The sequence below is a fragment of the Peromyscus leucopus genome, chromosome 6 (genome assembly GCF_004664715.2).
Source record: "Peromyscus leucopus breed LL Stock chromosome 6, UCI_PerLeu_2.1, whole genome shotgun sequence".
In the NCBI taxonomy this organism is placed as follows: domain Eukaryota; kingdom Metazoa; phylum Chordata; class Mammalia; order Rodentia; family Cricetidae; genus Peromyscus; species Peromyscus leucopus.
In genome coordinates, this window is record NC_051068.1 from 29,984,197 (window position 1) to 30,128,375 (window position 144,179).

Here is a 144,179-nt window from a genome sequence, read left to right on the forward strand (position 1 = left end):
AGCAGGTAGCTGTTTGGAGGCTGAAACCATCCTGTGCATTTTAAGCCAAGTGGAATTAAAGAAGAGCAGGGGGCCAATTCCAAGAAAATAAATAAAAGTGGCAGGTTTTTCTCTAAGAAATCTTGGGAAGTGAGTCTTTCTATAGTTATCATCTTGAAGACATAATATCAGTATCAAAGACTGAAACACAAGGAGCTGTTGCTTTATGTAAATGAAACAGAAATTATTTTTAAAAAAGGAAAAAAGTAACATTAACAGTATTGCCATGAGTTGATAAAGAAGGACAATGTCTCGTAAAATAAAGAAATGGTGAACTGTGTGGCCATAACTCATGCTTTTGCACCAATATGTGACATAAAAACAGACAAATCACTTATTTTGAGATACCAAATAATTTTAAAATTCAATAAAATAAAGGACTACTTATAAAAATTGGCTGTTAAATCATCTATTTTAAAGTACAGCACTAACAGTCAGTGGCCTACATAGAGGTCACACTTTCAGCTATTAAATATATTGAGATAGACTTTTGAAGTACTATTTGTGAGAATATTTAGCTAAACTACATACGCAGGCAATAATTCTTTTACTCATATATAACATAAATAGAAGCTATGCAAATGACTCATTATCTTCTCTAATTTATATCCTCTAGAAGCTTCTTGCCATTAAATGATGCCATGACTTAATTCCTGGGTTGATTGATTAGGGACCCAAAACATCATCATGTACTCTATCAGCACCAACACACAGAATGTTATGAAGCAAATGACACTCAAATAAAATAAGCTTCTTGAGTCATTTTCATTGGAATCGCCAATCTATTTCTTTCCAAAATAAGAAAAAGAGCTGCAAATGAAACTTCATTCATTGCTTTTCTGTTAATCACAGCATAACACAATTGAAACCATTGCCCTCTATATCACATAGACCTTATAAGAAAGCCATCAATTGACTTTTAGGTGTACATTTCAATTAATATGGCATTTAAGTATTTTAAAATATTTTTATAAATATTCTATGGTTCTTTTTAATGGAAAAATAATAGGAACTTTTTTTCTCTTATTCACAAACAAATGTGGATACCACAGTATATATTGTACAGGGAATTTTTCTGCTCTTTAAAAAATTACATACATTTATTTTATTTTATATATATATGAGAGTTTTGTCTTAATGTATGCACGCACACCGTGTGCATGCCTTGTGCACACAGATGTCAGAATAGGACATTGGACCCACTGGAACTGTAGTCACCCATGGTTGCGAGCCACCATGTGGATGCTGGGAATCGAACTCAGGTCCTCTGCAGAAAGAGTAAGTGTTCTCGGAAGCTAAGCCATCTCTCCAGGTCCAATTCTGGGGCTTCTGTTTTTAAAACACAATCTTCCTAAAGCCACACTAGGACCTTGGAAGGAGCTTAGGGGCCCTGGAGACACCACTTAATCGGCTTCTTAGGGTACTGATTTACATCCAACAGACAAGCTTTGAGAGTTCTCTGACTTGGTTGTAGGACAGAGAAACGTGGTTACTGCTAATCATAGGCTCCCTGCACTTCCTGGTATCCTGACCCTGAGTTGTCTTTTCACACCTCAGTTATAAGATATCCACAAAAGGAAGAGATGCTCCCTTTCTTCTCATCCCATTCACCTGTAAATTGAGATAAAACAGTGCGTTTGCCAAAGGCTGATCCCAGCTTATGAGGACTTCTGCTACATAATTGTCTTCATGAAAACCATCTGTTGCTGTTCAAATGGCAATTGAGGAAACAATTTTAGCAGACACATAAGGCAATCTGAAAAAAAATAAAAATGTTTCCATATGCATACTTTAGTGTTATCGAAAGCTGCAGAGTACTGGGAATAGAAGCCAGTCAGCTGGCCTGATCCTGTGCCCACAGGGCTGGGGGACAAACACACAGACTGTGGATGTACATGCGCAATCTTACAAGTGGAACTGGATTCAGTCATGTTTGCTAGGACAAATGTCCAATCTCATGAAGAAAGACAAGTGCTGCTTCTCCTGCCAGCTAAGCAAAGCCACCATTTGTAAGAAGAGGCACTTGAAATCAAAGGGGAGAATCTAATGCTTTAAGAGACAAAACAGCACTGCTAGAATGCCCATCAGTAGACATATTGATAATTGTGTGAGGAGAATAAAATTGCACCAACTTTTGGAAATCTTTATTAGATCCTTTAAAAATTGCATGTTAGCCGGGCAGTGGTGGCACATGCCTTTAATCCCAGTACTGGGGAGGCAAAGCCAGACAGATCTCTGTGAGTTCGAGGCCAGCCTGGTCTACAGAGCAAGATCCAGGACAGGCACCAACACTATATGGAGAAACCCTGTCTCAAAAAAACCAAAAAAGTTTTTAAAAAAATAAAAATAAAAATTGCATGTTCAAAGCTTTGTATGTTAAACAAAAAATATTTGAAAATAGAGTATTGCATATCTTAAACTGTTTAGGCTGTATCTAGCTTTGTGTTATAGTAATCAAATCATAATTTTATATGAACATTCAAATATGTACACCAGCACAAACATTAACACATGTAATCACATGTGTATATATGCTTATTAATCTAAAATATGAGAAAAAGTACTGCATATAAAAACACACATTACAAGTGGGCAGGAGTATTTCTAAATAAAAAAAATCTGTTTATAAGCTCTCAATAAAACAATTATGAACATGAATTCCACGATTAAAGAAATGCTGTGTTCCCTTGGGGGTATAACTTCAAAATAAGCTAAAATGCAACTCCACTGACAGTATTTTAAAGAAATACTGATTTTTTTTTTATGCTTTGCTAAATGGTATTACAATGGCATTATAAATTTAACACTACAAAAAAAAAAAGTCTTTGAAAAGGGAGGACGATGACAAGGCGTACCCTGCCTAGCTGGTACAGGGAAAGATAAGTAGTTATCAAAGATAACTATGAGACCAAACAGCAGGGGAACAAGAGGGTCAGGAACCAGAACCCACAGGACTCTCTTCACGGCTTTACCCTATTTCATAGGGAAGAAGAAAACACCACCACATTAAATCTTATAGGTCTAGTGTAAAAATAACAATATAAAAATATGCACCTCCAGTGGCATCTGCTAGAGATAGATGTCAGCAAAGTAACACTATTTTGGTTCTAGAGACTAGACATAAGGTTTGGAATAGCCCATGTTAGCAAAAACAGGAGGAATTGTTACTGGTTCACTTAGGGAAATAAATACTTTGTGTGGCCTTTAAAAAAAATAAAGACAACTTTGAGTATATGTTAAATGTTACTGAGACTTAAAAAAGCTAAATTTGTGAATTGCTCTAAATTAAAATTGTCATTTGTACTTTGGGCAATTAACTATGAACTCAATGATTTTATTAATTAGGATAATTTTTTAAACATCTCATTTTTAAGCGGTCAGAATATAAGAGATGAAACCTAGTATGGCCGTGCTGCACATTTAATTTTGGGTGTTAGAAGTAAGAGTTTTAAAAGTCCCACCATTACATTAACCTTATTTGAAAATTGCCCAGTGTTTTCTACTTCTGACCTAGCACCACCTAGCTGAACACACATACTGACGACTCCTTCCAATAGATTTGTCCTCAGTGATCTCTTTTGCAAGTTGAATTATACCAAAAGTGAAGAAATGATTGAAAAAAGCTTAGATTTAGAAGAACACTTTTCAACACTTTTTAAAAGATCAGTTGAAAGTCTTACTAAGCAGTGACATTTCTTCCATAGTTTTTATGTAAATCTGTGCTTTTTTTCTAATTGATTCAGATCATTTTATCCAGAGACATATTTTAACAGAACTGTAAAGGGAATGCACACACTGTCAGAAGTCATCACCATGTAAAAATAGCCACAGAGTAAAGGGAAAAATGATTAGAATGACTAACGCTGCATATAAATGTGGTTATAAGGACAAAGCCTGATATTTAGAGTTTCGTGGACAATTTCTCCCATGTTGATGCTGTACTATAGTGATTAAAATTTCATTTTATTCATCAAGGAGAAAATTACCAAAGAGGTGGTTCATCAGCGGATGTCTTACCAAAAAGTGCACATTTTCTGGAACTAAGGAACCAGGATGAAAACAAAGTGACACTCCAAAGATCAAACCTCCTGACAATAAGTGAAATCATATTTAACCTAACAAACTCTCCATGATTTTTATTCAAACACAGTTCCTAGGATTGCCTCATAAATCATAGCCTCAAGAAAGAAAATTAGGGTATATGGATGTAGCTCATAGGTGGAATACTTGCCTGGCTTTTTCAAAGCCCTGAGTTCGATCTCAAGACACACACACACACACACACACACACACAGTACTCCCCCATCTTTTGTTCTGATGCTCTGAGTATAAGCCATTGAAATATAAGTGACAGCCATGTTGGTCACTAAAGGAAAACAATCCAAGGTCTATGTAAAATAAAGTTATTTCTGGCCCCTTTGCCACAATAATAACATTTTTTTCAGAAAAATAGAAAATACTTTTCACAGTATAGGTGTCCCAGTAGGTAAAGCTATGTATACAGACCCCCCATATACAGAAAACACTTTGGTCTTCTATTTGAAGGTTCTCAGTCATGATAAGAAATGTTACAGAGAATGATAGCCCTGTTGGTAATGCCCCTTGTCTCATTCTCTTACCTCAATGGGTAAGCACCAGATTCCAACCCTGTGCTTGCCTCACTATGTGACTTGCTTATTAGCTTTCTACAGATACATTGAGTTACCAGTAAATTGCTCAGAAATTAGTTTGAATACATTAGAGGATTTGAATAGAAATAACCGGTTCCTTTAGTCCATCACCAAAGTTGTGTTTTCTTGAAATAAAGATCCATTCTGTATCTCAGTCCTGGGCAGATAGCCAAGATTTTGATGTATTAAGTTCATAATTCTTTAGAGTCTTCTGGTACAACTTGTAGTATTATCTGTAATGTTCTGGTTATTCTGTCTACAAAGAAATAAGGAGAGATTAAAATGCATGAAAATCAGAACAGCATAAAAATAGCAAAATGTGAATTATTTGGGGATGCATACTGAGAGTGCATGGCCACCTTCTCTGTAGTGCACTTTCAAGAATTATTTACTTCATTACAATCCTATCATGCTCAATTAATTTACTTGTCACTTCTACAACTTCCCATGATGCTTCCTCAGTAAGAATATATTAATATTTTGCATTCAAATAAGAACACTTATTTATGAACCAGGAGGCTGAAAATATTTTGAGACAATGGGACCAAGATATAAATAAATGTTTACAAAATATGCTTCATGTTCAGCTCAAAATGGGTTTGTTCTTTTTTCACAAAGATGACAACCAATTTCTCAGGACAGTCAAGAGAAGAATATTATACCCAGTGTCTAATTTGTAGTATTTTTGAGCAAATTACCATATTTATCAAGGCTCGTCTGTCTCATAAATAGGATGAGAAACTTGACTAATCTGGGTCATTAAGGTCTGGTCCTTGAACCAATTCCATTAAGTATCATCCACAATTCCAAATTTGCTTCAAATTCAATCCTTAGTCCCTAATTTAGAAGCTGAAGGTTTAACCCAGCAAGAGGTAACTGTAACAAGCACTAAAATATAAGAACCCCTGAGTTTTATTACTTCTAAGGACACTTTCTACCCACAACCCTAGAGCGCTGAGCTCGTGGTGATGGTTTCAGGGACATTGTTGTTTGCTCATTGTCACCAACCCCCACAGAACATCTTCAGAAGTTTCCTAATCTTAGAAAACCCCAGGCTCTGTCTTCTTAAAGGTTTCAGAACCAAATCATCTCTCCTCCAGATATTCTTTCTCTTTTCTGATAACTCATTATTCTAACAGGCTCTCGTGAACAATATTTAATTACATTTTAAAAGCTATTTTCATCTTTTGCTCTCTGAACATTGTGGTTTCCATGCTAAATGTCCCCCAGAGGACACGTATTTGAACACTTGGTCCTCATCTGTTGATACTGTTTAGGAAGGCTGTGGTAAGTTTAAGGGGTGCAGCTTCACTGAAGAATGTGAGTTTACACGGACCGGTATGGATACCCTACAATGCAGCCTTACTTCCTATGGGGTCCCTACTTGGTTTCTGCTCCCTCACTTCAGACAGTGTGATCAGCCATTCATGAAACCCCTACTGTCCTGCCTTTTCTCTCAGGATGGGCTGCAGTCACTCAACTCTGAGCCAGAACAATCCCTCCTCCCTTAACTTGCCTCTTCTCGGTTATGTATGTTGTCATAGCAGAAAAAAAAAAAAAAAAAAAAAAAAAAAAAACAGTGACAAATACAATCATATTCCCTGAGGGAGTTTCTGGGGCACATTATTGTTTTTATTCCGTGTTTTTTGTAAAGGGTTTCATGTATACTATTGTCAAGTGAATTAAATCTTATGTAATTCTCAAATAAATTGTATTTTGTAACAGTCCACCCCACCATGAAAGCAACAATCAAGTCCCATATTTGCAGAAAAGGACATGGCAAAATTATACTATGAAAATAGGCTTGGAGGGAAATTATCTATCAGCAGTATGGGGAAGGTGGCTTGTATAGGCAGACAAGGAGCCAAGCCATCTAATAGTAGGCTACAAGATACAAGTACAAGGAGAGTTGTAAAGAAAAGCAATGAGGTTAAAGAAGCATGGCCTCAAGCCCGTGTTTCAAAGGCATCCCTGCCTGTTGCCCCCGAAGCTCATCTCTCTGACTTGTCTCACTTAGCCCCATTCCTCACACCTGACATCAAAGCTTGTCCTCATGTTCTCCCATAACGTGGCTTTTCCACTCTTGCCTTCATAGATTTCTTTCTGGTATGGGAACTTTACAGCCATTCCAGACACATGTTTGCATGTGCCCTTCTGAAAGGACAGTTCAGACTCTCCTCTCAGCAGAGCAAGACAGAGACCCAACTGTATGGTTCTGCCTACTCAATCCTGTTGGCATTCTCTCCTGGAATTTCCTAAACTCTCCCTTTGGGGTTCCAGTAGTGTCATAACTTGTATTATGGTGGCGTGTTCAGCAAAGGGATTGGCATTGCCTTCAATACTCATTGGTTTCCCTACTTTTCCTTCTAGGCTGTCCTACAGCAGTGGGGCTGACACAGGTACTCAGTGGAGCCAAGGAAGCTTCTAGAAACACTGCAGAACATGTGACTTTAGAGTGTCATATATTCTATTCACTCTCACAATAAGATTAGTGGCCACACAATATAAATCAACATTACTGCCTCTTTAAATAAAGGTGAGCCAATGACCTGCAGTTGCAGTTTTCCATAATTACAACCCACAGGAGCTTACAGCAATGCAGTGATTTCAGTTTTATTTTTCATGTTCCCTTGTTATTCTTGACACAAACTGGAACAACTGAGTTTGCAAAATCTCACTCACCCCACCATACCTGGTATCCTCAGGGGAGCAACAGCCAAGATTGAGTGAGCTTTGGAAGCAATGCAAAGCCACCCAGCCCCAGAAATTATATTGAAAATAATAGTATGTTCTCTTAAAAAGAGGATTTAAAAATGCTTTCATATGCATATTTATTTAGTCTCAGAACATGTTTTGAGCCCCTAAGAAATACAGGCAAACTTAATGAATTAAAAAGGTACACTCTAATCTTTAGGGAAAGTCTGCAAATGCATTAACCAGCTTTTAGAGACCTGTCCCAGATGAAGCTATCTTGATATACTTTGAGCAACATATGCTTTCAGGCTCTGGAGTTGCAAGTTTGCTGTCCACAAAGATGGATTATAGGCATTCTGTTCATGTTAGCCAGAATGGTTTTTGTTTGTTTGTTTTTATAATCAAAGATTTTGTTTAAATACAGCTGCCTCCCTATCTCTACCTGAGCAAGAAGGACCAGCTGCTAGTCACCCCACTGGCTCTCAGCTATGATCGGGTTGAGCAGATAACTAGGGGCTATCAATGTTTAATGACTGCCACTAGCTCTGGTCTGGGTGTCCAGGGTCTACTACCTCTGTGTATCAGGACACATCAGGGTGGAACCTACCCCCTTTTCCTCCCCTGCAAAGTTTACCTGTCTGTAGATAAATAAACCATATAAACAACCAAGCAGAAGAATTAACTGCCCTCTTACAGATGGGGGAGGAAGCTTTCTGCATATCTGACTATCCCCTTAAGAGAGTGCTTTCTTCTAGCTCTGGAAATGCTATAACATAAAAAGTGGTTCAATACTGGCATCCTGTGGCCAGAGGTATTCATCAAATCTCTAGAAATCTCACATCCTTGGGCTAGAAGGCTGGGAACACTCCCTGGCTGGCTCTGCCAACTAGCCTTGCACCAGTTTCTGAATGATGTTTAGTTACAACTTCTGGAAACAGCCCGGGCAAGATGCATTTTGCTAGACTGTCACATTTTCCCAGGGTTAATCCATTCACACATATTAAGATTAAAAAAAAAAACAGCATAACTTAAAAACTAGACCATTTACGAAGCAATACAACATATTAAACTACTGAACAAACTGCTTCAAGCAAGGCTCTCCTGCCTCCAAGCTGAAGCGGAGTTTTCTCTCAATCAGAAAGTGTGTCTTTGGGGGAAGAGTCCAGTGCTGCTGTAGGACTCTCATGCTTTGTCGAGGTGTGTTTTGTTTTGGCCAAAGGCTACAAAAATACTTGCTACTGCAGCAATAAATATTATGAACTTTCTTTATTTTCCTACAAGAACACTGCCTAAGAGTAAAATCAAGCAGAATTACAGAGGACCGTTGTTTCTCCCTAGTCCCTTCCAAGGCATCTATAAAGATAAAGAATCGCAATGATCACAGTTTAAAGCAGAATGCTATGTCCCTGGTCAGACGTCAGAGCATCCCTGAGAACCAAACCACCATCGTGGGTCTCCTTCCCAGCAGTTCATTCCACAAATGGCTGACACTAAATTCAGCAGCCTTGGAGATGTTCAAAACATCATTAGAAGCAGAAAAATAGCAAAAACTCCAAAATTACATGAGCGCAGAAGGACAACAAAGAAGGATCTCGTATGAAAATGCCTGTTCGGAACTGACAGGGTGCCTTTGAGCATGCGCCTATGGTAGAGACTGGCTAGAACTGGTTGACTGCACAGGCTAGAAAGGGTGACTGAACTTACCCTTTCTTCACTCCATGCTCCTTCTCAAAAGCTGCTGACTCTTTCTTCTGGACTTAGGGCTGTCTGCCCTGCTCAAGGCCTCTTTGTCTGTGTACCTCCATCTCATTCCCAACACAGCCCTAAACTGTATCAAGAAACCAAGTAGTACTAATCCTAAATATTTTAACAAGATTTATCCTCCCTTTGGATCCATAGCCAGTATTTCCAGTAGAGAAAAACCTAACGAAATACATTCTATAGAAAAATAAATACAGCTGTGCAGGATATAGAGACCATGCATATGCTCAGTGAATTAGGGTATTTCCGTTAGCCTTGAAATCCTAATTTACATAGCAATATTTCTTACAGGAATAGTGTTGCCAACTAGAAAGTTAAATCCAAGTAGAAACTGTGGTAGGAAATCTGAAGTAGCCAAATGGCGATTCAGTTAGTAAAGAGTCATGGCAAAACTACTTTAAATGGCTGGTTTCTGAATGTTTTTGGAATATATTAGAGAGTCCACAAATAAATATTTGTGTTGTAGTTTTGTATCAATACTCACTTATGGTGATACTTTATTTGTACTAAAATGTGATTTGTATGTTAATAAATAAAGTTGCCGGGGGTCATAGCAAAAGCTGGGCGGTGGTGGTGCACACCTTTAATCCCAGCACTTGGGAGGCAGAGCTAGGTAGATCTCTGTGTGTTCAAGGATACAGCCAGCACTGGAGACACATGCCTTTAATCTCAATACCAACCATAGAAGACCTGGAGGTCTGTACAGACAGGCAGTGATGAGGCAATCATGTGGTTGGGTTTACAACCAATGAGAAGGCAGAACAGAAAGACTATAAAAAAGACGGACACACAGGAAGTAAGTCTCTTTGGAGAGGTAGGACCACCATGATAGTGAAGGGTAAGGTTTTTAGCTCTAAGCTATTGCTCTGACCTCTTGACTTTCATCTCTGTATTGGCTCTGTGTTTCTTATTTAATAAGACGGTTACATCTACACTCACTTGTTGAAAAATTTCCCATAAATCTCTAGACTTCCAATGTAAGTTTTTATATTTTTGAGAACTTCATATATGAATACTGCATTTACGTTACCTCCCTCTCTAACTACCAACTCCTATCATGTCCCAACTCTCTTTCAAATTTGTGACTTTTTACATATATATACATATATATATATAATAATATAATATATATAAAATATATATTAACATACTGAGTCCATTTGGTGTTGATGGTGTGCAGATGTGTATAGGGCTGGCCACCTGGGATTGGGGCTTGGCCTGGGAGAAGACCAATTCTCCCTCTCTCATCAGCCATTGCTTTCCTGTTGCTCTTAATCTAGGGATGTGGCCTTGTGAGATTTCCTCTATCATCTTGGCATGTCACCCTGGACTGTCATTACGCAGGTCTTGTTTGGGTGACCATATTGTTGCGATTTCAAGGGCGTAAAGCTTCAAGATCATGTCCTCCCTTAGAGTTTTAAGATTAGGCATGATAAATTAAGTGAATTAAGACCAAATACAAAACAAAAAGAAATTTTCATTCTAAACTCACCAAATCCATAAACAACAGCATGTCTGGTTTTGAAAATATATTTTATGTGACTAACCCAAGTCACTATCATAAAATACCAGACTTAACTTAAATGAGGAAAATTTTATTTATGCTAATGCACTCTTCCTGTGTCAAGGGTCATCAGGATTTAATCTACTGATAGGTATTTAGCTGAATTTGTCACTTGAAGCTGGGTTTGTTTGGAAGAATTAGATGATTGAGAGATGCATTTAAAAGGTATTTTTTTTTTAATCCTAGTCCCTTGTTCTGTGGAGTTCTCTGCATCCTGGCTACAGCTTCACCTCATCAGATACCCCAGGCCTCTAAAAGCAATAGAGCCATGTTGTAGAATATTATTTTTAGGTGTGTTAATTTTGTTTATATTGCATTTGTTTAACTTTGTGAAGCTGTGTTACTTTGCCTATCTAAAACACTCGATGGTCTAATAAAGAACTGAAAGGCCAATAGCAAGGCATGAAAAAGGATAGGCGGGGCTTGCAGGCAGAGAGAATATATAGAAGGAGAAATCTGGGGGAGAGAGAAATAGCCAGAGAAGGAGGAAGACAACAGGGGCCAGCCACCCAGCTACACAGCAAGCAATGGAGTAAGAGTAAGAGTTACAGAAGTAAGAGAATAGAAAAAGTCCAAAGGCAAAAGGTAGACAGGATAATTTAAGGAAGGAAAGCTAGCAAGAAATAAGCCAACCTAAGGCCAGACATTTGTAATTAAGCATAAACCTCTGTATGTGACTTATTTGGGAGCTGGATGTCAGGCTCCCCTATAGAGTAAAAACCTTCAACAACAGAGCCAGCCCTATCAGTGTGGTGACGAAGCCAATCACAGAACTGAAGGGTCCTAGGAAGGGAAAGGGCAACCATGAAGGTGTGTGAACTGAAACTTTTGAAGCCATGAGCCCAAATAAACTTTTCTTCCTTTAAATTATTCTTGATCTTATATTTTGTCATGGTGGTGAAATTCTAACACAGTAGATATTGATGTCCAGCAAATGTGAATTCAAATCCTAGCTGTAAGGCTTAAGACTCTGTATACCCAATTCTAAATTCTCCCTCTTGCTGAGCCCTGGCTTCCTCACCAGGTAGAAACAGAATCTTAGACATGAGTCCTTAGGGAATTGATCTGAGACAGTGAAGCTGGAGAAAGATCATAAGAGCCCCTGACACTGAGGCTCTTCCAAAGCACCCTTCTGACCAAGTGATCTGCATTTTCTCCTCTACATTTTAACTGGCTGCCAAGTTTAATCAGCTTTTCCTCCTTAGTGCTTTTAACTTCCTATTGGTCCTGCTAGTGTCCTCCTTGGATCCCTGAAGAAACCACCCGTGTCTTTTCTCTCTTCAGCCTCACCTTCTCTCCTCCATCCTCAGCCCAGCATAGCTTTTTCAAAGGCAACCTTCTGAGTTTGAGCCCTGGTTCTTTTACTTACATCCACATGACATGAATTCTCTGGTGACATGACTCAAAATTTACATAATAGGGACAATGACTTCTACTTTGGTCACACATGTGCAAGCATATAGAAACCATACAAGAAACACAAGCTGTTATTCTCTTCATGGTTTTTGCTGTTACCAGAACCCTCTGTAGCTCCGTTTTCCTAACAAGGTAGTATTATGGCCATGATGTAAGACATTTGCAAGCTTCCACCAAGAAATCTCACATCATTGGTCAATTTAATGTTGAGATAGTCTCTAGACTTTGTTCAACCCAGGAGAACAATCATTATATCACTAAGGATTCACAAAAGCAATTGAGACCATTTACATTACTGAAAAAAAAAAAAAAATGCTACCTAAAGAAGCTATTCTCTAACATGCCTGGGACTACAACCATCCAAATTAAATACCCAATAGGGTTCAATGGGGCTGCACTCTAAATGCCCTTCCTGTCTTTCTCCTCACAGCTGCAATTAAAATGCAGTGATTTACTTTAATAACAATTGTACCATATGTAGCTCTAAACTTTAAGAGATGTATATTGGATGTGTGCACCTTTATGGGTTTTCTATACCACAGTCTCTCACCAGGTCCAAGAGGCTTAAAAGTCGTACCTGATAACTGTCTGAACCACTTGGGTTTCTTGTCCCACACAATGAAGAGATAATACGCAGGGACTCCAGTCAACGTGATAAGGAAGCCAACCCCAGTGCTAAATGGGTCCGAGTAAAGGGAGAGAACAACCATGAAGAGGCAGGTGAAGGAAAACAATGCTGGGATGAACAGAGGCACCTGGAACACAGGCAAAACAAAACAGCTTCACACAAGTGCAAGAGACCAGGGGTGGAGGGCACCAGTCACATGACCAGGCCATAACCCCCAACTCCTTTAAGCAGCAAAATGTCTTCAAGCAGCACAGAGCACATATTAGTTGTGGTTTCTTAACCTGAACTTGTTTTAGAATATTTGAACCAAGTCTAAGGCTAGGAAGCTGTGTTTCCTTGTGGATGGTCTATTCAAATTCTTTCACTAGCAAAAGTCTCATTATGATTTACATTTTTCATCTTAAAAGACTGGCTATTTGATAATTAGGATGAGAGCCCACTTTCCCATGGAGTCAAGCGTGCCGGTGGCTTTGCTACATGTTAACACCTCTCAGTGAATATTGATTTCCTGTTGAGAGTCACACTACGACCCGATGGGAATAAAACAGGCCAACTCCTAGTCAACAGCTAATAAAGATGCTGCAAGCATGTGGCAATGAATACAATTAGAAACAAATCCTGATAACATGATGATAACATGAATGGCAGCATTATCAGTGCTATGTCTTCAAAGCAAATAAGTAGTGAGATCGCTCTGACCCATGGACATCCAAGGCTGAGGAGATGACAAGCCTGCTCTCCAGCCTTCCCAAAGGAAATTGTCAGCTGCAGTGAATGTTCATCCTACTTGGTGGCAAGATCTTCCTTTGCTGTTTCGTATTTCTTTACAACAGTGGTGCACAACTTTCCTAATGCTGTGGCCCTTTAATATATATTTTTTTCATGTTGTGGTGACCCCCAACCATAAAATTATTTTTGTTGCTACTTTATAAATGTAATTCTGCTACTGTTATGAATTGTAATGTAGATAAATATCTGTGTTTTCCACTGGTCTTAGGAGACCCACGTGAAAGGGTCATTTGACCCCCAGGTTCCCCAGGTTGAGAACCATTGCTTTAGAGTATATGGAGGAACAAGACTACAATGTTAACAAGTTAAAATGCTTACTAATTTGCAAAGCTACACCCTTTTCCCAGTTATAATTAATGAAGTACTCTTTCTTTCACAGCCCAGCTGTGTCAACAACTGGATATGAAGACAGATAGGGGTGTTACATCCTCTGAACACACCAAGCCATGCATGAACACCCAACATAAAAAGTATCTTTCAACACTATCTGTTCTCAGATAAAATCTGTGACGAATTCACTATATCACACTTAATAATGTATATGCTTTCCCTAAGTGAAGCATACTAAAAGCGTTCCCTTCAAGAGTTAAATATTTTACTCCACAGTACCTGATCCTCCCCCCAATCTCCCCATCATCAAGTTATGACAAAAAGAGGTCTAGGTATTAGGAGTGAGATTTATGGAAACCCATCAAGATCGCTGCGGTTACCTTGAAAGGACGATGCATATCTGGGCGTTTGTATCGAAGATAAATCAGCCCAGCAACTACCAGCCCCATAAAAAGCCACCTGGCAAAACTGAGGAAATTCAGAAGACTGTAGAGGTCTCCAGAGAAGAGCATTATCATCGTCAAAGGATGCTGGCGGGGGGAGAAGAGGAGGCAAAGTAAATGCACGGAACTAAGAGGGAGGGGGCAATACCAAACAGCAACATCGCCTCCCATGACAAGTGTCTTTCCAGTGGTTATTTATAACCAGAAACCATCATCCTGACCGAAGCCTAGACTCCACAAGCTTTTTTTTTTTTTCCCATATTCTGTTCTTAGGCTGCAACCAAGCCTCGGCTGGAGGGTACCCTTATCACCCCCCTTTTCAGTTGGGATTTTCTGTGAATTTGCTGTTGTGTTACTTTGTCAGTTCCTCTTGTCCCTGGAGAGGAGACGTATTTTCTGCTGTTGTTTTGTTTTTGTGTGAATGTGTGTCCATCCGTACGCAGGTGCGCGCATCTATCAATGCAGGTATGTTTATCAATGCATGTGGAGGCCAGAGTACAATCTTGGCTGTTGCCCTCAGCCTGCCATCCCTCGGGTAACTTCTACCTTGTGTGAGACAGGGTCTCTCATTGGCCTAGAACTGACCATGTAGGCTAGGCTGGCCAGTGGGCTCCAGGGATCTCCCTATCTCTGTGCCCCCCACCCCAGCACTGGGATTTTTGAACCCAGGCCAGCATTTTTTAAAATGTGGTCCTAGGGGACTAAACTCAGGTTCTCATGCTTTGAAGGTTAGCAGTGTACCAGGTACACCCTACCCCAAACAATGTGTTTCCAAAGAATAAAAAGAAAAAATAAAGACACTCGATCACTCAAAATCAATGCTGAATCAATCATTAGTAAGAGCCAATCATAAATATTAAATGCAGACTCCACTAGAAAGCTTAAAGGAAGCTCTGAAGTGATTCCTGGGATGCACGCAGGAAACAACCATGTGGAGATGAATCTTTCAGTTCCTGAAAGCAAAACATTGACATTTTCCTGGTCCAGGTCAACTCTCCCCTTTTGCTAACTGCATGTGACCGACCCTCAAGAACAGGAAAGAATGAAGCCTAGAGAGCCACAGAGCAGGCCTCTGCAGCTGAAAAAGCCAAGGATGCCTTGACTGATAGCAGATGCTTCAGATGAAGCCTTCTTCATGGAATAATACATCCTGTTCCCACACGTGATGTCAGCTTCTAGATTCCTCACAGAGTGTATGCGTACTTTAAAAAGAAATTTTGAGGAAACATTCTGAAACAAATTTAGTGCATGGAGAAGAAAAAAAATCTTCAATGCTTCCTAGGGCACTCTCGACAGCACATTCCAGTTGAGAAAAAAAGAAGCTACTAAAATAAAAATGACTCTATCATTGCCAACGGGTGTTTGAGGGCTCCTCCACCTTTTACAGTCCTTTGTAACCCACATTTCACAAACATTGTTGCTGGCATAGAGAAATCCACAGCTGCCATTTGCATGTGGGATTTTCCTTTCTTCTCTGTAAGGTTAGCTCTCACAGGTCTCACTTACGATTGGAGAACCAGTTCACGGCTTAGTGTTTTGTCTATGCTTTGAATTACATTGTGTGTGTTTCATTCTGACGGGGCCCAGAAGGAGACAATGGGTAATGTTAGCACAGTCTGCTTCCAGCTGAACTCTGAGTCAGTGGTTCAGACTGTGTCCTTGTGGTTTTTTCCTTTGAGGTTTTCTGCCAAGGAGAGAAACCACGGCACCTACTTCCCATTATACCTTACAAATCTTTTCAAAGGTGAAAGAGACGTGAGGTGGGGCCTTCCCCAGGGCATCCCATACACATCAGAAACACGGAGTCAAAGCAAGCCATGGCAAAAATCTCTGGCCTCCCGAACATGATACAATGAGCGCCAAGTGAGTGGTGAATTAAGATGTCTGTTTCAACTCCTTCTTTTAGCTAAACATTTTGTGAGGTTGTAGCTACATATACTTGTTAATGTGCATTACCAAAACAAGAACAGCTGGCAGAGGAGTATGCTTGTGGACATGAATCATGGAGAGGATTTCCGGAAGGTGCCCTTCTCGAGACGCGACATAGAATAGCCTGGTGGGAGAAAAACGTGGGCGGAGTTGACGATAGAATCAATCATTCCAAAGGGATATCTGGGACATATCATATTATGCTTTAAGAAAAAGCAACAGCAACATCCCACTGAGTGGAGCTTTTCCTACACACAAAGCCAGTTCTACATTGCTAGTGCCAATCCAATCTAGCCCACATGCATTGCACACACATGTACATACATGTGGCATTCAGATTTATCTGATTTAAAATGTAACATAAGGAAACAAGAAATCTTCGTGCCATCAAACAAAGCATAAGGGTTACAGATGGTGGGGTGGTTATTTTTGCTTTCTACTTTACTCTTTTTCGTGGCACCTTCAGAAAAAACAAAAGACTTTATCGCCAGAAATAAAAGCTGTTATGAGACTCTGCAGACAGACTCTAAAAAACGCCGCATGGCCGGAGAGGAGCGGGCTATATGTAGGCCCGCAGCGCCCTCTACTGGACAGAATCAAACATGCTTCACTTGAATCTACTCCAAACTTGCATAATATCCCTTTAAAAACAACAGGTTCGGAGGCACTATTGCTTTTCTCTTTAAAAGTTATCCTTATCACATCCAATCTCTAAAACAGAAATGTGTTTCTGAAAATACATGAACTCGCTCACCTGGAGACAGCGAACACGCCACCGTTCATGGAGCCGAAGCAGGAGAGGGCAACAAAGATCGGGACTGCTAATGAGAAATTTCCCAGCAGCCGCTCAGAGAAGGTCTGGGGAAAGAAAGAACGAAGCAAATTAATGCTTTCCCAGAAAGTGGAATAAAATGAAACAATTTAGGCCAAACTTGCTCTTTGACTTTCTATTAGCCCGGCGCTACGTGAATGTTTTATAATCCTTCCTTTTGGTTGGGGTCAAACTGCCTCCACAGACAATCATCAGAAGCGGGTACCATAGCATTGGTTGTCTCAGACCTGTGAGCAAAGGTCTCAACAGTCGCCCTCTCTCTCCCTTCAAAGCAACGATCCATTTGCGGAATCTTTATCAACTATGATGTATATCGTCTCTGACTCTGATCAGAGGAGGAAGCTCAATTTGGAAATTCTACTTTTAGAGACAGAAATGGTTCTGCACAATGCGTGCTCTTTCGCCCAGAAAGCCACCTTTGTGTGATGGGGTAAGGATAAGCATTCACGCGAGTTACAGGTATTTGTTTCAATACCAGCCCTGGTGCTAGACGGTAAAACAAGACAACACACAAGCTGATCAGTTATGTCATACGAATGCGCCGGTCTGCGCTGTTCCTTCCTCCAGTACAGTCATACCAGCTGAACCTGTTTATGGAGCTAGCCCCCCTCCCCCATCCCAGGAAGCTGTCATTTCCTCCCAGGCTTTCCTGTAAAAAGCTAGAACACAGTTCCAATCCTGACAGGTGACAGGAAATAGAAAAGGTAGACGAAGTTCTGAGATTTCCTTGTAGGCTGTGACACGTGCAGCCCTGTACAGTTCTATGAAGGATACACTTTGTTTTTTTTCAGTGTAGGATTTCTTTTTCATTGTCCTTGATGCAGCTGGAGCTATGCAATTAACAGAACCCATTATGCTCTCAAAAAATTAGTGCTGCCCTTTGCCTAGAAAGGTGAGGCAACTGACCAGACACCCAGAAGCTTTATACATGTCACTGCCCGATAGCAAGCCCGCCAGTGGACAAAGCCTTTTCATACAGTGAACTCATAAGTTGGTTCACACAAAATGAGATAATTATCCCCTGTGGGTGGTGTTGATAGGAAGTGATCCTATTTTAAAAGGAATTGACATTCATGGACAGTTTTAATTTTTTCACCCTTCCTACTTTTGAGTTAATGAGTGAATTCTTTCTTACAAGCTAAAATGTTTGAGCAAAATAAAAGTCTGTGTTACAGAAACAGCCTCACAGCATGATCTTTGGACACAAGTATGATCTTGGTTGCAAATAAATTTAGGGAAATGCTTTAGAATTATATGTATATATTCTTAGGGAGTTACAATGCACACTGGCATCTTCAAGTATTACAGCAACATCTCTTTAGCATTTAATTGCCTAGTTGTTCCCAAAGTTATGAATTCTCCAACACTACTATTCCAAGGTTATGCTAGAAATAGATAGACATAGTCCTCCTGAAATTTCTAGAATGATACGTTGGAGAGGAATCAAGTCAACATTTGAAAAGTTTGTAACTAGAAATGAGCAGAGGGGGGTTGTACTTCACAAATCAAAACCCACATTTATTTACATTCAGTAACTGTCCACCTGTCCATAGAGACATGCTGGGAAAATAACTCCTCCTCCTATGACAGTATTGATGGAGTTTTAAGCAGCTATACGTGGAAATATTTTCTAGGAGATTAAAATAAAAGCAAAGAGACTCTATGGCAGAGACATGATATATGCTAAGTAAGGTGTGCTCAAAATTTTCAAAATATTATCATACAGGACAAGAAAAGATTACTACTGACTTCCAAAACACTTCCTCCTGGAGGGGATCTTGTTAGCCTAAATTCAAGCTGACATGGTTTTAGTGTGGACTTACCACTGCCACAGCACTGGATTGTAACAGCTCCTCGGCGCTGATGGTTGTAAAATAGGCCACGTTTGTTAGCACATAGCCAACCGTGATGATGGCCATGGAAATGCAGATCGCAAGGGGGATCGTTCTGAAATACACACAGACATCACCTATGAGTCATCATGTGCTCTCTATGACCAAAGAACAAAGAGGACTAATTCCAGTGCAGGATGTCATGGCATTGGCTGTGACTGGCATATGAAGGGACATTTTATCAAAACAAAGTATCTTTGCAATTTAATGAGATCCATGGAGGCAGGTATTTTGTATAACTTGCTTATTGTTTCATTCCCAAATATTTCAGTGTGTTCCTTTCTTTTTTCCATGAATGTTATTGCCATGCTTCTACTAACCTCATGATCACCTGGAAGGCTTGTTAAAGCACAGGCCACTGAGCCTATCCCTGACTTTCTGATTCAGTGGGATCAGCATCATTCCTGTTTTCCCAAGTGACTCTGATGCTGCTCACCAGGGAGCACATACCTTTCTGCTATTAATCCACTGTCCTGACAGCTTTTTAAAGGGAGTCCTCCAAAGCATCTTTCATATTCAGTGTTTTCCCCTTAGGCAGCTTGTGGTACAAACAAGTGAAGACATTTGGAAGCAAAAGAATGGGGTATATCTATCTTCGTAAAAAGATGGCACTAAGAATTTTGCATGTAAGGGAAGTGTTCACAATAATGACTCCGCACAGCCCTGCTGTGAGTTCAAAGGACTCTCAAGCTCATGAGCGTCTAATAAAGCAGCCTTGCAGATAATCCCATGAAATTAGAGGTGACATGCTGGGAAGTATGGACGACTGGACAGTGCTGACACTGGGTGGCCTCAAGAAGTACCCGGCACAAATGCAATATTATGTCTTCATTTAGTGCAGTGGGAAAGCCAGGAAGCTACTGACCCTCATAATTTGATTCCATGTTACCGATACACATTACTTGCTTAACATAATCGCCTCCTCAGACCCTTTCCGGTTCAGGCAACTTAAACCTTCAACTCCCCACACAAAAGCTGGTCATTTTTTTCTAGCCATCCTGCTATCAGCCCTCACAGAGGCTTCCCCCCTGCTGGGTGCCACTAATGAAGACCTCAATATAATTTCTTCCAAGATGAAAATGCAGTTCAGAACCAGGAGGCGAAAGGCACAGCCAGTCTCACTGGCCAAGCTAGATGCGTTTAACACACTGAGGCCCAGCTCATTATACTCAACGGCAATATTCCCGGTTGAGAACAGGCGAAACGAGCTAGTCAGCAACTGCTGTTCATCATGCTGCTTACAGCCTGACACTTGCCCCGATCCCCAAAGCCTTCAGCCTTGACCTCTAAATCCTGGCATCCAAACATGAAAGTAGCAGATGTTCTCCATCCCCAAGGTGAAGAGGATCCTGTGGAATTTTCCTGTGAGCACCGTGACAGACCTCACTAGCTGTAATTGATATGTGCTAAATTTAAGTCAAAAGAGAGAACCAAATAAAAAAACACTGGGCCAAAGAAATACAAGGCAGTGAAGGGATGAAAGACAAATTCTGTTTCTCTGAAAGACTGGACAGCAAAGGAGTGAGCAGGAAGAGGTGAGATGGACTCCCCTTCCCAGCCATTCATTGACTTGTGTTGAACTTTCAGTAAAGGAAGATGGAGATACAGAGAAGGGGAGAAACAGACCCTCCTTTCCTTCCAAGGCCATGTCAAGATTCTAGTAATAAAAACCGAGGTGACATTGCTCAGTGCAGCGGGGTGACTAACTTGCACAAGATAGAGAACATGGGCCATACAATATAATGCTGAGAAATAACAAAAAAACACATCTGGAATTTGGGACTATGGTCATCCCAACCAAGAACTGAGTTTCCCAGCCCTGTATCTGGAAGCCAGACCCCAGCCTGGTCCCTTTCGTGGTATGTTTCTCAGTGAGGCTTTCGATAGCCATCTTATCAGAGGGCAGGCTTAGCTAGTCCAGCCGTCTAAGACAGTCTTCCCTTTTTCTCAGTTTGCTACTAACAAACACAACAGCAGCAGTTAAGACCATTGGGCCGCTACCGGCCTCAACCTTCTATCAAGTATTTCCCATATCTGCCTCATTTTATCTTTGGAAATTCCTGTAAGCTGGAAACATCATCACATGAAGAAACAGAGTCTTTGGAGTTTAAGGAACTGTCCAAGAATACCCAGCTGGTGAGTGGAATTCAGGATTCTGCTGTGTGCATGGCCTAACTTGAAATCAAGGCATTTTAACCCTGAGTGTGTACCTTCTCACACAAGTGTGGCTCCCTCAGTTGTATTAATGTTCATGGAAATTAAGCTGTAGCGTATTAAGTGAGTTGGGGAAGTCTCATCAAGACTACATTTCTCACAGGTTCCTATAAAGGAAGGAGAAGCATTCAGAGATACTTATCATGTTTCTGTAGAACTGTAGCGAAAGGTGAGTGTTTTCAGATACCTTCTCATTTTACGGAACAGATTACTTATTATAATTATTATTGTTGTTGTTGTTATTTAAAAAGAAAAGATGTTCACTTGATGGATTTCCCCAGACATGTTTGCATACAAAAGGGAAAAGGGTCAACATATTTGTCAAACAACTTGTAATGACTTATTAACAAATGTGCTAAGGAGTCAAATATGGTAGGTAGCTATTGGGAGGGGCAACCACAGGCAGCAGAAAAGGGGTCCAAAAACAAGAGGGTATGCTGTTGAGCAAAATAACCATGATTCTCTCCGATTAGATCAAATGAACCCAGGGGAACCAGAGACACTGTGGCCACAGAGCTGCTAGCCTTTCTGACTGTCCTCAGGTCCTTTTCTCCTTTGAAGGAAGGGAAAGGGGTGGGGCAGATTCTGTGGTTGCCTTGGCATAAGAGGCATCAATTTACAAAGGTGAGCAGCTGGCCTGATGAGGGCTGGGCACCACGTGGTTAAGTCCTGGTTACAAGTATCAAAGCCTATGAACTGATAAAAGCTATTAGGCCACAGCGATCTTTCTGGACACTTTAGATGCAGAGGGCAGATAAGCAAGGTTAGGAACCCGAGAGGAATGCCAGTGGCGCAGGAAATGAAAGGAATTAGAGGAAGGAGTAGAGAGGCCATGGATATTTCAAAGCTTCTAAATTAGTGAAAGGTAGACACCCATCCTAAAGGGTAACAAAGCATTAGCTTCATGATGAATACCAATGGTGCACACCTGTAAACCCTCCTCTTTCTCAAGTGTTTGAACATGTTTGTTATGATGAACAAAACACAAATTTAGTGAGAAGAGTTCCCTCATCCTCAAGAGCCTTCCATCACTACATATGCTTTTTCTGATTAGCAGGCAATGAGAGTGTGTATGATATTTTTATTAGCTGAAAATTGTCTTCAAAAAATGTCATAGATAGTCTTCCCACTTCTTAATTTAAATTGGCATCTCTAGCCATTCTGGCACACTACTAAACTACTAAAACTACTAAACTGGAAGTCTGAAATGCCTGTTCAGGAGCTCCTTTTCCATTTATTTTTGTTATGGGTGATAGCTTATTTTCCAAAAGTGATGGGTGGATATTTGCCTTATAAGAATCTACATAGCTCCTACAAAGACATTTGATACTGAAGTAGATACGCTGCATTTCAGATCACTGTGGAATGATACATAAAATAAGTAAATAAAATGCACAATCATATGTTTAAGTAGGAGCTAACTCCCACATTCTTTTAAGCAGAAAAGCCAAGGCTGACAGAGGTTAGTGATATGGGTCAAGGTCACAGAAGCAGTGAGTGGAGAACTAGAACTCAAACTCAGCCTTGCCAGTGCTTCAAGCTCCCAGAATGTCTCTTGCAAGGGCATCTTGACTATTCAGTGCTGACTTTTATTTCAAGTTCAAGATCCATAGGGTCCTGGTATGTCAACAGATGCACATCATGTTTTATGTAGGCAATCCATTATCAAGCCAATCATTCTACTATACATCTTAGGCCATGCATGTAAGACTATGAACCCAACAGTCACTGAAGGTAGAGAGTCTGGTAAGCATGTTATCATTAAGTACCAGAAAGACTGTCTCAAGAATTTCAATTGAGCCACAAGGAGCTACTGCTGTTAAAATGAGAGTGAGTAAACCCAGCTTGATGCTGTAGTCCTTCAAGGAACACCAAAGTTAAAAGGAGTTTTGCCACTCAGGTGACTGAAGCAATGCCCTAATTATGTGAATTTAGGATACCCCAAGATTGTTTCATAACATGACCAAAATCTCCCAAGACTGTTAGTCTCCTCAGTCACCATGAGGACCTAGAACTCACTAATCCCCTATGGATGTGCTCTTATGTTTGAGATATGGGCCAGGACACAGTGGCAGACAATTAAGTTATTAAAAAACAAAACAAACACACACACACACACACACACACACACACACACACACACACACAAACCTACCTCATATGCTCTGGAACCTTCTAAAGTGGTTCATGTTTCAACTTTCTATTTAGAATGCATTAATATTTCAATGCACGTATTTGGCATTCAGGGTAAGAAAGGACAAAAAAAGTCATGATCAAGAAGAACAAAAGAATGGCAAACTTCTTAATGTAAAAAGCAAAAAAAAGGGGGGGGTGTAAATAAATAAATAAAGGAAGACTAACATTTTTCAAGGATTTTTAAAAGTCTGCCGGGAAACAGGGGGCTTTGCCCTTTTGCACTTGAAATGCAGCCATGCTTCACTGTAACATAAAGTATTTATAATTATATTAAGTACCTTCCAATTCTAACTATTTATTTTAGAGACATACTTGTTTCAGATTTTCTCTATAGTGACCCTGCAGGGACTTTGAAAGACTTACATCATTTTTTCAGAGATTTGATCAAGAAATAATTCAAACCTCATTACCTCTCTCTTTTGGATTCACCAACTTGCTTTTTGGGAGTTATCATTTCTTTTATTATCACTGTTATTAATTTTTTTAGTTCTTCAAAATTTAGCTGCATATGACAGACCAATTATTAATAAGCTTGTTTCAAGGAACAGCTTCCCCGCATGTTTCATGCACATGATTTTATGTTCACGTATGTCACTCATCTTTCCTCAGCCTTGCTAATAACAGCATCTTCAGCCACCCCCGGACACTGGACTGTCCCATGTGGCCACGTACTCACTCGCACTTTTAGCAAAGGGGGCAGTTATAGCTGTGACTAACGATTTTCCACGGTTGAGTTCAAATGCATCTCCTATTTTTTCCAGGGATTTTTGCCTCATTGTCATTTAGGATAGTGTTGCTACATCTCTAGTTATCCATTAAGAGTGGGAATGGGACACTAAAATGTGCAAAAGAAACCCACTTGAGGGCATGTTGAAAGCAACTGAGAAGGTATAGTGTGACACTGAAAGGAAAAAAAAAAAAAGAAGAAGAAAAAACATTTACAAGGAAGAAAATACCAGATGAACCTGTTTAACATTCTGAAAGGATTTGTGTTCGTGCCTAATGACCGTTGTGGAGTACAGTTGAACTACCAACACAAAAAACACACTGTAACATAAGTGCAAACAAAACTACTACTGAGCTCAGTCCCATCTGCCCCATGCCCCACTTCCCATGGAACATAGCAAGACCACGCATGGGTAGTTGTGCTGGCACATTCTAAATCTAGTACCATTGTCTCATCTAAATCTCACCATTTTGTGTCCACGTATGAAGAGGTCCAGAAACAGAAAGAGAAGACAGACAGACCTGGAAGGAGATGTGAGAAATTAATAGATAAAGATTGGAGGGTCACAAGAGGCTCAGAAGAAAACACACATATAGGAATTCATAAAGAGCGGCACAGGAAGAGGACCAAGAAAGACGACAAAAAAGGAGCAAGTGTCATCCAAAACTTCACAGGACAAACGAAGAGAAACACAAATGTATAACTCAGAAACACAGGGTAATAAGCAGTCGCAAACATAAATATAAGCATTTTATCCTGCAAAAGCTTTATTTTTTGTCCCAGAATAAATTCGTGACTAAATAAAATTATGCAACAAAATGTAGCATGAGCATAAATTTTCATTTGCTTCCACTTTATACAATCTTAAAAACTTTGCATTGTGTGCATCTCATTTTTTCTCATTTCCTGAAGATTTAGTGTGTGTCCTCTGGATACATTACAGTTATCTATATTTATCATGAACAAACACAAGCATATTTTAGGCAAGTTCTAGTATATAAAGACAAAACTAGCTTTAAATTAAATGCTAGCAATTAAATCATAGGAAGAAATATCTTAATAGTAATAAATTAAATTCCACAGTAGTGGTTAGTTCTTATTTTTGTTATGACATGCATATAATACTTCTCTTTAAATTTCATTATATTGCTCATGATTTGACCCAAAGTATACTGAGGTCTCAGTGAACCACTTTTTACAATGGTGTTCCTAAAATTCAGATTTATGAACAAGGCATGAAACTACACACCAGTGTGTGTTCCTCTTTCAAATCTACATATTCCTGAGAAGTAGCCACCCAGAAGAGAGCCCAGTTACCAGGCTTCCTCCTGTGTAGGAGAGAATGTGACTCATTCTTAGCTACAGGATGTGAATAGATGATTGAGTTAGAAGCTGAGATGGCTACTGCCCCTGCCCTAGCTGGGATCTGGTTTCTATGTTAGTCAATGCTCTATCACTGTAGCGAACTCCCCAAGAGAGTCAATATCTGAAGAGACGAGTGTCCTCTGGCTCACTGCTTTGGAGTTATCAGTCTATGGCCACCTGACCCCATTGCTTGAGACTGTGGCAAGGCCACACTTCATGACTGGAGTGTATAACGGAACAAAACCTTTCCCCTTGTGTCGTGGCAAAGAGCAAAACTGAGGCAAAAGAAGGAAACAAGGTTGAGTAATCTCCTTCAACAGCAAACTTTCATTGACCCAAAGAACTCCCAGGATGCCTATGTGTAAGTTTCCAACCAGGAGGGCTGGAGAGATGGCTTAGAGGTTAAGAGCACTGGCTGTTCTTCCAGAGGTCCTGAGTTCAATTCCCAGCAACCACATGGTGGCTCACAACCATCTGTAATGAGATCTGGCGCCCTCTTCTGGCATACAAGACAGAACACTGTATACATAATAAATAAATCTTTAAAAAAAAAAATTTCCAACCAGGTAAAGAGTTCTGTCTTGAAGAGAAGCTCCAGTAAGACTCGGGACGCTCTAAAGAGAGATGAAAATGCCATCCTTCGGGGAAACTCATTAAAACTCAGAAAGAACATAACTCAAAAGCCTCAGGAAGTTCCTCCTTCTCCATATGTACCCAGGAAGGACTGCTGAGAGACAAGCCCAGGCCTCCCCAGCTGCCTCTAAGAGACAGAGACCCGCTGAGCCGCCTGAAGAGACACTCTCCAATTGTTGAGCTGCCTGCAAATTCTGCAGTGTGCTCCGGGTTCCCAGCTTTTGCAAAAAATCTGTGCTAGAATGGGCTTTGGGGGACAAGGTAGTCTTTGAGTCCTGTCTGCTCCTGTAAGTAACCTCTCACCCATATTCCTACAAGTAACCCCAATTACTTTATTGGTTCATCAAGTTGCACTCTGGTTGTATCTGTACTTTAGTCTATTATTGTCAGTTCCCTACATTTGTTCACTTCACAGGAGTAGTGTCACACAGTAAGGCCACACCTTTCAATGATTCTATCATCTCCTAATAGTACCATACTTGGACCAAGTCTTTATTTCCTGGACCTTGGGGGAGGGGAGCAGCATTTATCCTGCAAACTGAAGCAAGACTAGTTCCTGAGGAAGCCATACCATGGGAGGAAATCTGAATTGCAGAATTAACATAGACAAAAGCCTATGAGGGAGCCATGCATACCCAAAATGGGATGCTGTAAGATTTAAGAAGTAACCTTTTGGTGGTTTAAAGCCACAGGCATTCTGTGGGTTGACTGTTAGTTCAAGAAGCATTAACCTAAATAATCAAAGAATAAATGACTTCCATTGTGTGGATCCCTTTCTTTATATTTATAGATCTTAATTAGGGTCAATAAGACTGAAAACATGACCTCATTAAGTAGTATTGTATAATATATTATTTAGTTTACAAAAGATGAGCAAATGACATAAAATTCTTAATGGTCTAAATGACAATGTCAAATCAAAATGGGTATTTGTCTGAACAAATTAGGATAGAGAAAATGAATCATTATTCAAACTCCTCAGAAACAACAGACACCTCTTATTATTTGCTATTTTGAAGCAATTCAGAGTATCTTGAACTCCTGAAATTCCCACCAATCTAACAAGAAGAAAAACGTAATTGCCCACTTGTCTCCCCAAGGGTGCAAAATTAAAGAAACTCCAAGGATGGAAGCAAGTCAGTGTGGACTGAGCCTACCCACTGCTGGGTGGTATATGCTAATTGGTGTCAAAAGTTCTTCATGCTGTAAATGTACAGTTAGTAGGAACTGACAACACACTACACACACATAAAATAGGCCAACCATCACATTTCTGGCAGACAATGAGAAATGGTGCAGTCAGACACATAGCCATTCAATTTTGACAAACTATTGCGTCTGCCACCAAAGTTGCCCCCAATATCTATGACCAATGATGTCAGGTCAAATTAATAATAATCTTTTTAACTTTCACATCTGGTAGTCAAGTAAACAACTGGTTTTCAAATTGGATCTCTAGGAACCAGAATAGAAGGCAGACCATGGACAAAATGATGGAGTACTCGAGCTACTTCAACCAGTTATGTTCACGTTTGTTGCTTTTACGTAGCAGAATCCTCTTTAAAAGGATGGTGTGACCCAAATTCTAAGGTAATTTTACAATTATGGTCCTTCAGAGTTCTTTTATGCCTTAGTTAAGATTTGGGGTTCAACTATGGCTTTCTAAGGTACACCTTAAAAATAAATTTTAGTTTCAAAAAGTGCCTATATATGAATAATTACATGATTTGTATATATCTGACCCTGTAAAGTTGGAAATAATTTTAATACTATAGTAATTGAGGAAAAAAGTTAGTATATAAAGCTAATCTTAGCAAGGAAAGTATAAAACAGATTAAGGAGCCAATAGCTATGGTCTGGCTTTAGTCAAAGTGGCAAGCCCCCTGTTGCAAGGCACATGACATAGCAGTTTAGGGAAAGGTGGAAAAGAGAAAAAATAGAGTTGATGGGCTAAACACTCTGCCAGTTTGGAGAGATACTATGTCATTGTCAAGAAAGTGAGGACGGAGACTCCTGGCTAGAACGGTTGACAGCTGCCCGAAAGGTCACAGGGCCCGCAGAATGGCAGAGCCTGGTCAAGCCCTGCCTCTCCTCTTCTCAAGCTGTCTAGCTATCAAGATTCATATTCCCAGAGGAAGTGGAATGCTGTGATCTTTTATCTTTCAGCAAAAAAGTAAAACCTTTTGAAAACTATGCTTCCGTGCATTCAGCTTATATTTACTAATATCTTTTCTTAGACCACAGTTTCATAGGCAAACCTCTCTCTGAAGGGAAAAGAGTATCAAGACAAACACACTGTCTGATGACTCCATGACACATGATCAAGGGAAACGGAGCAGGGGGTACTCAAAACCATTGATCCCTCATGTTTCTTCTCTTCCATAATTCCCCTCATCTTTTTTTCTCACATGCCTAGAATTAAAAATTTCCATATATACGATCCCAGTGTAAATAGTTTGGAGGAGTGTTAAATGTCACTCCAACTCTGACTTTGATATTTCTTCTAACTTGATTTCACGGGACCATTAGGAAGTCTCTACATTTCAGTCTGAAAGCCAGGCCTCAGTCAAGTGTCCATCACCAGTAAATACACAAGAGCATTAGATTGGTAGAGTCTAGAGAACACTCCCTGGAATATTCATTCCTCTACAGTTTTTGAAACAAGAGTCCCAGAGGAGTCCCTGAAGCATCAAGGTTCCTGCTCTTAGACCATAGCACCAGAATGTAGTTTTGCCTTTGCTTTTTCTGTCTCTCAGAGGACAGAGCATGCACCAACTTTACAATCTCCTCCCTCCTCTAAAGATGTGTTGCTGTCCTCAGCAGGCACCCAACACATCAGAGCACCTTCCATCATTACCATCTAAAAGTGCCAACCTGACTGAAAGAAAAATGATCATCATAGAAGATAATTTAGTGGATAAGTGAGCTGTCCACCCTCCTGATTCTACACAGACAGTCTGTGATAAAACCAAACCTCCACAGACTGCACCACCATAAACACTCATGGGGGGCTTCATAAGTCATTGTATTTTATCACTTTGGCATCTGTCAAAACTTTACTGTGTCCTATCATTATCACCTGAATTTCAGGGGAGTATATACAGTAAAGGTATCGAGCAAGTTAACTGACACCAAGCACATGAATTTGACCAACACTTGCCAAATATCTTCTATTTGCTAATTATTATAAGTAGAGTGATTAAAATATCAAATGTACAGAAATTCTCTCACTAGTGGAACCTAAAATTCAAACAGGACCAGCGGTAGGGGACTATCTCCTAAGAAGACAGCTTGTCCCCAATTTCCCCATTCTGGTTGGTCTTAGATAAAAAGTGTCCCTCTTCAAAGAACCTTTTCCTCCTTTTCTAAGTAGGTCTTGGAACAGTGTCTTAAGTCTTTATGTGTTAATACACAACAAATTCCACAAAGAAACTAAGTGTTCCCCTAGCATTCTGAAGTACCCCAAAGATTTTCTCTAAGTATATAATGAAAACATCTTTGAAGATAAACGACAAACATCTGTTTGTCCCTCTGAAATATAACTGATTTTATGCTTCTGTATCTTTGTGTTTGTGGGTGTGTGTATACATGGGTGTGTGTGGCAGAGGACAACCTTGGGTATAGTTTCACAGGTGTCTTCTACCTTTTGTTTGATATGGAGTCTCTCTTAGCCTGGAACCTCTCCAAGTAGCCAGCCAACTGCCAAGGGTCTATTTGTCTCTCACCATCTACAAGAGCATGTTACTATCCTGTTTTGTTTGGGGGTTTATAGGTTTATTTGTTTGGTTGGTTGGGTGGGTTGTTTTTGTTTGTTTAGTCAACTTGACCAAAACAACTAGAGTTATATGTGAAGGTGAATCTCAATTAAAAACCATCTCTATTAGATTGCCTGTGGGTAGACAGGCCTGTGTGCTGTGGAACAAATCTGTGTACACTGTAAATAGGTATTGCTTTCATTGTTGATAAAAAGCCATTGGGCCGATGACTAAGCAGGACTTTTGGGCAGAGAGAATGCTGCGAAGAAGGTGGAGTCAGAAGAGCCACCAGCCAGCAGCAAGATAAAAAAGAAGCAGGACATGCTCATGGTAAAAGCCACCAACCTTGGGGCAGCACATAGATTAATAGAAATGGGTGAATTTAAGTTGTAAGAGCTAGTTAGTAATAAGCCAGAGCTATTGGCTGAGCATCCATAATTAATAATAAGTCACTGAGTGGTTATTTGGGAAGCAGCTGGCAGACCAGAGCTGGTGGTGGTCTGAAAAAAAAAAAAAAAAAAAAAAAACCCTCCACCTAATGGAGCATTTTATTGATTGTTGAATGATATGGGAGGGCCTTCACAGTTGTGGGTGGTTCTACCCCTAGGCATGTGGTCCTGGGATGTATAAGAAAGCAAGCTGAACAAGCCAATAAGCAGCATTCCTCCATGGCCTCTGCTTCCATTCTTGCCTTGAGTTCTTGCCCTTACTTCCCTAAGTGATGGGATGTGACCTGAGAGCTGTAAGATGAAATAAGCCTTTTCCTCTCCAAGTTGCTTTTGGATGTTCATCACAGCAATGGAAACCTAACAATGACAGTCATTATAACCAGCTCACACACCATGGGTTCTAGGAATGAAGTTCATGTTCTCACATTTGTAAGCCAAGTGCTTAAGGACTGAGCTATTTCTCCAGCCCAAGTATAACTTACTTTTATGACACTTCTAGCCACATATGGAAAAGGCTTTTGGATTCTTTGGTTTCTGTTATTTTTTTTTTTAAATATTCTGTGTCTACAGGTGTTTTCCCCCACATATATGTCTGTGTACCATGTGCCTGCAGGCTCCCAGGAGGCAAGAAAAGTGTGTTGGATCACCTGGGAACTGGAGTCACAAATGGTTTTGACTCCCCATGTAGGTAATGGAAATTGAACACAGGTTCTCTCTAGAGTGGTCAGTGCTCTTAATTGTTAAATAATCTCTCCAGTCCTGGGTTAAATTTTAAACTTTTTGTATACTGTCTTTCTAGGACAACTCCTATAATAATAATAATAATAATAATAATAATAATAATAATAATAATAAATCTTATTAAAACAGGAAGAGACATTTATGCCATGAGAATCTAAAACTTAGATTTTTTTAAATCAATTAAAATAAAACTAAGTTTTAGAGTATGGAGAAGACACAAAAGAGAGCAAATTTAAGTCACTTCAAGCAAACTACATCTTTTCTTTAATTCATACTCTATCTTATATGACTGTCATAACCATGTGATAAGTCAGCAAAGCTCCCAAAAGAAGATTCCAGAAAAGTAAATGGAAGCAACAAGGGAGCTTCACGACAGAAGGAAATATTCATCCCATCAAAATGTTGTGTGGATCCCAAATTATAAAATCTCTCAGAACACATGATTCGTGAGCAGGATAAAGCTACTCCTAGTCAAGATCATTTTTAATAAAAATCAGGAGCCTCCTGGATTCACACGTCAGGCACACACAAACAATGCTCCTTGAAACACAGACTGACTGGAAACCAGTGCTGGACCAGAAGGGGTACAAGGATACACCACACCACTGCAAGTCTCCCTGTCAAAACAGCGCACAATTGGACAGACATCACAACTGCGCTTGTTTGTGTTTAATTGTTTTCTAATGTATAATTTAAATATACCAAGTACCCTGGAGCCATCATGGGGAAAACAGGCTAGTGATAAAATAAGCCAATATCACCATAACCACTTTGTAAGAAAAGTAGCCAACATGTAAGACAGCCAGGAAAAGAAGATTTCCCTATCTTTTTGGTAGATACATTCCTTCGAAAGAGAAGATGCCAAGAAGAAAAGTATGTATCATTCTTTTTAATGTAGAGTGGAATCTATGTTATTGCTTAGGAAATATGTTTATTATTTTACCAACATGTGATAAAATATTCATTCTCATGATTATAAACCCAAAGAGTTTGGATGCATTTATAAACTTAACTAATATTTAATCCTCAATGGGCAATGCTGGCAATTGCAAATATCACCAGCAATATTTCTTCATGTTACCACTGGTATTTCTGTTAATATTTTTTGCAAGTTAGCTTGTTAAAAGTATTCTGGAAATAGACAATCATGTTTAAAATGCTGTATTAGTGTTTTCAGAGGGTTAAGAAGGCCAAAAACAAACAAGAATTAATGTCATTCACAGCTACCTTCATTCATTAACTTTCTTTTCATTCAAGAGGACAAAAAGAAGCAAACTTAATAATTAAGCATGGCCCATAGAGAAAGAAATGTATGGAAAAAGATATCTGCCACACAAATGATGCAATGGGGGCATTATTATAAGAGATAATGCCATCAAGATAACTTGAAAAGCCATGGGCATTACATTTCAAAGCACTATTCGTGTTATTTCCATAAACAGGAAAAGCGGAACAGAAAATTCCTCCATGCAAACAGAAGTTGTACTCAATTTGAGTTTATTTAAAGTAACAGAGTAATAATGGAAGCAGCTTCTCTCTCCAGAATAAAAAGAGATTTTTAATAATAAAATTATATAGTAATTGGCTGTTATGCCAATAGAAATGACCTGAAAATATCTTAATAGAGAACATAAAAGTTAATGTATATTATCACATCATGACAAGTGCCATAATTTATGAGCTTCATAAACTGAGGGGACTTATCACTTTGTGTGTGTGTATGTGTGTGTGTGTGTGTGTGTATGTGAGTGTGTGTGTACACTAGATTTTCTCCAAAAATAGTATGTGTGTGTGAAAGAGAGGTTTAAATGTTTTATACAAAACAGACTATGACCATAAAAGCAATATACGCGGGGGGGGGCACGCTTAATAGCATCGGAGCAGAGCAGGCGGATCTCTGTGAGTTCGAGCAGCCTGGCTAAAGTATTCAGAAAGCGCAAACACAAAGAAAAGTCTCGAAAAAAAAAAAAAAAAAAAAAAAAAAAGCAATATACATAAATCAAAATGCTTATTATATTTAAACACAAATGCAAAAGTTCTGCTAGTTGGCATCTCAAACAAACAAACAGAACAAAAGCAACATGGGGGGAAAAGACAAAATGACTGCACCACGAGGCTGTGTCCAAGCCCTACAAGTGCAGAGGACGAAGAGTAGAACCAACAACAGGAAGTAGTGACGCCGGTGCTGGAGGGAAGCAGCGTCTCTTCTTTAAAAGGCATTAGGCAACACAAGCAGTGACCTTTCAATGCTCACTGCACATTAAAAAGTAGACTCAACCTGGCATTCAATCCTAAGGAAATAACTGGATCCATAGACATATAAGAAATCTATGATCTAGCATTATTGTATCAAGGAAAAATTGAAATGTTTTCAACATTCAACAAGAAAATGAGAAAAACAGAGGTATACCATCCACCACTAAAATGGTGTCCACTAAGTGAAGGATATGGAAATCAAATGCAATAGTGTGAGATGAAAAACCCAGGGCAGATCTGTAGCCACCTAAGTAGAAAAAGCTGGGTGTGGGGCACAGTGGGTGTGTGAGACAAGCCTGGGAATGGGGCATTAATGAGGTAGACAACACCCTGGGAAAACACAACAAATAAACAAGAAGAAAATATCAGAATGCCCAAGTTGTGAAGAGAAATGTATATGGATCTTCATCCCAACCAAACAATCATATGAACACACACACACACACACACACACACACACAGGGATAGGGAACTGAGGACCAAAATCATCCAAGTGAGTACTATTTTGATTCAGTATGATTCACAGACTACCTATGGCTCTACATTTCTCTTTCGTAATTTGTTGGAATTTTCAATTTTGGCCGTCTGTTATTATTAAAGAGAAAGAGTGCATACTGCCATATTGGAAACCCAATGAAAATCATTTTCATTGCTACTGAAAATGTTACTTTCACTCTTCTAGCAGAGTATAAAATATGTGAAAAATTGGTCATCTGATTAAACAGATTATTGGATGCCAACCACTTTTATTTGAGTCTCAGCAACTTTAAAATGAGATAAATAGCATGTGCTCATTAGGAGAATTTAGAAACAAGAGAGTCGGGGTAATTTTGGTGTTTAAGTGTCTCTGATCAGAAGGGCAGAGTGGGCACAGTTTTGAGTCCTGGAAATTCCACCCATCTGTCTCTGTAGAAATGGCAATGACAACCGCTTCATTTGACACCATGTTTAGAGAACAGGGAGTCTAGCTACCCTGCTTAGTCATGGATTTGTATCATCAACCTGAAGGTTTAAAAAGCACCTAGACACCCAGCGTGGAGCTTCCCCCTCTGCGGACTCACAGCTCAGCCTGCGGTGCAGTATAAAGAGGAAAGCCCCATGACTCAGAGCACTGCATCCCTGAGCTGGGTGCATACTTGCTTTCTCCCCACATTGTCACTTGGTCATCTCTCCCCGCCAGGAGGATCAAGTAAACAGACATTTGCATACATCCCAGACATGTTTGACCTTTCTTACCTAACGCCCTATGCAGCTCTAAAACAGCACCTGAGATCTTTGACCTCTGCTCACTGCCCAGCTCACTTATTGCTTTTGTCATTTTCAGACAGACAACAGAAGTTAACCATGTCTTCTGTATCAATTTCTCTGTTCCTTCTCCCAGTACACAATACGGAAAGTGGAACTTGATTGTTTGATGGTATCAATAACAGAAAAATTAAATATAGCCACTCAGAGAGACGAAGAATCTAAGAGTCAGTGTACATGTGGAGATACTGGAGAAAATAAAAGCAGGTATTCCTTCATAGTATCCTGAATCTTCAGCATTTCTTCTTCATAATATTTCCTTTTTAATCTTATGATCTTACAACCTTTGCTAAATGACCTGGAATAAATCACTTACTTCTACTAGTCTAGAAACTACATCTGTTGTCTGCTTGCCAAATGATTTTTAGAAAGCTGCATTTTACTGTTTTAAAGATCAGTTTTATTAAATGCTGCACAGGACATGTCTAATGGTGACTGTGAGACCAAAATGAGCCATCTTAGAAATAAGACCAAAATGCTTTCACCCTAAAATTAAGCTAAGATTTCTCCTTTTGAGAACAGCAGAAGTTACTGAGACCATCAGTTCAGATTCCAGAAACAGAAGTGTAAAAGTACAGAGTCACAAGTAGTCAGGAGTAAGCTGCGACTATGGAATGTCCTCTCCTGCCCCTAGCAACTGCTTGACCATAGAATTCCAACCTAGTTTCATATGACTGTGTAATCACCAGATGCCCCCATCTGGGCAGCCAATGAAAAATGGTGTGGACAACTACTTCCTTAGAAGGAAAACTGAATTGTGATTTCTGAATTCCTAGACACAAGCCAATCAGAATTGTACCTGTACTAGCACCCTAAATGATGTAACCTTGTGACTTTTCCCTTTAAAAACTGAGCTTGCAGACAGGTGGGCGCTTCCTCCAGCCTCCACTGCGTTGGATGTATTGGACGAAGTCCTGCTAGGCTTGTATTGCTTTTGGATATCAGAATTAAACCTTGCTTTTGCATTCGGCATGCTCATCTTTGGTGGTCTCTCTGGGGGTCACGATCTGGGCACAACAGTGACATTTCCCCACCAGCTAATTTCAAGGCAAAAATCTTGCCATAGCCACATTATAGACTGGTGTGACTTATTTTCTCAAACCAAATTTATCATGGTTGAAACACGACCAGGGGATAGTTTAATAAACTAAGGCATGCAGGACACGCCAATGAAAGATAACGCAAAGACATATAAAGGAAGATAAATAAAAACAGAACTATTAGTACAGGGTGATAATATAAAAAATTTAAGAGATTGCTGTGTGTTCCAAAGAGAATGGGAATAGATTAACAGAAGGATCAGAAGGAGAAATGGCATCATGAAAAACCAACAGAGCTGACACTTTGGAAAGGCAGGATCTGGGACACCTGTAAAAGCCCCAGTGATATATAGACATCTCAAGCCTTAAAAACCACTTCACTTACAGCATCATGCATCCTAACCTGCCACCTCCATTTTGTGTGAGAAGAGTACATCACTTAAGTTTCAACTCTTCACATATGAGTGAGTATTTGAATGCTGGGCTTCAAAATTAAACTCACAAACAGTTTTCCATATGGTACTGTGTGACCTCTACAAAATACAATGGTATTTGACTATAGCATTCACAACTGATGTATAGCAAGGCTGAGAGCTGGTAAGCCTTTCCCATGGGTAGAACTATCTATTCCGCCTCTATAAAGAAAGAGGGAAAGAATGTAAAAGAAATAAAGAAAATACAGCATAGCAGCAAATAGCCAGCAAACTCAGAGAACCATAAGCCTATTTCCTTAGAAATCAAAGTACAAAAATATTCTATGATTTTGTAATATAGTAAATGATTACAAATGCTTAACTAAAGATGAGATAAATTCTGCTTCATAGAGAGTGGTGTTTCTGATGAGGTGGCATTTACCTTAAGATAATGAGCAAATTGAACACTGTTAAGGCAAGGAAGGAAGGAAGGGAGGGAGGGAGGGAAGGAGGGAAGGAGGGAAGAAGGGAAGGAGGGAAGGAGGGAGGGAGAGGGAGGGAGGGAAGAAGGGAGGGAGAGAGGGAGGGAGGGAGGAAGAAAGGAAGACCAGATAGTCTATCATTAAATAAGTGTCTACTGTAAGAATGGCACTGTCAAACATATGAATATATTATCCTTAGTTCCCACAACAATGGTATTTGGTGAGAGTCAGAGCACATAGTTAATACTCGTAAAAAGCAAGATTGCAAATACTTGTGAAAATTCGGACAAAGGGCTCTCCCTCTCTAAAGGGGTTACTGAAAGCATCATCCGTGACACAGGAGACTTCTTCAAGGATCCTTTCCTGCTTGTATTTATCTTTTAAAAGATCCAGTAAGGCACACGGAAAAGTACTAACTAAAAATCTTCTGGACCTCTCGAGGTTTACCAGGAACTATCTCCTATGAACATATATGATAAAGAAAATAACTAGAATCAGGGATTCCTCATCACACAGCACTACTGATTTCCTCACGAGTGGTTATTCCTGGCCCACTCACAGATCATGAACCCTCCCTCAGGTATCCTCACTGAGTTAGATTCCTGGATATGGCCCTTGGTTTAAGGTCTAATAGATTAGTTCATTTCCCCCATTCACCTACCTGCCATTTCCCCCATTCACCCACTCTGCCTTCTGAAACTAACTCTGGCCACTGAGGTAGGGTTTCTTCTATCTCACCTCTTAGTGTGGTTCCCATGATGATCCACCCTCCTTCCTACATGTGGCTTCTTGTCCCACCTACACAGGTATGCTACAGTTAAAAGGACAGGGACAGTCAGCTACCAAGCATCCCTTTGTAATAAGCAAGATGGTGGGAAAGGACAAGGAACATTGATAGTTAAGCCACCAAGCAAAATATTCCCAGAAGCAGAAATGGTGTCTCGGTTGGTATAGTGGCCCGGTGTCTATAATCACAGTGCTGGGGAGGCAGAAGCAGCTACATTGCAAGTTCAAGACCATCCTGGGTTACATGCAGAAAAAAAGAAAACAAAAGGCAGAAAAATCTAGAACCTTGGCCATCTGATCCACACAGCATCACTATGAAACTCACTGTGTCTTGCAGTACCAATGGTCTTATTTCATGCTCACAGTCACTTTTCTCCTCTCCTATGCCTACCTTTCCCCTGGAATATCGAATGAGTGATGGTTGAACCTTTAAAGTATTTTGCTTGAAAGGTTTCCAGATTCTAACCCAAGTTTCCTATTTGATGGTAAAAGTCTAAGGTCTTCTTTTTTTTTTCCAAAGGCTTTCAAAATTGTGTGTGGGTCTGCTTGTGGTTATGGCTATCTATGTGGGTATGTTCAACAGTATGCAGGTGCCCATGAAAGAAGAGACATTGAATTCCTTGGAGCTGGGGGTGTATGTGATTGTGATCCACCTAACATGGGTCCTGGGAACTAAACTTGGATCATCTGAAATAGCAGCAAGCACTCTTAACCACTAAGGAATCTTTTCAGCCATGTCACTCAATTGTGACACTTCTCTATTTCCAATAACATAAGCCATCAGCATGACTATTGATTTCTCTATAGTCACTCATCTAAAAGAAGAATTAGAATATCATAGAACCCAAAGCAAGTTAGAAGTGAGCATGTCTCATTTGCCCAATCATAATATCTAAAAGAAAAAAAAAATGTCGCTGATCAAGAGTCCTTTACATTTACATTCGCAGCATTTCCATGCCTAAGCAAATTCTCTTATTTGGACACTTTTGAGTCATAAATTTCTTTATAAATGAATTATCTCCTCTTAGCTCATTTGCTCTTCCACTGGCAGAAAGAATAGATGGATGAACCTTTTTCACTAAAAAAGAAACATCCCCAGCCCTGTATTTGTGATGAGAGTACATGGACACAGTGCTGATTCATCTTGTTGTCTAAGTAGGTAACCTTCTCTATCTTGGGGCAGAGATAGTGTGGTGATTATGTGGTTCTGCCAGAATTTCTGCTACATACTGTTACTGTGTCTCATATAGCAATGGGACAAGTATAAAAGGCAATTAACTTCTCAGTGATGTTGTTTTATTATGATCAGACATACAAAAGAAGGCTGAAGTGTGTCTCCATCACTGCAACTACATGTAAACTCTGGCATACAAGAAGAAAACCCACTGGACTTGCCATAGAGTTAATACTTTTCAAGCACTAATTCCCATCCACACCCAAATGCTTTCCTGCCTGCCAGTCTCACTGGCTGCTAGATAAGGACCCAAAGCCTCATGATGGAAGCTTATGCTTACTGCAGCCTAACACCCACACTCTGTCCTACACAGAGTGTATTACACATTATTCTCTGAAATCAATCATTCTTCTACAGTCTTGTGCATGCCCAGTCACTGCCGCAGACACTTCCATTTCTGTTCTGCTTTTCACTTCCTCTTCTTCAGCAAAGCTACATCCTAAGTTAGCATGGGTGCTCTTTATGGTCAAGAATCACTTCTGCCTTTTGTCCCCCAAAGATTAATGCTGTGTTATAAAGACTCTTGAGTTCTGCAGCTAGAAAAACATGGATTAACATCCTAATCTTCTCACTGGCCAACTGCTGCCTATCCATAAGAATATATTCCACTCCTTTGAGCTTCAGATTTCTTCTCTGCACAGGACACATATCAAGCTTTGAAAATAATCATCTGAGTTACTAACCCCTGAGCCCCATCTGTGAGCCAGATTAAAATACTGTTTACATATTTAATAAAGAATTACTTTTTAACCTAGGTGTGGTAGCACACACCTATTATCCCTAACTTGGAAGACTGAGGCAGAAGTATTGCCCTGAATTCAAGGCAACCTGGGCTACCAAAGAAATGCAAAGCCAGCGTGAATGATCAAATGAGACCAGTCTAAAAAAAAAACATACATATACAAAAAAAGATTTTATATCTTTAAATTATATAAAAATTTATAAAACTTAAGCTTGCATTCTCATGCACTGTACTAACTAGCTTCTCTACTAGAAAAAGTAAAAATAAAATGTTTAAAATACATGGTGTAAGCCACTCAGACCAAGGCCTTGTTTCACAGATTCCATAAAAGTATTTTTGATAAGATAGTCTATCTAAAAATAGGGAACTCTAGTCAGACTACAAGCAGTCCATTCATTCTATCAGCATCATTAATCAAATGTGTGATGACAGCCATCCAGGTGTGAGCATGCTAACATTTATCACAAAAGGAAAAAAAAATGTCTTCCAAGAAATTCCTTCTGACTCAGATGAGTGAGCCTGGTGTCGCCCTCCCCCAGCCTTCCAGCTACTAGTAAGTAGGTGATTTGCTGATGGTGCAGACAACATTCCAAGCTGATTATTAGGTCACATGAGCAGAAAAGGCATCCCCTGTTCATGAAACAATTACGTTAATCCTTTAATTTTTTTCAGAGCTTATGCTTATAAAATATTCTAATCCTCTAAGAATATAGGTTTGGGTTGCAGCTGGTGTTTGAATATTACTTGTTGAGCTCATTAGCATTTTTGAATTTCACATATTCATTCCCACAACCCTGAGAAGAGCAAAATAAAGGATTATTATTTCCATGTTATACTAGCAAACAAAGGCTCCCCAAGCCAAGTGAGGTGTGTTTGAGGTCAAACGGCCAGTCAAGGCCAGACAGGACTTGAATTTTGATTTTCTGAACCAGCACTATTTGCAATGACTCTATAAACAAACATAGTTCATAATAATGAAGGAATTCCTCTTCCTCACCAGAAAGCCTTAACTTCCTCTGGTTTCCTTCAAATTTATCCTGGGATTAAGTCTTGATTGTGCCTGTACAAATGCAAGGGTTGTTTCTTTTCCTGAGTGGAACGATGTTTGAATGACTGGAAAAAATTATCAAAATAGTTTTGAGGCATGATGTGCGCAGACATGATGACTCTTATGTCATGACCTAGAGACATAATGACATATCTTGCATCTACCCATAAAGAATCACATGAAAGTTTATTTCTAGTCCAGTGGGAATCTTAAGCAGAAGTGGGTCAGTGTGATTGCTTAAGCAGCAACAGACCATAGACTAGAGCTTACAGTTCTAAGAAGGTTTTCATTGATTACAACCCAGACTGTAAAACTTATTTATGAGCCACATTTTGAGCATGGTTGCTTGACTTTCAAATGCAGACATAGCAAAGGTAAATTATCTGCATAAATGAGAATATGGATGAGGAGGGTTGTGAATGTGTGACTTCAAAATTGGAAGACAAGCTAATGGCTGACTTGATACTTCTAAATATGGAGAGAATAGCTATGTAGATGAGTAGATGGAAACCGGAGTAGATGCTTGAACATCACTACAGCATGAGTGCTTAGATTCCAGAAACTCTGATCTAGAACCCCAAGTGTAAGATATATTGTTCCTCACTTGAATAATATCTACTGCATCAAGACATCAACAACCACCCAGCTTACATAGTTAAAACAATAATTTATCCGAACTAGAAATGGTTATAAATTAGAAAGTTGCTAGTCAACACGCACACATTAAAAAAAAAAAAAAAAAAAAGGCACAGGTGTGGTGGCACAGGCCTTTCCTCCCAGCATTATGGAAACAGAGTCAGTTGGATCTCTGTGATTTCATGGCCATCCCGATGTATATAATGAGTTCCACACTAGCAGAACTACATAGTGAGACCCCCAACTCTAATCATAATAAATATTACTAAGGTAGACTGATTCAAAGGCACAATAGTCAGTTCCTCATTTTGTCACTTATGACTTGCTACTGTTTAAGATAGAACAGATTCATGCTTAGGTTTCTAAGCTAAGTCAGAAACTCTCCAGCTTCCCCTTTCTAAGACTCTGCATTCTATAGCTCTATCTACTCTACCTGTCATATCTCTTATTTCTTTCTCTAAAAGAAACAGAAATTGGGTGAAAATAAATTAACCACTGTTATTGATCCCAAAACATGATTTTTTTTTTCTGTTCTGGATGCCAAATATAACTTCAATGAGATTAAAAATAGAACTCAGAAATGACTGAACTAAAAGGAGTAAGAACATTCAAAAGCATTCCCCTTCAAAAACCTGCCTTTTGATGTGGTTGGAATCCAAAAAGAAAAAAGAAAAAGGCCTGTGCCTTCCACAAAGCACTTGAAGGATTAATATCTGTCTTCTTTGATTACCCCATGATAAAATATTATAATATAATCCTATAATTTCTGCATCACTTATTTGATACTTCAGCCTTATATGAACAAAGGGTCTCAGAGCCAAATGTAATTTTTATGCATATGTGAAGCTGAGAAATGCAAAAATTTTGATCCCAAGGTACCTCAACCTTGTGTTCCATTGGGAGAAACTTTCAGACTGAGCAACAGCAAGGAAGAGCAAACTGGTGACCTTGATGAAGACACAACCATCTCTTTCTGGCCTCTGTCTGTCTCAGTGGCCCCAATGATGTCATTATATTTCTATTGTGAAACACATTAGAACTGGAGCTACCAAACTTTGTATTTATTCCTAGGAAATCACAACATGGACACATTTTAATTTAGGTGTTAGTTATTTCAAAACTGAAGAGCAGCAGTGTCCTGATTTAAGATAAATCTAATGATGCATGTTGACATTAATTGAGAAAAAAAAGTTTTATTTTGCCAAAGGGAAGACCTTTGTGGACTTGGATGTAAATTCAGTTTTGTAATTTGTATTACTTTTCAATCCCATTGCAATTTAAATTTTTCATGTATTTCTTGCTTATGAGGACTGTAATATTGGAATAATTACCATCCATTTAAAAGTAGTAAACAAAGGTTCAAAAGCAATTTGCCTCATCATGGTGTTGAATCCTTAAAATCCTCTATTCAGAAACTTCATTGTTTAAGAGATTCACTTGGCAAATATGTTTGTAAGTTACATTGGTTTACTAACATAGGTTTTTCTATAAATTTATTTAAAAGGAATTAATTGTCTATAAAAACAGTTTCTATAACCAAAGAGCATCAAACATGACTATATATAATAAAAATTTAAATATATTCTAGGATTATAAAATTACAATATTTTGTAGTAAACAATTTCATAAACATTAGCACAATACACACACACACAAAAAAAACATGCTGTTATTTGCTAATGAGTTGAAATCTTCTAATTGAGCCCATGAAGAGGAAGATTAAGCTCATATAAGGCTGAATCCTAAAAATGCCAAAATGAAAGATAAAAAGAATTCCAAGCCAAGCTTCAGTCTTTTCTCATGCAACTTCACCACAAAACATTAAGACAAATTGTGTTTTTTTCTGCTTGCTTGTTCTGTTTCGCTATTAGTAATCAGATTATTGGTTTATATACCTTGTACTTACAGGTCATATAAAACAGTCTAATAAGAAATAAAACAGTCAGTAAGAAATTAAATGCCTATCTTAAAAATTTCAGAGTGTAACAGCTGAACCCAATACAAACATCAGGATTGTTTGGGGGACCACTGTGGACCAGAGGGATTATACTACCTCACTGATCTCACAGTACTTTTCCCAAAGCAAGTTCCTCTTCTAAGTTATCACTGGCACAAGGAGCGATGACTTTGAAGTACCAATTAATATAAACTGGGAGCAGGAGAGATATTAATTAAACGTGACACTCTGATTATTTAAACCTTCTATCTAAGTTGATCATTCAGAGCACGGTGATGGCTTGTTCTTCAAAAATGATGGATGGTATCAAGCTTTAGTGACTCCCTCTATATCTGTGGTTTCCAACACTTTAGAGCAGAAGGGACAAATGATGTGAGAAGAACATGAGAACAAGTCTAATAGACAGGCTGACTAATCTCAGACCCCCAAGGTCAAACCAAAGCAATCCATTTCTTAGCTTTCATCAACACAAGACATGATTTATCAATCGATGAACAGGATTTCAAACATTATACATCTAAATGATATGTTCTTTGTACTGTGTAACTTTTCGAACATTGATAGATTGTGTGATATATTCCCTACAAAAGTAATGTCATGAGGCAAAACTCATTATATTTCCCAAAACACATTAAAAAAAAAAAACCTGAATATGTCATCTGTCATTATTATGCCACATGCCATTTGGGGAGATTATATTTCCAAACTAGATTCCTTGGAATTCTATGCCCTTCATAGTTCAAACCTTACACAATAATGTTCCCTGAAAATAGTACTCTTATTCTACTGCATTTATTAGTTGGGTTGGTCAACGAGCTATGGATAATTATTAAACAATATAACAAAACTATTATTTCTTGTGTGGTTATAAAATTTAAAGGAGTTTGAGAGCTGCCTTGGTGGGTAAAGTGCCTCCCACCCAAGCCTAAGGGGCTGAGTTCAGGTCCCCAGCTTCTGTGTGAAATTCAGGTGGTGGTGCCTGTAATCCCAGTGCTGACAAGGTAGAGACACATGGGTCCCTGAAGCTCGCTAGCCAGTCAGTCTAGCGAGACAGTGAGCTCTAGGATCAGAGAGAGACCCTGTCTCAGAAAAATAAGGTTGAAAGGGATTAGAAAAGACATCCAACAGGGGCCTCTGGTATCCGTATGCATGCATACACACATGTGCATATGCACCGGCGCTAATATTTATAGAGGAGGAAGTACTGTTAAAAAGAAAAAAAGGCCACAAGGAAATTTCTTAACTGTAACGTAATGCAAGTGCAAGCATAGATATTATTGCCAAGCTGTTCTCTCCCTTGTTACAGCACCTAACAAATGTTTTATGAGGCATGCCTATGATAGCTCAGAAATGAGTTCATAGTGTCATGTTAGGTAACCTGGGAGATGTCTCACAAAGAGACTCCTTGAGAAGAGTAGGCAGTGGATATGAGGAAACTTCACTCTTCATCCTGCCTCTCTAAAATCGCATTGCTATTTTCACTGACTTGAATTAATTATCGCCCTCTCTCCATTAGTTTGGGGAAGATCGGATTGCTCACATGGAGGAGGTAGTAAAAGGGTTATACCCTTGGCTGATGATTCATTGCACCAGCTGCCAGCAAGTTGCATGTCTCGGCACACCTGGACACATGCACTGGTGACTGATTAGGAAACACATTTATCTTGGCTCATCACAAAGGAGACGCAACCATAATTACTCTCCCTTGTAATGAAAGGCATTCTGGAACCTGTGTCCACCTACAAAATAATACAAAGTACACTTTTGGACCAGATCCATGTAATTGTGCCATCTGTTCTAGATACTTAGCTCTAAATATTTCCCACATCTTTCTTGTGGTCTAAAAATAAAATACAGTTTGAAAAGACCTACGCTAACTGTTAAAATGGTCACAAGATGTCATGTTAAAACCTAACACTAATGAAAATAATCAAAACTCCGAGTTTCTTTGGTTGATGAATACAAAACATGACCTTAACCTTCACTGTGTACTTAGGAAATTTTGCGGATTTATCATGCTTTAATTTAGAGAAAATGAATATATTGGTTAAGTTTTGCAGAGTCTTCTAAATGAGAACCAACTTAACTAAGTATGCTATGTGAAAGAAGAAAAAGGAATCAAAGCTTTTGTTCTTCAACTTGTCTCATTGTAATGATTTCAAAATTCTGAGGACTCTTAACATGTACTAAGAAATCCCTTAAGTGAGACCTTAAAGTAAGACACTATATGAGAGATTTCATAGCAGTTACGAGAATGTCAGTTTACATCTAATTGAGTTGTTGGCCAAAGGGGTCACACAGGAATCTCCAAACAAACCAGGCTTGCTCTCCACACTGACAGCAAGGTCCATTGCTGAAGACAACACATACACAACTCATTGAACATGGGGATGTATAGCCAGTACCTACATAAAGCCTTCACCTATATTCCAAGGACCTTAGAACAGGAAGGTACTCTGCATACTGTCAAAAGAGAAACAAAACCAAGCTAGTCACAAACCCTTTATCTACAGTGGTGTCTTGTCTGCAAGATATGTGAGGGTGGTCATGGCACAAAGCTTGTGGGAGTAACCAACCAACAACTGATTTAACTAAAGACCCACTCCACGAGATGGAACCCATACCCAACTGCTTGGGTGACCAAGAACCTGAGACTGATAAAATGACGTCTAATGATATTCTGCTAAACTCATAGATCAGTGTGCCTTGCTTAGCCATCATCATCAAAACTTCCTCCTGCAGCAGATGGGAACACAGAGACCCACAGCCAGACACTACACATGAAGTGAGAGACCTTGAAACACTCAGCCTTAGATTGAGATATCTCCATCAAATCCATCCTCTCAGAACTCAGGAACCCCATGGAAGAGGAGATGGAAAGCCACAGGAATGGAGGACCAAGATAGCAAGGCCTTCTAGATCAACATGATCAAAGCCTATATGAGCTCACAGAGACTGAAGCAGCATGCACAGGGCCTGCACAGGTCTGCACCAGGTCCTCTGCATATAAGTATATATTATAGTTTAGCATTTTGATGGGATTCCTGAGTGTGAGAATGAGTGGGTCTCTGACTCTTATGCCTTCTCTTTTCCTTCTGTTAGTTCACCTTGTCCAATTTTGATGAGACAGTTTTTGTTTTATCTTATTAAAACATTAATTAATGAATGAGTTAATGAATGAATAAATGAATGAAAACTAGCCACTAAAGTAAAGGTTAACAACTGAACTGGCGTTTATACCTGCTGCGAGAGGGAATATCAATTTTCTCCAATAGAGTGACACTGGATCTATCAACCACTCTAGGACAGGCCTCATGTTCAAGAGTAGTTGATTGGATGCCACTGGTTTGTGTGTGTGTGTGTGTGTGTGTGTGTGTGTGTGTGTGTGTGTGTGTGTGCTTTTATTTGGTTACAATTTGGGGGAGAGCTGGGGAGCTGGTTTTATTTTGTTTCTTCATTTTGTTGTTATATTGGATTTTTGTTTCTTTTTGAGAAAGAACTTAAAGTTAGGTGAGTAGGGAGGGGGAGAGGATATGAAAAGATTTGGAGGAGAGAAAGAATATGGTCAAAATACATTTAAATTTAAAAATTATTCTAAATAGTAAAAAATATAATTAAAAATCACACTTTCCTAAATGACCAACTTTTATTTCTAGCACCCACGTGGGGAGGCTCACAACTGACATGACTCAAGGAGATCCAACACTTTGGGCTCTGCAGACACCTGCACTCCTGTACACATTCGGACACAAAGACACACACACACATATATAATTTAAAGTAATAAAATAAAATCTTAAAGATTAGATACTGAAGTAAAAGTGTTGTACATAAGTTTAGCAAAGAATGTATCATCATCAGAATCATCACTTCCAGAAACTGAATGTATTTGTGCCAATATTTTAAAATTCTAGTATTTCTTGGGATTATGTGGAGCTTTATGATTGAAACTACAAGTTTCAAGTCCCTCAAAATCTTATTTTATTCAAATATATACCACATAATAATATTCTAAGACTGATTTATAGTTCCTTTTAAAGATTTATTTTGATTATGTGTATGTGTCTATGTCTGTGCACGTACACCCTTGCGTGTAGGTGCTGAATGAACTAAAGGCGTTTGGAGTTACAGGTGGTTGTGAGCTGCCTGATATGGGTGTTGGGAAGCTCATTCATATCCCCTGGAAGAGCAACAAGTGATCACAACTGCTGAGCCATCTCTCCAGGTCCAAGTTAGTTTTTAATTATTATAAAAGTTGTATTTTATTTTTTCCATTATAAAGTAGCCTTACTTCTCTAAATATAAAACCTCAATGAGTTCTATGCACAAAAATAAGACTAATGAAACAAATATTCAACTCCAGCCCTGAAAATTGCAGGGACTGGATGCAATACAATATAGTAATTTTTCATACTCCTTTCAAAAATGACTGAGAAAAGACAATTGCTTGGAATGTCAAAACCTAGAAAACACTCATAAATGAGTAACAGTTTGCCTTGCTCTAAAATAAAAATACAACAATAAAGGTAGCAACAATCAATTATGTGGAGATTAAAAAATAACTCTCGTTAATCTAAATATATGTACTAACTCTTCAGTACACCCAGTAGGCATATACTATTATTATTTTGTACTTTTCAGATTTATTTTAATCTTTGAAGGCAATGTATATGTGCTAATCTCTATGTGGTGGCATATGCACATGGGTACAGGCGTCTATGAAGGCCAAAGTCACAGGACTCCTTGGAGTTGGAGTTAGAGACAGTTGTGAGTGCCTAATGTAGGTGCTGGGAACTGAACTCCAGTCCTCTGCAAAGGGCAGCACACACTCGTAACTGCTGAGCCATCTTTCCAGCCCCCATTTTTTTCTTTTTAGACAAGAAAAATTTCTTTTCAGTGGAAAAATTCACTGAATCGATCCATCGCCATCACCTTTCTTTAGTGTTTGTAGACACTGAAGCATGGGCTTAATCCATGTCAGAAACTAAGAGATGGAATATAGCTAAGGAAGAGACTCCTTCACCCAAGCACCACTCCAGGGACATGCATCAGAAACACCTAACAGTGGTATGAAACACTTAAAGACAACACACACACACACACACACACACACACACACACACACACACACACACACACACTGGTAACATGTACCTAGCAAACACGTCTGTCTAAATTGTTAAGTAACTGAAACTGGAACATGAATTGCTACTATAACACTGATACTGTGATCTAGAACATGTCCATAAACCATAACTTGCTATTTTTCATAATATTCTCTTACATTAGATTCAGCAATTGGTCCTTTAAAATATTTTAGCTTTAAATGCCATACTAAGCCCTAGTTATTTGTTCCACATAATCAGATTTCCATAAATACTTTACATAAAACCTAGTATGAACTGTCCTTTCTCTGCATCACCACACACACAGTAATGAGTCTACAAAACTAAAAAGACAGGCCTACCTACTTATCTCTATAATCAGTGTGCTTACAGTCACTGGGTAGCTTGCTTATCATTCCAAGAAATATAAGAATTGGTACCTGGTAAATATTTCCTCTGCCTTTAATTTCAGTGAAAAATATGAAAATATTCTTACAAATTGACCATCTATCTTAATGAATTGGCCTTCTTCATGTTGAGATTACATATTGATTTACATAGCAGTTGAATCAGATACTATAAGGCATCATGTTAACTTCCATTGTTGGCTTGTATGTTCTACCCTGATATCTCTGATACTTGGCTAAATGCAATTAGCTAACCATCTCCCAAGATACCCAGGGCCATAATTTGATAGTTCATCTTACCTTGAACTGTCAATCCCTTAGGCAAAGTCTCTGATTCCAACCAATTTCACAATGGTATACTTTCTCAACTCCATACTTCCGGCTTTTCTTCCAACAGAGCAGAGCTCTCTCTCTCTCTCTCTCTCTCCTCTCTCTCTCTCTCTCTCCTCTCTCTCTCTCTCTCTTTCTCTCTCTCCCTCCCTCCCTCCTTCCCTCCCTCCATCCATCCCTCTCTCTGTATTGCTCTATTCCCTCCCTCCTCTCGTTCTCTCTCTATCTCTCCCTGTGTGTATCTCTAACTCCCACCCACCCCCGTGTGTGTGTGTGTGTGTGTGTGTGTGTGTGTGTGTGTGTGTGTGTGTGTGTGTGTGTGTATCTATTTACCTGGGGACCCTTACTTACACATGAGACTCTTGATGGAAAACATGCCCTAGGGTAAAGTTAAAGACATCTCATTTTCTCTTTGCTAGCTAACATTCTCCTGTGGCGTCAGTCACACTCTTACACTTCTGTTTCCACACTTTCATTCACAGAAAACACAATAAAATACTTGAAGATAAGCCCCATTCATCCTGAAAGAGGCGCTTAGCACAATGGTTAGAAGATAGCCTATGCTGAATAAAAGCAAGATGAGTTAAATATCATTATATTTTATATTTCTTAAATTTTCCTCCTTTAATTCACAGAAATTTATTTTTTCTATACAAAGTCAAATGTTTATTCACAAATCATGAAAATAATTAATTTTGCAGCCTATCTTGACGTGTTGTTTAATTAACACCAAATCATCTATCAATTTTTTAAAGAAGAAAACATTTAAAAAAAAATCACTGAGCTCCAAAATTTACAAGTTCCTATAACATCTTTCAGTTACTTCACCAAGTTTCCATTCCTTATATTATTCTCTCTAATTGCGTAGATTTCTTTTTAAGGTAAATGTAGAAATAATCAACTTTTTTTGTTCAAACTACACTTATAAAGAGTCCATGTTAGATTACATGTATATGTTTATATAAAATAGATTATATAAAAGATACCTTTATTCTTTCCTACTTTCATATTATAAGTCAATTTAGTATTGAATATGGTATATGATTACATGTAATATATTTAATATGTGTTAATATTAAGATATAACATATATTTTTTGGGTGTGATTTATTGTGAAAATTTTGGTCAGTTTATTTAACAGTTCAATTATATCAACAGCAGTGAAATTAACCAGCCACACTGGGTTTCTTCTTCAAGCCTATTATTCAGTTATAAAATTCAAATTTTATTTCTAGCAAAAATCTCACAGTAAAGTAGGTTACTTACCTTTCAGGATTTTCTACTTCTTCAGTAATAAAGTTGAGGTAAAACCTGCATTATTAGTAAACAAATAACTATTAGTTATATTTTGCCACCACAATCCAAAGTTTCACATGCTAAACTTTTTAAAATCAAACTAGAATCACGAACATGACAGAAAAACTGTATGCAGGAAGATGCAAATGAAAAACCAGTCAGAATTCGCACAGAACGTTTTCTCCTAGATCATAGCGGAAGCATTAAAATGTGAGACAGGATGGTAATGAGAGTGGAAAACCCCGTAATCTGTAGGGCAAGCTCACGGTTTACAGGACGGCTCAGAGCAGCATGATGCTACGCCCGGAAAGGGCGCACGAGCTGGAGGGGCAGAGCCAGCCCTGAGCTACGGTGGCAAAAGCCTTTCCAGAGGAAATTCCTCCCGACCTGAGACAGACACACAACTTGACCTTACTGAGGTGTCATGAGGCCATTCCAGGCTGAGGTTGGAACGAAGCCCAGAAGTGTGCCACAATGGTTATGCACAGGGAAAGGAGAGATGCTATAGTATCCAGCCAAACAAGTGTGCAAGAAAGCGTGGGGGGGGGGATTAAGTATAAAGTGGCCTGTGCTTCCTGTAAATCTAAATTTAAAGCTAGAAACAAGAGGATCCAAATTATGTGAGGGCAGCCTTGTAGAGAAGTGCTATTGACTTTATACACAGAACACAGTGTATGAGCAGGGACCAAAACTTGTAGAAATGATAGTTTATTACATGTCTCAAATTATCTAAAAGAGAAAATTTCAAATGTTTTACCACAGAAAATTAAAATCTATACTTTGTTATGGAAGTGTTATTTTGACTTATTTATTTCATGTTCTATTCATAAACCATAACCTAATTTCTTTGTACCTCAGAAATGCATACTATTTGCCACTTTAGTTTTAAACTAAAATGAAAAGATTAAACCTTCCATTCACACTTCTTCCCTTAGAGTCACTGCCCATATTTACCCTATATAACCCAATTCACAGGCTGATGGAGGGAGGGAGGTCTTGGGTATGTTCAGGTAGTTAATTGTAGGCACATTGTTACTTATTACACTGTCCATCAAGAACAAACAAAACAAGGAATTTCGACCATTTCCCAGGTCCATAACACTTTTTGGAGAATTACATGTAAAAGAAGCATTTTAGGCACAAAATATTTAACTTTCAATGCCAATGGAATCTCCAAATCTTATCCTAATGTCAGGGTCCAAGAAATTCTGATTGCTCTCTTCACAATGAGCTTCTACCAAGCCCACACAGACATGGCTAATGCTTTCCATCCTTGATTTCATTTTCCAACCAAAAGGGACTGCTGGAGGACCTTTAAGCCCTACTAACTTCTTCCTATGCCTCCCCAAAGCACAGCTGAAGGAAATTAAGAATCCTCATGAGAACAGACGAACATAACAATAAGAACTTGCTATATCTTCTTTCTATAAGCTCTGGGAACTCTCACTGAATGGAAAGTCAAGCATTCTACGGTTATCTTATTATTCCTTGGTGCTAAAATAGCCACTTGCATGGCACAGGGGATTGCAAGTCTGAAATCCAAATTCTCTTCTCTCAAAAAACAAATATCCAGAATATTAGCCCATTGCCTGCCACATGCTTAAAGCATCTCACAGCCTACAAGATAGGGGAAGAATCTGGTCTTGTCCCACCTTCAAGACAATCCTATCTGAACTCATTAGTCAGTTGATGTTCAAGAACAAAAGGGCTACAGCTTTAACGACCAAGTTATAAATCAATATTAGAAATACATTGAAGAAACAGTAGCAATAAGGGTGATATAAAAAGTATATGTACACACACATATAAAACTAACAATATGTTTTAACAACTAGAAAGTTAAACTTCTAAAAACAACAGCTGTTGTTGCCTTAGGAGAGTGTACATATAACAGGATGCATATAGTGTTGTTATTATAGGAAAAGCAATAGTCAATGCAACCCTTGCTATGTGCACGCTCCATTTTTTACCGTTATAATGCAAGACTGGCTGAAAGAATTATAAGTGTGGACTATAAATGAGCTACTATTCCTGCATTGAGGGTACCAGAGATAGTGCTGTGGAATGTGCTATTTGAGACAGATTTGACATGTTCATTATAAGCCTGAGGCAACAGGAAGTATGGGGAACAAATAAAATAAATAAGCAAAATATAAATAACACCTCAAACAGAATAAATCACATGAATTAAGGAATGGTGCCAGGTTTTGCATGTCAGAGATGAAGTCCGTTGCTTCTTAATAGTTTATGAACTGGCCTTTTCCAATAACCTTAAGGCAAGGAGGGGAATACTTGTGAAAAAAGAATATGACTTCAAATATTTTTCCTACAGTTTGGAGGGAAGAGGAGGACAGTAGATCATTTCAGTGAAAAAAAATCCATACACAGTGGGAAATATACCTGACACTTGTCTGGTCTCAGTACGGGATGAAGGCCACAGTAGTCTCTTTCCCCTGTTTACTTCTCAAGGCCCCTAGAGAATACTCACAAGGTCTATTGTCTCAGATTTTCTATGACTGTGCATAAAAAGTGATGGTTGCCCCTACATTGTAGCACCCACCCTGTACATGACTTTTAAAGGAAGCAGATTCTTGAGGTGAGATTTGACACAAAGGCATACAATAATCTTGGCTGATGTTTCAGGGAGGCTAAATCCATTGAGGATTCGATTAAAGAGGGCAACAAAAGACACTGAAAACCAATTCTCTATCACACAGTGAAAAGAGAGAGAAAAAAATCTCACTACGCTGTGCTTAGCTTTGGACCCAGACACAGGATTGAAATTGGTTGACTTCCCCAAGGCCACAGGCGGACTGGCAGATGTATTTCTCTGAATACAGGCATTGGCAATAATATGAAAGTTGTTCTGACCCGACTCCGTGACCTGACTGAGCTAATGATTTCTTTTCCCCTAATCATGTTTCAGTGAAGGAGTTTTCATCATTCTGGATAGGTTCTGTGCTCCTCAGAGCCAAAACTTTACTCCATTCAGGATCCCAAAGGGTTGGTGGTGTCTTTTTCCTATTCAGCCCAACAGCTGGAGGTGACCAGTCTGAGAGTAAGGTAACCAGGACAACAGAGGGCTAGCACGCTGCCGGTCCAAACAGGTAACAGCCTGGCTTGCAACTCCTGACCATCACTGCTTTGTTTCTGTCGTGACAATATCTTCATGTTAGGTTTGTTCCCCCCCCCCTTTTTTTTTAAATTCCCTTAGTCAAATATTGTTCTACAGCAAAGCAAGGAGTGGTAGCCATTCACAGTCCCAATGTGTAAGTGTACAAGCCAGTTTGGCAATCATAGGGTAAAAGATGGCCAATTCAGATAGCAAAGGTTGTTCTTACAATGCTCCAGTCTTTGAGACCATTTCAGACCCCACCTTAATCCATTTACATGGAAATAGTAGGTGTATCTCCGGGACTGCCCAACCCACACACTCTCTCTTCTAGTTCTGCTTCTCTTTTCTCGGACTGAGGGCCATAGATTAATAGCCAGGTCATTCCCCCTCTTCACAAAGCAGCATTAAACCAGCATAACAACCCATGAAGCTAAATAGCTCCCTATCATCCCCTAGCTAAGCCATTTGGATCAGATAACCTCTCATTTACAATCCTAGACTTACTTTCCAATATTGTGACTGAATCTTCAAGAACACACACACAAAAATTGATGGTTCCTGGCTCTTCAAGCTAGGGTAGAGACAGGAGGATTATGTGGGGGGGGGGGGTGAGTAATAAATAAAGTTTTCTGTAAACCTCCATTATAGGTGAAAGCAAGTGGCACTTTGGACTCAGCATCAGTAAAATACAATATTAATAAGATAAGTCAGAGATGAAAAGAGTCTTTTTCCACGGAAAAATCCACCGCCCCTCAAAAACCTCAGAAGTGGAGAAAATTGGCTCTACATGAAGCAGGTGACCTGAATATTCAGTGCCGGGTGGGAGTGGAGTGAGGGTAGAAATGTTTTAATATTCCGTGGGAACAGATGCCTGGTGCTCACAGGCAAAAGAAACTCCATTCAACAGAATTAATCAAATCTGCCTTGTGAAGATCACCACATTCCACATTCTTGACAGAGTACAACAGGCTCCCAGCACCCAGCTGGAGCTGAAAGCCCTTGTTCCCCTCCCTTGCTTTGCTCTGGGGCTCCCAGGGACCCTCACTGTGGCTTGGCTGCTGCCCCAGGGCATGGAGCCCTGATCCAGGCTCAAAAGAGAGAAGAGTTGATTCGGCTTCTAACACTGTGATCACACTCAGTCCTGTTCTCTGCTTAGCACCACATTGTGCTCTGAACAAAAGTGAAAAGGCTTCAAAAACATTGAGATTCAAAACTAAAGTGTGCACACAATGGCTGCAAAAATCTTCTTTGGGTATACAAATATTTTACACTGATCTTCTTATGCTGTAACCTAACAACCTTCAAACATATTTCACTTCAAAGCTATGCTAAACCCATGCAGCCATACTCTGCTGATTCTCTTCTAATGCCATATTTTCACAATTTGTGAGATTAATAGGGTACATATTCTATTTATTTTGGAATGCATTTGGATATTCCCTGGAAGATAAGATCCAAAAACATAAAATAAAAGGAGGAAGAAAGAAGAAAAAAAAATGAATTCATGTTATATACATATTTACATAACTTTTGCAATAGCGAAGTTTCTTGGTAGTGTTTTTAGGCTTACAGAGTGTTATCACAGCTTTAACTACTGGTTTAATAAATATGGAAAAGAAAACTACTACAATTATTTACCCCAAAACAATGAAAATTAATCTTCCTGCAATGATTCTAGTGTTTCGATTTTGTTGTACCTAGTGGGCTTTCTTGAAATAGTCATTTCAACTAAAACTTACAAGGTCAATAAAATTTAGTTACAAGAAGTGCCTCTCTGATATTTGATTACTGTGACTCATGCTCCTCCACAAAACACTGCTGTGCCAGGGCAGCGGGAATCACAGGCACACAAGAATGAAGGAAATAAACGAATCCATGGCATGGTGGTGCCAGTTGTATTGGCTACCTGTTTGTGTTTTCAGCTACTGGAAACATTTTAATGAAATGTGTAAAGGCCCTTGAATATGATGCATACCATTTGACCAGTTGGACTTTTATTATTGTGATTTCTCCTTTCCTGTCTTTATCATTTTGATCTCCTGAGACCATCTCATTTCTACATCTCAATTGTTTCTTCCTCATGAGAGGGTAGACAAAAAAAATTCCTTGACTACTATTTATAAATATCCTTGGTACTCTGGCACAAAGGCCTTTTGACAGGGCGGGTACTAACCCCAAGTACCCCATGGCACTATTTCATCCTCACTGATGAATGATTAGAAGTAATGTATACTGGCTTTTAAACCCCAGCATCTGTTTGTTTGTTCATTTTTATGCCACGGGGCTAAATCTAATAGCAACCCTGACTGTCTGGGGGCTCAGAAATGATGTCATAAGTTAAAGGCTCTGCCACACTGGAGGAAACTGGAAGGATCTCTGAAGAAGGATCTCTTTCTACTATCCTCCCACCTTCCCTTCATGTTTCTCTTTTTTCCCTCCCAGGGTGAACCGCAGAAGCTAGAATCTGTGTTCCCTGAGTGCTCACAGAAACCAGAACCTGTCTCCTGCAAAGCCAACTGTAAAACCTAAAATATGTGTCTCGCACTTCCTCAGGCCTTTCTGTGGACAGTAGCTGGGCAGTTCTCTGTTCCACCTTGTCTCATACTGCATCGTAAGAGTCTTGGTTGAGACAGGTTCTATCCTATCCCAGGAGGAAGAAATGCTACACAAAGAAGACAAGGAGAATCTAAACAAACACACATCACTTAGTTTCCCTCCAGTCTATTAGCATTGCTTTATATCCTTTGGCTATAAAAAAAAAAAAAATTTGTCCTAGCTTTGTAGGTCTTCATTTCTGAGAATTCCATGTTACTTGAAACTTGACTATATAATAGCTGTGCACATGACATAATGAAAATCTAGTTGGAGAAGAAATGTGTGATGTGCTTCCTCACCCATCACTAGGGTCAAAGTTGACACTCCTATGATAAAAGACAGATTAACAAGAGGATGGCCAGGCAGCAGTGGCGCACACCTTTAATCCCAGCACTCAGAGGCAAAGTCAGGAGGATCTCTGTGAGTTCAAGGCCAGCCTAGTCTACAGAGAGAAATCCAGGACAGGCACCAAAATTACACAGAGAAACCCTGTCTCAAAAAAAACCAAAAAACAAAAAACAAAACAAAACAAAAAAAAAAGACAGATTAACAAGAGAAAAGGCAAATGAAGTAATTTAATCAAGTATCTGGAGATATCAACTTACCAACCAGCATATGCATACATCCCATAATAAAAAGCCAAGGGCAACCCCATTAGATTCGCATCTCTTCCTGAAAATGCATCTTCAAAGTGCTGTGTTTGCCCTGCAATTAGAATTTGAGGATTTTTAGAGCTTTGCAAAGAACTGATTATTATTTATTCCAACTCTATACATGGTTGGAAGATGAGCTACTCTGTTCTGATTCTCTGTTCATAGCCAACTCCATCCATTAAAACTGTACCCAAGCTAGGACAGGAATTTCGAATGCACACTTCTCACCTAGACCACTTTAAAGTTCTTTTGTGGATGACCAGCAGGATAAAAGTAGCACTTAAAATAGGTAACTCCATTCCCCTTGCTTGAGTGTCTTCTGTTTTAACCATGACAGTAGACTAAAGCATCTTCCATAAATTGAAGTTTTAAGAGTTTGGCAAAATTCTTAGAAGATAATGTATAACGTGGTAGGGGATGAAAAGAAATCTCAGAGTCTGCCTTGAGTGAGGAGGCCTCAAGAAACACCTGCACTGCCTCTCACATCACTTAGCATCCTGCTGTTTATCCCTGTAGTGCATTCGACACCTGCCTCCTAAAGCAGGGAAAGCGACAGACAAAATCCACCATCAAAACCTGCAAGACTTGTTCATATAAAGGTTCCCTGGAGCACAGCCATGGCCACTCATATAAGAGTGTCTATGGCCAATGTCACCCAGCAGCATAGTGTAATTAACTGTGATAAGCCATTCAACCCAAAGGGCTTTCTTTATAGAGATAACTTGTTGACACTGTCTTGGTCCATGCCACCATTTTCTTCTAAAAATATGAATAAGAAATTATACCAAAAACCAAACCAAGTTTTACCAACTTTGGCATCAATGTATAAACTGAACACTTTTGTCCATCATACTTTTTTTCTCTATTTTGTGAACAGTGGGTACCTTTTACTTTGAATCTTTTGGGTAGTTTAAGAGATTACAAAATCAGATTTGTGTTAGTAAGCACAGATTCAAAATTGGACCAAAAAAAGCATCTGTGTCATCTACCACCCCCCCAAAAAAACAGCGAGTACGAGTACTCAAATAGGAAATGACTCTGTGTAAAATTGACCTTGAGTAAGTAACAAAAGTGGGTGGGCCACAAGGGCAGAAGGTGAATGATGGATATACAACACTCCCTTGTAAGTCAAATATCAGCTATTGCCCACATCATGAGACCCAGGATTCATAGTGATAGGATGTGAAGATAGGGGTTAAAAGGACATGGTTATGTTACACAAAGAGTGATATTTTTCTCAAAGCAAGCAACTTCTAAATATAGTTTTGTGGAAACTTGACAGGCTGAATTAGAAATGCCCATTTTACTGAAACATGTCTATTCCTTAATAGAAGGAAAATCTACACACTGAGATTCAGAAAAGAAACGTCTGTTGGGAATTGAGAGGTTGCTCAGCACCTAAAAGCAGGTGCTACTCTTATAGAGGACCTGAATTCAGTTCCCAGCATCCATAGCAAGTAGCTTACAATCACCTGTTGCTCCAGCTTCAGGACATCTGATGCCCTCTTCTGACCTTGGCAGGCACCTGTGTTCATGTGCACATGACCATTGTAGATACACAAACATGTGGGTGCATACACACACACACACACACACACACACACACACACATTTAAAAATAAAATACTTTTTAAAAGAAAGAACCATCTATTGGGTATTCTTTTATGATCTGTGGTCTCTTTCTTCTAACAAGAGAATATCCTTCAGAGTGTAGCAATTAGTAATTGATAAGAGAAAAGCTCTAAACTGTAAAGACTGGGCCACAGTTCTTCATATGAGCTACTTTGAGAGTGCCACAAAGAGGCACATTGTTTCTGAACTTCAGGAATATTTTTGGATGCGTAACACAGGCCTTGAGAAGATGAAAGAAACATTCAAAGGGAAGTTCCAGGCTTCACAAGTGAATGCACAATATCCAGCTACAATCAGGATTTGATTAGAGTAGAAATAAACACACCACACTTATCAGTGAAGTCTTCTTCTTCTTGGGGTCTCAGAGAAATGTGGAAAAACTAAATGATAATGTAACAAATTTTAAAATCTCAATTTCATAAAATTTTGTAGTAATAAAGAAAATATGTCTGGTCTCCAAAGTACTAAACTATGTTTCAAATACAGTAATATCCTCAGGGAATTTCTCTGTTGTGTGAGAAGCAAGAATTAGGGTGGATCTACCTTCCAGATACCATAAGCAATATTAAAATACCCCTGTTTCGTAACTGACAGGAAAGAATCAGGGGTTTCATCATGGTCTCTGTTCTCAAGGAATTTGCACTACAGTATCAATTGCTAACCATGCCCCTCTTTGCACACACACACACACACACACACACACACACACACACACACACACACATGTGAGGGGTCAGAACCAATGACAGACTCTAACTACCAATCATATCTGGCATTACACCAAAAGGAAAAGCCAGAAAAGAGCCACGCTAGAAGGGCTAGTGACTCACCCTTCAGCTCCTTTCCAGAATCGGAGAGGCTCTCTACAGAGGTTTAGAAAGTCAGCCCAGGAGACAAAAGCACTGAGGGCCGGGCGGTGGTGGCGCACGCCTTTAATCGCAGCACTCAGGAGGCAGAGGCAGGCAGATCTTTGTGAATTTGAGGCTAGCCTGGTCTACAGAGCAAGATCTAGGAAAGGCACAAAGCTACACAGGGAAACCCTGTCTTGAAAAAAATAAATAAATAAAAATAAACTTTTGCTGGGCGGTGGTGGCACATGCCTTTAATCCCAGCACTCGGGAGGCAGAGCCAGGTGGATCTCTGTGAGTTCGAAGTCAGCCTGGTCTCCAAAGCGAGTTCCAGGAAAGGCACAAAGCTACCCAGAGAAACCCTGTCTCGAAAAACCAAAAAAAAAAAAAAAAAAGCCCTGAGTGTGTGGACAATTTTGCCTCCATTCATAATGGAATATGAGCAAGCCAACTCTGTGGAGGCCATGGTGAACCCGGATAGCAAGCCCACATCTTCTCACACACCGGCTCTGCTGTTCAAATGATTCATTGCGTTTATTCTGGGGCTGAAGTGTTGGGATTTGATGAAAGCATTTTACTGGCAGGACTCTAAGATTGCCCACTAGGCTGATTAAATGGACAAGAGCAGTTCCCTCTCCCAGCTCGAGTGGCCAAGTTTTCAGTGTTTGGTGCATCTGCCAATGGCAATGGTTGTGCTGAACTTTGCGGCTTCCTTGCGTGTTGTTATAATTCTCCTCCTTTAGGGTCATTCAGTTTCTAGAAATTCCTTTTCTTGGAACTGGCAATGTCAATGTAAACAATACTTAACATGCCCACATGCTACATCACCTCTTTCCAATTGATTTGCTCTAATCATTTCCGGTTGTTTCCTGATGCAAATTCAGTAACCCCCTTGGGCCCTCTTTCTCTTTCAGCCATTTCCAACAAATCTAAGCAAACGCACATACTGTTATTACCAGGCCAACCCTAACGCCATGATGGCATCCCTCAAATTCGTATCTTATAAAATAGGAAGCTTCATGACCAGTAAATCCAGAAGCTACCCCATTTCTTCGGAAATGCAAATTTTATAGGGAAAATATTATAACAATAAGAACTAAGCTTTGGCAACTCTTTTATTGTCACATAAAGATCCTGTTTTTAGGAATATTATTCTTAAACCTCATTGCTCTTCTGTGAGTACTAATCTCAGAGAAAGGAAATGCAAATGAGAAAATAAGGAACTATAAGTCATCCTCCATTATTTTCCAGAAATGCTTTTATCTTTCACATTTGTTGCTATTACTAAAAAGTTCTGCAGTACAAATAAATGATATATTGATCAGTACTTAAAGCTACACAGCAAATTCATTTTTTTTTTTTGGTGTGTGTGTTTGTGTGTGTGTGTGTGTGTGTGTGTGTGTGTGTGTGTGTGTGTGTATGTTTGGGGGGAAGTGTATGTTTGGGGGAAGTGTTTTGGGGTTTTTTTTCACTTTGGGTTTTGACTCCAAGTAATTTTAATTTATACCAAAAGAATTCTCAGACACCTTATTCTTGTTGCTTGGTCTACTCAATTCTCTTGCTGCCATTCGACTATAAATACTGACTTACCCTCAGTGTAGCCTTTCAAATCAATTAGATGACAGTACAGAGTTTAAGTTCCACAAGCAAAGACTAATTAAGGATTCTGCTAGACAAGCGAAAGTCAGTGTTAGAAGAGACCAGAAGCAGATACACAGTTTAAAACGCATTTACTTTTCAGTCCATACCTTTAATTAGCTGTATAACTCCAGGGACTATAATTATCAGAATTGCTGTGAGCTTGCAAAAGGTTAGGAAAATCTGGATCCGGGCACTCCAGCTGACACTCATGCTATTTAGGACCATCACCACAGCTGCAAACAAATAGACAAAGTTACAAAAGGCAAACCCCCATGAGCACAATGATGTCTTAGGGCCTTGTCAGTCGAAATGTGATCTATAGACCTGCAGTGCTGGCATGAACTACCAGAACCTAAGAAGAGCAGAATCCCAGGCTCTGCCCCAGATCTAGTCCCTCCTGCATTAAGACTCCTCTTTGATATACATTCAAGCTTAGATACAACCCCTGCACAGTCAGAGAACCTGTTTTGCTCTTTGAATGTTAGTAAGAATGAACATACATTGCTGTGCAATAACAATAAAGTAAAATATCTTCATCCTGAGGACTTTCAGAGGGTCATGATAGTGTTGAATTCCATTCTGAAGTCATCCATCGGGTTATGATAGTGTTGAATTCCATCCTGAAGTCATCCAGTGGGTCATGATAGTGCTGAATTTCATCCTGGAGGCACCCAGTAGGTCATGATAGTGTTGAATTTGATCCTGAATCATCCAGAGGGCCATGATAGTGTTCGATTTCATCCTGAAGTCATCCAGTGGGTCATGATAGTGCTGAATTTCACCCTGAAAACATCCAGTGGGTCATGATAGTGTTGAATTCCATCTTGAAGTCATCCAGTGGGTCATGATAGTGCTGAATTTCATCCTGGAGATATCTAGTGGATCATGATAGTGTTGAATTCCATCCTGAAGTCATCCAGAGGGTCATGATAGTGCTGAATTTCATCCTGGAGATATCCAGTGGGTCATGATAGTGTTGAATTCCATCCTGAAGTCATCCAGAGGGTCATGATAGTGTTGGATTTCATCCTGAAGTCATCCAGTGGGTCACAATAGTGCTATATTTGATTAAGGAAAGGGTAAGAAGTACTGTGTCTGAGGTCTTGCTCTTCACCATCAGGACCAGCCCTACCCAGTACTGTTCTTGGACTTCCTCCCTGCTTTCCAAACAGATAATGAGGGGTGAGTTTTAACTACCCTGCAAGTGTTGGCTTTCAATATATATTTGGCTATTTGATAAGAAAGTCTTGGAACTTTTCAACTTAGGACAAACAATGGGTCTGAAGCCAGGAGACTTTCTTCTTCTTAATGATACCATTGACAGTTTTCCAAGCAGCCACCCCTATCCACATCAAGGACAGAAGAATTCATTCAGGCATTAAAGGTAATCAGCTCTATTCCTGGCCCCGGTAAATAATTAACATATTTTTGTTGTATGAATAAATGAATGAATGAGTGAACTGGGTTATCAAAAATGTTAATGAACAGTTTTAGTGGTGGTATTCTAGGCTCTTCCTATCTGATGGAATGTCTAGGGTTATTCTACATACTGAATTTCAACTTTGTTTTTGCCAAAAACATAGGCATAGTGTATCCAAACGCAGTTAAGAGCTATTTCATTCTGGACATGTATGGTTTTCATCAATAAACTTTCTTTTTGTAAAGATATATTCTCCCTTAACAAAGACTTTTAAAAATGTATAAAATTATTTCTCAGGAAATTTAAAAAATCCACTAACATAATTCTAATCATTCAAATTGGAATTGTGTAGAGTCAGAAGTTGTCAACATGCATCCCTTGTATAATATAATCATGACCTCAGTTCCCTAATTAAGAATTGCTGAAATATTACCAAAATACAATAACTAATGAAAAAATTAAAACAATCTATACCCAGACAGAGCCTAATTAATGGACATTCTTTTAATGATTTCGGACAGCCATCTAAAGTCAATATATAATCAATCATGTATCACATGAAAAAGTGTTTACGGCATGCTACTGGCCCACAGAGTCATTGATGTACTCATGGGGCAATAAGAAAGTCAGAGACAGGGAAAAGAGGATGTCTGAAAAATAGTTATAAAATAATATCAACTATCTATAGATGACAGAACATCAAAAATGTTCAAATTTGAAATTTAGTTTACGGCAACATTTCAACAAATTTTGCAGAGGATAGAATTGTAGCGACCCCAGTCAATGAGTAAACTATGTACATAACTGTAAGTACATGCTCCCTCCATGCAACCAAAACTAAAGAGGTAATGGAGGGACATGATAGAAACAGGAACAAGCTTTCACTAGGAATAGTTCACATGGTATATGCAGATTGTCACCACATTACACAGACTAAAATAACACAACTTTATTTGCCAAATATACCTCAGTAAAGACAGACATTTTAATCAGTAAATGAAGCAGTAAGTTAAGTCTTATTGAAAAGAAGACCAAGATGGTGGGTCAGAAGAGTCCACTGAAAGTGCAGTGGGGCAATAATGAAGTATGTCAAAGAAATAATGATGTGAGTGGTCAGAAAGACCTAAGCTGGGGGACATCATAATTCGTCTATCTCTGATGCCGAATATATGAAGAAATAAATATTGCCACTGTCTGTGCACAAAGGCATTATTTTATCAGGAATGATAAAAAATAAAATAATTTTTCTGTCTTCAAAGCATACAGAGATGTTACATATTGAAAATAATCAAATGCAACTCTGTTTCTCTCTAATTTATTGAATGAGTATCCATTTCTCTATGCAAATTCTTGTGCAATTAATGGCTTATCACATGAGAATGGTAACTTTTTTAATTTAAGGGGTCCAACTTTGACATGAAAGTGGAAAAAAGCTTGGCCTTGGCTGTAATCAGCAGGAAAGGAGCACTGTGTCTGCCCTATCTCAGGTGGTCCACAGTAGAAAAGAGGCCCTGGGAGAAAGGAAGAAGGAGGAAGAGGGAACTAGAGAGGTGGACACACTGAACAAGAAGAAATGTTCTCCTTTGAAGAACACCTGACCATGTGCATATTTGAGAAAAGAGGGCTTCTTGCCTTCAAAATGCTTGACGTCCATTGAAGCAGGCACAACCGTGAGGCCCTGGAATATTATTCTCTATTTTCTAGATTCTTCCCGGACAAATGGAAGACACAAACAACCTTCAGGAGTTGACCCTTTCCCCTTGCTTCCTTCCCCCTAGGCGAGGGAAGAATTCTTAGTAAGACTGACTTTCCTCAAACTTTTCTCACAAGTCAGCTTTATGTGGGCATCTAATATCACACTCATTAGTAGCTACGCCATATTCCAGGGGGTGTAACACGATGACCTGGAGGTAGAGTCTAGTAAGTAACAAGGTCACCCACGGGGCAGCCAGAAGAGGTTCTCAGGCTGCTAAAGCAGCTGCTTCCTCCTGTGTCTATGCAGAGGGATTTAAGGCTGCCTGTGCGACTTCACCCACAGTGCTGACTAGGGATTCAGTAAACAGGAGTGTTCTGAGTTTCTGACATAAACCATATCTGCTCCTTGAATGTGTACCATCTATGCATATTGTAATAATAAAAGAAGTCTGAGCCAGCACTCTGGCCTGAGTTCTACTCCTCTGAGTAACAGTTAATTTCACACATGAGGAAATGTGGGGGAGGGGGCAGAGAAGCTTACTTCAAATTTTTACCAAAATGAAAATTCAGCAGTACATGGGCTTTATTTACTTATTTATGATGTAGTTTCTTAGAAACTACAATGTAGCAGGAAAAGCCATATCCATAAATCCTAGAGATAAGAAACCCATTTTTGAAAGAAGTTGTATTTAAAAGGAATGTTTAGGGAAATCTTAGGGACTGATGCTATGATTTAAGGACTAGCAAATATTTCTTTCTGCACAGTCCATCATTTGCCTCTGTCTTTCATTTTGAAAAGAGAGGTAACAGATTATTGGGTTGTCTCTTAAAGCTATATTCTTTCAGGCTTCCGGCTTTGGAGTCTTTGGTGCTAAACTGATAAAACATACAGATGCTATATATGAATGCTACATGATGAGATAAAGTGGGTGCCTCCACTCTTTCCCGCAGCAGCTGCTGGGTTCCTTTATCTCTCAGCATCCATTTCCGGGATGCACTGATCTCAGAAAGTACCTTTAGAAGGCAGCGGGCCAACTCTGTATCTATGATCTCACTGTTGGGAATAAACACAGCCAGCACCACAAAAATGTAAACTATTATCTTATATCAGACATGGTGCAAAGATTTCCATGGATAATATTTGCTAATCCTCACTTTTCTATGACGTGGTTGCTGTTATCAGTCATGTATTTCATACGAACAGGTGAAACTCCAGGTTCTGTTTAATTTGCTGGTGTTCATATATAGGCAGTACGTTTTAAGATAAGATTAGAAGGCAGGTAGTTGAACTCCTGAGTTCAAGCCTTTACCATCAGCTCACAGGTGACACAATGAGGAAATAGCTCAAAAGATGTGTGTGAGCTCACTGGCATAACCAGTTTCTTTACAGGTGGGACATCTCTTTTTCTTGGTTCTCTGGGAGGGTTCGTGTTTGTCTTAAGATCACAGGACATTTGAATCTCACATTTTTTTGTATCATCCTCCTGAAGGATATGTATATCTTGCTGTGCATCTACTGAAGAGTCAGCTTCATTGTGTTGTAATTTAGCTAATGGAGAAAAGGAGTAAAAATACCTAGGTTTCAGAGTTAAAGAAATCCACAGACACACACTATGATTGAACTGCCCATATAAGCTAGTCATATATTTTCAATATAATCTGAAGGTGCCAGCAAAACAGAAATGATAGTATTTGCGGCGTTGAGTGGTTTGCTTGTGTCTGTCTCTGTGTGTACATGTTTTCATGTGTGGGCAGGTGTGCACGTGCGTACACATGAAGAGGCCAGAGACAGATGGTGACCGTCTTTCTCAGTTGCTCTCCGCTTTAGTTTTGAGATAGGATCTCGCATTGAACTTCAAGCTCACTGATTCAGCCCTGAGGCTGTCCAGTCTAATTCTTCAGCCCTGGACTTGCAGGCTGGGGATGAAACTCAGGTCTTCACACTCGCTTGCTTCGCAGACACTTTGCCTAGGAAGCCATCCTCTCAGCCCCTAGCTATGATTCACAATGATACATAAATGCCATTTTCATTGTTCCTCCCAGTTGCTTCCACAAGGTTGAAGGTGCACCACACCGCTCTTATCTATGTAAAGTAAACCAGCAAAGGCTATGAGACTCGGAGAGATGCGGTAGGGTAGATGGGAGTATAAGTCGCCACATAAGAAGAAAGTGTTGGAATGATAATATTCCCTTTGAGAATGTGCTTCTTTAGGGTCCAGCTTGAGGGACCATAACAATAGGCTCAATATTTTACATACTGAATATACATACCTGTCCCTTCAAACTATAAAAGAAGTGGAACCAGTGAGCTTCCATAGAAGGGTGTTGATCATGACAGAATCGGGCTTAGGGACATAAGCCAGTGAACTTACAAGATTTTCTAGTTACACTTCAATGTGCCTAACACTTTTTGCTAAAATGGACAGGATTTTTGGATAAACACAAGTGTCTCATCTTTATTATTTGCCAGAGTGGGACACTGAAAATTATGGGTAAATTAGCACTTAGATAAATCCCTCCCCTGCCCTGCTAGTATTTTTCATATGGTTGGTTAATATTTCACAAAAGTTGAAACTCTTTTGAAGTTTGACCTTTTTCTATACTTAACTAGAGATTTAAATTCCTCATTTCCCTCTAGGAACTTGGGAAGTAATTCATGCAATTAAACTCCATTTTCTACATCTCCACAGCCTCCCCTGTCACAGGCAGAACATCACCTATATTCACTTTGAAAAATAAAGTATTTGAGAGATTTGCCCCCAGGTAAATTACTCTTTATCTCTGTCTCCACCCCCTGTTGCTCCATTAAAACTAAATTCCTCTTAAAGGCAGTTTGACTTTTCCAATTAAGCCATTGACTTAAATGACTTCCCACTGACTCAAGAGAATATTCCGGTTTTTCTTTCAGTACTTCCAAGTTTAGGAACTTGTTCCCTGATCAGCATCTGTAATTTTTGTCAGAATTTACAAACTAATACTCTAGCTAATGGCAAAAGTAAACTGAAACATAGAGGTTCCATCAATCCTTCAGGCTCTTCTCCAACCATTCCTCCACAAAACTCTACTACAAATATATGAGCCCAAACACAGTTTACTGACCATTTCTTTCAATTGCTTTAACAGTTTTTTTTGGGGATTGATATTTTTAATTCCCTCAAATATGAATGTCTCCTTTAAAAGAGTTAGCAAAATTGAGATTAATGACAGAGTCATTCAGACTTATAAAAATAAAAATACAAACATAACATCATTGTTTATGTAATTTCATGGTCAAAGCAGGTAAAAGTTGTGGACTTGTAAATATCTGCACATCAGGATTTGCTTTAAGATCTCTGATTATGCTTTTTAATTAATAACATGTAGTATTAGTCTAAAGAGTTCTTTAATTTTAAAGAACTTCTTTCCCTTCTCAGTCTTCATTAAACAACTGTGATGTGATTTGGTCTCATTCAGGGAAGACAATATATATGGCAGATGTAAAAATGGCTGTTAGTCTAACCCTTTAGTGCAATATCAGAATCATCAAGAACTTTCCATGTGCAAGGGACACTTCAAGATCTTAAAACTCTGATATAATTTTACATTTCTATAGTCATTCAAGATGCATTGTTATTTCACAGGCATTTTATCAATCAACAAAACAGAAGCATAAGTAAGTTTAATAGACCAAGATCACATAACCATGAAACCAGGACACTTCGTTCCAACTCCAGGTTGTTGGTCTATAGTAATTATAACCATTGTGTAAGATGATTCACCCCACAAGAGCTCATGGCGCCAGATCTAACATCTTGTCTGGCAGACTGTTTCACTCCACTAATCTCCTTGATCCTGAGACCTGAAGCTTCGTAAAACTTATGGTCAACGGGTCACAAACTACAAGTGCTTCTGCTAGATTTAAAAAAAAAATACTTAGACTTCTCATAAAGTCAATCAGTAACAGATAGCTACTGAGCAAAAACAAGCAACCTAAGTGCTGTTGAGGGGCTGGGGATGTGGCCTTGTGGAGGCCCCTGGTCCCAGGGGAATCCCAGTGACATTTCTCCACAGAAGTATAAATATTCATCGCTTGCCCTGCATTCTTAATAAGTTGCAGGCATCATCACTAATACTCTACATAACTGCAGAATCCTCACAGCCCCCACACCACTGGCGTAATTATCTGATGAGCATACTGAGGTGCAGAGAAGTGAGGTCAATTGTTCTTAGGTTTCCTATCTGTGGTGTCTATAAAGGGAAGAATGTCATAGACAACTACATCTGAATGCCCAGAACTCCAAAATGTCTACTTTTCAGCCATTTTCTTTGACTTTCCAGAGATGTCACAGGACAACTGTGTGTTTACAATTAAGCTGTTTAGTTGAGAAATCCATGTATGTCATACCAGAGATGTTTTTACATAGAATCACTCACACTTTGTTACAGACTAGCCCTCAGGGCATCTGCTGTCAAAAGTGCATTTAGCATTGTGTCATTGTATTAAGCCTCTGTGGAGAAACCCTCTAAGCAGTCTTCCTTGGGTATGCAATTCAGTTATTCCTAAATACCATTCTCTGGGTTGTTAAACTTAGTCAACTATGATCATAAGGATTCAGAAAACAATGATTCAATCTGTAGTTATTATCCTCTTCCATGAAATTCTAGAATTTTATAGGAAATGACCATCAGATTTGGCTCTGTATTGCTTATGGAATCTTGTGCATGTTCCTCTTTTCATTTCATCTGTTTCTTCAATTTTTATGCTCATTAATAAAAAAAATGGACAACTTCCTGATTTGCAACCTGTAAACAAATCTTCTAGCTGAGAAAGGCTACTGATTATCAAATCTTGTGAAAAAATTCTTATCATAGCCAAAAATATGCAGAGAAAATGATAACACTGAGGGTGACAGCCATATATATCACTATAAACAATACAAACACAACATACATACCCAGCATATAAACATAACCCCAGGACCATTAACTAGTAACAATTTCATATATCACTAGCATAGGGTAATTTCCAGTTCAAAAACAATTCCTCAGAATAGTTCTTCATCTCTAAGAGTGTCTTCTGATACACTATCCATTTAATATTTTACCAAGGAAGGAGTTTTTATTTTTCTACTTTAAAAGATCAGCTTCCATATCTGTTGATCCAGAACACAGTTGGCATGCATTGTAACAGCAGAGGCCACTTCAAATCTTGTGTTCCTGCCTCTAGTTTCCAACACAGATTTGAAACTGTAAGCATAGAGAACACAATTTGCGGGATATCATGCAAAAAATTCTAAAGAAAATTTGCCTCCAATCACCTTGTTACATTGTGTTCCTATTTTCTGTGATAGCTATAATACTCACTGATGCCCACAGCTGTTACCAGCTTGATTGCAAGTTCAGGAATTTCACATTGAACAAAAAACGGTTCCAGAATGTAGCGTCCAAATGCCAGGGATATCACAGCAGTAGCTCCAGGCCTAAGAAATAATATATTGAGGTTAACTACAGAAAACAATAAGTAACAGTTTCACTAAAACTTTTTTATCTTCAGGTCTTACTATCTAACATGCGGAATCTATCTAACACAGAAATTTATTATGCTTAGAACTTTGTATTTCATTAAGTTTCCATACATTCCAAATGAATTATTGTCTATTCCAATAAAGGCTAATTTTTAAAAATCTTTGTGAAAATTAGTATTTATAAATATTCATTACCAAAATGTGTCTAAATATTTATTGTTGACTCTTAACTTTCTAGTAAAAAGAAATCTCTAAGACAAGTAAATATTCTGAATTTCTGAAGAATTTTATATAGAGAGAATCAGAATAAGACAAAATCCCAGCCTGAGAAGACAGAAACCCAGACAATAAGTCATCCCACTTTACTTCTTCAAAGGGAAAAACAAATATTCCATTTCATCTTCAATATGACTGCATATTGTTGCCACACACAAGGAAATCCACAGAATTGCTAAACATCTCAAGTAAGAGTCCCTTTCAGCTTCTCTTCCTTCTTGTGGTTACCTAACACCCAGGCCTGATCCCTGGATTACCAGAAACCAACCGCCATCACCTGTCTCCAACCTTGGTCTCCTATCTCCAGTCAGCACCACAAACATCGTAACTTTCTTCTCTCCTAGAGACCCCTTTCTCTTTTCTCCAAAGGGGATGCTCCTGTTTCTCTCTATCACTTATAAAAGTCTTTGATTTGTAAAATGAAATCTGGTCGTGACATTTCAGTCTCCTTGAAACATGTTTTGGCCATGGTCAGGTCTTGCACATGCGCTCAGGTCCAAGCGTCCCTTCCTCTTCTCTTGTTACCTAACACCCAGGGATCTAGATCCGAATCACCTCTGCCCAAAACCTTTTCAAACAGCCACCTTTGCTTCTCCTATGAGCAGCACATGTAGGGTAGCTCGAATGCTCTACATGTGGAATCAACATCAAGTAGCTACTTTTTGTACTTTGTATTTCCATTCAATCTTGGTCCAAACACGTGTCCTCAACCCTCTGCCTGGGTCAGATCTGTCTAAGTGTCCTCTTACACAGCACCAAGCCTGTCCCTTCCACACTGCTTATCACAGTAGGGTTTTTATTCTATTTAATGTGATTCCCAGATTGAAACTCTTTCTCTCCACTTGACTTGGAATTCTATGGGAACAAGACTGTGTCTATTGCTAATCAGAATCTTATCCCAGTGCAGTGGCTAGCACAGCATCTGTGACAGTGGAAACTTATCAGTTATTGAACTTAACTTTAAAGTCCCCATCATGTTCTGTTGGGTGACTGTGTTTGAACTCATTTTGCAGGTTATTTCTGGCAATACAGCCTTAATTTGACAGTATAACTTTAACATTAGAGATCACAATTATTACTATTTAGATATCATGCATATTACTAATAGAAGAGAAGCCTTTATGTACTTAGGGAACCATGTTCTTCTTCATGTCATTTGTTACTTGGTCTGTTTGAAAGACTACCCCAGCAGTGAGAGTCTAGTGTGACAAAATGGAATACAAATGTATTTAAAAGCTTCTAGAAATTATTTAGCTACACACACACACACACACACACACACACACACACACACACACACCATGAATCAATTCTTTCAAAATTAAGGCAACATCTGATTATCAGCTGTTTCGGAGCAGGAAATGTGGCTCATTCCAATTTAGATCTCTTTATCGTGCAATTTACCATTTGCAGCAATTTTCAGAACGAATACTTAATGAACGGGCACTGTATCTGTCCAGTGCAAATGGAATGATCACACTAATAGCAACACTGGGCAATTAGATAAAGTTCCACAACAAACGCATGGATGAGGATGGGGTGAAGTCGAAGGACATCAGACTGGGAAGCTCAACAGCCTGACAGGCCAGCATTCTTAACTCAATGCTGAGTTTGTTACATTCAAAATAATGTGATTTTGGACTTTCTGACACTTGTTAAGAAATAATTCGTATCCAGGATACACAGGGTGCCAGTGTAAATTGTATGAAAGTTATAAAGGTGTAAACAGACCTGATCTCACAAACTTGAATCGGGAAAAACGCAACATAGTAGCTAAAGTATTGAATAAAATACAAGGTAACGTGTTGCAGGCCGCAGGAATATATCATAAGAACTCAGCTGGTTATGGCAAAGTCACTAACTGGAGGGATCATGGAATTCCTCCAGAGGAAGCCAAATCCCAAGGAGTTTTTGGTGTTACTTGGCTTGTTATATATCAGCTGTATTCTGTTATGAAAATCATGTGTGCCTTCATAGTTTTCCCAATTGACTTTCCCCTAAGAAGGACTAACAGTGTAGACTGATCACTCTCTGGACATACACATTCCAGGTATTTGGAGAACAGCCTCAGGAAAGGCTTTCTCTGGAACCAGTTATCTCCCTTAGCCACTTTCAAGGACTACAGGAAACACCACCCAGGTGGACGCCCAACTGCCAAAGACTAACAATGATAACAGCCCACCTGAAAGTCTCCTGACTTAAATTCCACAAGGAGACACCACCCAGGGGGGCGCCCAACTTCCAAGGACTAACAAGTGATAGCAGCCCACGTACAAGTCTCCTGACTTACAGTAAATTCACAAGAGGACGCCGCCTAGGCCAGGTGGACACTAAGTAATAGTTTTACACAATTTAGCTTAGGCCCTCCTTTCTTACAGCCTTACTAACTTTATAGACCTCTAACTACTTACCTAACCACTTCTAGGAATATTTAGATAAACTTCTGTGCTAACAGCTATGCTCAGCCAGAACTCCCAGTTCAAGCCTCCCTGTAATTATCATTATTGGTAGCATCTGGCCAAGTCCATCACCGGATGGAGGAAAGTACCTTATCAGAGATACCTCTGTACTCTCTAGAACAGACCTAAGCATCCAGACTACCTTTTGAGAAGGCCTGGCGGATGTGCCAATTAAGCCTTACTTCCTCTTTTCCCAAACCTTACCTCCAGTTCCAGATCTCCCTTTAACTATCACCAGAGGCATCTAGCTGTACACAGCTTGCCTAGAGACTGAGCACACTTTCCCCCACCCTGCAGAAAAACGGCAGACAGCTTGAACAGATAGGAGCCACAGGAAAAAAGAAGACAGTTTTATTTTCTCCCATTGACCTAGCAACTTATAGATTTTTAACATCCTTTACCAAACATATTTAAGGTTATAGTTGTGCACGTAAGACCCCTCTTCTTAGATATTACCCATATTTAGCCTTTAGTTGATTCATTAGTCACTTCCCCTTTGGGTCACAAATGGTAATTAACAACTAGTGCCCTTCTTTGTAATTCTTATCAACCCTCCATTTGATCCTGATAATGGACAATCACTGCCTGAGGAAGTTCAGGCTGAGTGTCCTGGGTGGAGGGGAGGATTGTGATTTTGGGGAGATATATAACTGTAAAGCAGAGGACAGGACGGGGAAGAGAGAAGAGAAGGGAAGAACGAGATGGGTAAGAACTTGAGAGGAACGAGCTGAGATGGGGAAGAACTAGATTGAAGAGCTAAAAGAGAGGACTAGAGGAACGAGATAGAAGATGAGGAAGAGCCAGATGGGGAAGAACAAGATGAGGAAGAGCCAGATGAGAGAGAAGGAGACAGGAGAGGAGCTGATAGGGGAAAGAACTAGATAGATGAGAACCTAGAAGGGACAGAACTAGATGAAGGAATTAAGATAGAACATAGAGGGGACAGTAGATAAATATAGAGAGAAATCAGGCAAGAAAGGAGCTAGACATGAGAACAGAACTGAAGCTGTGTATAAAGGATGTTATGCCAGAGGAATTAAAGCGAATGGATCAAAGAACTCTGAGTGCGTAGACTGATTTACTGACCCTAAAGATTCTCTGCTGGTTGATAGAGCCTTCCGCGGACCCTGGGAGGGGACTATCGAGGGGCTGGACCCCCATAGTCCTCGTTAGTAACGAGTTTAAGGTCGAATGGGATTTAGAGGCTACTTTTGTTTTCAGAAGAATTAAGAGATGAAAATAAATGCCACAAACTAGGGATAAACCAGAAATTAACTGTTTAAAAAAAAAGAAAGCAAAACAAAGAAAAAAGAAAAAGGTGTAAAGATAAACTTTGAAGAGTACCTATGACTAAGGTGACAGAGATGATAGAGAAGTCAATTCCAGACAGGGGGATCTTAGGGAAACAGTGAAAATGCTCTTTTATCATCCTTTAATTCTAGTGATGGCTGAGCCACGAAGAACTGTCATAACCAGTATGAAGCATGCAGCACTCTGAAGTTTGTTATTAACAATCATTCCTGCTAAGGACCACTTGAGAGCTCCGCCTTCGTCACTTATGTTCATGGCAGAATGAAAACTCACCTGAGATTTCAGCACTGTGTGTCCTATGTTTACAGGGAGAACAAGGTTCCCTGATGATTCCTACTGAGCTCTGTGATCAGAAAGTGCAAGTCACATCCTGTGAAGCAGTTAGCACAAAACACCCGTGACACGGGCTGCAGGTGTGACATCACAGACTCCCCACAAAGTCGAAGGAAATTTGCTGTTCACAGTGACTTGGCGCTATTCAGTGCCAAGACAATCAGGAAGGGGTAGGGAGTCTTACAGCAATACAATCAAAAGATTTTCGCAACTACCGATCACTGGTTTGTTTAATGTGAGGAAATGAATCACTCATAGTATGTAAACTTGATCTTTTTTTTTTTTAAACTTTCTGTAAAGCACAAGACTTGATAATACTCTAAGTTCTTTGGCACAGACATTTCTTAGTCACAAGTAGTAAAGTTAAATGGCCTGATGACATAATCAACAATCAGAAAAAAACTCTAATTCTTGGTACATTAAATTGTGTTTGGTCAGTCAAAAGTGCAGTTCATCAAGGTGGATTTTGAAGTTTCACCTCCTCTCTAATAAATACCTTTCCTAGAAAAACATATATGAATTAAATTGGAGCTTAAAGAAAACTTTTTTATGCCTTAGGGTTATCATGTTTCCTACAAAGTCACATGACACACATTTGTAGTTAGTTAAAAATAGTCAAGATTATCCTGGAAAGTGATGAAATGAATAGGCTTATTCTCCCTTAATTGTTTCCACATCCTTACCGTATTATGAGCAGTTCCACCCAGACTCGGACAAAAGCTAGTAAAGGACCAAAGACCTCCAGAATGTATGTGTAATGACCACCAGATTTCTTTATGCTCGTACCCAATTCCGCATAGGACAAGGCTCCTGTGGACGGTTATAACAAAAAAGCACAAATTTGACACATAATCAAGCAGTCTTGTGACGAAATCCATACAGCAGTGTTTGGGTTACATGCCATGTGGCTACTTCTTTTGGCAAGAATGACCTTCTTCATGAGAACAGTCATTATCTCATAACTGAGACCCACCAAGTTCCTCTTTTAACTTCCTCACACTTGAGACCTGCCTCATGCTAAGAAAAAAAAAGAAAGAAAGAAAGAAAGGAAGGAAGGAAGGAAGGAAGGAAGGAAGGAAGGAAGGAAGGAAGGAAGAAAGAAAGAAAGAAAGAAAGAAAGAAAGAAAGAAAGAAAGAAAGAAAGAAAGAAAGAAAGAAAGAAAGAAAGAAAGAAAAAGAAGAAAAACCAAAGACTGGAAAGATGGCTCAGAGCACTGGCTGCTCTTCCAGAAGACCCAAACTCGACCCTCAGCATCCACATAGTGGCTCACACCCGTCTGTGTCTCTAGTTCCAGGTGATCCAATGCCCTCCTCTGGCCTCCTCCAGCACCAAGCACATATGTTGTGCATGCATACAGGTAAAATACCCATAGACAGAAAAATCAAATAAAAGGAAATGAAAATCAATGTAAGGAAAGGAATTTCATTTAAAATGGTAACTACAGACGTGGTTGTGAATGTATGGTCAGAAACCAGAGGGCAGAGGGAAAAGACAAGGCGGATGTCAGTGACACTGACCTATTCTTTGACTAACAACACCACTACGTGCTCAAACAAGTTATGTACTCAAACTGACATCACTATGGTATTCAATAAATTTTAATAAATCATGTATCTATGGCATATCAAAACATGGGTCATCTGTTCTTTGGGAAAAATGGGACTGCATGCCTTGGGAGACTTCAGTTAATTGATAGAATATGTCTTGTCAGCAAAATGAATCTTGATTTGGTTGTTCTCTTCTCAGAAATGGTTATTATGAATGTTTTCAAAATGAACACCCAGGAAGTTGAAAGAACAACTGTTTTACAGTGAGATTCCATATGTACAGTCATGTATGTAAAATAAAATCAATTTTAGACTAAGTTGTGCTTAGAAATAATACTAATTTCGTCCCCTTTGAAGTGAAAAAAAATGGATTTTAATCTCAAAAAAGACTTGTGCATATAAAGGTGGTAAAGTGTACCACAGGAAGCACGGATTCTGACACAGTAAATGCCACATTGATGATATCACTATATTTATCAACTAGTTCAGAGTTAATTATGAAGGGAATAAAAATAAATCTTAATTTTATCAAAAAAGAAAGAAAAAAAACTCTGAATTCATTCCTTAGTACTCAAAGGTAACATAGTTTCTGCCCAAGCACCTAAAGAGTTCCACATGTGGAAAGTAATCACTGATCAGCAGCATCTCCTATAGAACACCCAAAATAAAGATAATTTGGAAATTTAGTGAAGTCTGAGTGTCACTTACCTGATCCCTAAATTGAGCATTATCTCAGAGTCACTTGGGGAATTTTTTTTTAAAGAGTGAACAAATAAGGAAAGACTCGAAGACCACACCTCAATCAATGCATTCTCAGAGTCCAGACTCCATCCCAAAGAACAACCCAAGCAGCTCTACTGCCTTGAATGCCAAGAGATGCTAAAGTGATGAGCTTGCAGGTACCTATTTAAGAACTTCTGGAGTATTTCATTAATTTAGAATTAAAGGTAACTAGCTCTAGTAAACTTCTTCTGAAAAAGTAGTCACCATGTTGGCAAGTTGTCCAGAAAAGCAACCAATATAACCTAGTTATTGGAAAGAGTCTTCAGCACTTTGGAATTTACTGTGAGAGAATCAATACCCAGACCTCTGTACACTTTGCCCCAGATTTAAATTGAGTTCTGGGAGAATGGAATTTTCATTGAAAGGTCTCAAGCTCCATAACTGTGTGCCCAGATGAAAAGAAGTTCAAAGCAGGCTATAAAAGTCCATGTGTTGACCTCAGTGCTCAAAAAGTTGTAAACCAAATACAGATGCTGCTCCCCTTACAGAGGGTGACTGTGTCCCCCAAAACATTCAAAACACTAGTCAGTGGGAACTTCATTGGCCACACATAGCCTAGGCACTATCCTACACATTTGCTTTGAGCTAGACAAAATCACCCTATGAAAAGTTCATTTTGTAAGTGTTAAAATATCTCAAGTAATTTATTGAAAAACAAATTCTTATCACCTACCACTGGAAGACAAAAAAAAAAAAATCATATGCTGAACCATCTTAAGTTGGGGACTTTCTTGGTCCACATTCTAGATTTGTATTCTCTGAATTCTAGAGCTTTAAGTAAAAGAAATATTTTCTCCTTATACCTTGATTGCTTTCTATTTGTGAGGACTTTATGCCAAAAAAGCTCCCAGTAATTTAAGTGGAAATGATATGAGAGCACATCTCTGAAGTTAGAGCTCAAACTCACATTATACTCCCTCAGCTGCTCTCCATCGGTTCCTGAGTTCCCATCAAGGATGACAGACTTATATACAAGCATATTTTCACCATTCAAGTCAATGTGTCTTTAACGAGCTCAACATTCAAGGTAATTTATTTTACAGCATCTGAATGACCATTGATTATATGTGAAAATCAAATCACACAGTGCGAGCTGCCTGTGTAGAAGTATGCAAAGTCTGAGAAACTGGTTGTAGTTTTTCTGATTAGATATTGATTTATTCTAAATATATCAAGTACTGTAAGATAATGAAAGCCTGGGGGTACACTGTCACTTAAGATCAACAATTGAGTTTCTCCTTGCTTATCTGTACCTGCATTTGCCAGCACCACTTTAATATTAATAACAGTAAGGATTCTGCTGGAGTTTTTGATAACTGTATTACTCCCAAGAATGAAGAGAACTGGAAAGGGACAGCACACAGCTGTCACCAAACATTTCATCAAGCATAATCTATTCACATAAATTATGCCACCAAGTTTTCCAGATTCTTAAAGCAATTCCTCTATAGATCTTTCTATAGTAAGTCTGCTTTCAAAATTGTTTGAAATGCCTCCATCCTAGAAACAGATATTTGAGTTCTCTAGGTAGATAACTCTCCCCAAACAGTGATTTAAAATACCACAAGACCTAAGCAGAAGGAATGAATGGAGCAAGAGTTAGCACTTGGTCCCGGAGTAACAAAGCAACTTTGAAGTGTGGGCTACTTTGGGACCAAAGTATAAATCAAATAAAAATAAAAATAAAAATGACCCTTCACCATTTTGTCACCTTCACAATGAACTTGGGGAGTTTTATGTTGATTTGTCCTGCTGATCAAGGATCAATTATTTCTTCTACAGTATTAATCCTCAAATCAAAGAAACAAATTTTGAAGAGAAAAATAATAACCATAGTAATACCAGTTCTGGTCAGATGAACTTCAGTAAAAGAATTATTTCAGTGGAGAAATTATCTGTTTCCCTAGAGACCAAGTAAATCACACATGAAGGAAACAGATCCAAGGAGTGAAGACTAACACCCAAGTGAAGCCTGGAAACTCATACTGAGAAATTTTCTTAAAGGTACTAAGAAAAAAATATAAGGGGAAAAAGTTGTATCACTTACAAAGACTGAGTCACATCAAACACTTGCCTTTCCAAGGACTTTTGCATAATATGAGGAACGGACAAGCCTATGAATTAAAAATATTAAAAAGGCAAAGAGTGCCACCCATTTGTTAAGCTAATGAAACGTCTGTGACACTCTTCTGAACATCTAGTTCTGCATGTAAATAGGCCATGCAGGCTGCACCTAGCAGGTGTTCCAGCCAGCCAGCCAGCCAGCTGCCACAACGCTCTAAGCATGCCGCACAAAGCCCAAACCCTTGGCAGAGAGGGCTTGTTTGGCTTTCTGGGTCATCAAAGTTAGTTTTTGCTCTCATCACACCAGAGAAAAATCATACAAGAGTCCGTCTCGGGCAGGAAAGGAGAGTATAGCCTGAAGGAAAGAATCTTAGAGGATTCCGCCTAAGCCAACAGCGGACAGTGTGTTTGGGTAGTGCACATACCTGAACAACAACAACAAAAATTCAAAACATTTCCTGTAGCATTTGCCATTCACTTACTCCTCAGAAATAACCCTTTGCTTTCCCAGAGAGCCACACAGCCACACCCCCAGAGAAGAAGTGCACTCACCAAAAAGTGACAGTACTCCACAGGCAGACCAGAAAACCAGGCACATGCCCACGCTGCCCGTGCTCTGGAGTATGCCCTTGGGGGAGATGAAGATGCCCGATCCGATGACGGTGCCGATGATGATGGAGACCCCCCTCAGCAAAGTGATCTTCTTTTTCAGAACCACCTTCTCCTGCCCTGGTGGCTCTTGGCCCCCCATGGGGGGCAGCCTCCCGCTCACATTGCCCTGCAGGTAACCTCCTTTGGAGATGGTGGCCACAACTGGCTTTCTGACCATGGTAGTGTCACACCAGGGGAGGGGAGTGAAAGAAAAAACAGAGGGAAAACAAAACAAAACAAAACAAAAACTTTCAACTTTGGTTCCTCTAGATGTGACTGATCACTGTTGAGTCTCGGCTACCTCTTTGCTTTCACTGAGTGGCTCTGCACGCCGATGTCCACAGGTGAAACCCCAGAGGTGTGTTTTAGCCTTCCCGGCTGTCTAATTATGCCTCTATTCCTCGGAGCACCTGTGTGGCCCCGCACCGGCTCCAGGAGCAGTGGGTTTGCTGCAGCCGCGGCTGCTGCCCTATCATTACACACCAGCTCAGCTTCCTCGTGGACTCCTATTTATGCTACCGCCTGTCACACCAACTTACTGGGCTACAATGATGATGCAAATTCTCCAGGTTTGCATCAGCCACATGAGAAAGCTCCAGCTTGAGAAAGCGCCAACATTACTCAGCTTTTTTTTTTTTTTTTAACAGTAGCGGTGTGTTGCTCAACTGACCCAAAGCATTTCCCTGAACAAAGCATACTCTTAAAGAGGGGCTTAGCCAATCCAAAAGAAGTAAACTGGCAACAGACTTGTCGTGGTGACTTTAAGCAACTCGGCTCTCAGAGAGAAAAGAAAGTGGAAAATGAAACAGGAAACGATTACTTCATTTTAAAGAGTTGCTTCTTAACTTTAACGCGTGCATAAAAATGTTGTATGCCCAACTGTTTTGACAATAGAAAGGTGCCTTAGGACTATTGTTTGCAATAGCAAAGTTTAGACTTCATAATTTGTATTCTACTTACTTCCCGGGTGTGTTTCCTAGCAACACTGTCACATCTAATATTTACAAAGCTAGAAAGTTTCTGCACTCTAGAGCCGTGGCTGCACACAGCTCCACATGAACAGACGCAATTATTTCTTAAGACCTATGATACACTGGTATTTAAGATCGCCATCTGAGTTTGAGAAGTTGAAAGATCACAGTGACTGGAGAAAATAGTCATTTTCTGATTCTTGTCAGCACAGTGTGATTTTCCTGAAGTGGAGGACTCCTTCATTTGCATGTTGCTCCATCAAATTAAAAAAGACTGAATCTTAGGCAATACTTGTAATTACATGAAGGCACACAGAGAGCAAAAGCTTGAGAAGGAATTCACAATAAAAGAGCTGGAGAAAGTGAGGGAATAATAGGGTGTATTTTTTGGATCTATAAGCTATTATGATTATAATTTAAAATGGAGTAAAATCAACAAGTACTAAATTTTAGTTAGCTCAAAGCCATAAGTTATTGATGACTGTAACAGAAGTATAGTGTCCATTTCATAGAACTAAAAGGATGTTTTTTAACATTAGGAAATAATGAAATTTTGAGGACATGGAGGTATTTAATCTGATTTAGCATTCCATACTGTGCACATGTACTGAAACCTAACACCCTATTATAATATACACAGCTTTCGTTTTTTGTCTGTCAGTTAAAAAGAAATTTAAACATATAAAAGTGCATTAAGATTGCAAACCAGGGCTAAAATGTTTACATTGAAAAGATCAAAAGCAAATACTTAAACTTGAAACTTTCTGCTTCTAACCAAGTGTCTTATAAAAGCCAAATAAATACCAAGAGAAAAGGAATCTCAACTATATCAGCTTTGGCTCTGGGTCGCTGTGGTTTGAATTTAATGAGGAGTCTGATGCCATCACTATCCTGAAGCTATGTTCAGAACCCATGATTAAATATGCTTTAGAATCTCTCAATAAAAACAACACACAGAAACTCTCTATGGAAGAAAGATTGGCTGAAGGGGAGAAAGGGGTAGGGGGTGACAGGGACAGCAAATAACCTGGCTGGAGGGAAGTGGGGGAGGGGAGAGAGAGGAGGAGGTGGGGGTGACAGACACAGGAAATAACCATTGGCAAGGAATCCTGGGAAATGTCAGAAGCTTTCTGTTAGTCCTTACCTGAGAAAATGTGCAGGACATGATTGCCTCATCACACAAATAACTGAGGCCACATGATTTCCCTTTGACATGACCTACCCCAATTTTGTGTAATTGGCTTTGGGTATACGAATCAGCATTTTATAAACCCCAAATTAATACTTTTCCTCAACTGTTATGTATTTCAAAAAATAATAAGTGGGAAATGGTCCTTATTAAATCTTGTCCAAATTCCTCAGAAAGGAAACAACGGCTCCCTCCCCTCTGTTCCGTTTCTCCTGCTCTTGCCCTGAACTTCCACTCATATAATTCTCCTGATTAATGAACTTAAGCAGGGGTAGGAAGCTTTGTCTCCTCAAATGGGAATGTTAATTCTGAAGAAATAAGAGTTAAAAACAAAGCACTAAGCCCCAGGCAACTGTGTCCTGTAGCTGCCAGGGCGCTACACTTTGGTGACTAAATTATAAATGGTTGGACTAGTAAGTAAGACTAGGGTACTATTCAGACAGGATGTTGGAAGTATTCCAAAAGAGGAAAACTGTTCTTCCAATTTTAAATAGCATTCTCCTCCTTAGCAATTTTAATAGGTGTTCGTGGAGGAAAAAATTCTGAAATTATACTAATAGCCAAGAAGGTAGTACTCTCTCATACAGGACTAAGACTGAAGCTTTAGTGTATCTCTTTGAACTACCCACAAACTTACAAAAAAAAAAAAAAATACAGGTTTCAAAGCAAGTGTTGAATTACCTTTAAGGTTAGCAAGGCTCTATAATCACCAGTGTTAACCTTATAATCTAAGAATTTGGTTGGTCTTCAAGTATGTATATGTCATAAAAATAAATTCAAAGCAAATAAATTTATTGTCTTTCTCCTGCTTTTGGTGTTATTTGGAGCATTTTTTGTTGATGTTGATGAACACTTACTTAATGTTTACTATGCTCAAGAATGGTCCCAGTTTCCTAAAAGTATCTTATGTGTTGTGGCAGTTAACATGTTATGCTAATATGCTTATATGCTTACATATGTTTATATACATGCCGGCCCCATGTGTATAAATAGAGCTGTATAATTTGGGTGTGGCCAACCACATAATCACTTTTCCAGTTGCAGTGTGTTGGAATGTGAGCTGAGCTGACATATTTCTAAGGAGAATTAGAATTACCCTTTCTTATTTGTTGGCAGTTGTAATGACAAGGATGTCGACCATGTCTCTGGCTGGGTCACAAAGGTCCCCATGGAGAGACTTACAGTCCCTGTATCACAGAACTATATTTTTACTGCCAAGAAGAGTGGATTGGTGATGGATCCTGAAGATCTTCCATTGATCCTATCAGCTACTGGGGGTTCCTTACTAGGAATGCTGACTGGCACCCCACACCAATATCAGTCACACATGGAGGGTGGGGATGAATTCGAAGGCTCCTCATTAGAGCTCCTAGAAACAGGTTGCACCATGTGATAGCCATTAGCCAGATGTGGTTTCCAGTTCTGGAAATGTGTTTAAAATTTGAAGTATATAATTAAAGTAAAATTCGAATATAAAATGACTTCCATAAGAAAGAGATTATATACTTGGTGAAAATTTGGAGAGTCTTCAATATAAAATAGATGAGACATTTTTTGAATTGTTATGTTTGAAACAAAATCATTATTGACACTTCAAAGAATAAAAACTGAGTGCAATGAGCAGAGAGAAAAGCTCAACGATTTTTGTACATCTTACTGTAGTGCAAAAGCTAACATTCTTTTCTCTGTAAATAGCCAAGTAATAATTATTTTAGGGTTTATGCTCATTTTTTTCTCTGTACTTTTTTCTTCACTTATGTATTTAAGTGTGCGTGCACATGTGTTACAACCTTTTCAAAAGGTAAAGCTCCTTCTTAGCTTCTGTACAGTTTTCAGCTGTTTGTCTGGCAGCATCTGGACTGCAGTAAGGATGAAAGAATACAAAACCATTGCAATGGCTTGTAGTAGGGAGTTTTACAAATAAAGTTTTATTGAAATACACCCATAGCTGCTCATTAATCTATTTCTAAAGCTGCTTTCACATCTCTACAGCTGGCCCATTGCAAAAGAGATGAGTGGACCCTAAAGTGGAAATGTTTATTTACCTCTAGCTTATGATCACACATAGGAACTCACCAGTGTTTACACTTAACTGTCTTCTTCTAATGCCTGTCCTTCTGTGTTCATTGACCAATAGTCCTAAAAGGAAGGCATGTCCTGACTTGATCATTCCCTCTGCCTGATGTTCCATCACTTAATGTACTTATTTTGCTAACTTACACACCTTAATAGTTACAATAAATTAATATTTATCATTTTTCTCTGATCCTTATTTGATTGGGTGTTTCCCGATATGAAATGCTTAGTCTGCTATGGAGTAGAAATCACTGAGTCCACTTTATAGCTGTTAAGCCCAGTACTGTAGGCATATGTGTTTATAAAGGAAGGGAAAGGTGGAGCTCTGGGGCAGGGTGGGGAAGAGAAAGAGCTAAGTCATGATTGGTCATGCTAAAGGGTGATTGTAACATACAAAATGAAAACTACAGCTATATCAGAGTATTACTTAGAGATTTGGAGACGAACAACAGAGGAGAAAACAAATTATACTAGGAGGAAAAACTGTTGTCCCTGAGGAACAAGAAGGAGCACTCCTGGGGGATGATAAAAAACAAGGCCATCTGTTCATTTCTTAATCCTTTTAGAATACCATGTTCTTACTGATTGATAACAAATAACACAAAAGCAGAGTTTGCTGGAAAGAAAGACAAAATAACGTAAACTAGAAAGTGATCAAATGGTTTCTAAGGTGCCTTTACTTGGGGAAAAGGGAGGTGAGACATTATTTCCTTAGATTGTGTGGTTATTGAGCTGTGTTAACAGTGGAAGATAAATCACTGAGTGAAAAGAAACAGTGAGAGAAGACAGAGGGACAAGAGATGAGGAGGGAGGAAGGGGAATGAGGAGGACAGGAGATGAGGAGGAAGGGTGGAAGGGAAGAAAGGAGAGCAAGAAGGAATGAGGAAAAAAGAATGAAAGATAAGGGAATAGGGAGGAAGAAAAGAAGAGCCAGAGAAATGAGAGAGGGAGAGAAAGAAAATGAAAGAAAAACAAAAAAGAGTGGAGGGAGAGAAAGAGGGGAGAAAAAGAGAAGGAGAAGGAGGGAGGAGAGTGGAAGGGAGAAGAGGAGGAAGGAGCAAGAAAAAAAAAGAATAAACCAAGCAAAGAAATTCATGACTTCTGAGCCATAAAGAATAAAAAGTAATACTAAAAACATCAATAATTCTAAATTATAATGAAGAAAGTTAATAAAAGAGGTTAAGAAAAAAAGCAAAGTTTAAAAATGACTAAAATAAGTATCCAAATATATAAATCATATACTAGTATAATTAAATGGATTAAATTTAAAAGGAATAAACTACATAGGTTTTTTTCTAAGAAACAACATCTACGTAGTTTTAAATTAAAGCATGAAATTAAACAAGATAACTTTGTCAAAAAATTATCCAGGAGGAAAAGAATCATCGGGCAGATAAAAAATCTTTATGCACTGGAGAACACAATCTCGGAGGTTTGGAAACACACATGACGGAAGTTTGAGGAAAGTGGGTTCATAACCACGGCTGCAGTTCCTTATATTTCCCTCAAATTCATTAAACCAACGGGAGAACCAATTACGGATTGCAGCAAAGTTCTTGTTTGATCCACTTCTCCCCCCCACCCCTTTTCTTCTTATCCTCGAATTTATGGTCTGCTTTGTATCCTAGATCCTCTCTAAGGATGAACTTGGACTATTGGGGCCCCGATTCCCATGGAAGTAGAACTTCATAATAGCTAGAAGCAGACATCCCTAGAAGAACACTAGTCGATGATTCCCTGATCTGAGATTGTGAAAGTCTAACACTCTGGAATGGAGCTAAAACTTAAGGCATACTTTACCTTGTGAGTTCATCTTGCAGGATCACACTGCTGAAATTAGACATTTTTTTGTCTGCTCCCATCCTCACTCCTGTCCCTCCTGCTTCCTCCACTCCTGACTGGTGTTCCTGAAAGCATTTCCTTAGCAAATCTTTTGTATTTGATTCCTCATCTTATCATCCTTACCTAGAGAACCTTGCTCAAGGTAGTTGCTACTGGGGTTGTCTACAATGCATCCTTTGAGGGAAGGAATCCGGGTTTACTCACACTCTGGTCACTTGGCAATAATGCCTGACTCACAAATGATTGTTGCCAGCTTTTGATAGGCTGTGGTGGTATTGTTTCCAAGACTTTCACCTGGAAAGAACAGCAGGATAGACTTACAAAGGGATGTATTCTCCTGTGAAGTCTCTTTATTTAGTAGTACTAAAGGTAATCCCTTTAATAATAGCAGTAAGACAAATCCAGAGTCAATTCTGTCCTTAACACAGTATATATGTGCACTGACTAACCATTTCCATTAGACAAAGATAGAACTAAAGCGTGAAAATGTAATGATGTGGAGAAACATGGATGAGCTTTGATGTAAAAATAAAATTGAATCAATGCACAGCCATACAATAGACATAAAATCATGGTAGATCAATTTAAAAACAAACCCATAAATGTTCTATTATAAAAACATGGTAGCATCCCCTTAGAATACATAATACAGAAGATTTGTCTAACTAACAAACTCTCAGAAAAAGTAACCTTCCCATGTTTAATTCTAAATCCACATAGCAAAACACAAGTCAGAAATAAAATGGGAATGATATACTTAGCACACAGTCAAATTTTTCTAATCTCTTTAAATTTAACTTTGTCACACAATGTGTTCTCATTCCATTCTGCTGCTGTGACAAATACCATGGCCAAAAGTAGTTTGGGGAGGAAACATCTTATTTCGGCTTACTAGAAATAGTTCATCATGGTGGGAATTCAGGGCAGGAAGTCAATGCAGGAGCCTGAAGCAGAAACCATAGAGGATTGCTGCTTGCTGGCTTGCTTATAGCTTCATGCTTAGCTAGCTTTCTTATACAGTCCAGTACCACCCATCCAGGGAGTAACACTGGCTTGGCCATACTCCACCAAAGAACCCAGACAATCCCTCACAGACGTGCCATATTCTGACCCAAACAAGGCAATTCCTGAACTAAGTTTCCCTTCTCAGATGACTCTAGGCTGTATCAAGTTGACAGTTAAAACCAAGACACAAGACAATAAGTAAGTGAAAACACGATAGAAAATTAGCATTTATACCTATAGAAACATGCTCAACCTTATTCATACTGAAAGAAAAATAATTCCACAATTGTGCACATCCTCAGTCACCCATGAATGTGGCCATAGAGATGTCTTCTTGAAGCTGAATCTATCTTCCAGGCATTATTGGGGACTATGGGGGTCCAGCCCCTCAATAGTCCCCTCCCAGGGTCCGGGAAGAATCTACAACCAGCTGATAATTAATCTTTGATGAAAATAAATGAATCTATGTACACGAAACTCTTTAGTTCATACACTTTATTATTCTGTTATAGTTCTCTCTCTACACAGCTTCTATTCTGCTCTCATGTCTAGCTCCTTTCTTGCCTGATTTCTCTATATTTATCTACTGTCCCCTCTAGGTTCTACCTTAATTCCTTCATCTAGAACCCTTCTAGGTTCTCATCTATCTAGTTCTTTCCCCTATCAGCTCCTCTCCCATCTCCTTCTCTCTCATCTGGCTCTTCCTCATTGTGTTCTTCTCCATCTGGCTCTTCCTCATCTTCCATCTCATTCCTCTTGTCCTCTCTTCTAGCCCTTCAATCCAGTTCTTCCCCATCTCAGTTTGTTCCTATCAAGTTCTTACCCATCTAGTTCTTCCATTCTCTTTTCTCTTCTCCATCCTGTGCCCTGGAAGTCCCTGTATATAAAGGGAGGGTCCGAGTTAAATTGTGTAAAGCTATTACTTAACGTCCACCTCTCCTAGGCGGTGTCTCCTTGTGGAATTTACCTTAAGTCAGGAGACTTGCCTGTGGGCTGCTATCATTGTTAGTCCTCGGAAGTTGGGCGCCTACCTCAGCGCTGTCTCCTTGTGGAATTTAAGTCAGGAGACTTGCAGGTGGACTGTTATCATTGTTATCCTTGGAAGTTGGGCGCCCACCTGGGTGGTGTTTCCTGTAGTCCTTGAAAGTGACTAAGGAAGATAACCTGATTCCAGAGAAAGCCTTTCCTGAGGCTGTTCTCCAAATACCTGGAATGTGTATGTCCAGAGAGTGATCAGTCCACACTGTTAGCCCTTCTTAGGGAAAAGTCAATTGGGAAAACTATGAAGGCACACATGATTTTCATAACAGAATACAGCTGATATATAACAAGCCAAGTAACACCAAAAACTCCTTGGGATTTGGCTTCCTCTAGAGGAATTCCCTAATTCCTCCAGGTAGTGACTTTGCCATAACCAGCTGAGTTCTTATGATATATTCCTGCGACCTGCAGCAAGGCATCATGAGATGAGCATCCAAAAGACAGTGACTGAAATGAATTCTTACATGTTACATATTTTTAATGATGAATAAAATTTACTTAGGGGAGAGAGGAAGGAAAGAAGGGAAGTTCTTCAGAGGACCACAGTTTATAGCCTTAAACTGAATGAAAGAAATCATGCATGGTGGCTCACCACATAAACCAAGGCCTCTAGAGGCTGATACAGAAGAACTTCACCCAGTCCAAGACTAGCTGAGGTTATATAGTGGTTGTCCTGGGCAACAGAGTGAGAAGACAAAAGAGTGAAAGGATTAGAAAATGTATAGCTTTTTCTATTAATGCAATCCTTGATTCAGGCAAAAAGAAGTCATAATGAACATCACAAACCACTGGGTAAGACTTGGTTGTAAGAGAATATTCATGTAATTTTGAATATCTGTGCAGAGATTATCCATAATTTCAAAAGGGAAAACTTATCTTTACAACAGAGAGGTCTACTTATCCTGTCTCAGGTAACCACAGTAATTGCTTGACATTGACATAAAAATATTAATAACCCAATAACATGTATGTGCAATTCTTGTCAAAAATGTTGAGCCTAAATCAAGGAGAGAAAACAATAGAAGAAATTCAGAACATGAGGGCAATTCAATCAACAGATTGTCTAGTGTTCTCAAAATACTCAATATAATGAAAATGAAAGGGGAAAGAATAATCTATATTTTAAAAAGCTGGCATAATAAAAATGAACTTCAGAAAACTTAAACTTCAAATACTAGGAAAATAAGCTTGAGGAAATATTAATTAGAATCATAAACTCAAGTGATATGTGGAATTACTATGAGTTTTCTTACATGATCATAAAACTGTGATTGCAAAGGAAAACACTGTTACAAATGTACATATAGAATATGTACAACATATGCAATTTAGTGACAAATGGCTTACTTAACCCAATGTGTAAGACAGAGGAGACAAATGCCATACACTATTATAGTTTTATCAAAGGCTTGTAAATAGCACTAATCATAATCCAAAACCAAAAGATTTATTGTCAAAAGTACAATGAAGTTCTAAACAGTTTATTTAAAAACTTAGAGATCACCTACTTATTAATAGAGGTAAATTTGTGAAACATAATGTGCACTAATAATAACTAATGAAAGAAGGGTAAAAATTGCACGTATGCATGAACATGACTGTGCATGATCTCTGCATAGATGGGCTATTATGTAGCTACTTCCTGTAAATTGAAACATTGTCTTCTGGGGCAAGAAGAAAATTCCTAAGACTCAAGAAGCTAGCAAAATTTACAAGACTCAGGAAGCTCAGAAAGTTATCAGGTTCACAAGATCCCTCCCCAAGTCAGGAAAGCAGTAAAAGGTGCGGAGAAGAAGCAATGTTGAAGTGGGGCTTTCCCCCATCCTGCAGAGATCTCCAGGAATGGAGTTTCCATGAGTCATCACCCTTGCTGGAGTGGCCTTTTCCTGCATAGAGCTGCTTTTTAGCCATTGAGCTCCTGCATGTAACCTTTTACCTATGCTCCTATAAGTAAGCCCAATAAATTCACAAGCTCACTAAGTCAGACTTGAGCGGATGCATTTCTTTGGTCTATCATCAGCCATAGCTTGGGTGAATAGATCTCCCAATGAAGTCACACAACTAGGGGATAAGAAGAGAAAACTTTTTACTTGAGACAGTATTTGTTCTGTCTAATATTTCATTCTTAAATGGTTAAATCAATAATTATTTTTAACAACAACAAATAATTTTAAAGAGAGCAATGAAAAACTGAGAAGAATAAAGAGATGAATGGGATTAACACAAAAACAAGTATAAATGCAATATTGAGAAATCACAAGAGTGACAACCACTTTTCTGAAAGCTAGCAAGTTAACCATGTGTTGGGCAGTGTAGAGCAAAGTAAAAGGAGGCAAGACAGCAAATTTTAAAAGAAAGATGCACATGATAACTAGCAACAAAGTACAGATTTGAAAGTATAATTGCTACAAATGCAACAAAACTTGTTAGAAAACTAATCTAAAATAATTTTTAAACCTATCATTACTAATATGAACCAGAATAAATAGAAAAATTGAGTGAATTTTTTTACTAATTAGAATTAATCAATAGTTTAAAATTACATTTCACAGTAAATGAAGATTGGGAAATTTTACAAGGGACCCTATAAACAGTTCAAGGATATACAATTCTTAACTTATGTAAACTGCTACTCCAAAAAATACACCATGAAAGACTCCCATTCATAAAGGCATGTTTAGTTATATATCAAAAGGTATAGAAAAACAGTAAAAGCAAGGTCAATGAGAATCCAATTTTATTTAAAACAAAGACAAATGTATGTTATATTGCTGATAATAAATTATTTGTACATAAGAGAAAGTCATAAAGTCCGTGATATACAAGGACATATGTGCAAATGTATAAGAAAATCGACTCGAGTGAAAACAAATACAGGGTTATTCACAGATGAATCACAAAAAGAAAGCTCAGAAAACCTACCTTTAGGTATAAACCACTAGTCCATATTTACCAATGGTAAATATCAGCTGAAAGAACAGTGCTGCTTGTGAAAATCCAATAGGATGGACCTACCTGAAGTATGGAGAAAGGAGCAAGCAGAGTTAAGATGCACCTCAGCAATGTCAGCCTCAACCTTCAGCAGGAATGGTTGGTCGCATCCTCCAGTCATAGACTCTAACCCATGATGACTAAGGCCTTTGGGATTTCTTTTAAAATACCATGCTTTTTCTAGATCTAGCCTGACAAAAAGAATGCTGAAGCAATCTTCATACAAGCTGAGTCTGGGCATTCGCCAGCCAGTAACTGCCCATCTATAAGCTTATCTCATCAACCCCAGACTCCTGATTACAAGTTACAGTACTTTACACCTAGACACTAACAAAACATCTCATCTTCTCTCCTCAGCCCTCTCCTGGCTATCATACTCCTACTGAAGACAGACCAGAGAAAAACTGAAAAAAGAAAAAAAACCTCAGACACAATGTAACATTACACATACAAGACCATATAGTATTGCCTAAAACCAATCAATCATAAAATATCTCAAAGAAGAAATATAGAGATTGTGTTCTCTGACTACACCTCTGTTAGAAAACTGTAGGAAAAAAATTGGAGTCCTCATTCAAATTTCTGATCAAAAATACATAGTAAATGATTTCATAATTCTTAGAGATGAAGGAAAAGTAACAATATTACATCTAAATTTGTGAGCACTCATTATGGCCATATTAGAAAAACTAAAAACAAGAAAAACTAAGAAGTAAACAGTAAGTCTCCAATGTAATAACTTAGAAACAATGAGCCCGATGGCTGGAGTTAGGTAAGATAGTGAAATAGAAAATAATAACAAAATACAGAAGCTCAATAAATTCTAACTCTTTGAAAAGTGACAAAGTAAAAGTAAACCAATAGCAATATTAGTATTAATAAAATGAGACGTATAATAGTATGAACAATAGAGGAAACATCATACTAATCTGATTAAATAAAGGGGGGTCAGGTAGATGACTCAGCAAATAAAGGTGCTTGCACCAGGCTTGATGGCCTGAGACCCCTGAAACTACATGGTGGAAGGAGAGAACCAACTCCCAAATAGTCCTCTGTCTTCTGCATATGGAGCATGGAAGGAGTACACCTGCCAGGTCTCTCTCTCTCTCTCTCTCTCTCTCTCTCTCTCTCTCTCTCTCTCTCTCTCTCTCTGTGTGTGTGTGTGTGTGTGTGTGTGTGTGTGTCTGTCTGTCTGTCTCTCTCTCTCTCTCTCACACACACACAGTAATCAAAAATAAATAAAATGTAATTAAAGTATTTAAAAAATAACAAGGAAATGCTATTCAACTCAGCCTTACCGGATTGAAATCCTAGAAGAAACAAACGGACCAACTGTTCAAACTTCATCAAACAGAACTGATTTGTGAAGATGTCAAATGCTAAGATTAACCAGCTCTGCGTTTTCCTTAGTATATGTAATATTAACACAAGATCAAAAAGTCATCATAGTGGACTCTTTTAATTGTTTTTAAAGATCAGTATAATGAAAGTTTGCACATTCTGACTTAAATAGGAAAATGTCTTACAGGAAGTAATGCTGGCAGAACGACCAAAAATCAACACCTCACAAACAACCCAAATCCCTCCCAACTGGAGGGTGTTAATTGATTATGCTTTATTCACATAGAAGAGTGGGAAAACACAAACTCTACAGCATCATGAAAAACCATGATGAGTCTTACCATACTGTTGAGTAAAGTCCAATCACTATTCAATAGGACACTCCCTTCATCCAGCAAGTAAAATCAAGGCACACACAGAGATGCATGAATTATTCCTACAGGGAAAGGAAAATTACAGGGGATAGGGCACAAAAGAAGAGGATATGAAACTGCATGGCTGTCCATGACATTATTTGCAAACAGGAAAATAAATATATGGCTATCCATCTTGGACTAATCTTTCTGTTGCAATAAACCTAGAGATAGAATTCTCTGTGTCAGAGACCCCAGAAAAAAAAATAAAAAGTGACTATGTTGTGTTGGTCTTAGGTACTTTTCTCATTGTTCTGACAAAGTCAACTTAGTAGGTAAGAGTTTCTTGCAGTGCAGTTTAAGGAAATGCAGTGTATTCTAGCGGGGAAGGCGTAGTGGAGGAATGTAAGGCAAAGAGTCGCATTGCATCTACATTCAGCAGAAGCTTGCCTCATTTCCTCTATTCTTTCTATTCCAGTTTTCTAGAATCCAAATCCACGGAGTTGTGCTGCTTACATGAAAGCTGAATCTTCCATCCTAGGTTCAATCTCTCCATTAACAATATTACTGACATGCTCAAATCCCATCAAGTTGGCAAAGAAGATAAATCATGATGTGTATCTTTTGATTCCATAATTACTGATTTTTTTCAGTGCTAGACATAGACTCTAGGGCCTTATACATGCTAGGCAAATAAATGCTCTAGCACTGAGCCACCACCTCAAACGCGAGCAACAAGTTTCAGCCAGATATTTTACACAAGGAAAAGGAAAACGTTAATCTTTTCTTCTTACAAGCTGACAAATGTCTAATATGGATAATTCCCATGTATTTGTAAGAATACGGAGGAAATGAAACTTGAATATTGACCCAAGTATAAATTTATACAAAGACTTTAGGAAGCCATCTATAAATATCCAGAAAAACTAAAGTTGGATATATAGTATAAATTAGAAATATCAGAAAATGCCATTTTGAAAATTCTAAAACCCTTCTTAGCAGCAATGCTTTTAGCAGCAAAAATATAGAAGCATCATAAGAGATTCTATGCATTGTGGCTTGTCCCTACTACTGAAGCCTATGAACTAAATTCGCATGTGTTAATATCCCAAAAGCATCATGTTAAATAGAAAAAGCAAGTTACACTCAGCATGGCCTCATCTCTGTTAAAGGTAAAAGCACACAATATTGCATGTTGTTTATGAATCCATAGTAAAAGATCAAGGATTTCCATGAGGATTCACCAGCTCCCAAAGGGTGCTTACCCATGAAAGGGGAAGAGACAAGAAGGTGACAGAGAAAGGTTTTGCTGTGATCTGTTTTCATTTCTTAAAAGTGAAGAGTACATCTTGAGTTCAAGGAAATGTGCACAATGCTGTCAGTTAAACCCACATCCTGTGTTGGCTATATTATCTGCAAGGGTTTTTGTCTGTGGTATTTGATTATATCATCCATAAGCCTGAATTGAATGGGATTATGTGATAATCTAGTGTGACACCTGTATCTCTACTAATGTCCCAGTGACCATCTTCCTTCCCAAAAGGACTGAGCACACCAGCAAAGCAACCACTGGAATCCATGGAATTGCTCGTGTGTCCAGTCTTGCCTGAAATAACCACATCCACCTAAGCCTAAATTCCAACCTGTGAAGAAGAAAGGAGTGTGGAGGAAAACACCTAGGCTCCTGGGGAATGAAAGAACAGGCTCTTTTTTTGTAGTTGATTATTAATATTATATTAAGCAAACCCAAACCATCCATAACCAGCATTTCAGAACCCCTTCAGCACATAAGAGTGCTTACTTAACATCTTGAAGTGGGAGTACTACCATTTTAAAAAGTGTGTATACTCCACAAAAATATGTGAAAGTGATATAAGAAAAACTATGAAGAGGAGCACAAATGAGAGTCCCACAGCTTCGCACTGCTAAGGAATTGTGGGTCTTGGTTTCCATCAAAACACTGAGTCATCCCACTGTAATCACAAGCAAGTCTCAACCTGGACCTGCAATCCTTGTTCTCAAGCAGCAGGAAATCTTACAATCTCTGGAAAGGGTCCGCCCTTCATTACTATGAGCAGCAGATAGACCGTGTGACTAATGGGGTCATTTGTCAGGGCCTGGCACTACATGCTTCATACTGGCAAAATGCCCTCCCGAGGAATTAACCAGAGGAAATGGCTGCAAAGAAGAGCATTACCAGAAGGGGAAAGATTCATACCTGTTATCTATTAAATGGCACAAAACTACTCATATTTGTTGTGAGCTACACACCAAAAAAAAAAAATAATAATAATCACAACATAAAGTTCAGGAACAGAATTCACTAAAATTGCTTAGTAAAATGATTCACTCTAGCGAGTATTTCAAAGAAATACAAATAAATTCTAAAGTCTACAAAAAAAACATGTAGTTGTTTTTCTAACCTTGGATTATTTTAAATCTGCTTATGTTAATAATTAATGAATTAATTAATTTAACTAAGCAAACTTTCATCAAGCTTAAACATTTTTTTGAATGATATATAAAGTCCTTAAGTATCCTTAGAGGGAGCACTCACTCTGGAACAGCAGTGTGAATCCAAACACCTCTCCAGTCTGTGCTCCTCTCCTGAGCACATGTCCAACTATCTCCACGTTTGGCAAACATCTGATGCCTATTCCCCATGTAGAAGGAATTATAACAGGTGGGAATAAACAGTGGTACCTAATATGAGTGTGTGTCATGTATAAGAACTTCATATATAAGTATGTGACACTATATAAAAACTTCACAGTTCCTACCTTCATGAACTCTGTATTTAGTAGGAAAGATGCAACTGATAAACTGATTATAATTATAAAAGAAAACCTACAGGATTTGTAATAGCAGACTGAATGGCAGTACCATTGTCCCTTATAAAGAACAGGGACACACTTTCCACAGATCTTCCTCAGTTTGCCTCAATTGCCCGATACTGCTTTTCTCAAAAACCCAAGCTGTCATCCTGAGAGCCTTGCTCAGTCTTCTGTCTGCTCTCTGCATGCTAACAGGCTTTTCTGTAGTAAGTTTGGACTTTGTGTTTGGGCAAATGAAGGTCATCCCATGCCTATGCAGAGATGCATACAAGCACTTGTACACAATTCTTCCCTATGGGGTACCAAGAAACCAAAGAGAAAGCAAGCATTGGAGAGGAAAAGTTATCTCTTTCCAGGGTGCTCACATCCAAACAATCCCAGTCTAGCTTCTGAACAGAAAGATGTAAGCAGAAGAAGAAATGGGTAATGGAGGAAGAGCGGAAGGAGATAATGAAAACAAGAAAATATGAAGAAAAGGAGAGATGGAGAGCATGCCCTCAGAACTTTGATGGACTCTTTCCCCCTTCTCACTTTGTGTTCCTCCTTAGCTAGTGACATTCAGGAATGAACAATTTAAAACTGATACCATCAGAGTCCCTTCCTCTTGTAGATCATATTGAGATGCAAAGGCAGGCCCCAGGGTGCTGAGGACACTGAGGTCATTTTAAATAAATCTAAGGAAGCTACGGATTTGGTTTGGCAAGAGAATGGTACTTTCATGTCTTCCCATCACAACCCCCTGGAAGGCAGGGCTGTTTTGTTTTTGCATTCACTGTACACCAGCACCCCACCTCTGCTTCTTGCTTATGCTATGTCCTCCTTACCCTTTGCTTGTAACAGCTTCAGCCATTACACACACACACACACACACACACACACACACACACACTCAAAACTGTGTATCCAAGTGTCTAGCACAATCGTTTGTGATTTATTTATTTATATTTTTGAAAAAGTAAGCTTCATTCCAGGCCACACACATAGGGAACAACTCAAAACTGAAAGTCAGATGCGTCTGCTAAATTAGTCCATTATGTGTTGATGTAACAAAATGCCTGGGACTAGGTAACTTCTATACTAAAACCAAAGTATTTGGCTCACAGTTATGGTGTCTAGAGGGTCCAAACACATTGTAACAGCATCCTGGAAAGGACTCTAAGCCTCAGTCACAGCACAGTAGAGAACTAGCTACATGCAGAAGGAGCATGTGCAAGCACAGAGGTGGGGGGTGGAGGGGGAGTTGAGGTTCCCCTCACAAACTTGCCCAGGAATCATCTATTCCTGACAGACCAGCACTAATCCTCTCTAAGCCCGAGATTCCCATGATCTCCTCATCCTCTGCCAGGTTCCATCTCTTAAAGCTTCTACCACATCACCACTGCCACAGTGGGAACGAGCTCCCAGAACTCCATCTTTGGGGCACAAATCCCATCTAGGACACAGAACCTATCTTCCAAGTCTCCTAGTCACTCCCGACAGCAGATACTTCCACACAGAATGCTGACCATTGCTGGAATCTGTCTCTCTCATTCACACTCATCTTCTCTAACGCCTTATTTCCCAGTCAGAACAGTCAGTTTTTCTTTGCCTCATGCCTAGCCCGGCTTGTTCCTCCACTGAGAGCCATCTTCCTGCCAACCAAATCACCCATCATGGTGCTCGTCTCAAGAAACACATTTGTTGCACCTAAGAGGCATTCTTTCCCAGTTCTCAAATTAACAGGCTATTTTTCCCTCTTTATTACAATTTAGAAGGCATAATTGCAAAATGAAAATGCAAAAGTAAACAGAACAAAGTCTACAAGGAATATATTGAAAGGTAAAGTATGTTATAATACAGTGTTTAAAAGTCCCAACCGGTACCCTGCTCAAAGCCCTATTGAAACTATTATAAAGCTTTTTGTTATGGTTCTCTGCATCTACCAGTTCCTAAAATAGTAGTAAAAGTCTAGTAAATAAAAAAGATTTTGTAATACAATATAGGGACAAGGGAAAAAGAATGTTAAGATTTGGTTCTCTAGGCATGCCAGAATGCAGACATAGTTGTCATGACTCCTGAAAGTCTAGTAGATGGTGTGTCTCTCTACTAGTGTGTGTTGGGGAGAAGAGGAGGACTGCGCTGAAAAGGTATCCACAGTGAAGCTGAGTATATTTAGGCCAGGGATAGTAGCATTTGTGAAGTAGAAGCGGGGTGGTGGGGGATCAGAATTCAGGCTTGTGCTTAGACTATATAGTGAGTTTGGAGCCAGCCTGGGCTACATTCTCTCAGAAACAGACAAAATACAAATGACAACAAAAACACAGGGCAGGGAGAGAGTCCACTGAGAGTATTTACTGGGAAAGCAGGAGAAGTTGAATTCAAATTCTAGAGCTGGTGGGTGCTGAGAGAGAGGCAGAGACAGAGAGAGACAGGCAGACAGACAGAGACAGAGAGAGGGAGGGAAGGAAGGAAGGAAGGAAAGAGAGAGAGAGAAAGAAAGAAAGAAAGAAAGAAGAAAAAAAAAAAAAGAAAGAAAGAAAGAAAGAAAGAAAGAAAGAAAGAAAGAAAGAAAGAAAGAAAGGAGAGAAAGAAAGAAAAGAGAAAAGAAAACCCATCACATCTACATGTACCTATCCCCAGAGTTGGCAAGTAGAGACAGATGGACCCCAGGAGATCGCTGCTCAGCCAAAGTAGCCAAAATGTCAAGCTTCAGGTCAGTAAGACTCTTTCTCAAAATAAAAAATAACAAACAGATAGATAAAAGGCAGAGATAAGAGAGGATGGTTTCTCTCTGAACTCCACATGCTCACATGTGGGCACATGCCCCAGGCATGGTGGCATGGTGGACATACACACACATGCACGCACGCGCATACACACACACACACACATACACACACACACACACACACACACACACACACACGCACACGCACACACACATACGTAAATACCACAAGCACACACATACTCACACACCCCAACACACGGTATCAGCATAAGGATGAGGATCTATTCAAACAGCAAAACATGGAACACAAGCCCTACATTTCACTAAAACTCTGAACTGATCAATGTGTAACATAAACAACTGAAGAGAAAGCCAGCAGCCTCTCCCACTCATAGCACTTAAGTCACAACGGCTTGTGAAGGAAACACAGTCGAAAGCCAGGCTAGAGCCAACTCTCAACACACATTCCAAGGGGGAAAGCATCAGTGAATATCAACCAAAGATCAGAGGTCTGTTCAGAAGGAGGCTGAGAAGGAGGCAGACGGAGACAGGTAAATCTAATCCAGTTAAAGGCTGGAAGCATCGCAGTGGGGATACTGCTTGGGAGTAACATACTCAAATGCAGCATGGTCAACAACCTACATTTTGCAAAATCCCCAAATGAGATGTGAGTTTCAGACATGACAGAGGCCTTTTGCTTCTGCAAGTGTCTCAGAATGTAGTCATATCAGTTTAAACAGCCTGATACCATATAGGCAAGGCCAGATGGTTGTGGCTTGGATTTCTGGAGAAGACATCACAGTCAGAGAAGTATAACTCTGTGGACTTGGCATTCAGTGTGTCAGTGGAAGACGGTTCTATACTGACTCATGCCCCATATGCATAGCAAACTCAACCAACACTGCCTTTTAAGAAAATTCAGGAAGAAGGAAAGAAAACAGTCGTTCTGAAGTTCCAATTGCAATGGCTGGGTACTTGGTGGTATTTTAGCTGAACATATGTCATAGGCTGAATGAATCCTTCTAAAATCTATAACTGAAAAATCTGATCCCTGGCGCTTTGGTGTTGGGAGGACCTTGGAGGGCAAATCTCTCAGAATGTGCTGCCTAATTGTTTATTTTTCTTATCACCAGAGAAAAATGGCTGTCAGAAGCAACTCAATTGAGGAACAGGGACAGATTTTAGCCAGTGATTTGAGGAGAAGAATGTGGCCAGAAGGCAAAGTGGCCATATTGATAGCTGTGTCTGCAAGGTTTGCCCACATGTGTGAGGATTAGAAAGCAGGAAGCTAGCTGGAAACAGGACCAAGGAAGGGCTGGGCTACCTCTTCAAGGCCTGTTCCTCAGTTACCCACTTCCTCCGGTGAAACCCCATCCCCAAAGGTTGGACCAACTTGCAAAACATCTGAACCAGCTGGAGACCAAATGTTCAAGCACATAGCCCATCAGGCACATTCAAACCATCTGTGACTTTAGAAGAAAGACCTCAAAGAACAAAAGGGGAAGGAACCGTCTATGAACCAGGAAATAACACCTTACCAGACACAAAACTGGCTAGTTCCTTGATGATGCTCATTTCACACTCTAGAACAGTGGGACAGTGAGAAGTCAGCTTTTATAATTTGTCAAGTACTCAGGTATTTCCTTACAACATCCCAAGCATCCAATTACAATAACTCGTGTTTCTATGACATGCTTTTACATGCAAAAAAAAGGCATAGCAGACAGCCATTTTTATGGGTTTGACTGAATTGAAATATTTTTTTCTTTTTCAAAATTTAAAGTATGGGCATCTGTGCCATGTGAAGTTGTCCAAAGCGGAAAATGTCAGTCACACACTTCCCAAAATGTCAAATTAGGAAAGATTTATTGCTGGCATCACTCCGCCATGCTTCTCCCTGATTTTCAGCTGAATTTCCGCTGATTGTTCCGGTTTCTACTATTCAGTTTCCTCATATGAATCCACTAAGGACCTCCTCATAACAAATAGCCAATTCCTCAAAGAGAACACATTTAACTTTACTTACAAAAATCAAAAGAGCAATTGTACCAGAGAAATGCACGGGGAATGCTAAAGGATTTCTAAGCCTTAATCTCAAAGGGGTATTTTCTGCTAAAAATCAATTGTGGAACACGAAGGCAGGCTTTTTGTTTATTTGGTTTGGCTTGTTTGTCTTTGCATGGAGCATTGGAAGCACACAGTGCTTGCTATGATAGAGGAGCCTTTCATCTCAAGTGTTTTCAGAAGAATCACACAATTCTGCAGACCTTCTGGTAAGCTCCCAAATCTTGCTAAGACATGGATGGTGCTCATCTCGTTTGTAGCACAGCACCATCCTGTTGCCTTCAGACATTTCTTCTCCCTTTCTGTACTTATTAGCATCAGAGGGTTCATTTCTCTCAAGTCCCTAGTTAGGTAATACCGAGGACAAGTAGTGAATTACCAGCCTCATGCAATCAAACCTTGACTTATTACCACTGTCCCCAGGGCAAGAGTCTGAGGCTACCCTTCTCATTTATATGCCCCCCCCCCATGATCACTATTTTCTACCTGCTACACAGAGGCTCAGTGCATGTGGAGATGCTACTGTACGGGTTTATCCACACATCTCTCCTGTTTTGACTATTGCTTCAAGAAGTATCGACGGAAGTGTGACTCTCTTATCCCTTTCTTTCCGGTCTCTCTTGCCTCCCACATACAAGTGTCTCTTTGATGACACCGAGCCCACCCAGGTAACCAACAGTAATCCTGCCCTCTTAACATCCTTAACCACACCTGCAAAAACAGAGTATTTACAACTTTATTTCCATTTGCTATATTTTGACTCCATAATTGTGTGAAAGTCATATGCATTCCATAGAAACATTCCATATGTTTCAAACTTCCATCTGTTCTCAAGGTTTTGATGTGACATAGAATACATCCTCCCAGTGTTGCAATGGGCAGTAGCAATGAGCCATAGCTCCAGGTGGGCCAGGAAATGACAAGGGTAAAAAACTGACACCCTAAAGCAGACTGCATTTCTAAGCTGCGACCTTCACAGGGAAGGTGTGCTTAATCCATTTTCAATGGGGATCATTTCAATTTACTATGCATTTCTCAAGATATTACCCTGTCTATACATGCTAACACAGGCACCAGTTTCAGGAATTGAAGTATGGACATCTGTGAATGGATATTTATTCAGCTTACCACTGAGAGCAAGTGAAAAATGGACCTCTTTTAAATGAAATGGATACAATTTTAAAAATCTAATCTGATGTCAAATGGGGAAAGACACATTAGAGGCTAACACTAAAGATAGATTTCTTCAGTGAGACTCCTAGCTCTGGGGTCTTTACACAAATTACTTAACTTATATAAATTCATTTTCCCTATGCAAAATAGGGATACTACATGTAATAGCTCTTATATTAGCTGTAAGCAATAAATGAGATTATACAGTATCGAATCCAAATAGGGATTACCATTTATTCAGCCTCTCAATAAATACATGTCACTGTTTGTTATGGTTAGAATGTAGGTCTAAAAGGTAGGCACTAGGAAGCTGGCCCTGGCAGGAGTTATTTAGGTCATAAAGTCTCCATTGCCGTAAATTGATAAATACCAATTGTAAAAGGTTGTCAGGCTGCAATTTCCATCTTTCACTCTATTTTACACATGTATTCTTTTTCCTTCCACCTTCATGGAATGATGCAGTTCTAAGTCCTTTGCCAGATTCAGGTCTAGACCTGTAGACAGCAAAGCCATGTAAGTGGGCTGCCTGAGGCCTCAAGAACCCAGCTCACACCTCCACGTGACCAGAAAGCAGAAACAGGGGTTCAAGTCAGATTATTGTGGAATTTAAAATTTAATATTGTTTCCTCTGTTGAGTTTTAGGCTTTTCTGGAACTACTTACTGCTCTCTTCCTGCCCATTTCTCCCTTTTGGAAGAAGAGTTGTCCTGTGTCTGTCTTACATTGGATTTTAGAAGGGATAACTTGTTTTGTTCCCAAGCTCATAGCTAGAGAGAATTTGTCTTAAGATGAATCATGCTTTCAAGCTTACCCCTGTCTAAGTTAGATGAGACTTTGTACATTGGAATTTGGTGTTATTACCAGGATGTTTTGGAATTTTAAAATAAAATAAATTCATAATGTATTCTGCATGTGGGAAGGACTTTAATTTGGGGAGGAGGAGAGAGGGCGGGAATAATATCAGGCTATAAAGTTTAGAGGTGCCCTTGCCCCCCAGCAGGTGTTGGGAATTTAATCAACACCATAGTGTTTGGAGGCGGGAACTGATGAGAAGGGTTTACGTTATGGGGCCCCAAGCTCTTAAGTGGGTTAGTGACGATCTTGAAGGGCTTAAAGCTATAATTTTATATCTTTGTGATACACATCTACCCTCTACTGTGCGTTGTCTCAGCAAGGAGGCTCTTGCCAGACTCCAGCTCATAAACTTCATCCTTCCTAACCTTTAGAACTCTAAAAGACATGCTTTTGCTCTTTACACATTACTCAGTCATGGGTATTCTGTCACAGAAGGGCAAAATGGACCAGAGACACCATTCTTACCACTCACTGTACAACTTCACATCTCAGAGTTTTAAACCAAATTCCCTTTCATATTTACAGATCACTAGACCTCACAGCACAGAAGCTAGAGTGAGTTTTCCTTTGAAACATTAAGTCCTGTTAGCCTTTCCCTCTGCTTTGAAGTGCCCTAGAAGGTCCTTCAGTTCTCCCCCGACAGCATTTGCTCCTCAAATGCCTCAATGTACTACCCACACTGACTTCTACACTGTTCCGGGTGGATATTCCTCCTATCCTGCCTCAGCACACCCATTTTACTCTATTTTATTTTTGCAATACTGTTATCTAGAACGCATTAGCCTCGGAATCTGCTGGCTGCCTCTCACTGCCATGTTTCCAGTGCTACGGATTGAACTAAAGATCCCATGTGTTCTCTCTACCCCTGAGTGATGACTCCACACCCAGTCAAGTTGTGAGCAATACAGCCACCCCTGACCACTCCGAATAAATCAGCCTTTTACCCCATAGACAATCCCAATGACTCTGCTTACATTTTCTCTAAAGCACTTTCTTACCCCCTAACATGCTATGAATCACCTAATTACTGCATCTCTTACCTGCCTTCCCTACCCAGATACACACTCTAAGAAATCAGGCCATTTTTGTCCCTCTTATTCATAGCTATATCCCCTTTGCCTAGAACAGTGCCATAGAGATAGAAGTTTGTCTAGCTCCCTTGTTTAAATTGATGTTTTCACTTTATTTCTACTAAGGGAGATCCTAACCAGAGCCCATCACTCATTGCGAATCTCTCCTATCCTCAAGCAACATATTCTCTGTTGTCAGATGCAAATAGTTTATGAAACCTTCCTCCAATATTTTTAACACATCCCTGCCTCACATATCTAAGCTCATAATTTTCACAGAGAAAGGCAATTATGGCTGGGAAATATACATAAAGGTAACAGCCCTGAAATGCTCAGTGCAATTTGATAAAATTCTCCCTGCTGTAGTAGGTCTTCCACCACTGCTCTTTTACTTTGCTAAGCATCATCTCATTCAGGGTTTATGAGATGCCAGTGGGGTGCTTACTACAATCCCACTTTACCGATGAAAGAACAGAGTCTTGGGAAATTTAGAAACCTCATAGATAGCTACAATTCCCATGAAGAATACCTTGAACATTGAGCTGCCCACCCCTAAAAGGCTATAGTCTTGTCCCTCCTTTCTGTCTAGGAAGAGTCTGGCGTCCATAACAAAGATTCTTGAAAGCTAAAAACCATACTCACTTTTCCTATGACCCCTAGAGGAAAAAAATTGTAGCTAAAGTATATATTAAAATATTTCTACTCTGTTTATACTCCAATCAAGACAAATGCTTTCTTTAAATGCTTCTATGTGCAACCTCCAAATATAACTCTACAGTAAAACCTCCTCTGTGTCACTCTAGAAAATAGTCATCACTTTGGCTGGGGAAACAATGGCCTAGCAACCACCCAGATAGCCATTTAAGATTTTAGTCAGACCCCAGAAGACACATATTTGTAAAGTGGACTAAGTAACAGAAACAAGTCGTTCTCAAAATAATATAACATAAAAAAAGGAGAGGAATGGGATGAAACAACAAAAACATTTGAGCTAATATAGCTTCTCTGTGCTAAGAAAGAAATTAAAATAAAAACAGAGAAAACATTCTGTACTTGGCTTTTAAAAAGTTTTGTCTTCTGGATGAACAGTATCAGACATCACATAATGCTCTCCACATTGGAGTTTAGTGGCCATCACTAGGTCCTAGAGGGGCTCGTGTTCCTGATGTAGTGATCATACAGCAACCTCCTCAGCAACAAATGTTTATGCGGAAGGAGTGGCGCTCAGAGCCCAGCAAAGGAGTATCAGTTGATAAGGGCATAGCCTATGTCTCATTCCTGAATTTTCCTGAAATCATTATTTGAGCATCACAAATATGTTTTTAAAATCTATTCCCTCCTCTTTTCTCCCTATCTGAAAAAATGTCAGACAACCAAAAGGGCCAGGTTGACTCCTTTATTTTTCCAATACATTTTTTGATTTGACATATATCTTTAACACTTATACATGGAAAGTTGAAAATTAATAAAAGAAAGATGTCACCTTGTTGGGTTGACTCTGCAAGATGCATCACTTCTGGTGATTTTCAAGGATATTTTGTCCCTAAAGACCAGTACCATCCTCCTTTTCCAAAAGCATAAATCTGCCTGTGCCATATTACTCAAAAAACACTTGACCTTATCAAAAACATGCAATTAAAATTTGTTCCTGAGGTTTGCCTAGTTTAAGCTCTTGGAGAGCAGTGATCATGTACCCACCTGCCCGATCACTGCATAGTCCTCTTGTTGACTAATAACTCTTTTAATTGACTACATTGTAATATGCTAATGAAATACTTGAAAATAACAACATTTAATGATTTTAAGGTGTTAGATGAATCAATGCATAACATTTAATAAAATAGAACTCTGTTTCTTATTGCCCAAAGTAAATATTCAGAAGACACTGATCTCATCTTTCCTCTATTTCTAACTAACTAAGTTTCTATTTTAGGCCACTCTTACTAAACCTGAATGCTGCACACCTAGACTGGGACACCTGTGGTGGATTGCCTCTCTTTCCTTCCTTCCTTCCTTTCCCTTCTTCTTTCCCTCATCTGTTCTGTCTTCTCTCTTTCTTTTTTAACCTTCCTTCCTTTCTTTCTTCTATCTTCCTTCCTTCCTCTTCCTTGTTCTCTCTCTCTCTCTCTCTCTCTCTCTCTTCTCTCTCTCTCTCTCTCTCTCTCTCTCTCTCTCTCTCCTTTCCTCTCCTTCCTTCCTTGAGTATTGGGGGCTTCATTGATCCTCACAAGAGCATTAGAAGTTAACTCAGTGACATCCAGTGAATTTTAGAAATTTTACTTAGTTAAAGTGCTTGATTGCTGTCACATAATAAGACTATGAGGAATGAATGCTAAATGAGTATCAAGTACCCTGTTCACACTTCACAGAGAGCACCTGTACAGTATGATCCACAGCCATGCGCTCATCTATCATTCTCTACTTAGCTGATATGACATTGGAAATGGTAAGTAAAAGAGAAAGGGTGTCCCTTACCACTCAGTTCTTTTTCCGAAAATTTCTGTTCTCTGCTCTCATTTTTGTGGCTCTTTTGTCCAAACTGAAACATTTACCCTTGGAACAGGAGCATTCCTAAGACTCAGAGAGCCAACTAAGAGTTAGAAGGCTCTAGAAGTTGCTGAAAGTTACAAGATTTGGAAGGCTTCACCAAGGTCATAAAAGCAGCACAGCTGTGTGCAAGTTATTCAGGGAGCATCAGGAATACACTTTGTGTACGTTGTCGTCCATGCTAGGGTAGACTTTCCCAAAATGCTCTTGGTTCACTGATTCGCCTGTGAAGAACTTCAACAAACTCATTGACTCACCAAGCCAGACTTTTGTAGAACCATTTCTTCAATCTGCGATAGGTGACTTATCTGTGATGAAGGCATTTGTTCACACCTCTGCAGAAAAAAAAATCACTGAACACTTTCCTCACAAACTTCTACTTTGTTCCCTCTTGGGCATGTTCCCTAGTTTGAGAGGGACCATTGGGTCTCAGTACAAGATCTGTCCTACCACTGAAACAATTTCAACTGAAATATATTGCCTCTGATATCTAATTGTTTGCTTCAAGGTCTATCTATTTTTTGAAGCTCTCTTGAGTTTGTTCCATCTCCTTTCAATCTCTGAAACACCTATAAAATCCCTGACCTCTTAATATTCTGCTTGTTTGTCTTTTATTTTGACAAGTATGCTTAGAAACACACCTGTTTCTCTCTTTATTGGATTCCTAAGAAATAGCAAGCAAAGTGGAAGTCTCGGGTACTGCCCTGTACAATGTCCCAATTTATTATAAGTCATAAGCTTTAGCAATGTTTGCATCAAAGAGATTGCCAGCATGGGTGAAAGGATAATGATCTTATCACTCAAAAGTATTTTTAAAAATTGATTACATGATTCAAATTCTTAAGTAGACTGAGGATTGTATAACGGTGAAATATATCTCTATGATTCAGAGTTTTGATATAACAGAACTGAAGCTCAAGAATAAAAACAGATACTTCTACCTGCTTGATAAAGTTCATGTTGTGTTCAGTAGAATGCACAATTACACAAGGAGCCCACAGTATTCAAATAATCAGTCACCTTGGGATTCAGAACTTTTCAAAAAAAGTTCAAAACTTTTATTAGAATCATAAGGAGTTTTAATTATGCTACACCAGAAAGACTATGAAATGTTACATGGGCTTTCAGTACAAAGTTATATAAAAATTCCCCCCAATACTATATTTTTATTGGAAAAATGATAGCATAGTCTTATATTCTAGAAAGATCCTTAAAGGAAAGTACAAATATGACAACCTAAAAATACTTAAGTCTAGCTTTCTCTACCTATTTTATACCACTTGTTAAAGGGACTTAAGACAAATTGCTTATCTTGTCTAGGTCTCAATATCTGAAAACTGAATAATTTGTTTCAATCTAAGCTTAATTTGAAATTTTATTAAAAAAATTTTCTAATATTCCATGTAATTAAAGACTGGAAAATATACTTTTTGTGAATGAGTTAAGTCACCATATCCTATGTTCAATACAAATGACATTCAGACTTTATAATTGAAAATTAATGCTACTATGTACATGACTGTTACAATCACTTTATAAGCTATACTACTCTGAGCAGCTTTATAATTTATCACACTTAACGTTTCTGTAATAAACATTCTCTTCATCTGTAAGTACAAATATTCTCTATTATGCAAGCTTATGCATAACTTTGAGGTGGGTGCTTTTTTAAAAATTAGCTAATAATTTAAAGAAATTTAAAAAGTAAATATATATTCTTAGAGGCAGGCGTGACGATGATGGTAGAGTAATTTGTCCTATTATTAGGATATGAATGTTGCTGCCAAACTGTTCCTTCTGGGCCTCTGTTCTTCTGTTCTCAACTTAGAAATGCTAAGTGAGCTAAGAGAAACACCTGAAAGCAATGCCAATACATCATCTTGGTAAATCACACCATTTCCATGCTTAGCTCTTGCTGAAAATCATGCTTCTTTGTGATGATCTCAGCATACATCACCTCTGATATTCAATAGTTTGGGGAAAACATATCCATAATGGAGAAACATCAACACTGAGGACCAAGATGCCAGGGATAAGTGATAACTTATGATAGATAATTTATTTCAGATAATATCAGAGATTTTTTTCATCTAGATGGTCCTGGTTTCTGATGCCTGACAGCTGTGTGAGGATACAGAAATGGCAGCTGCTTCTTTGGAAACTGTCACAAATAAGAGCTTTTGAACATTTTTTTTTCTTCAAATGGCCCTTTGTATTGGGAAGGAAACTATCAGGGAGAGTGGAAATCAAATTATGTTGGCTCCTCCCTGATGGCCACTCAAAAACAGATGGAGAACTTGTCTTGCTAAGGAATTTCCTAGCAACTAGAAGTAACTCCATTTTCAAAGTAAAATGAACATGGACAGTGTCCCTATAAACATGTCAGCTACTTTCTGGATTTGTCCTGGTTTATCTCAGCACTCAATGTCTTTGCTTGACACAAGCATGATAATGCTTGTGAGAATGTATTCCAGGAAACATCATTTGAAAGGGAAAGCCAAAAGAAAGCTCCAAGACATAAAGATTATGAAGAACCCCCCCCCCCAATGTGACCCCAGTTTTCTTTTCTTTAGACTCTGGACTTGGTTGTTTATAGACAGATTCTTACTACTAGACAGGAAATGACCCAATTCTCCAGCTGAGCTCTCTGTTTCAAAGAGAAGGAATTTTTGTTTCATGGGTGAAATGAGAGTATCACCAGCGAACTATAATAATACAACAGAGCTCATTAAAGATTTCTAGATCTTATCTCTAATATTACTATTTATTCTTGAAATAACCTTTTTAGGGAAGTGAAATTTTGAAATTGCATAGCAACTGGGTCCTTTATTTTTCAAATATATTTACAAGCAATACTATCAAATTTTGAATCCCTAGACTTAAGGGCATATGTACAATCTTTTAAAAATTATCCAGTGACCTGAGGACAGGTCACACTTCAGCAAACTGGACGTATTATATGCTGACCAGAACCAGACCTGCTGAATCAATTAGAAGAAACATAAACTGAAATCTAGGCTGCGACTAGCTGGGATGGAAACTCAGATGCTAGGCCTGTTATTTAGTTTGGTACACACACTTGATCTTCAGCTGTCAGAGCAACTTGGGGTACTCTGAATTTTTTTTATGATTTAACAAGTACTAACAGGTATGAAAACAAAATTCTTTTAAGCAAAGGGAGTATTTCTTCAAAATTCAAATGACCCAATGAACTAAATGTCTACACTCTGATCTATATTATTTATTATCCTGGAATATCTCATCATAAAATAGCAAAATGGAAATCTAATATTTCATGGTCCTATGTTAACAATAATGTTCATGACTATAACGTACATGACAAGTTCATAATCATCTAAAGCATATGTATGTATAACAATTCTAAGCCATGTAACTAAACTTTACAGTTTAGAATTTTACCTTTTTTTTCCCCCAAGTATGTGAATTGAGCACAAATTTAGCAACTTGTGGGTCACAAACCACAACCCTGTACATACAATAACCAGAAGTAAAGATCTGCTTTCCTCCTGTTTCTGGGATTAATTCTGAGGAATTTGAAACATCAAAGCCAGTAAAGTTTAGAGAGAAAAGAAAACCCATAAGTGCTACCATCTGTGACCCATGTCACTCTCACAGCACGTGGGTAGCTACGGTGAGGAAGAAAGCCTGAGTTCACAGTGCACTCAGGCAGGTCGTCCTGTTCTGTTGATCCCCTGCGTGTAGTTAAGGCTGCTCCATTTGCCTCTGTGTTTTTTCCTCAATAATAAAAATAAAATAATAATAATAACAACAACAACAAACTCTTCAAACATTATTTGCCAAGATATACATTTATCCAAAGAAAATGATTTTTAGAAAATGGTGTTCTATTCAATGAGTATAATTAGAAGCACAAAGCACCCAATTTATCCTCCAATATTCATGAAATGTCAAAATAGGAACTCCTGACATTCATGGATTGTTGGGTCACTGTGTCTAATTGGAGAGAGAGAATTGGAAAAGGCAACATAATCATGTTTGTCCATAGCATTTTTTTCTCAGAGGTGTTTTAACTTATTTCACTGTATTTAGTTATGGCAACAACTCCATATCATTACTTACTTATTATCACACATACAGAGTCTTCTCTGCATAGCAATTTCTCCCCCTACATTTAACCTGCCTCTGTTTTCTACTTCTCAACATACAGCAATAAGAAAGCACTCATGTATGACCTGTCAGGCCACTCACAAGGAATTTCTTTCTGTGCATCCATATTCCAAATCAAGGTTGACATGTCAGCAATATAAACTGATCTCTACTGTGATTATCTGAACACCCCAACATGTTCAGTCCCAGAGGAATAACACCCACTATAGGCTGAGCCCCATACGGTGTCTATTAAAAATGTACCCCAGAAGAATTCCTCACATGCAAACTCACATACATAACACATATATATTTGTGTGTACATGTGATCACTATTTATATTACAAACTCAAAAGCACAAAATAAGCAGCATCAGGAGTCAGTGTGGCAAAGGACACTTTATCCCCCCACTGGAAAAGAGGCCTTTCAAGTGGGGTGTTTTACCCTTAGTTAGGAAGACTTAAACAGGAATGTTAATCTGAGGCTTGTTGAGCGCTGGCTTCATCTAAAACTACAAGCATTATCAGCTCATTCAGGAGCCTTGACAAATCTCCAGAAGTTCAAAAGTAATTTCAATATTTAATTCTTCATCTAAATGAATAAGCATGAAATGAATATCAAACACCCATAGTTTTATGAATAATTTCAGCCAAAAGGTTTTCACATGGGCAGAGACTGCCCCAGGCGTCCTTGTTCCAAGCACCTTAAAGTTTCCCTTGGCTCTTCATATACGTGGTTTTTCTGGAGTGCAAATATGTGTTATATATAGGTGCATTCATCCCTAAAAACCTGGATGTACATGTTGATTTATACAGGACTTGAGGTATCTTCTGGAGGAGAAAATAAAACTTACAAATGTCTTTCTAGATACTTCCTGAGTCCTCTAGGTCTGGGAAAGAGCCAGATGACCCTGCAGTTTCAGAGGCAAAGACAGCTGGGCTAACAGAAAGACTCCCACCCATGTCAAAAAAAAAAAAAAAAAAAAAAAAAAAGAAAGAAAGAAAGAAAGAAAGAAAGAAAGAAAGAAAGAAAGAAAGAAAGAAAGAAAGAAAGAATCCTCACCAAGCCCACAGGCAGCTTGAGTGCTTTCCAGAATAAAAAAGTGGGAAGGAGGGATGCATGATTTGTTATAAATGTAGACAAAGCTTGAGGGTCAGGGACACCTACTGAGCTAAGAAGAACTAAGGAAGGATTGCATGGTCACAAGATTCTGAAAGTTTAGAAACTTGCTGATGTTATCACTACCAACACTACAGACTGCCAATCCCTTCCAACCAAACAAGTGCTCTGTGTTAAAGTGAGAGAGTCAGGCTAGAGACCCAGTTAAGATGAAGTTCAAGAGGGGACATGTTTCCATTGGGTTTAATAAATATTTCTAGAGTTTTCAGTCATTCCTCTGTGCAATGGCATTGCTGCAAGCTTCGGCAGAACTTTAGGAATATTCTACTCAATGGGTAAACCCCGTGTTACAACACTAAAAGTGGATCTGACGGCCCATTCACAATACACACCAGTTTTGTAGCATCTGGATTCAGAAACACATGGGGGGGGAGATGAAGGAAAATACAAAGTTTACAGAGGCAAAAGCTAGATTGTGGAAAAGTTGACCAATCATTAGACGAATGTAGAAGTTGGGGTTCTCTAGAGGAACAGAACAGATAGAATCAATATATGTATGGGATTTTTTTTAGGGTGGCTTACAGGTTGTGGTCCTGCTAGTTCAGCAATGACTATCTCTCAAAGAAAGGTCCAAGAATCCAGTTACTATTCAGTCCATGATTCTGGATGTCTCAGCTGGTCTTCAGTGTGTGATGGAATCCTGAAGACGTAGGTTCCAATGCTAGTGAGAGTGAGGACGAGCAGGCAAAAAGGTTCTTCATGTAGGCTGCCACAAGAAGGTATGATCCACATTTAGGTGGGTCTTCTGACCTCATATGGTCTGGATTTAAGGTGAGTCTTCCAACCTCAAATGATCCAGATATAAGGTGGGTCTCCTGCGCTCAGCTGATCTGGGTTGAAGGTGGGTCTTCCTACCTCCAATGATGCAATCAACTAAAACTCTCTCACAACTATGCCCTTGGGTTTTTAGTTAGTTCCAGATGTAGTCAGTTGACAACCAAGAATAATCATCACTTAGCTTCTGCTGGGTGGCCCTCTTCCCATATCTGTCCCTGGAACCCAAAATCACTTCTTCATCATGTGCTTCAGGTTTGGGTAGCAACAGCAGTGTGCTGTAATGAGTTTGGGGCTATCCTATGCTCATTTTATATTCTTCCCACACGAGTTTCTCTTCTCAAACATTTGAAATCTCTCTTCATTTTGACCTTTTTTTGTAGTCAAATTTTATATATATATATATATATATATATATATATATATATATATATAATTGAAATCTTCATTCACCCAAGCTTATGGCACCCCTGAAATCATATGAGGTGGAGGGATCAGGAAATTTCTACATACCAAATCTACATACAAAATGAAGAAATTTCTACTTACCAAAAGGAAAAAGGGACATGGTTCTCAAATGCTCAAATGTACTTGGACTTCTGCTTAACCCATAGATTTCCTCAATCCACCCCTTTATGCCAAGGTCTCCAGGCAGGCTAAAAGCTGAGGGGAAGTCCTACATTCCTTGAACAAGGACTTGAGCTCTGGAAAGCCCCTGAGAATCTCATCCCTCTAACAATTCTTTTCATTTCTAAAATACCCACTATGAGAAAGAATCCAATGTAGCTGCTCAAACTTTGATGAGCAAGGCAGGACATTGAGAAGCAACTGATTTGGGGCTTGCTTATGACTTTATGTTCAGTTACACTAGGTCATTCACCCCTTTCCTTTCATATTTTTCCAGTGTGGTGATACTGTGTTCCCCAAAATATTGTGTACCCTAATAAATTTATCTGGGGTCAGAGGACAGAACAGCCACTAGATATAGAGGCCAGAAAATGGTGGCACTCATATCTTTAATCCTAGCATTCCAGAGGCAGAGATCCACCTGGATCTCTGTGAGTTCAAGGCCACACTGGAAACAGCCAGGTGTGGTAACAAGAGCCTTTAATCCCAGGAAGTGATGGCAGGAAGCAGAAAGGTGTTTAAGGCCCGAGGATGAGGAACTAGCCTGGTTAAGCTTTAAGGCTTTTGAGCAACAGTTCAGGTGAGATTCATTCTGGATGAGGACTCAGAGGCTTCCAATCTAAGGAAACAGGATCAGCTGAGGAACTGGCAAGGTGAGAAAGCTGTGGCTTGTTCTGCTTCTCTGATCTTCCAGCATTCACCCCAATAACTGGCTGGGTTTGTTTTTTATTAATAAGCCCTGTTAAGATTCCTGCTACATTCCAGTCCCAACTTTCTGTGGTTATTCAAATAAGATTATGAAATAGACTATATAGTGCTCCTGTACATTTCACCTTCAAATAAGCAAACAAACAAAAAAAGAGTATGGTTTTGGCGGATGGTTTTGGCGTGGTCTGTGCCGGGACTAGAGGAAGCCAGTTCATCATGTCGGCAGCTGTAGATACAATTAATGCCACTACCCTGTCAGGATCAAAAGAGATGAGTTTAGAGGAGCCAAAGATGACCAGAGAAGACTGGAGGAAAAAGAAGGAGCTAGAAGAACAGAGAAAACTGGGCAATGCCCCTGCAGAAGTTGACGAAGAGGGGAAAGATATCAACCCTCATATTCCTCAGTACATTTTTTTCGGTTCCATGGTACACTGATCCATCGAAAGAGACCCACTTTAAAGCATCAGAGACCACAGCCAGAGAAACAGAAGCAGTTCAGTTCCTCTGGGGAATGGTACAAGAGAGGTGTAAAGGGGAATTCTATAACTACCAATTACCGAAAAGGGGCATATGAAAATTGCGGGGCCATGACACAGAAGAAGAAAGATTGCTTTGAGAGGCCACGTCGGGTTGGAGCTAAATTGACAGGCACTAACATCGCTCCGGATGAGCACATCCAGCCTCAGCTGATGTTTGACTATGACGGGAAGAGAGACCGGTGGAACGGCTACAATCCAGAAAAGCACATGAAAATCGTTGAGGAATACGCCAAAGTTGACCTGGCAACACGAGCATTGAAAGCTCAGAAACTGCAAGAAGAGTTAGCCTCTGGAAAATTAGTGGGACAAGCTAATTCTCCAAAACATCAGTGGGGAGAAGAGGAACCCAATTCTCAGATGGAAAAGGATCATAACAGTGAGGATGAAGACGAAGATGAGTACACGGATGACATTGACATGCCCGGGGAAAATTTCGACTCTAAGAGACGCATTACTGTTCGAAATCTCAGGATTCGCGAAGATATTGCAAAATATTTGAGAAACTTAGATCCAAATTCTGCCTATTACGATCCAAAAACTAGAGCAATGAGAGAGAATCCTTACGCCGATGCGGGAAAGAATCCAGGTGAAGTGAGTTACACTGGAGATAACTTTGTTAGATACACAGGAGATACCATTTCAATGACTCAAACACAGTTGTTTGCTTGGGAAGCCTACGACAAGGGATCTGAAGCGCATCTCCAGGCCGATCCTACAAAACTAGAGCTGCTGTATAAGTCCTTCAAAGTCAAAAAAGAAGACTTCAAGGAGCAGCAGAAAGAAAGCATCCTGGAAAAGTATGGTGGCCAAGAACATTTGGGTGCCCCTCCAGCTGAGCAGCTGCTGGCCCAGACAGAAGACTATGTGGAGTACTCCAGACATGGAACAGTCATTAAAGGCCAGGAGCGGGCTGTCGCCTGCTCCAAGTATGAGGAGGACGTGAAGATCCATAACCACACGCACTTTTGGGGATCTTACTGGAAAGAAGGCCCATGGGGATATAAATGTTGTCACTCATTTTTCAAGTATTCCTGTTGCACTGGAGAAGCTGGGAAGGAGAGTGTTAATTCGGAGGAGTGTATTCTAAATGATGCAACTGGAGAAGAATCTGTGAAGAAACCTCAGACCCTCATGGATCTGCATCAGGAAAAACTAAAAGGAGAGAAGAAGAAAAAGAAACACCGGAAGAACAGTTCCTACAGCAACAATGAGGACAGAAAGCACGAGAAACTGAAAAAGGCACTGAATGCAGAGGAGGCCCGCCTTCTTCATGTCAAGGAGATCATGCAGATTGATGAGCGGAAGCGGCCTTACAACAGCATCTATGAAAGCCCACTGAAGAGGAAATGGAGGCCTACAGAATGAAACGGCAGAGGCCAGACGACCCCGTGGCCTCTTTCCTGGGACAGTAGTAACTAGTTAGGATCCAGTCCATACACAGCGTGTTCATTCCAGCTCTTGCTGACTATAGATAGGAAACCTCGCCTCTCTTTGTTGCAGCTTGGCATTAATAAAGCTTTCAGGAGTCTGAAATCACTCTCCACAGTAAAGAAACAAAGCAAGCAAGCAAGAGTGTACAGTTGTGGGTTAAGGTTAAAATTGTCCATTCTAATTAGAATTGGAAGGGACTTTGGTTGTCTTCCCCTCAAGAGCATCTTGCAGAGCCTGGCACCTAAAATTGGTAGAGGCAGGGGGATCAAGAGTTCAAGGTCAGCCGAGTGTAGTGGTACACACCTGCAATCCTAGCACTCAGAAGACTGTGCAAGAACCACCCTTAGCTACATACCTAACTTGAGACCAGCCTGCATTACACGAGGCTTTGTCTCAAAATAAAAGTTTGTGACTGTCCTAGGCTACAAAGCAAGATGGTCTCAAGTTTAAGAAAAAAAGAAGTTATCTGTTCCATAGTTAGCTCTCTGTGTGCAGTCTTCTGGTCTCTTGTACATAGCAGCACCATATTGGAAGCAGGTCCTCGCTCTTACAGCCAAAGCTCCAGTTCTTAAGTTACCAGCAATTCCAGTAGTGACATCACTAATAACTCAACAATGGTAGTTGTTTTATAGGATTCAGTTTTGCCTTCTAAGATTTTCTTGGTTTCAAAAAACAAATATTCTATCTTCATCTGCATGACCAGAAGGAAATCTGCAAAGCATGTAAATATCTGTGTCCCCATAATCTGAGTAATAAATCTATTTTTCACTTGGTTGTTAAAAGAAAAAAAGAGTATACCACACACCAGATTGGAAATGAACTAAAGTGTTCACTATTTGTCTGAAATTCAAAGCCGGCTGGGCATTTTTTTTTTTTTATTTCTTTGTTTTTGCCGTGTCCATTTGTTACATCTAAGAAGATGGAGATGGTTTTTTGGGATTAGAGATCTTCTAATCCATCATCCCACATGTAATTCAAAAGTGACCAGTGAGGAAAGGAGAAAGTCCTTGATAAGAAATAAAACTGAAATTCTAAAGTGGCCTGCGGCAGGCTACAATTATCCCCAAGAGAGAGTGGCAGTAAATCCAGGTGTGCCACAAACCTCAAGGGGGACACAGAGAGAAAGCAAAGTCTCATGCTGCTGAGTGCTTCCAGTTTCAGATGTTCTCAAAATACAACAAATTGTTGACACCATGATAACCAAATGCAAGCACAGATTGTCATTAATTCGATAACAGATATATCACTCTACTTTCACATCAAAAACTACAATCCCTATAAACAGATGCAATGAGATATTTCTGGATCTGTCTATGACATTCTTTGAGGACAGATACAAAACTTTTAATATGAATTCAGAAAGATCACTGTGGGCTAGAGACATACTGAAGAGCTAAGATAGTGTCGAAAATAAGGACTCTTATGCTCTTTTTTAAGGCTGCCCTATGGACACAGATACATGGCTAGATGTTCAAGTAGGGGTCTTGTGCCTACTGCCTTGATAGAATGTGCTGAAGATGCTGATGTTGCTGTAGTCTCTAAGGAGCTTTTGTGAAAGATGGATGTGCAGGGCATGATACTTAAATACCAATTCAGTTATCACTGTGTTTTTAAACTGAATATCATTTTAAAGAATGAAGAAAAAAGGCATAAGAGAAGGCATAGCTTATAACTTGGAAGCCTTCTCTAAAATGTTTGGTAACTATTTAGAGAACTCAAAAAAAAAAAAAAAAAAAACCAAACAAACAAAAACATCAGGCTCATCACCTGTAATAGCTATAACAGGAGATGTCTAATCCTTTTGTGACACAAAAATGTAAGAAATCTTGGATCTGCCCAGGAGAAACTTTTTGGGCCTTGGTTAGAATGGGTCACGAAGAGGACTAAAGATTGGTAGCTAAAATAAGAGAAATACTCTCTTTTCCCCTATGCCCCCAGGGAATGTCATGAACTAAAGATGCCTGTAATAAAATTCCATATGGAAGATCAAGAGATACCCATGCACATTTTTAAAAACAAAAGGCAATGCAAAAAAAAAAAATCCAGCCGGCGTGTGGCCACGCTTTAATCCCAGCACTTGAGCAAAGTCAGCGATCTCTGTGAGTTCAAGCCAGCCTGGCTACCAAGTGAGTTCCAGAAAGGCAAAGCTACAAGAAAACTGTCTGAAAAAAAAAAAAAAAAAAAAAAAAAAAAAAAAAAAATCCCACAGAATTCTCATGTTTTGATGACTTGATCAAAAAATATGTTTAGAAAGCATTCAAAGGTTTTACAATTAATAGTCAAAGCCAATGGACAAAGGTCACAACTGTGGTCATAGCTGATCATTTTGAAGGCAAGCACAAGGTGTATGAGTAATAGAGACTGACTGTTGTGGGTTGAATGCTTATAGGATTGTTTCAATATGTCCACCAAAACTATGTGCTGGACAGTAATTCCCAATGTATCCACCTTGGGATATGGGACCTGTTGAGAAGTGATTAGGCTATAAAGATTCTGTCACCACAGCTTAATTAGGATCCTAACAGTAAAAGTGGGATCACTATAAAATAGCAAGTATAGTAATGTAATTCCTCTCTTTCTTCTCTGTGATAGTCTTACCTTCTGCCAGGACTATAGGCTAGTACATTTCAGTAAATTACAAATTATCCAGCCAATAGTATTTTATTATAGCATCACAGGATGGATGAAGACAATTTATTTATCCTTCCCCAACTGTGTCCCCTAATGTGATAGTGTCAGGAAACAGACCTTTGCAAGGTAGTGAGTTGTGGATGAGGTCATGACAGTATCGCCTGTGGTGAGAATAATGTGCTTCTCAGAAGTGTCACCAGGGTTTCCTATTTTCACAGTGTGATGCAGCAAGACATGGCAGGAAAGATGCCATCAACAAGCCAGAACAAAGTTCTTTATCAAGAACTTAATCTACCAGTACTTTAATCTTGGGCTTTCCAGACCGTGTAACTATGAGACATTAATATCTGGTGTTAAGCCATCTAGTATTTTTACTAGAAGCCCAAGTTGTCCCCTGTTCTGGGGTTAATGGAGTTAATTTGGAAAAATGAGGAGAGGAACATCAAAGTCACTGGCGAAAGATGAAAAGATTGAACCATTTACAATCATGAAAATTCCTGGCTTAGATTTTGTAAAACATGGCTGCTCTTTGGAACAGTGTTCACTTGATGATGTCAAAATGTCCTAGTTAGGGTTTACTATGGCTATGAAGAGGCATCATGACCACAGCAATCCTTATGAAGGAAACATTTAATTATGGTGGCTCACTTACAGATCAGAGATTCAGTCCACCATGGTGGCATGCAGGCAGGCACGGTGCTGGAGAAACAGCTGATTGTCCTACATCTTACAGGCAACAGGAAGTCAACTGACTGTCACACTGAGTGAAGCTTGAGAAAAAGACCACAAAGTCTTACCCCACAGTGACACACTTCCAACAGAAGGTGTGGCCTGGATTAAAGGTGTGCCCTCCAGCCTCAAGGTCTGGATTAAAGGCTTGTGTCATCCAGTTTCTTTCAACAAGACCACACTTCCTCCAGCAAGGCTACACCTCCTAATAGTGCCACTTCTGATGAGCTTATGGGGGCCAAATACCTTCAAACTACCACACAAAGCCTAATAACAAGCAAATTCATCTGGTCTACACTGATTCCTGAGTAGTGCTTAAGATATGGTTCTACTTTGGTAGGTGTTGAGCTCGTGGGCCAGTAGGGTTCTACCAGAAATAAGGGGTAATGTGGGAGTATAACTTGGAAGAACAAAGAGAAACATGCTTTCATAAGAAATCAAGAAAATGTTATTCAAGAAGGAGACAGCAGCAGATTAGAATAGCAATGCAAGCTTCTTGAGCAGAAGACAAAGGTCTTCAACTCAGAAGGAAGTCAGCAGGTTTGACCTACCAGGTAGAGGTGTTGAGCTAGAACACAGTGAGAAATCAAGTTGCAGAAAAGAAGTTAAAGAGGGGGCAAGGAAATGGCTCAGCAGCAAAAGATGATTGCTGTCAAGCCAATAGGACCCACATAGTGGGAGGAGAGACCTGACTCTTGAAAGTGGTCTGCTGACCTCCACACACATGCTGTATGCTGTGGTGGGCATGTGCATATGGTACACACACTCACCAAGGAGTAAAGGTAAAAACCTACTCTTGAGAAAGAAATTATGCTACTACATAAGAGGAAAACAGATTAGAAAATAAAAGTGATTGCTATGAAGAATGAATGATTGCATTCCATGTATCAGCCAACTGGCGGGAGAAAGGTTGCTTTAGGTACAGAGGACAGTGGCACTTTTACAGAGGAAAGGAAATAAAATAAATCCCCAGGGCCTTCCAAAAAGAAAAAAAAAATCAAAGTCTTGTAGAAAACAGTATGGTTGTGACACACAAACATAGAATTCCTAGGTCTAAAAGCTCATGAGGCTACATGTGAAGAGAGAGACACACTTCTACTGTGTCCAAAGCAGCCCAATCCCTACATTTGAAATTCAACAGGGCAAAGTAAAGCACTTTTGTCTTCATCCTTGAAACTCCAAAATCATCCCTGAAGAGCAGGGCTATGGGATATCTTGTGCTCCTTTCAATCTTTTGACCTGACAAGGAATGGATCTACCTTTTTGTTTCTAAGAAGATTATATTAGTCAGTGTTTTCTAGTGGAACGGAATCCATAGAATGAATATATATACATGAGATTTATTAGAATGGTGTACAGGCTGTGGTCCAACTAGTCCAGCAATAGGTATCTACCATTGGAAAGTCCAAAACTTCAGTAGTTGTTCAATCCATGAGACTGTATGTCTCAGCAGTCTTCAGTATATGCCATAATGCCAAAGAATTAGACTCTACTGCCAGTGAAGGATTGGACTTGCTAACAAGGCAAGAGCAAGTTTCCTTCTTCCGTGTCCTTTCTATAGGTTACCAACAGAAGGTGTGATCTGATTTAAGATGGATCTTCCCACCTCAAAGACTTGGATTAGAAGTGGCTCTTGCCACTTCAAATGATTTAACTAAGGAAAAAAAATCATTCAACGATGTGCCCAGTCTTTTGGGTTTTAATTAATTCCAGGTGTAATCAAGTGGACAACCAAAAATACCCATAACAAGTTCACTTCATGTCCACTTGACAAACAATGATAGCTCTTTACGTCATGCTCAATTTCCAAATGAAAACAAGAACCAGATCATAATAAGGCCAAACATGATATAACTATCACATGTACAACTGTAAATGCATTATAAATTTAGAATAGGTGACAATGATCCTTGAGGGACATTCTTTTAGTATCTCAACCTTAAATATGGCAAACACTGATATTCTCTTCATTGATGTTTCATTACATGAACCAAACATGACTGGCCAAAAAAAAAAAAAAAAAAAAAGTCAATGAAATGATTCCTAATGAGTTGATTCTGCTCTACTCATAGGTCAGTGCCTAGACCCGTTGTCATCAGAGAGGCTTCATTCCACAGCTGATGAGAGCAGATGCTGAGACCCACAGTCAAACATTATAGAGCCCAAGTTGGAAGTCTTCATTGGGTTTCTCCTGTTAGAGCTCGGGGAACCTTGAGGGAAAAGGGAAGGAGGAATTGTGGGAGCCAGAGGGGTCAAAAATACTGGGGAGAGCATGGCCTGCAGAATCAACTAAACAAGGCTCACAGGGGCTCACAGAGACTGAAGCAGCAATCACAGCACCTGCCTGGGTCTGTGCTAGGTCCTCTGCTTATAGGTTGTTGGCTTGGTGTTCTTAGATGACTCCTGACACTGGGAGTCAGGGTGTCACTTTTGCCTGCTCTTGGATCCTTTTCCTACTACTGAATTGCCTCTCCCTGCCCTGATATGAGGATTTGTGCCTGGTCTTATTATATCTTGATGTAATCTGTTCATTTAATGCCCTGGGAGGCTTGCTCTTCTTCTCTTGGAGGAGGGTAGAAGACACTGGGGGTGAATCTCAGGGAGAAGGGAGGTGAGGGAAACTGGGAGGAGTGAAGGAGGAGAAGCTGCAGTCAGGATATATTGCATGTGAGAAAAATAAATAAAAATCTTTGAAAAAAGAAATCAATCAAGAAAGATAACACAAATATCTATACAAAAACATTTTTAATGAAATACTCGTATGGTTTTATAATCCTTGTTTCTACAACTGGTCACATGGCCTTAGCTGGTATTTATAGCTACCTTCCTCTACTACCCATTTTGTATTTCCTCCACCCTCTGCAAGCACCTCAGCAGGTCTTGGTTCTTTCCTAGTGGAGTGACCCACACCTTCATTCCTGAAGGCTCTGTGCCCTTTGTCATCCTGCCTAGATTAGGCTGTTGTAGTTTTCCATTGACTTTAATAATAGAACACAGTAGCACCAAGAGATGCCCTAAAGGATTGCCTGTACTCCAAGCATAATCTTTCTTCCCTCCATTGTGGAGAAGCAATCCAATTTCCTCGTGATAATCTGGATCAATTACCCCTCCTAACCTAACACTGTTATTCCTTTCTTATCTGTTGGTTTAATGGCATCAAAAGTCCAAAGTGACCTGGGGAAGTCTTAGCCTCCAGGTCAATAGATTGTTTGTTGTGGCCCCTGGCAGCTCTCCACTCTGGAATCAAAACTTCTAGGCCAGCAGAACTTAAGGTCACAGGAACAGGAAGCAAAAATTTTCATAGTGGGTTACTAAGGGTCATAGTGAGTAGAACTATTATTCTCTTTTCTACCCCTCGATTCCTGGATTATTGCAAAATGAACATTGAACATAATAAATAAACTGGCTCACAAATGATGTAATTGTATCCTTATATGAGAAGACTATCAGTCTTTATATCACATTACAAAATCTTCCACTAATTAGAAACTCCATTTTTAAAATTATATTTACTGTTAATGTGTGAGGGTACATGATGTATATATGCACACATGTACCGTGTGCATGTGTGGAGGCAGAGGACAATTTTGTGGAATCAGTTTTCTTTACATTTACATGCATTCAAGGAATCAGAATCATGTCTCCAGTGTTGCATGGCAAGCACCTTTGACCACTGAGCCATGTCACCAGCCCCCTATCAGAAGCTTTCGTTTTCATAATTATTGTATTTATTTTGGTATGCTTTCAAATTATAAAGGAAATATGTACTGATTTTAACGTGGAGGATAACAAATATTGTAAAGAAAAAATTACAATGCTTACAATCTTATCACCTTCTTCAAGTTTGGATAACTAGTATTTATAGCTTTAAAAATTCATGCGTTTTGTTTTCATAGACAGATATGATAGATAAATTTGTAGCATATGTACATATATATGTGACACCTTACATAGGCATATAAAAACTAAAAAAAAATAAAAAAATAATGTGTCAGAGAAAGAAAAATATCAACCCTAGTAGTAAAAATATATTATTAAAATATGGTCTTAAATTAAGAATTGTATCTTAAGATTTATATTTTAAATATGAAACTATTAACAATGACTCTTTATAATTCTCTTTATAGTTATATGATTGATGATCCAATAATGTTCTAATACATCTTACTTTAGCAAAACAAAAACTTTGTATTGTTGTTTTTATAATGATTTCTATTTCAAACATCATCAGACAGACATGTGAGCAGTGAAGACATCTTGTGAACATATTTGTTCTTCCAAAATCATGACTTTCTTCTAAACAAGAATAAATGAAAGAGAAAAGTGAGAGGCTATAATTTTCATTCTGGTTTATACTTAAGGCAGAAAGTAACAAGAGGTGTCGATGTTCAATTGTTCAAGCATGTTAAATTTTGATTGCTGGCCTGACATAGAAGCATTATTGTACAATAATCTTTGTGATGATATCCGTGACCTTAAGTCATATTTTAATGAGACTTGGGGAAATATGAGAAATAATATGGTTGAAATAATTTAGTGATTTTAATGAGGAAACTTCACAGTGCCAAACATAAGCAAATGTGTGAAATTATCTTTTCATTATTAAGTGTGATTGTTGAAATTCAGGGGTCATCTACATGCCTAAGGAACTCCAGAAGTTGGGAACCCTAATCATTTATAACTGAAACTGTAAATAGCTATTATGAATTACTCAAAGATATGCTGAGAAAGGTCTAAAAGACATCTCTTTAATCTGGTCTAAGAAAACAATAACTCATCACAATAAAAATAAATGCTGAAAATGTCATTTATATATCTTTGAATTCTTAAAAAAATTAATGTAGTTTTATGACTAATAAATAGCAACAAATTAACCCAAATTTAAGTATACATCATTGAAAGTTTTTGTTTGTTTGGTTAGTTTTTTGTATAAACAGGGTTGTGAATCAGCAAGTGCATGGGCCTTGCTAAGTTGACTTATTGCTAAATTGACTAAGCTGACTTATTGCTAATTTGACTAAGTTGACAATTGGTGATTTGACTTATCTGAAATGGTTACTCTAACACACTATACTTCCTTGTTTTTCTAGTACAGTGAAAGTGCTTTACAGGCAGGAGCCACAGCTTATCTTAGCCCCATGACCTGATACCTCAGCATGCCCAGCACCACTTGCTGAGTGGACCTGGACTGTAAAAAGAAGTTCTGGGCTTGCTTCTTAGGATGGCTCAATGGGTAAATCTCAAATTACTGTTATTTTATTTTGCTACGTTTTGTTTCTATTGTATTAATTGGCCCTGATCCCAACTGCATAAGTCACACAGTACAAAAAATAACACATTATATTAAAAATAAAATGTATTGCTAATATATACTACCATTAAGTTAGTGTTGCATAAAAGGAGCAAATGTTGCCTTAGTATAAATTGAATGTGTTAAGACAGACATCTGAAAATCAATTCTCTCTCCTCCACCCAACCACATATAATCCATCACTCTGCCATATACACACCTGTGAATTTCTCTCATAAAACAACATAGGTGTGCCAAGAATTATATCAATATTTTTTAACAGAACATTCCTAGACCATGGACCTGATTTGCTTTGCAGGGAACCCTGGGAAACAGCTTGTACTGGGAACTCATTGGTTTATTTCTGCTCCTAAAACATTTCTTCCCTACCTCCTCCATCCTTGTTTAACTCACTTGTTTAAAGAGCTTCTCTAGTCTCTCCAAGTATTAATGTCCTGGCTTACCACCTGAAATCGAACTCACATGAGACTTCCTGTTTCAGGATGCATCTCCAACACATGAACCAAGCATCACCAGATCCTCAGGTCTGGGAAGACTCTAGTTTTGCCTGTTCTGCTTCTTACATTCCTAATAAAGCTTCATTAAGAGTTGGCTGAACAACTGATGCCTAAGAAGTACATGAGTCCAAAAACACCATTAGCAAGTAAGGCTGGCACTTCACATTGTCCACATGGCTAACCCTTTTAGTAAGTTTTCCTATTTTCTTTTTTTCCTAATCCACCATTGTTCTTTTACTCTCTGAATAAATAGGTCACTATTTTTTGTCACTCAATATTAATAAAACAAATGTACAAAGCACTTCAATACTTTCTCATACTGACTGATAGGATGCACTTTCTGGATTTTTAATCTTTAAGAAATGATTTCTCAGGGCTGGAGATGTGGCTCAGTGGTTAAGAGCACTGACTGCTCTTCCAGAGGTCCTAAGTTCAATCCCAGCAACTACATGGTGGCTCACAATCATCTATAATGAGATCTGGCACCCTCTTCTGACCTGCAGATATACATGCAGACAGAATATTGTATACATAATAATAAAAAATAAATCTTAAAAAGATAGAAAGAAAGAAATGGCTTCTCATAAGTTAGTATGTAGACCTGCCTCTATGAAAGTTGTTTTTCAGACCATTTAACTATGCACAAAAAGGTGCTTTGTGAAATTTTAATTTCCAAAAATATCCTCATAGTAAGAGAAATCTTGGATTAAACAAGTATAAGCAAAATTTATCTAGGGTCTAATCAAACCTTAATTAAAAATTGTTATTGAGTGCTTTCTATATGAGTCAAAATGCCAGGCATTGTACGATGTAGAAAGATACATGGGGTAATCTCTCCAGTTTCAGAAGTTCAGAGATTACAAAGGGCTCATGACAGTTACTAGAAGGTATAGATGAGTTATGATATTTCCACACAATACACAAAGACCTCCCCAGTTGAGAAAAAAAGCTATAAACATGCAAATTATCAAAAAAAAGAAGCAACTGAATGTGAAAACTTCAATGAAGGTAATGCAATAAATCAAAAAGCACCTCAAATACGCATATCTTCCTTTCAAATTACACAGATTCATTTTAATTATCACACACAAGGCTATATGAAGACTATGCTACAGTGACATACTAAGTTCTTTTTGAAATTTTTTTATGTGTGTGGGTGTTTTACCTGCACACATCCCTGTGTACCACATGCATGCCTGGTGTTCATGGAGGCCCAAAGAGGGCACTGGCTACCTTAGGGCTGGAGTTAAAAACGGTTGTGAGCCACTATGCAGGTGCTGGGAATCTAACCCAGGTCCTCCAAAAGAGCATCCAGTGTTCTTAACCACTGAGCCATCTCTCCAGTCTCCCTGCACCAAAGAAGGTTAATGTTAGATACACTTAATAAGTTAAGCTTTGCTGTTAAATTAGAACTGCAGCTGGGCGGTGGTGGTGCACGCCTTTAATCCCAGCACTCGGGAGGCAGGGGCATGTGGATCTTTGTGAATTCAAGGCCAGCCTGGTCTACAGATCGAGATCCAGGAAAGGCACAAAGCTATACAGCAGAAACCCTGTCTGGAAAAAAAAATAGAACTGGAAATATAAAGGTAAAATCCTGCAAATAAAATAGAGATTAATTATGAATTCAAATACATTAACACTGGGTGAGTGGTCAACTAAATAACTAATTATCTTGAAAAATTAACTGCCTGCTTAAATGGATGGCCACACCCCACCACCTATCCTTTCTCAGCCCACACAGGTGTCCCATATCTCCTAAACTTCTCAACTGACTCAGTGGTCTTATTTAGTAGCTTAAATACAAACACACATTCTTTAACATTCAATTGATTATCTATTCACTCTATAAGCACAGAACAAATGATAACTTTGTGCTATGGACTATTAGTATTTATAAAAATTAAAAAGGAAAGATATATCCTCATCAGCCAGTCAATCTCCCCTTCCTCTTCACTTACCCCAACTCCAACATATTGCTTGACTTATGAAAATACTTGGCTAAACCTATTCCTTCTGCTTAGACTTAGTCCCAGGATGGCAGCACTAAAATTAAAGAAAGAAACTGAATTCTCTAAAGAATTGTCAACTCTGGGTTCTACCTGATGATTTGGAACGTCAGCCTTAAAGTTTGAGAAATAGAGTAGAAGGTGAATTTTAGTTACTGTGATGGTAAACCTTTACAATATAGTGAGAGTCTTGGGCCAGGAAAAAAATGTATAAGTGAGTCATGCCTATATTATTTCCATATCCAGGAATGCCTGACCTAAATGAGGAATTCCAGAACAGCATTCAGTATTCAGATGTAGTCTCTATACTGCAATGAGCATTGGTTTTCTATTAACCATAACTTATTTAGCATAACAGCTTTATATTAATGAGTCTTTTAGAAAAGAGAGAAGTGTCTGCACCGGGAAGTAGGGTGAGGAGGCAGGAGTGACAGAAATTGACCTAGAATGGAGTTTAGAGGAAAAGACGCAGGCAGGCACCCAGTTTGTCATCACCACTGGCAGGGATAATCAGAAATGTCAGATGTGACACTAACCTTAAGGTGTGTGGGATGGTCTTGAGCTGTTTTATTTTGACATGAAAGGAGCCTCAGAGGCCTGGAAACTTTCATCCTGTTATTATGGCTCCGATCCTTTCTTCACATCATTCTTTTTTTTTTTAATTTTATTTTTTTTTATTTTTTTAATTTTATTTTACAATACCATTCAGTTCTACATATCAGCCACAGGTTCCCCTATTCTCCCGCCTTCCACACCCTCCCCTTACCCCCAGCCTACCCTCCATTCCCACCTCTTCAGGGCAAATCCTCCCCCGGAGACTGCAATCAACCTGGTAGACTCAGTCCAGGCAGGTCCAGTCCCTTCCTCCCAGACTGAGCCAAGTGTCCCTGCATAAGCTCCAGGTTTCAAACAGCCAACTCATGCAATGAGCACAGGACTTGGTCCCACTGCCTAGTTGCCTCCCAAATTGATCAAGCCAATCAACTGTCTCACCTATTCAGAGGGCCTGATCCAGCTGGGAGTCCCTCAGCCTTTGGTTCATAGTTCATGTGTTTCCATTCATTTGGCTATTTTTTTTCAATAATTGAGTAGAACCAAAATTTATTATAAGCCACAGTCGTCCTAGGGACCTCCATACTATATATATAGCCTCTATGGTTCTATGGGCTGTGGTCTGATTGTTCTTTATTTTATATCTAGAATCCACTTATGAGTGAGTACATACCATGACTGTCTTTCTGGGTTTGTGTTACCTCACTCAGGATGATTTTTTCTAGTTCCATCCATTTGCCTGCAAAGTTCATGCTTTCATTGTTTTTCTCTGCTGAGTAGTACTCCATTGTGTATATGTATCTCAGAGAAATGCATATCAAAACGACTCTGAGATATCACATCATTCTTATTTAGATCACAGTGACCTCTTTAGGTGGAATGTAAGCACATACATGTAAGAGCATGTTAAATCAAGGAGAAAAAGAGACTTCACAGGAGCAGGAAAAGATTTTTGATTCATCATGAGAGACAATCACATGTAAGTGAAAGCTAAATAAATTACTTGTTATGTGGGTATCTCTAACTGTAAATAAGTTAGCTCGTCTGTGAACCTGTAAGCTATAACACTGACTGGACTGACAAGATGTGCCGACTGGTGCAATAGTGGCATGAATATTATCAAAGTACTCAAGCATTTCCTGATTGGATCTAAGGTTTGCTGCATGAGTGGATGTGGTGGTACTGTGTTCCCCAAAATACCGTGCACCCTAATAAACTTATCTGGGGTCAGAGAACAAAACAGCCACTAGATATAGAGGCTAGAAAATAGTGGCACACATGCCTTTAATCCTAGCATTTCAGAGGCAGAGATCCACCTGGATCTCTGTGAGTTCAAGGCCACACTGGAAACAGCTAGGCATGGTGACACACGCCTTTAATCCCAGGAAGTGAGTCTTCAATCCCAGGAAGTGATGGCAGGAAGCAGAAAGGTATATAAGGCATGAGGACCAGGAACTAGCCTGCGTAAGCTTTTAGGCTTTTGAGCAGCAGTTCAGCTGAGATCCATTTGGATGAGGACTCAGAGGCTTCCAATCTGGGGAAACAGGATCAGCTGAGGAACTGGTGAGGTGAGGAAGCTGTGGCTTGTTCTGCTTCTCTGATCTTCCAGCATTCACCCCAATAATTGGCATCAGGTTTGATTTTATTAGTAAGACCTGTTAAGATTTGTGCTACAAGTGGAACCCATACCTGGGAACATTAAAGGGCCCCAAAGCATGTAGCTACTACATAGGTGTTGGCCCTAAACAAGAACCCCATACTATTATTTTGTTAAACTGATATAGTATTAAAATGACTCTTAATGATTCACTGCTACACTTATAATTCAGAGCATCTCCTAAACCTTATCAATAAAGAAGCTTCTCCTTGAATTAGATGGCAATAAATTACAGATGCTTTGTGCTCAACGGGTCAATGCACAGAGAACAAGAAACTGTGAAGTGCTGAGCCCTGATAGGACACATGTCTCAACTCCTCCTACTCAAAACTCAAGGCTCCCATCATGAAAAGACTGTAAGAGTCAGAAGTGGTAAATAACATCAAAGAAACAATTTTTTTCCAGACACAACCTGGAAGATGAACAGGAACTCAGTGATTGTGATAATATGTACAAGATATGAACAAACTCAACCCAGACAAAATCCCAATGTAGAGTGGGAAAAGGTGTGCACAAAATCCCACCACTAGCTGAGGAGCTATTAGTATTTTATAGCTAGTGGGAGAAAGTGAGTCAGTGTTCTTTAATGAGTAGGTTGGCCAAACCCCAAGGGAGGCCCCATCCCCATGTCTACTTGGGCAACACAAGTGGATTCAGGAGAGGAAAACAAAACAGAAAGAAGAAAACTAAAAGTCGGGGATGAATATGTTAAAAATACACTGTATGAAATTCTTCACAGATTGATAAAAACATTGTTTTAGAAAGGACTTATCAGAGTCCTTCTCTATCACACCCTCCTCCATTGCCATGATGTCTCTCATCCTTCCATGCACTTACTGCCACCAAATATATGATATATATGCTTTTAAAATTGGTCTCTTGCTGCCTATTCATTGACAGGAGTTGAGGGTCATTATCTATTTCATTGACTCCTTTTCATAAGTACCTGAAGAAATGCTTAATCAATCAATTTTAGTATCTGAAAGTTCTCCGATATTCTCTGATAGTTCCTTACTTGTTCAAGACAAAACCATAACCAGAATTAGTACCAAAAATGTTTGTGGGGGTTGAGTATAAAAACATGATTCTCTACAACCTTTTTACTAAACTCTTGCCATTTATGATACGATGTATAGAGTAAAAATGATTTGCATACTACCAAAGGAGGGCTGTTTATAATTCTATACCCTCTCAAATGCAAACTATGAACCAAAGACTATGTAACAAAGCCTGACACAGGAGAAGAAATTAAATTGGGAAATGAACAGAGTCTCATATGCATTAAATTTATTCTCTATGTTAGCAAAATGTAATTATCCTACAAATGGAAATTCTTCATCAGTCTATAACTTGATTCTGCATAATTTAAAAAGATATTATATATGTATGTGATGTGTCATATATGTAAGATTTGGATATGTATATTTATTAAACTACATGTATATATAGTAAATATATATATATACATATATATATATGGATGAGCTATATAGGTTGCCACATCAGTAACTGAAAATTCCCATTTCTTACTTGAACTTCTAAAATAAACAATATCCAGCTCTAGAGGATGAGAATGACTATAGTTCACAGAACACTGTTCTCTGAGCTGTGCTGGTTTTATACATGATTATGTAACAATTCTGTACAGTAGATTTTGCTTTCTTATTATGATTATACATTTGAAAAGCAAGAGCAACAGAGGTATAAACTTGTTCTACTAAGTTGAAGTTATCAGAGGACATTTGGGCTCCTTCTGAACTTGTGGTTATATTAATCCATTTAAGATTAATGAATTTAATTGAGCTCTCGCTACACTCAGGTATGGCATAGGAGTTTAGCAGTCAATAAAACAGACTATGAAACTGACAGAAGTAAATGATTGGATCAATAAATAAGTGGAAGAAGAGGCAAGTCACTCATAAATTAATTCCGAATAGCTTATATAAATATTCCCTGTTGAGGACTGGAGAACAGCTCCTTACCCCTGGAGCATAGGCTGTTTATTGGCTTAGCAGGTTTCTAGCAAGGAATAGCATGTGTAAAGGGGAGAGAGGAGGCACAAAACCTTCCCAGCAGGAAAAACAGCCCCCACTATCTCAGGCAGGGAAGCATCACCAGGGTTAGCCATGTAGACAGCATGTGCACCTGACAGGACCTGAGGAGAATGGCAAGCTCGTCTTTGCATTCCCCTCCCCCCAAAAAAGTAGTCAAGTCTGATCATGAAGCAACCCCCACCATGAAAGATAGTACATCAAACACCTGACCAGAATTTCTCAAAACTATAATGGTCATCGAAGTCAGAGAGCATTCACATAGATCAGAAAATGTAAGAACACATGTAATGTAGTGTCCCGAATGAGATCCTGGGGCCGGAGAATAAAAGGCATTAGGCAATAATCTGTGACTTCTGGGTAAGTGTGGAGTTCGGACTGTATGAGCATTGGTTTCTTGGTTATGACAAATATGCCATAGTAATGTGAAATGTTAACACTGAGGAAAATCAGAGAAGGGGCAGAGAGGAACTCTGTCTTGCAAGTTTCTATCTAGTTATTCTAAACCCAAAAATTAAATACACACATGCACACACATATATTCAGTATCTTGAACAAGAATACAAAGCAGATATATTTCCATTCTTAACCAAGTACTCTTATTGATTGCCTCCCCAAGTGCTATAAAATGAACACACCACACACACACATACCACAAACACACAAAATAGTCAGACTAGAAGCATGAAGATGGTAGTTTAACTTGGAAGAGTCAGGGTGAATCTACTGGCCAAGCTGAAGAAATTGGGGATCATAATTACCCAGATGAAAGATGTTGGCTCCCCTAATTTCAGGGCTGGATGAGGGCTTCTGAATGTCCCTTCCTCGGTCGGAGAAAAGGTTCATTAAGAACCTGTTCCTTGAGGTGAAACTCAGAAGAGTTTACGCTGAAGATAATGGGAGTAGACTTAACTAGGGGAGCCGTGGGAGTGGGAAAACACAGGAAAACAGTTGCAAGAGACCCCTTGGGGCTCCGGGAAAGAAAAGCTATTCTGCTCAGTGGAATGTGATGGAAGGAACCTGGGAGGAAATCCCCCGACTGGGGGACACACAGGCATGGATGGCACTGCAGTCTCTAAGGTATGATGCGGACATGGTACACCAGATTTATGAGGGTTTGCTGGCGTTAATTAAATCTCTCCCCACAGCCTGTGTTAACAATGTTTGCTTGTTAGGATGTGTGTATTTCCTCCCCCTCCTCTGGGACAAACTGGTGGGTTTGCTTTTTTTTAATCCTTTCATAGTGCAAACTTGTACTCTATATCTCTGAAGTCTTGAAAGTAAGCATACATATATAATTCTGGATTTAAGTGAAGCCCTAACAAGGAAATCAGGACTACAGGAAGCAGTACCACAAGACATATATTGGATTTTTACCTATATTATTTTTTGTCTCTTGCCATATCTACAATGAACCAAAGAACTAATTTAGGAAAAAAAATTTGCTTTGAAAATAAGATCTGTCTTTTGTTTTTAAGAACCAAGAGACACATACTCAAGGCAAAATAAAATATATATATATAGATTGTTCTCCTGGGCTCTGATCATTTACAGCTCTTATGTATGAGTGCTTTCCCCAGGTGTAATAATTTATTGCCTATTAGTTCACTATATCGAAGGCTCACTTTCTCTCTTTGACTGCATGGGTGACTCCATTAGTGGTAATGAACTGTTTCATGGGTAATCACACCATCAAGACCCATCCACCTAAACCCTAAAGCCTGAAACCTCAGCTGTTTGTCCTGTAGAGAGAAAAAGAGCAATGACCTGCAAAAAGAGATCCGAGAACCTCTGGAGATATTAAGTTTAAGCTTAATAGTGAGTCATTAATAAATAAGATGCAGTACAATTATCAATATGAAGCACATTTAATAATTAATGCCTTGCAAACAAAAGAGAAATGAAATACTAGGTAGAATTAGGCAGAGGTTATATTCAGTTCCCCTTGAAGAGCCTGCTTTGAAGGGGAATTCACAAACTGTTTAAAATTATGAAAGACCCATGTCCCCCAACCCCCAGTGGGGGGAATGCAGAGCCACTTTGCACTTGGTATTCTGAACACCAGTCTACTTCTGGGCTCACAAGCATTCTCTTTGCTCCATGCTGAAGGTAAGAGTTCTCCCCCTTAGCCACAACTTTCTATCTTTCAATGCAGTACCAAAAGGTTCAGGTGTATGTGTGTGATCAATTAAAAAAATTAGAGTTCTTAAAAATATGTCACCTTATTTCTTTTATTTTTACTATCCTGGATTTTTAGGGCAATGTATATTGACAATAAATTCCAAACTCTGTTGACAATTCTATTTTTCAGTGGAATAAGATGAAGCAACAAACATTTATTATTTACGGAGGTAGACTGATATGGAATTCTCTACATAACCTTGTATGGTCACTTTTTATTAAGTTCAGTTTATAGAGCAGAGGTTTCAGCCTTGGATAAGCTAAGACACTTGCCTAAGATCAGCAGTTGTGGATTGTGAGTTCTGAGAAATTCGTTCTAGTCTTCTGAGACCTAAGAATCTCGTTCTCAGACTCCCAAGTGACTACATCTAAAGTAATACATTTATTTAAATGTCATCCTTTATCAATTGCCCACAATGTTTGTCAGTTATGCTGTCAGTGGGTGGGAAACCAAGGACAGTAGGATTCCCCAGTCATGATTCAGAAAACTTTAGCTACTGTCTGGTATTTCCGGCCAATCAAAGCTTCCACCATTGCTCATGAGCCTGGCCTTTTTTGCTAGCCTATGACTTCTGCAGGAGACTCTCAGCAAAATTGAAAGGTTGACTGACAGGTTCTTCCCATTGCTACCATCCAAGCAGGAGCTGTTCTGACCTTCAGAATAGTATGCATTGGCTTTAGACCAGAATAAAATCAAAATGGCACCTCAGGATATGTGTTTAGTTTCTCAGCTCTAGTGTGTGTGTGAATGCTTTAATCTCTTGGTCTTTTAGATGACCAACCATTTACTAGACCTAAGATCTCCTTCAGAATGAAGTGGTCAGGTCATCCTGAGCCACCTTTACCATCCATGCTTCCAGGGGTGAATTGGACTTTTTTTCTACCTAACATGTTGTGGCTCGCTGTGAACACAATGGGAAATTCATTCATTCCACATTAAATACATGGATTTATGTTTGAATTTCAGAGTCTATTCACTCACTAATTCCATTTACATTGCCTAAATTTTACAGCCAAATTTTACTAAAACTACATTGTAAGGTAACAGTAATAAAAATCAAATTCAGGCCGGGCGGTGGTGGCGCACGCCTTTAATCCCAGCACTCAGGAGGCAGAGGCAGGCGGATCTCTGTGAGTTCGAGGCCAGCCTGGTCTACAGAGCGAGTTCCAGGAAAGGCGCAAAGCTACAAAGAGAAACCCTGTCTCAAAACAAAAACAAATAATGTACAGATGTATCCCTAGCAATAGACAAACATCAGTCCTTATATCCACAGATAAGTGAAGTCTCCAACTCTCATCATGAAAACTTCTCTTTGCAACAGAAGGAGATCACTAAAGAAAACCACAGTGAATCAAACTGTGGAGTTGTGGAGCTCAGTCCCAACTGATACACCTACAAAACATCCCCACACCTAAGGCTTGGGGAACATGTAGAAGATGGGGTAGAAAGGCTATAAGAGCCAGGGTCAGGAAGTTTGCTGTGAAATTGTTTCCTAGTAGTATCAGAAGTTACACCATAAAGTCTCAGCAAAAATGACTGCCCAAATGTGAGCTGAAAAAGAAAGATACCTACAGACATGCCAAAGAGGATGGGGGAAAACCCTCAAGGCCTCAACCCTACACAAAGAACTATGTCTAAGGAACTGATGAAAGCTGGGAGCTGGGGAGGTGGGAGGCAAAAGCACACCAATTGGCTGTCTAGTACCATATGGTCAGTCCTGAAAATATAAATACATGTAACATTATAAGGGCTGAACAGGTTATATTTAAGAATATATATATATATATATATATATATATATATACATATATATATTTCATGTAATAACAATTAATAAATAGGCCATAAATTTGAAGAGTAGAGAGGGTATATAGGAAAATTTGGAGGGAGGAAAGGGAAGGAAAAAGTTGTATTAATTTTTTAATCTCAAAAAAGTAGAATTAACATCTAAAAATGTATGCTTGTATTGTAAAAATAAATTTGTGACACAAGCATGCATCTTACAGTCTAAGGTAATAGAAATAAGTCCATATCACATTCTCTTCTCTTACATGTGACTCTGTTTCATGAGTGCCCAAGTGTCTTCTCCCACATAACTCCTCTGTAACAAGGAACTTGCAGGCTGACTTCTAGGACAACATTAAACAATTCTCTGGTTTTATATGTGAGTTCTGCTTCTACAGTGCTGCATAACCATTCCCTTAGATGTATTTTGTAGCCTTAGAACTCAACTGTGGTGGTTTTGCTGGTGATAGGCAAATGTTCTCCATTTCCTACTGATTGATCCAAAACTGCTACATTTCATTAAAACCTGTCCCTAATTAACACCTTGTCTGGAAAGTCCCACTGAAGCTCTTGTCTCTCCACACCTGAATGCCCCATAGTGTTCTTCTGTGTTCTATATCAGCCATCTTATCTCTGCAAGATGTTAGGCTCCCTGCAAGGTAGGGGAGGCAACAACTCCCATCTTTACATCCTCCACAATGACAAGCACATTAAAATTAAGGAACATGGGTTGTTTTTGTGTCCGACTGATGTGTTTTGCCACAATTTATAACCTCTTCAGTCTTCTATTATCTGGATTATCATGTGCTTTATAGCCACCCCCAACTGGCTTTTTTCTCTTTAAAATTTAAACACACAGAGAGTCTATAAATAACTAGACTTCCTTAATATGTGCCAACTACTTCTCTTTTTTAAAAGAAGTTATTTTTATGTGTATGAATGTTTGTCTGTGTGCGTGTATACACACCATATGCATGCATGATGTTTGTGAAGTCCAGAAGAAGGTGTTAGATACCCTGGAACCGGGTGGTGATAAACTTCTCTATGGCTTGCTGGGAACTGAACCCAAGTGCTCAGCAGTAGCAGTCAGTACTCTTAACCACTGAGTTTTCTCTCCAGTTCTCATTCTCTTTCCTTTACAATAAAATGTTTTAAGAGGTTCTCAATGCCTGAGGACTTTAGAGTATTTTTTTTTTACCTTTCTTCCTAAGTTTTCCTAATTCATATTTGGCCACAGTTCTCTTATCTAAAATCCAAGGAGTCAGATAGTATGCTAGGTCTGTCTGTCTTTCCTCATAGTGTCAAATGTATTTAGATTAACTTTATCCTGCTGAGAGGACAATAGTAAAAGCCTCTAAACTGACTCTGCTACATCCTTCTGCTCTGTGAATGTATGCACTGATTAAGCACTGATGTATGTAGGTTCTGAAAGTCCTACCCACAAGAAGTTGTGTCTTCAGACTTTAGAGCGATGGAGCATTGAGTTGCTATTTTCTCCCTTTTACATCTGGAGATTATTCTGACAACTATGTTTCCTGTTTTTAAATTTGCAGCGCAGAGAAAAGCATAAACAATTTTGCTCTTCAAAAAAATGATTACAATTAAAACAATAACTAAAGACTTTGTTTTGCTTGTTTTACCTTAAGAGATTATAAGAGTGCAAACTAGGTATAATCTTTTAAAAGCAGCATTAGAGTTTATTAGAGTTAAAGGGAGGTATTTAGGGATGGGGAGATGGTTCAGTTGACATCATAGTAAAGGAAGACCTGCATTTGATCCCTAGAATTCAAGTTAAGCAGTCTTGTGATAACATACACATGTAATCCCAGAACTGGGAAGCCAGAGGTAGGCAGATCCACGAGACTCACTGGCCAGCCTGCCTCTCTCAAATTAGTAAGCTCCAGGCCCCTGGAAAACCCTATCTAGCACACAGCTTCTATAGCAAAGCACCCAAGACTGACCTCCGGCCTCCACATTTGCCTGTTCACACACACATACACTCATATGAACACCACCACCAACAATCACACACACATGCATACTCATACAGACAGGAAGAAAATGTTGCAATAAAGGCTTAAGTATAGGCATTAGAGGAGACAGAAAGATGCTTAGAAAATGCATCCAAGTGTGAGCCTGGGCTGTTCAAAGACAGATGTTGGGTACACGTTTTATTGGGAAATTTTATACTGTTACCATCATCTGAGTCAGCCATATCACTATTTGGATATGGGTGCATGTGTGATGGTCAAATTCTTAATCTAGAAAAATAAACTTTTAATTTCTTATGTGAATAGCTGATGACAAGCAAGCCCTGTATAATTTTGCCTGTTTCTCTTGCTTTGTTGGTCAACAACTGTAGTTATCCACCACTAATATCAACATCCACTTAGAAACCTCTTGGCTGCAACAACACTTACTTTGAAGGTATCACTAATGCCTTCCTAGAAGTAATTGTTAGCTCCAAATGAGAAAAACCACAAAGTTGCTTTTTAAAGCATGGAGAAAATAAATAGAAATTGAAGACTATAATGGATTAATGAAAAGAATAAATATTAAAAACAGTATGTATTTCATATGAACTATATGAAATGTTTCAAAGACTTGTGACACACACACACACACACACACACACACATATATATATATATATATACATACACATATACCTGTTCTGGATGAAACCTCTCACCAATCATGAGTTCCAATATGGTCAGCAACCTTGGCTTCAGGCCTTTCTCTCTTCCCAGATGTAAGCCTATAATTGTCTAGGGATCCTACCTGAATCCCCATTTACAGTATAAGACATGTCTCGAGCCCTTTGTGCAGTTCTAGTGGCTTTTGGTTTTTACCATATCAGATTATAGCCCTATCTAAACCACCTCTGGAACCACCCTTATATTCACACTTCTCCAAATGAGAGAAAGGGGGACAGTCTCTTACCAGTCCTTCGATATGTAACTTGAGAGCCAGCTAAACAGTATGTATGGCTTATGTTAAAACTTAACTATGACCCTCCCCCGAGAAGCCCATGCCCATTTAGATATGTCTTATTCCTTCCCTGGGTGTCTCTCTTCCACTCCTTGTAAAGTTAACACTAAAAAGCTCTTTTAATAAACCCCGACTCTCCTGCGTTCACGCCCATGCTCTTCGGTGTGTATTTTCCTCTCCCCAAAAAGCTTTCTTTAAATTTTAATAAACTCCAAATCTGCTTCTTACTTTCTCATCCTAAAATTCCTTTCTTCATCACAGCCAGGAAAACTGAGTGGAGATCTCTGAAAAGCGCTCATCATGCTGCTTCCAGTGACAGTGCGGAGGAGCTCCTCTCTCCTCCTCATGCCGCTGACAAGGTCATCTTGTGTGTCCTGTGTCTGCCCCTGTGTTCCTGGACACTGATCGTTCTCGGTGCTCACTACTCCTCTGCCATGGTCTGTTTATTCATCTGTCTTGTAAACAGCTCTAGCACTCAACCATGCCTTGAAATAGATATTATCATGGCACTTGCATTATCACTTTAAATGCATTCAGTATGAGGGAAGGGCCGCCTTCACAAACAGCGTCCTTCTCCCTGGAAACAGCCTTGACTTGCCTGCTGTTCCCAGATTTGCCCCTAACTTCCTACTCTCCTCTCCCATAAGTTTTCTCAGTTGTCAGCTCACTCAGTGGTCCACTCATCCAGGACTTATCCTTTCTCACGGAGGCTGTAGTTTTCCACCTTGGGTCTGCAAGGGTCATTCCAATTAAAACACATTCCATTTGGTATGCAGTGAAAATCAAGGTCAGGCTTAAATGCTGCTACCTCTGTGCTCCCTGAGCACTTTGATCATAACACTAATACAGCACGGATCACATTGTGTCGTAGCCAGTGATCTATCTTTCCCACCACACTGAACCCTCTAATGAGCAAGAGCCCTCTGGTTCGTCTTTGTACCTTCAGAGAGGTTAAATGATTGGCTTAAGATCAAAACACTAGCAAAAAAAAAAAAAAAGAAAAGAAAAGAAAAACACAGACCAACCCTTCTACTCTGCCTCTAACCCCAGAATGTTAAAAATACTTCTTCTAAAGTTCTTTCTGTTTTGACAAAGCTCAAGAACATTTTACTATCATTAACAATGGTGGCAGGTACACACACGTATTTTTTATTGCATCTTCTTAATAAAATGTCTGCCTCAAAAACTCAGGGGAAAAGTAATGTATAGGTAGGCAGTAAATTTTGAGGCTCCTCTTAGGAAAACTCTCAATGGAAACCTGTGTGCAAACTTCTGAGATAACATCTCCTGTGGCCATGTAGCTTCCTTTGCTCATGCTTTCTACTCCAAAACAGAATTCTGGAGCACCAGATTAAGGATAATGACAGCTGCCTAAGTTGTCTGGATATCCCTGTATGTAAAGAAAATGCCTTTGAAATATAGTGATCTGAGCAGTCCTTCTGGAGGAGGAACTGCTTGCTGAGCAGCAAAGAATCCCAGAAGCAAGTGGTCAGCGTCTGGTCTGCTTTCCAGGCTGCACCTTCAGACCTCCACACATTTGCTGACAGCAGCTCAAATGCTCACCAGAGGGCTTCGAGGGCAGAAGGAGAGGAAAACCAGCTTAGTTTAAGGAGGCCAAGCAGCTTGGAATACACGCAGTGGCCTGAGCACAGGTCCAGGAGTCTGAAGCTTTCATAACTATAATCCTAGCTCAGACACTGATCCCTCCTGCACCCAGGGATAAATTACTCAACCTTCCTGCCTTGCTTTCCAGATCTTTCTAAATAGGGGTAATAATCTTGACCTCAGAAGGCTGGTATATGAATTAAACATCTGTGAGGGCTCATCTTAAAATCCAGCAGAACTAAGCAGACCCAGTCACTCTTCGGATGCGGGTTAACAAGAACTACTTCTGTGCAAGAGGTGAAAGATACCTGATTCTAGCAGCCGCCAAAGGAAGGCAAACTCATAAATGAAAGAAACAGAAAGCTAGGAACAAAAACAAGCAAGCCATCAAAAACTTTTACTTCACCCAAACCATCACGCCTGGCTGGTTCATTCTCTCTCTATAATGAGCATTGAGCTTGGCCCTTAACAAGCTTTGAGATAATGGTTGCCTTTCTGGGCACCGAGCTACAGAGTGAACCTTGGCATATTTTCAGTGTATTGTGATAGTTTATGGACATATTTAGTTGGAAAAGATTCAGTTTTGATCACTAATAAGAGATAAAACTGTTTAATATCTGAAAGTTCTGTTGAAAGTACCATTTAGAGCTACACAGAATAAATTATTATTGTAGCAATACAATTTAATACATAAAACCAAATCACTTTCAGAGTAAGTGAGGGATGTATGCCAGAGGATTACATGTAATTCTAAATTCACACTAGTCAAGCCTGACTTTCCCGTGGGGAGAGAGGTAACACATTCTGGAAACAGTTGATTCCAAAGCCCACATGATGTCTTTGTTTCATGCTGTTTTGCTTTCTTAAGTATTATCTTTCTCATTAGTATCTCCTCCCCTTAACTAACAGCAGAACATAACACACAGTGTATTTGTCCTTCATGTAGAGTTGAGGATCTTGGGGCCTCAGACATGCTAGTCTAGTACTTTACTACTGAAATATGATTCTGGGTATTGTAAAGACTTAACATGTTTGTTATTTCACAATTTCTTGTGGTCAAGAATCAGGGCAGACCATAACTGGGTCCCCTGGACTAAGGCCACTCAAAATCATGACACAATCAAGAGGAGTTGTAATCATCACCAAGCTTAGTGGGGAAGGGTCTGCTTCCCAAACTACCTGGAACACAGTTGGCAGCAGGTTATCCACAGTCACAGGGAGTAGATTATACCACAATACCAAAAGATGGAGATCATTGAAGCCCTCTGAGGGTACCATACTACAGACTTCTGCACACTATATACTGTATCTCTAACTTCATTTCAACATTATTCATACTCTGGAGGATTTTTCTTATTAGCATAAGATTTACCCAGTACATACTCATAAACCATTGTTATAACAATGTAAAATCATTTCTTAAGGTATCCTAGTGAACGTTTAAGTAACAACAAAAGAGTCAGTAAGATCTCTCAAGGAACCGTGGAAGTCTCACCGGCTACGGCCTGAAGGAGGTCAACAAGGAAGGATGGGAGGGCTCTGTGTGAAGGATCAGAGGGCCTTACATGTGAAAACAGTATCAACTCATGGCAAAACTCATTCAGACAAATTTTTTAAAAAAATCACCCTGAAATGAAAAAATGGAGGCAGGGGAGTTTAACAGACCTGTGATCCATCTTAGTGGTGGAGAACTGGATGCAGGACACCCTGGGATCTATCCCAGAGCCACTCTTTCAAGTCGGTGTCTTATCCTGTGGGAATACGTATGTTTCTGAACACAAGGACTGCATGCCATGGGTGTGTCCATGGGTGGGAAGGTTAAGCAAAGAATTTTGAATGAACACCGTGGTCAAAATGAGCGATCCCATCAAATTTCAAAAGCATTTCAAATCTGGTTTTGAAAGGAAAAGTTACTGCTAAAATAGTTTCCTACTCTGTCCTAGTCATATATGCGTTTGGGTAGCCTGCGTATTTGTGATTGTGTGAAGCCTGTGGAGAGTGTGGGATCAAGGGAATAGCTTCTTTATGGAAATAGCTCAAGCTACACAGCCTGCAAAGTGACGATACTGTGACTTACAGACCCCTCATTGCAGTAATCACTTAGGTTTAAAGATAATCCTGACCTGACAGTACCATGCAGCTTTCCCTCAGATGCTGTTGAACATGTATTCCTTAAAAGTACTTCTTTTTATTTTTATACTTAGTGTATGGGTATATATGTGTAAGTGTGTGTGTATATGAGTGTGTGTGTGTGTGTGTGTGTGTGTGTGTGTGTGTGTGTGTGTGTGCCCTTGTGCACCTACAGAGAACAGAAGAGGATGTCAGGTGTCCACTTCAGTCATTCTCCATTTGAGATAGGGTCTTTCGCTGAACCTGTAGCTCACTATTTTGTTAGGCTGGGTACCAGGAAGACCCATCGATTCTACAGCTGCATGGACACGTGGCTTTTACATGGGTGCTTTGGATCTCATTCAGGTCCTCTTGCTTGAGCAGCAAGAGCTCTGTGCACTAAGTCTAGTGTTGATCAAAGTCGTCTTCTTACAGCAGAAACTTTTCTCAGTGGCAGTCACTTCTAAGACACAGTCTTTCTTGTCTCCACACGCTCTGTGCTTGCTGTTTCCAAACATGGCTATTTGGGCACCTCCCGGTTAGCAATCTGCAACAAGATGAATTGCAAAAGACATATTTCTACTTCTGTGTCATCAGAGAGAAGATGAAGAAAAATAGGAAGTGCATTGTTTTCCCTCCAAACTTTGTGTCTTTGATGAAGTAGCCGCTGACATAGTGGAGACAAATTCCCTTCCACAGGGTTTCGAAGCATCATTTCCACATCTGAAAAGCAAAAAGGCATTCCGAGTCAATAGTTACAACTCAATGTACATGCATTGAGTTAATTGAGGAGAGAGAGAGAGAGAGAGAGAGAGACAGAGACAGAGACAGAGACAGAGACAGAGAGAGAACTAACCCTTTTCCCCGTTCTTCTCTTTACTTATAAGGAAATGGTTTTTTCAGTCTTGGGATCAAATTGCAAGTGATTAAGCCCAGTGCCTGTGCTAATCATCCACTGGGCTAACAGTGTTGTAAGAGAGAGCTGAAGCATCTTTGGGTGCAGTATTGGTTTGTCAGGCTACTATGAGTGCCAACTCAACCTGGAGTTTTTTTGGTTTTTTTTTTTTTTTTTTTTTTTTTTTCTTTTCTTTTTCTTTTTGTTTGTTTGTTTTTTTCCTTTCATTTTATTTTACAATACCATTCAGTTCTACATAGCAGCCACGGGTTCCCCTGTTCTCCCCCCTCCCACCCCTTCCTCTTACCCCCAGCCCACTCCCCATTCCCACCTCCTCCAGGGCAAAGCCTACCCCGAGGACTGTGATCAACCTGGTAGACTCAGTCCAGGCAGGTCCAGTCCCCTCCTCCCAGACTGAGCCAAGCGACCCTGCATAAGCCCCAGGTTTCAAACAGCCAACTCATGCAATGAGCACAGGACTCGGTTCAACCTGGGGGTTTTAGCAAAAGGGATTTATTGTCTCTCAGTTCTGGAGTCTGGGTGTTTGAAATCTTTTGTAGAGACTGGAGGGAACATCTATTCCAGGTTTCTTTCTTAACCTTGTGAATTGTATCCTCTCAATATTTTTATATCGCCTCTCTGTGCATACTTGTGGCTAAATTGACCTTCTCATAAGGATATCACCACGCCAGATTAAGTTCCACCCTTATGAACTACTTTAACTCAATTACCTCTGAACCCAAACACACTTTCACCAAATAAGGTCACATTCTAAAAAAGCAAAGGATGAGGATTTCCATGCATGAGCTTAGGAAGAATACAGTTCAAACTACAGAGCTTTTGCTACTGTTGTTTTAATTGTTTTATTTTTGAGACAGGATCTCATGTAACCCCAGTTGCTCTCAGACTTGACTTTGTAGCTAAGAATGACCTGAACTTCTGAGCCTCCTGCCCTTACATCCTAAGGATTTACAGGCACATGCCTCCATTGATTTAAGCATTGTAGCTGGAACCCAGGGCTCAGTGCATGCTAGACAAGCCCTCTACCAGCTGAGCTGCATGCCAAGCCCCGTAGCACTGCTAATCTATGAGAAAGCACCACAGACAGGATGGTTTATAAACAATTCTGAAGCCTGAGAAGACCTGAGTCAATGGGCTGTTAGACTCACATGTCTGCAAGTGCTTCCTCCAGAGATGGTTGTCATGCCACTGGGTCCTCAAATGACAAAAGGTACAAGAGACACCCTAGGTCCTCTTTTTCAAGGGAATTAAGCCCATCCACTTAAGAAAGCATTACAATATATATAGTAATTATTTTCAGTTTCTAAAGGACTGAATTGGAAAGAAGAATGTGATTTTTCAGGGATATTCTAAAATACAAAACAAAAAAATGAGCATGTGAAGTCAGGGGAATTGAAAATTGACATTAAATATAGTAAATGCATTCTTTGAGACTCTGCATCACATCCTATAAGACAGGCTTTGGATTTTGTAGAAATACAAATAATAATATCAAATATTATCATTAGTGGTAACTACTTGATGGACCTTGAATTCTTCTTCAGTCTGTCCCTCTCCTTGGCTATTTTCCTGCAGTGCAAGGGGGTAATAGCAGCTATTCCCATTGCTTCTGTAGGAACTAAAGGATATGATGATCACTCAACATCCAGGACTATGCTCTATGCTAGTTAGTAATATTGCCACTATTAATTCTTGCTGCTTCCCAATTACCGTAAGATGTTGAGATCATTCTTACAATTAAAACAGTGGCTAGCAGTCCACACTCATCAGATACTATAGGAATATTTACACTGTTGAAAGCTAAAAGATTTTCAAAGTGAGTATTTTACTGTTTCAGAAACAAAGAAGAAGCTAGAGATAGGTTGAGTAGCTTGAGTTTGTCTTCCTATCCCAGCAAAACTAGAGTTGCTATTGCTTGATTGTATCACTCCTCAGATACTTAATTTCATAAGCTGCAAGTGGTATTTTCCCTTGTCATGTGTTTGATTAATGTTGAAAAATACCTGTGCAAACACCGACATCAATTTTAATGTAATCTTCAATGTCAAATATTATCACAGAAAAGCAGCACTGAATTATATACTGAGGCAGCTACTTAGCATTGAATGTCTTTAAATTTTTATTAGATTTCATTTACTCAGTGTGTGTGTGTGTGTGTGTGTGTGTGTGTGTGTGTGTGTGTGTACGTACAAATATATCATGTCACACCCATGGAGTTCAGAGGACAATTTTAATCGGTTCTCTCCTTCCATAATGGGGTCTTGGGAAGCAAACACAAATTATCAGGCTTGCCAGCAAGGGCCCTCACCCACTCAGTCATCTTGCCCACCCTTAATGCATTTCTTTACATGCAAATCCCTCGTGGGTTTATTGGAAGAACCACTAATTAACTCCTTCCTTATGTGAAGAAATATAGACAATACATCATTCATTCATTAATTTCTAAGTCATCAAAACATTATCCCAGAGAACTCTGCTACATGTTCAGAGAGCAGTTACCAATAGCAATACAAAATTAACAAGCTAGGTAGCCTTCTATCATTCACCTCCTGGTTTTCTACTGAATACACAGGTAGATACTTATTTTCTAAAGTATACGAACTACGAGAGACAAGCACAGGCCATTGAAGAAATAGGCAGATGAGCTCCTAACCACATTTTCAATACAAGGGCCTAGCAGAGGAAGGGTTTGTAAGCTCAGAACTGAAGGTCAGTAGACATTCATAGGTGAAAAGGGTGGGGAGAGAAAGCTGTGGAAGAGATAAAAATGAATATGTGATATTCAGAGAAAGAAAGGCCATGTATCAAAGGAAGATGTTCAGAATTCCCTTGGATTCAGAAGGAATGGGGTCTGCTGGAATATCTCATGAGCTGGGAGAATGTTAACTGATGCTTCAAGTCCTATACATGAATGTAGAATGTACTGTGTAACATTTAAAATAAGTAGCCAGTGTTAGAGAAGCCCACACATTACTTAAGATCTTTTACTTAAACAAATAAATTTAGGACATCATAACACATCCTTATACTGAGATGAAAATTCAAATTTTTCTATGTTGTACTTCTAAAAGCCAAACT

At 39.2% G+C, this 144,179-nt stretch overlaps 2 protein-coding genes across 2 annotated transcripts; one reads left to right on the forward strand and one right to left on the reverse strand.

Moving 5' to 3' along the window:
• Nucleotides 1-4,189: 4,189 nt before the first annotated feature.
• On the reverse strand, nucleotides 4,190-79,241 carry Slc7a11 (solute carrier family 7 member 11). The gene is made up of 12 exons (XM_028873390.2): nucleotides 78,534-79,241; nucleotides 74,270-74,396; nucleotides 69,047-69,162; nucleotides 60,696-60,821; nucleotides 56,420-56,519; nucleotides 50,075-50,119; nucleotides 18,919-19,042; nucleotides 17,018-17,121; nucleotides 16,291-16,387; nucleotides 14,272-14,421; nucleotides 12,722-12,899; nucleotides 4,190-4,965 (listed from the first exon to the last, which is right to left on the reverse strand). The coding sequence occupies exons 1-12, from the start codon at nucleotides 78,808-78,810 to the stop codon at nucleotides 4,901-4,903; spliced, it is 1,509 nt and encodes a 502-aa protein (XP_028729223.1). The 5' UTR covers nucleotides 78,811-79,241; the 3' UTR covers nucleotides 4,190-4,900.
• A 33,084-nt stretch (nucleotides 79,242-112,325) lies between these two features.
• Nucleotides 112,326-114,060, forward strand: LOC114695879 (pre-mRNA-splicing factor SLU7-like). The gene is given in 4 exon segments (XM_037207320.1): nucleotides 112,326-112,520; nucleotides 112,522-112,551; nucleotides 112,553-113,975; nucleotides 113,978-114,060. Coding segments are annotated over 4 exon segments (1,731 nt in total).
• The last annotated feature ends 30,119 nt before the right edge of the window (nucleotides 114,061-144,179 follow it).

Bases quoted from the DNA above. Each gene is read 5' to 3' on its own strand.
- Slc7a11 (XM_028873390.2), bottom strand. From the start codon at position 78,810: ATGGTCAGAAAGCCAGTTGTGGCCACCATCTCCAAAGGAGGTTACCTG. The intron at 60,822-69,046 runs GTGAGTATTATA...ATTTGTTTGCAG, and splicing joins GGTAACAGCTGTGGGCATCA to CTGTGGTGATGGTCCTAAAT. The intron at 17,122-18,918 runs GTAAGTCCACAC...TTCTTTCCCCAG, and splicing joins AATCCAGTGCTGTGGCAGTG to ACCTTCTCTGAGCGGCTGCT.